We start from the raw sequence: 144179 nt of genomic DNA on the forward strand, positions 1-144179 counted from the left end.
TTTCTTTTGACAACTTGATTTCAGACTTCTGCCTTCCAGAACTGTGAGAGAGTGAGTTTTTGTTATTTCAAGTCACCTAGTTTGCAGTATTTTGTTACAGCAGCTGTAGGAAACGAACATACCTGGAGTTGCAATCTAGTTTACCAACTTTTCGGAGAAGGCAATGGCAACCCATTCCAGTGTTCTTGCCTGGAGAATCCCAGAGACAGAGGAGCCCGGTGGGCTGCCATGTATGGTGTCGCACAGAGTCGGACATGACTGAAGCGACTGAGCAGCAGCAGCAGCAGCAGGTACCAACTTTTTTTTGCTATGTAATCTGGAGCACAATACTAAAGCTCTCCAAGTATCAGTTTCCATATATAAAATAAGAATGAAAAGAGAAATCTGGTTGTTTTTATAATTAAATGATTCAATAAATGTAGAGTGCTTAAACATTCCAAGATGCAAAGTAAGCCCTCAATAAAACTTAACCATTTTTATTATTGATTTATTATCCTGCCAACTAACTCAAACATTTCAAGAACAGGAACTAAAGTATATATATTTATATCCTGTCAGAAGTGCCCAGCATGGTTCTCATTCCAAATATTTACCAACTTGAATTAGGGAACTGCTAGGAACCACCACGGCTTCCTTGGTGACTCAGCAGTAAAGAATCTGCCTGCATGCAAGTGAGGCAGGAGACATGGGTTTGATCCCTAACTGGGAAGATCCCCTGGAAGAGGAGGGCATGGCAATCCACTCCAGTATTCTTGCCTGGAGAATCCACAGAGGAACCTGGCAGGGGGTTGCAAAGCGTCAGACATGACTGAAGTGACTTAGCACGCATGTAGGAACCACCAGCCAATCAAACTATTCCATAGCAAGTCTAAGGATGGAGGTTATTAAGAAAACAACCAGTCATTACTTAAACTTCTAAGGAAACATTTTCCTGATAATTCAATAATGCAGTGCTTAGAAAATATAGGATATTAAATATAAAGGAGACTTTATAATTTCAACAAATGGAAGATCTTTTTTAAAGAAATATGTTTTTGGAAAATAAATGAAAATGAAATATGGTTGGCTCCCTCTGACTGTTTTAATTGTTCCAAGATTATCACCCGTTGACAAATCCAATTCAATATTTTTCTTCAACATTACTTCTTAACTACTCACAAAATTAATTGTGTGTGGCTGTCCCTCTCTCTATGGTGAACCTGAGACAAAGACTTTTTCTCACAAACCAGTCAGAAGCAGCCCTGGCCTGGAGGGCTGATTATCATACACAAGTTACATCATCTGTTCATCTTGGCTGTCCCTCAGACGCTCTAGATGTTTTGGAGGTGTCTCTTTGGCTAGAATTTATTGTTTCACCCATTAAGGTATTTTATTACCAGCAAGTCTGCCACTGTATATATGGGCTCCACCCACCCCCCAAAAAACCTTGTATGCAAAGCCTTCTTGGCTGCTAAACAAGAAGCAGGGGAAAGCATTGTATCTAGCAGGATTCTACCAGCCTGGACAAGGGGGAGCTGCCTAACTTAATTAAATATCTCTCCTTCTGGTAAGTTAAAAAAAAAAGCTAAGATTATATAAATAACTATTTCAAAAATACATCCATGCCCTGATTTTATATTTATATCACTAGAACTCATATAGTGTGAATCAGGAAAGTTAAGGACACTTACCTGATATAAGATTAAGTGAGCATGTCTGGAGATAAGAATTACAGTGTGCAAAGCTTGATACTATCAGTAGTTGTGAGAATATGGGCAAGTGACTTGACTTCTCTGTTATTCTTTTTCTCTGTTTATAAAAAGGATTAATAAGAAGACATAAGACACAGGTTTGCATTAAAGATTCAATGAATTATGAAATGCATGTTGCATAAATAGGCAGTCAATAAATGTCAGCATTTATTTCATAAATATTAATTTGAAGGAAAGCTTAGAAGTGAAGTTGAGTCTTATTGACTCTGGAACAGGTGAGGTTGTCCTTTTCAGGAATGACTAACTGTACTTTCAGTGTGGTTCACTTTAATACAGGTAGAGCCAGAGCTCATAAATGGTATCTCCAAGAAGGCAAATAAGCAGCATCCCTTTCCTCAACAAAGTATGGAATCAACTGTCATATAAAACTAAGGAGTCTGCCTCCTCATGAAAGCAAGGGTGGTAGATGCATTCCAGTCTCTGCATTCCTTAGGTATCATTTTGGAATAACACTCAGAAGAGAAAGACTGAATCTGCAGAGCAGAAAATCAAAGGCCTTGATCCTGGTTCATTCTGGCTGTTCTAACAAAAGTGAAAGAAAGTGAAATTATCTGTCATGTCTGACTCTTTGCAACTCAATGGACAAATAGCCTACCAGGTTATTCTGTTCTTGAAATTCTCCAGGCAAGAATGCTGGAGTAGACTGCCATTCCCTTCTCCAGGGGATGAATATTTTTCTTCAATATTTCTTCCCTCTCCCTTCCCTTTTCAATATTTCTTCCCTTTCCCTTCTTCCTGACCCAGAGATCTGTAGGCAGATTCGTTACCAACAGAGCCATGAGGGGAGCTCTAACAAAAATATCATCAACTGATTGCTTAGACAACAAACTTCTATTTCTCACAGTATTGGAGGCTAATTCTAAGATCAAATTGCTGGCAGATTCAGTGTCTGTTGAGGACCTTCTTCCTGGTGCATAAATTACTGTCTTCTTGCTGTGTTCTCACATGATGGAAGGGGCAAGGGGGTTCTGTGTAGTTTCTTCATATAGGTATTAATCCTTCTCATGAGGATTCCACCCTTGTGAACCAGTTATCCTCCCCAACGCCCTGCCTACAAATACCATCATACTGAGAACTAGGTTTCAATATATGAATTTCGAGAGAAAACAAACATTCTGTCAACAGTGAAAGTGAAAGTCGCTCAGTTATGTCCGACTCTTTGCGACCCCATGGCCTGTAACCTGCTAGGCTCCTCTGTCCATGAAATTCTCCAGGCAAGAATACTAAAGTGGGTTGCCATTTCCTTCTCCAGGGGATCTTCCTGACACAGGGATCAGACCTGGGTCTCCGGCATTGCAGGAGATTAATTAACTTGTAAAGAGCATGGTGAGTAAAGAGCATTATAAGCAAGGAACATTGGAAAAAGGCTTCCAGGAGTCACACTGGGATGGTCATACAGGACCATTCAACATGACTTTATCATAATAGTTCTACAAAGTCTCTTCTGTTTTGTAGACACCTAACTAATGATTCCAGTATTCTTGCCTGGAAAATCCCATAGACGGAGGAGCCTGGTAGGCTGCAGTCCATGGGGTTGCTAAGAGTCAGACACGACTGAGCGACTTCACTTTCACTTTTCACTTTCATGCATTGGAGGAGGAAATGGCAACCCACTCTAGTGTTCTTGCCTGGAGAATCCCAGGGACGGCAGGGCCTGGTGGGCTGCCGTCTATGGGGTCGCACAGAGTCGAACACGACTGAAGCGACTTAGCAGCAGCAGCAGCAGCAACTAATGATTGAGGATGGAGAGGGAATTTTTGTAATTAAAAAATTATTAAAATAAACGGCTTATCTAATGGGTTAAAAGATATTGAGTGAGTGAGTAAAGTGAGTGAAAGTCACTCAGCCGTGTCTGACTCTTTGGGATCCCATGGTCTGTCCATGGAATTCTCCAAACAAGAATACTGGAGTGGACTGCCATCCCTTCTAAAGGGGATCTTCCAGACCCAGGGATCAAACCCAGGTCTCCTGCATTGCAGGCAGACTCTTTACTGTCTGAGCTACCAGGGAAGTCCCTGAAAGATATTTGAAATACACTAAATCATGAACTTCTCTATGTAAGTCTTTGACTGCTGATGGAAAGCAGAGACTCTAGAGTCAGACTTGTGGGTGTGGATTCTGGCTTTGCTCATTATGAACTGTGTGACCTACATCAAACTATATAGTGAACTTACTTAAAATCTCTGGACCTCTGTTTTCATGTATATAAAATTCAGGTAATAAGACCCACCTTAAAAGATGATGAGAAGTTTAAATAAGTAAATATACACATTACTTATGAAAGTGCCTGTTGCCTAGTAAGTGCTCAAAGTTTATTAATAGTAACATTATTATTCTTAAAATTGCCTTTTTTTTCCCTTTGACCTATACAGTGAATTTCACATAGATATTCAAAAAATGTTTGATGAAGATATGGACCAAAAGACTTTACAAAATACTCAAGCATTATATTTCAAAGGCTTATTTTTATATAAATATAATGGAAGACGCACATAGCTAGACAAATCTTTACAAATGTAGGCAATCAGTGACTCAAATTTCATTTAGGTAGAAGGGGAAATTGCTAAATAAAAATTAAAACAAAACTTTGCAAGGAACCATTTGAAACTTTAGAATTGATTTAATATAAAAACATATTGAGAAGCATTTAACAGAGTTTATAGTCAGAGTATTAAAATGGTGCAGTCATGATAGTCATCTCAGTTTCAGGAAGGGCTATCTTTTTATGGAAGCCTGGATTTCATTTCGAGAAACAATTCAAATGGAATCATCATTTTTAGACTGTAAAAGTGAAATATAAATGTAATGCAGAGGGAGGAAAACATGGACTGCATGCCAACCTTGTGCTGGGAACTACATTAAGCCCTTTAGATACTCAATCTTATTTAATCCTCACCACCACCCTATGAGGCAGGTGTAATTACCCTTTTATTTCTTTTCTTCCTATTGTTTTTCTTTATAGATGAGGAAATAGATGCTCAAATGATTATGTAAATTTTCAAGATGAGACAACTAGTAAGTCAAGGAGCTGGAAATGGCACTCACATTTATTTAACTACAAATATCTCGCTGTTAGCAATATTGAAAGGAAGATATGAGAAGACATAGAAAGGGAAGAATTTTACTGCAACACAAAATGAATTTTATGCTTCAGTAAAACTGTGCTTACACATGCAATGATATCTTACTAAACGTGGAAATGCCATGTTTAGGAGAATAAAGGAATATATATGAGAGTTCATGGGCATCTGTATGTACTCTATTATGACTTTTAATGTTTCTCTATAAGAAATTTCATCAGCTGGAATTTAAAATATGAAGGCAGTTTAGAATTCCTATAAAGATTAAGGCACAATAATTTGAATTCCTCTCATTACTATGTCCTCCTTTGGACCTATCCTGCTATTACTTAAAATGAATTCAGCATCTAGATTGCTACCTGGCAAACCACAGAGCTTGTGGTTCTCTGAAGTTTGCAAGGCAGGTGAGCTCATGTTGCCAAAAATGCTTTTAAAAGAAAGAGTAAAAATAAAATGTGGCTGAATAGATTACATCAAATACATAATTTCTAGATGCAGTTATGTAAGTTGTATAAATATTTTAATAATGTGCCCTCATACCGTAAGGAGTGTGGAAGGAAAGTAGACATATTCTGTACAGCAAACTTAGCCTCACACACAGCTCCCTACTCTCAACTCAAATGAGCCATGTATCAAATTCTCATTGACCAGATTTTAAAACTTCATCTTACTCTTATTATAAGCATGTGCTTTCTGATAAAAGCTATGCTGTTGTTGTTCAGTAGCTGAGTTGTGTCCGACTGTTTGCAAACCCATTGGTTGTAGAATGCCAGTCCTCCCTGTCCCTCACCATCTTCCAGAGGTCACCCAAGTTCATGCCCATTGAACTGGAGATGCTGGTTTCAAACTAGTTTCCTTTCAGAAAACTTGGTAGAAAAACTATATGAGGAGACTCTGGGTGACCATGGTGATCCCCACCTTCTAGTTGTCATACTCCTGCATAATCCCCTTCCGTTGAGTAGACGCATGGCCTGTAACTTGTTTCTAACCAACAGACTCTGGCAACAGTGAGGAGATGTATGTGATTATGTGTAGGTGATTATGTCCTGTAAGTTATAAACCCATTCTTCTGACACTCTGTCTTTTGCCAACTTTAAGGAGTAAGTCACTGTTTGGGGAAGTCTCACATGGCTAGAAACTGATGGAGACTTCTGGCCCTCAGTCCAACTACCTGCCAGGAACTGAATATTGCCAACAACTATGTGAGCCTGAGGAAGCAAATCATGCCCCAGTCAAACTCAGATGACACTGCAGTCCTAGCTACCACACTGAATTCAGTTTGTGAGAACCCAAAACAGAAGACCCTTCTAAGGCAAGCTAGGTAACCTACAGAAACTGCAAGACAATAAATACATGTTTGAAATCACTAAGATTTCAGTACTATAGTTGCTAAGTCACTTCAGTCATGTCCGACTCTGTGCAACTCCATAGACCGCAGCCCACCAGCCTCCCCCATCCCTGGGATTCTCCAGGCAAGAATACTGGAATGGGTTGCCATTTCCTTCTCCAATGCATGAAAGTGAAGAGTGAAAGTGAAATTGCTCAGTCGTGCCCGACTCTTAGCAACCCCATGGACTACAGCCTACCAGGCTCCTCCATCCATGGGATTTTCCAGGCAAGAGTACTGGAGTGGGGTGCCATTGCCTTCTCTGCAGTACTATAGTTACGCAACACTGAACATCTAATGGAAATTGCATATGTATATGCTCTGATTTAAGACTTTTGCTCAACAGCTATTTATTAAGTATCTACTGCATGCCAAGATTCATCTTAGGGTAAGCATATGGGTACTGGTGTCCAGGATGTTTATTCTTTTGAAAATGACCAAATGCATAAGGAGCAATGTACACTATATATGTCACAAGATTATAATGGGAAACAAATGAGGCAATATGTATGAAAACACTTATCTATTATATGTGAGGCCCTTAGGTATCCCTGACATATAATGTATTTTTAAATATTTTTTAATGTAAATCAATTTCAAAGGTTTTATTGAATTTGTTACAATATTGCTTCTGTTTTATCTTTTGGCTTTTTGGTCACAAGGCATGAGGGATCTTAGCTCCCTGATGAGGGGTTGAATCTGCAGCCCCTGCATTGGAAGGTGAAGTGTTAACCACTAGATCTCCAGGGAAGCCCCACTATTAATATACTTAAAGAACAATCTGGGGGCTTAACATTAAATACTGTGGCTGCAATGTCTCTAGGCAAAGAGTTCAGAGGGGAGACTATCAACATTTTTGGAGATATAAAAGGTCTGAGTGGATTTTGCCAGGGGGGAAAAATAATAGCCGTGTGATATTAGATGTATCTGGTAAATCTAGAATTATAGAGGTTCTACATTTGAATAATCTCCCCAAGTGGCTCAGTGGTGAAGAATCTGCTTGTCGATGCAGGAGACGCAAGTTCATGGGTTGGGAAGATCCCCTGGAGGAGGAAATGGCAACCCCCTCCGCCCCCCAGTATTCTTGCCTGGAAAATTCCATGGACAGAGGAGCCTAATGAGCTACAGTTCATAGAGTTGCAAAGAGTTGAACATGACTGAGCACACACAGGTATGCACAAAGAAGAGATTAAGTAACAATAATTATAAAAATACAGGTTTTATATGATGAAGGAGAAAAGCTAAGTAATTGTTTTTTCAGTTGCCCAAAGGACTAGATTTTAAGCCAAAAGTAACTCTACTAATTAAGACAAACCTAGTACTCGAGTTATTGCAACTGAAAGTTATTTATTGTCTTCAAAAATTTGCCAAAAAAAGCATTTAACCACACTAGAAAATATTTAGTTAAGAACAATGTCATCTGACCTAAAACAATGGAGTTATGAATTGTGTTTGAAATTTCAGTTCTGACATTCATCAGTAGCTGTTACCAGATACATTTGTGCTTAGGAAATCTATTGCCAATTCATTAATTATTGTTAGCTATTCCCAGTTGTGCTTGCGAGATCTATTCCTAATGCATAGTTATTACTGGTTGTGCCTAATTATGCTCAGGAAGTCTATTGCCAATTTATTGGTTATCATGAATTATGTTTGAAATTTCAGCTGTAGCGTTCTGCTGTAGCTGCTACCAGATACAATTATTTTTGGGAAATCTGTTGCCAAGTAAATCTTAACTCATAGTACTACATTTTAATGACTTTCACTTTGCTTATCTGGAATAGTCAATTTAGCCAATTAACAAATGCTTATAAGTAACAAAATATTATGTAAAATAGAGCATGATTTATAGCCATGAATTTGCTATTTAAAGCAACTATGCAAATTATCATAGAGACATAAGCTTCAATGAAGTTATAACTGGCCAAGAGAAATCAGAAAGGATTAAAACATAATATCATTCAAAAGTAAAAACAAACAAAAATCTTATTACTAGAATAATCATGTAATTTATGATGCAAACTGGGATATTTATGGAGATGAACAAGTCAGCATTCAGATAAAATCCTGAATGAACTGATAGAAATCATGACAGTCTCAAGCCTACTGGGATACAGTCACCTTTCTTACTGTTCAGGGTTAATGATTATTGTTATTAATCCCATTGTTAGCCCGAAATTTTTTGTTTATATTAAATTGCCTCATAGACATACCAGTGGTTGTTTTGAAGGGCAGTGAGGGGCTTTCATGATGGCTCAGTGGTTAAGGAATCAGCCTACAATGCAGGAGATATAAGAGATGCAGGTTTGATCCTGAATGGGGAAGATACCTTGGAGGAGGAAACGGCAATCTACTCCAGGATTCTTGCCTGGAAAATCCAATGGACAGAGGAGCCTGGTGGCCTACAGTCCAAAGAATTGGATGTGACTGAGCACGAGGACAAGACAAGACAAGGCATGGAAATGTGAGGGTTAGAGTTTTTCTAGATTATTGATATTAATGATAATAACACTATGTATTTTAGATATTTACAGGGAATAGTTTTAAAGACTACTCCCCGTGATTTTATTACATATGATAGTAGCTCTATGGTCTCAATTATTATTCATTCAGTGAATACACATTGAATATCTTCTGTGTGACAGGCCCTGTTGTAGTTGCTGGACATACATTGAGTAACAAGATAGATGAGGCACCTACACTCTGAAGTTGATATTCTAATGAAAAATTAGAAAACTATTTCACTAGAGCAAAGCTAGACAATTAACATCAATTTTAAAACACCCACCCAAGACTTATTACTGCCCTATGCTTTCCAGTGGTAACCCACTCCAGTACTCTTGCCTGGAAAATCCCATGGATGGAGGAGCCTGGTGGGCTGCAGTCCACGAGGCCGCTAGGAGTTGGGCACGACTGAGTGACTTCAAGTTCACTTTTCACTTTCATGCATTGGAGAGGGAAATGGCAACCCACTCCAGTATTCTTGCCTGGAGAATCCCAGGGACGGGGGAGCCTGGTGGGCTGCCGTCTATGGGGTCGCACAGAGTCGGACACGACTGAAATGACTTAGCAGCAGCATGCTTTCCAACTGAGCTAAACAACAGGTCATTTTGCCAGTTATTATTGCCCCTTTAGAGATGAACCAATCCTCAAATTCATAATGAAGTAGAGCTGTGACTTGAGTCAGTAACACAATGAATAAATGAGAATGTGTTAAATTGAAACCAAGCTGAAAGGTGTTTTAGATACTGTGACAGCTGATTACAAAATCTATATTTTTATTTTTATCCATGGACACAGAGATACTATGAATCCAGCCTCTATTTCAATTAGATTTGATCAGGTGAAATGATACTGAAACAGATGAAAGTAGTAGTGATGGATGGTACTTTCAGAGCTGGACCATAAAAATGCCCATTGTGAGGAACCTTTGCTGCTGCTGCTAAGTCGCTTCAGTCCTGTCTGACTCTGTGCAACTCCATAGACGGCAGCCCACCAGGCTCCTCTGTCCCTGGGATTCTCCAGGCAAGAACACTGGAGTGGGTTGCCATTTCCTTCTCCAGTGCATGAAAGTGAAAAGAAAAAGTGAAATTGCTCAGTCAGGCCCGACCTTTTGAGACCCCATGGACCATAGCCTACCAGGCTCCTCTGTCCATGGGATTCTCCAGGTAACAGTACTGGAGTGGGCTGCCATTGCCTTCTCTGGAACTTTTGCAGTTTCTTTATGTTTTGGGTAGATCTTAAATAATGTCCATCGGGCTGGGTCACTTTGGAGGGGACATCACACCTCCTTGTCCCCTTGTCCTGTACTGTCGTGAGCATGAGAAACAAATTTCTATTTTGTTATATTTTGTAGTCTCTTTGATATAGCAATTCACCTACCTTAGGTAAAACAGAAATCTTGTGCAAATGCCCTGCAACTTTATAGTCATTTCTTTCTACTCTGCCTTCCTATTAATCATAGAATGTTTTTCTTCTGAATCTCAATACAGCCAAAATCCTTCAAAATCCAGTGTAACAAGCAGCCAAGGCCAAGTGAATAGAATCATGATACAAAGTGAAAGCTGGTGGTCATTATTTTAACTCCCACTAATTTATAAGTGATGGACTGGAAGCCTGGAGAGATGATAAAATTTGAACAACATCACCTGGGTCATTGTGTTAATCATGGCTACCAGGGGCATCTGTCTACCACAGCAGGCTAAAAAATATCATACCAGGGATAAATGACATTTATTGTCTAAATTTTTTGAATTAACATTTAATTTTTTTTCTTTTTTTAGCTTTTTAAAATATTAATTAATTAATCTTAATTGGAAGCTAATTACTTTACAATATTGTAGTGGTTTTTGTAATATATTGACATAAATCGTCCATGGGTGTACATGTGTCCTCTGTGCTTAACTGCCCTCCCAACTCCCTTCCCATTCCATCCCTCAGGGTTGTCCCAGTGCACCAGCTTTGAGTGCCCTGTTTCATGCATCTAACACAGACCGGATCTATTTCACATATGGTAATATACATGTTTCGGTGCTATTCTCTCAAATCATCCCTTCCTCATCTTCTCCCACAGAGTCCAAAAGTCTGTTCTTTATATCTGTGTCTCTTTTGCTGTCTTGCATTTATGGTCATCATTACCCTCTTTCTAAATTCCATATATATGCATTAATATACTGTATTAGTGTCTTTCTTTCTGACTTACTTCACTCTGTATAATAGGTTCCCATTTCACCCATTTCATTAGAACTGATTCCAATTTTTTAATCAGTTCAGTTCAGTTCAGTTCAGTCACTAAGTCCTGTCCAGCTCTTTGGGACCCCATGGACTGCAACACGGCAGGCTTACCTGTCCATCACCAACTCCCGGAGTTTACTCAAACTCATGTGCATTGAGTCAGTGATGCCATTGAACCATCTCATCCTCTGTCGTCCCCTTCTCCTCCTGCCTTCAGGATGATGATGCTGCTTTCCCAGCATCAAGGTCTTTCCAAATGAGTCAGTTCTTCGCATCAGGTGGCCAAAGAATTGGAGTTTCAGCTTCAACATTAGTCCTTCCAATGAATATTCAGGACTGATTTCCTTTAGGATGGACGGATTGGATCTGCTTGCACTCCAAGGGATTCTCAAGAGTTGTCTCCAACACCACAGTTCAAAAGCATCAATTCTTTGAAGCTCAGCTTTCTTTATGTCCAACTCTCACGTCCATACATGACTACTAGAAAAACCATAATTTTGACTAGATGAACCTTTGTTGGCAAAGTAATGTCTCTGCTTTTTAATATGCTGTCTAGGTTGGTCAAAACTTTTCTTCCAAGGAGTAAGAATCTTTTAATTTCACAGCTGCAGTCACCATCTGCAGAGATTTTGGAGCCCCAAAATAGTCTGTCACTGTTTCCACTGTTTCCCCATCTATTTGCCATGAAGTGATGGGACCAGATGCCATGATCTTAGTTTTCTGAGTGTTGTGCTTTAAGCCAACTTTTTCACTCTCCTCTTTCACTTTCATCAAGAGGCTCTTTAGTTTTTCTTTACTTTCTGCCATAAGAGTGGTGTCATCTGCATATGAGGGTTATTGATATTTCTCCTGGCAAACTTGATTCCAGCTTGTTCTTTTTAATAGCTGAGTAATATTCCATTAAAGAATGTTAATGACAGAATGTGGTCTACTGGAGAAGGGAATGGCAAACCACTTCAGTATTATTGCCTTGAGAACCCCATGAACAGTATGAAAAGGCAAATGATAGGATGCTGAAAGAGGAACTCCCCAGGTCAGTAGGTGCCCAATATGCTACAAGAGATCAGTGGAGAAATAACTCCAGAAAGAATGAAGAGATGGAGCCAAAGCAAAAACAATACCCAGTTGTGCATGGGACTGGTGATAGAAGCAAGGTCTGATGCTGTAAAGAGCAATATTGCATAGACCTGGAGTGTCAGGTCCATGAATCAAGGCAAATTGGAAGTGGTGAAGCAAGAGATGGCAAGAGTGAATGTCAACATTCTAGGAATCAGCGAACTAAAATGGACTGAAACGGGTAAATTTAACTCAGATGACCATTATATCTACTACTCTGGGCAGGAATCCCTCAGAAGAAATGGAGTAGCCATCATGGTCAACGAAAGAGTCCGAAATGCAGTACTTGGATGCAATCTCAAAAACGACAGAATGCTCTCTGTTCATTTCCAAGGCAAACCATTCAATATCACAGTAATCCAAGTCTATGCCCCAACCAGTAACGCTGAAGAAGCTGAAGTTGAATGGTTCTATGAAGACCTACAAGACCTTGTAGGTCTTTTTTGAGTGTCCTTTTCATTACAGGGGACTGGAATGCAAAAGTAGGAAGTCAAGAAACAACTGGATTAACAGGCAAATTTGGCCTTGGAATATGGAATGAAGCAGGGCAAAGACTAATAGAGTTTTGCCAAGAAAGTGCACTGGTAATAGCACACACCCTCTTCCAACAAGACAAGAGAAGACTCTACACATGGACATCACCAGATGGTCAACACCAAAATCAGACTGATTATATTCTTTGCAGCCGAAGATGGAGAAGCTCTATACAGTCAGCAAAAACAAGACCAGGAGCTGACTGTGGCTCAGATCATGAACTCCTTATATTGCCAAATTCAGACTTAAATTGAAGAAAGTAGGGAAAACCACTGGACCATTCAGGTATGACCTAAATCAAATCCCTTCTGATTATACAGGGGAAGTGAGAAATAGATTTAAAGGCCTAGATCTGATAGATAGAGTGCCTGATGAACTATGGATTGAAGTTCATGACATTGTACAGGAGACAGGGATCAAGACCATCCCCATGGAAAAGAAATGCAAAAAAGCAAAATGGCTGTCTGGACAGGCCTTACAAATAGCTGTGAAAAGAAGCGAAAAGCAAAGGACAAAAGGAAAGATATAAGCATCTGAATGCAGAGTTTCAAAGAATAGCAAGAAGAGGTAAGAAAGCCTTTCTCAGTGATCAATGCAAAGAAATAGAGGAAAACAACAGAATGGGAAAGACTAGAGATGTCTTCAAGAAAATGAGAGATACCAAGGGAACATTTCATGCAAAGATGGGCTCGATAAAGGACAGAAATGGTATGGCCCTAACAGAAGCAGAAGATATTAAGAAGAGGTGACAAGAATACACAGAAGAACTGTACAAAAAAGATCTTCACTACACAGATAATCACGATGGTGTGATCACTGACCTAGAGCCAGAAATCCTGGAATGTGAAGTCAAGTGGGCCTTAGAAAGCATCACTACGAACAAAGCTAGTGGAGGTGTTGGAATTCCAGTTGAGCTATTTCAAATCCTGAAAGATGATTCTATGAAAGTGCTGCACTCAATATGCCAGCAAATTTGGAAAACTCAGCAGTGGCCCTAGGACTGGAAAATGTCAGTTTTTATTCCAATCCCAAAGAGAGGCAATGCCAAAGAATGCTCAAACTACTGCACAATTGCACTCATCTCACATGCTAGTAAAGTAATGCTCAAAATTCTCCAAGCCAGACTTCAGCAATATGTGAACAGTGAACTTACAGTTGTTCAAGCTGGTTTTAGGAAAGGCAGAGGAACCAGAGACCAAATTGCCAACATCTGCTGGATCATCGAAAAAGCAAGAGAGTTCCAGAAAAACATCTATTTCTGCTTTATTAAGTATGCCAAGCTTTTGACTGTGTGGATCACAATAAACTGTGGAAAATCCTGAAAGAAATGGGAATATCAGACCACCTGACCTGCCTCTTGAGAAACTTGTATTCAGGTCAGGAAGCAACAGTTAGAACTGGACATGGAACAACAGACTGGTTCCAAATAGGAAAAGGAGTACGTCAAGGCTGTATATTGTCACCCTGCTTATGTAACTTCTATGCAGAGTGCATCATGAGAAACGCTGGGCTGGAAGAAGCACAAGCTGGAATCTAGATTGCTGGGAGAAATATCAATAACCTCAGATATGCAGATGACACCACCCTTATGGCAGAAAGTGAAGAGGAACTCAAAAGCCTCTTAATGAAAGTGAAAGAGGAGAGTGAAAAAGTTGGCTTAAAACTCAACATTCAGAAAATGAAGATCATGGCATCAGGTCCCATCACTTCATGGGAAATAGATGGGGAAGCAGTGGAAACAGTGTCAGACTTTATTTTGGGGGGCTCCAATATCACTGCAGATAGTGATTGCAGCCATGAAATTCAAAGACGCTTACTCCTAAGAAGAAAAGTTATGACCAACCTAGATAGCATATTCAAAAGCAGAGACATTACTTTGCCAACAAAGGTCTGTCTAGTCAAGGCTATGGTTTTTCCAGTGGTCATGTATGGATGTGAGAGTTGGACTTTGAAGAAAGCTGAGCACCGAAGAATTGATGCTTTTGAACTGTGGTGTTGGAGAAGACTCTTGAGAGTCCCTTGGACTGCAAGGACATCCAACCAGTCCATTCTGAAGGAGATCAGCCCTAGGATTTCTTTGGGAGGAATGATGCTAAAGCTGAAACTCCAGTACTTTGGCCACCTGATGTGAAGAGTTGACTCATTGGAAAAGACTCTGATGCTGGGAGGGATTGGGGGCAGGAGGAGAAGGGGACAACAGAGGATGAGATGGCTGGATGGCATCACTGACTTGATGGATGTGAGTCTGAGTGAACTCCGGGAGATGGTGATGGACAGGGAGGCCTGGCCTGCTGCGATTCATGGGGTCGCAAAGAGTCAGACACGATTGAGCGACTGAACTGAACTGAACTCAATATTCCATTGTGTCTATGTACTACTGCTTTCTCATCCATTTGTCTGCTGATGGACTTCTAGATTGCTTCCATGTCTTAGCAATTGTGAACAGTGCTGCAATGAACATTGGGGTACACGTGACTTTCAATTCTGGTTTCCTCATTGTGTATGCCCAGCAGTGTGATTGGTAGTTCTCTTTCCAGTTTTTTAAGGAATCTCCACACTGTTCTCCATAGTGGCTACACTAGTTTGCATTTCCAAAAAAGTGTAAGAGGATTCTCTTTTCTCCATAACCTCTCCAGCATTTATTGTGGATATACTTTCTGATTATAGCCATTCTGATTCGCATCAGATGGTACCTCATTGTGGCTTTGATTTGCATTTCTCTGATAAGTGGTATTGAGCATCTTTTCATGTGTTTGTTAGCCATTTTTATGTCTTTGGAGAAATGTCTGTTTAGTTCTTGGTCCATTTTTTGATTGGGTCATTTGTTTTTCTGGTATTGAGTTGCATGAGCTGCTTGTGTATTTTTGATATCAATTCTTTGTCAGCTGCTTCATTTGCTATTATTTTCTCCCATTATGAATGGCAACCCACTCCAGTATTCTTGCCTGGAAAATTCCATGGACTAAGGAACCTGGTAGGCTACAGTCCATGGCGTCGCAAAGAGTCAGACACGACTGACTGACTTCACTTTCTCCCATTATGAAGGCTGTCATTTTACCTAGCTTATAGTTCCCTTCATTGTGCAAAAGCTTTTAAGTTTAATTAGGTCCCATTTGTTTATTTTTGCTTTTGTTTGCATTGCTCTGGGAGGTGGGTCATAGAGGATCCGGCTGTGATTTATGTCAGAGTGTGTTTTGCCTGTTTTCCTCCTGGAGATTTAGTTTCTGGTCTTACACTTAGATCTTTAATTTTGAGTTTATTTTTGTGTATGGTGTTAGAGTGATCTAGTTTCATTCTTTTACTGGTGGTTGACCAGTTTTCCCAGCACCACTTGTTAAAGTGTGTCTTGTCTTTTCTCCATTGTATATTCTTGCTTCCTTTGTCAAAGACAAGGTGTCCATAGGTGTGTGGATTTATCTCTGGGTTTTCTGTTTTGTTCCATTGATCTATATTTCTGTCTTTGTGCCAGTACCATACTGTCTTGATGACTGTAGCTTTGTAGTATAGTCTGAAGTCAGGCAGGTTGATTCCTCCAGTTTCATTCTTTCTCAAGATTGCTTTGGCTATTTGAGATTTTTTGTATTTCCACACAAATTTTGAAATTATTTGTTCTAGTTCTGTGAAAATACCTTTGGTAACTTGATAGGGATTGCATTGAATCTATAGATTACTTTGGGTAGAATACTCATTTTCACTATATTGATTTTTCTGATCCATGTACATGATATATTTCCCCATCTATTTGCATCATCTTTGATTTCTTTCATCAGTGTTTTATAGTTTTCTATTTATAGGTCTTTTGTTTCTTTAGGTAGATTTTTTCCTAAGTATTTTATTCTTTTCGTTACAATGGTTTATGGAATTGTTTCCTTAATTTCTTGTTTTGTTTTCTTATTGTTAGTGTATAGGAATGCAAGGGATTTCTCTGTGCTAATTTTATATCCTGTAACTTTACTATATTCATTGATTAACTCTAGTAATTTTCTGGTGGTGTCTTTATGGTTTTCTATGTAGAGGATCATGTCATCTGTAAACAGTGAGAGTTTTAACTTCTTTTTTTCCAATCTGGATCCCTTTTATTTCTTTTTCTTCTCTGATTGTTATGGCTAAAACTTCCAAAACTATGTTGAATTGTAGTGATTAGAGTGGGCACCCTTGTCTTCTTCCTGACTTTAAGGTAAATGTTATCAATTTTTCACCATTGAGGATAATGTTTGCTGTGGGTTTACCATACATGGCTTTTATTATGTTGAGGTATGTTCCTTCTATGCCTGCTTTCTGTAGGGTTTTTATCATAAATGGATGTTGAATTTTGTCAAAGGCTTTCTCTGCAATAATTGAGATAACCATATGGTTTTTATCTTTCAATTTGTTAATGTGGTGTATCACATTGATTGATTTGTGAATATTGAAGAATCCTTACATCCCTGGGATAAAGCCCACTTTGTCATGATGTATGATCTTTTTAATATGTTGTTGGATTCTGTTTGCTAGAATTCTTTTAATGATTTTTGCATCTGTTTATCTGTGATATTAAGCTGTAGTTTTCTTTTTTTGTGTGGCTTCGTTGTCTAGTGAAGAAAGCTGAGCAAAGAAGAATTAATGCTTTTGAACTGGGTGTTGGAGAAGACTCCTGAGAGTCCCTTGGACTGCAAGGATATCCAACCAGTCCATTCTGAAGGAGATCAGCCCTAGGATTTCTTTGGAAGGAATGATGCTAAAGCTGAAACTCCAGTACTTTGGCCACCTCATGCAAAGAGTTGACTCATTGGAAAAGACTCTGATGATGGGAGGGATTGGGGGCAAGAGGAGAAGGGGATGACAGAGGATGAGATGGCTGGATGGCATCACTGACTCGATGGACATGAGTTTGAGTGAACTCCGGGAGTTGGTGATGGACAGGGAAGCCTGGCATGCTGCGATTCATAGGGTTGCAAAGAGTTGGACAAGACTGAGTGACTGAACTGAACAGAACTGTCTAGTTTTGATATTAGGGTGATGGGGGCCTCATAGAATGAATTTGGCAGTTTACCTTCCTCTGCAATTTTCTGGAAAAGTTTGAAAAGGGTAGGTGTTAGCTCTTCTCTAAATCTTTGGTAGTATTCACCTGTGAAGTCCTCTGGTCCTGGGCTTTTGTTTGTTGGAAGATTTTTTATTACAGTTTGAATTTCTGTGCTTGTGATGGGTCTGTTAAGATTTTCTATTTCTTCCTATTTCAGTTTTGGAAGGTTATACTTTTTTAAGAATTCGTCCATTTCTTCCAAGTTGTCCATTTTATTGTCATATACTCGCTGATAGTAGTCTCTTATGATACTTTGTATTTCTGTGTTGTCTGTTGTGATTTCTCCATTTTCATTTCTAATTTTGTTGCTTTGATTTTTCTCCCATTTTTATTGATGAGTCTGGCTAATGGTTTGTCTATTTTATTTATCTTCTCAAAGAACCAGCTTTTAGTTTTGTTGATTTTTGCTATAGTCTTCCTTGTTTCTTTTTCACTTATTTCTACCTTAATTTTTATGATTTCTTTCCTTCTACTAACCCTGGGGTTCTTCATTTCTTCTTTTTCTAGTTGGTTTAGGTGTAAAGTAGGGTTATTTATTTGATTTTTCTCTTGTTTCTTGAGGTAAGTTGCATTGCTGTGAACCTTCCCCTTAGCACTGCTTTTACTGAATCCCATAGGTTTTGGGTTCTCGTGTTTTCATATTCATTTGTTACTATGCCTATTTTTATATCTTTTTTGATTTCTTCTCTGATTTGTTTGTTATTCAGAAGTGTGTTGTTTAGCCTCCATATGTTTGTATTTTTAATAGTTTTTATCCTGTAGTTGACATCTAATCTTACCTCATTGTGATCAGAAAAGATGCTTGAAATGACTTCAGTTTTTTTGTTGTTGTTTGTTTGTTTGTTTAATTTACCTAGGCTAGATTTATGGCCCAGGGTGTGATCTATCCTGGAGAAGGTTCCATTTGCACTTGAGAAAAAGGTGAAATTCATTGTTTTAGGGTGAAATATCCTACAGATATCCTAGGTCTAACTGGTCCATTGTATCATTTAAAGTTTGTATTTCCTTGTTAATTTTCTGTTTGGTTGATCTATCCATAGGTGTGAGTGGGGTATTAAAATCTCACACTATTATTGTGTTACTGTTAATTTCCCCTTTCATACTTCTTAGCATTTGCCTTACATATTGCTGTGTTCCTATGTTGGGTGCATATATATTTATAATTGTTATATCTTCTTGGATTGATCCTTTGATCATTATGTAGTATCCTTCTTTGTCTCTTTTTACAGCCTTTATTTCAAAAACTATTTTATCTGATATGAATATTGCTGTTTTTGCTTTGTTTTGGTCTCTATTTGGATGAAATATCTTTTTCCAGTGTTTCATTTTCAATCTGTATGTTTTGAGGTGGCTCTCTTGTAGCCAGCATATATAGGTGTCATTTTTGTATCCATTCAGCCAGTCTTTGTCTTTTGGTTGGGCCATTCAACCCATTTACATTTAAGGTAATTATTGATAAATATGATCCCATTGCCATTTACTTTGTTGTTTTGGGTTCGAGTTTATAAACCTTTTCTATGTTTCCTGTCTAGAGAAAATACTTTAGCATTTGTGAAACAGCTGGTTTGGTGGTTCTGAATTCTCTCAGCTTTTGCTTGTCGGTAAAGCTTTTGATTTCTCCTTCATATTTGAATGAGATCCTTGTTGGGTATAGTAATCTGGGTTGTAGGTTTTTCTCTTTCATCACTTTTAGTATGTCCTGCATTTCCCTTCTGGCATGAAGAGTTTCTATTGAAAGATTAGCTGTTATCCTTAGGGGAATCCCCTTTTATGTTATTTGTTGTTTTTCCCTTGCTGCTTTTAATATTTACTCTTTGTATTTGATCTTCATTAATTTGGTTAATATGTGTCTTGTGGTGTTTAGCCTTGGGTTCACCCTGTTTGAGACTCTCTGGGTTTCTTGGACTTGGGTGGCTATTTCCCCATTTTAGGGAAGTTCTCAACTATTATCTCCTCAAGTATTTTCTCATGGCCTTTTTTTTTGTTTGTTTTCTTCTTCTGGGACTCCTATGATTCGAATGTTGGGGCATTTAACATTGTCCCAGAGGTCTCTGAGGTTGTCATCACTTCTTTTAATTCATTTTTCTTTTTTCTCTCTGCTTCATTTATTTCCACCATTCTATCTTCCACCTCACTTATCCCATTTTCTGCCTTAGTTATTCTACTGTTGGTTCCCTGCAGAGTGTTTTTGATCTCATTTATTGCATTATTCATTATTGATTGACTCTTTTTTATTTCTTCTAGGTCCTTGTTAAACATTTCTTGCATCTTCTCAATCCTTGTCTCCAGACTATTTATCTGTAACTCCATTTTGTTTTCTAGATTTTGGATCATCTTTACTATCACTATTCTGAATTCTTTTTCAGGTAGACTCCCTATCTCCTCCTCTTTTCTTTGGTTTGGTGGGCATTTATCATGTTCCTTTACCTGATGAATATTTCTCTGCCTTTTCATTTTGTTTAGATTGTTGTGTTTGGGATGGCCTTTCTGTAGGCTGGAAGTTTATGGTTCCTCTTTGTTGTGGAGGTTGCTCCCTGTGGGTGGGGTTGGACTAGTGGCTTGTCAAGGTTTCCTGGTTAGGGAAGCTTGCTTCTGTGTTCTGGTGGGTAGAGCTGGATCTCTTTTCTCTGAAGTGCAATGAAGTGTCCAGTAGTGAATTTTGGGGTGTCTATGGGTTTGGCAGATGAGCTCTTGTCAGTTAATGTTCCCTGGATTAAGGAGTTTTCTGGTGTTCTCAAGTTTTAGATTTAAGCCTCCTGCCTCTGGCTTTCAGTCTTATTCTTACAGTAGCCTCAAGACTTCTTCCTCCATAGAGCACAAATGATGAAACATAAAGGTTAATGGTGAAAAGATTCTCCACAGTGAGGGACACCCAGAGAAGTTCACAGTTACATGGAGAACATAAGAGGGAGGAGGAAGATAGAGGTGACCAAGAGAAGAAGAGAGGAAGTCAAAAGAAGAGAGATCAATCTAGCCCATAATCAGTTCCCTAAGCATTCTCCACAGCCCAGAACACCCAGAGAGATTCACAGAGTTAAGTAGAGAAGAGAGGAGGAGGGAGGAGATAGAGGTGACCTGGGGGAAAAAAGGGAAAGTCAAAAGGGGAGAGAGCAATCAAGCCAGTAATCACACCCCTAAGTGAAAATGGATACTGAAGATTAGATTCTTAAAGGCACAAGATTGATAAAAAATACCAAAAAATAAAGATTAAAAATATAGAGTAGAGGTTGTTGCTAAGTCGCTTCAGTCGTGTCCGACTCTGTGTGACCCCATAGACGACAGCCCTCCAGGCTCCCCCGTCCCTGGGATTCGCCAGGCAAGAACACTGGAGTGGGTTGCCATTTCTTTCTCCAATGCATGAAAGTGAAAAGTGAAAGTGAAGTCGCTCAGTTGTGTCCGACTCTTAGCGACCCCATGGACTGCAGCCCACTGGGCTCCTCTGTCCATGGGATTTTTCCAGGCAAGAGTACTGGAGTGTGGTGCCATTGCCTTCTCCAAGAGTAGAGGTTAGACTCTCAAAAATACAATATTAAAAATACAAAACAAAATCAATCACAAAAATTATAATATATATATATGTAATTTGCTTTAAAACTAAGGTTTTTTTATTTGTAATAGCAGGTTATAAAAATGAAAATTAAAGGAGCAATAAAGAACTTAAAAATGAAAAATAAATGAATTTAGAAATCATAATAGTAAAAATTTATTTAGGAATTTCTCTGGAACTGTTGTGGGCAGTGTGGGTTCAGTTACTACTTCTCAAGCTCTATAGGCCCCTTCCAATGCTTGTCAATGTTAACTATAGGGTTTTAATCGGTTGCACCTATCACTTTCAGAGTGGTTCCCTCTTCTTTGTTTATTTTGGCTTCCTCTGTTTGCAAGTCTCTTCAGTGTCTAAGTTCCACCCTGACACAAGGGGGTGAAGGTGGTCACTTATTTAGTCTAACTTGTTCACTTGTGTTGTGGTGAGGGAGGAACAATGCAAACAAATATCACAGGCATGTGTGGGGAGTGACCTTAGTGTATGGACCACACCAGGTTTGCCCCAGCTCACAGCTGCATGTGCTTTCCCAGTCTACACTGCTCAGGCTCCAGGTTGCTCTGCAGGGGTACTGTCCAAAGCCAGCGCTTCATTTCGTGCACTTCCCAGGTCTAAGCTGCTTAGATTCAGGTTCTCAGGTACTCCACAGGGCAAAGATTCGGTTGGGTGTACATTTTGTGCCCTTCCAAGGTCCAGGCAGCTCAGCTGCCCAGGTGCTTGGTGAGTGCATCATCTCAGGTGTGCCGTGTGCCTCCTCTGGGGAGCTGATATCAGGCTGAAATCCTCCTGGCAGATGTCAACTGTTCAGCATCCCAGGAAGACTTGGTTAGCAACTGTGAGCCTGCTCACAGTTCGGTGGAGGATCCTGGTCTCTGAGGCCGAGATTGCCCCTTGCCTTTGGGCTCTGGCTCCTTTGGTGCTCCCTCAATCCTTTGTCTGTGAATGGGCCGGGGACCACAGTAGGTTAGAGCCTTTCACGGGAAAGTTATCTCTATTTTTTTTTTCCTTCTCTGTGGCTATGCCACAGTTTGGGTTGCCACCTCACGTTAGCTCCCTCAGATTGTCCTCAGGGCATTCAGGCCTGGTCCTTACCCTAAGCATCCAACTCTTGACCCCTGTTCAGCCCCTGCTTGCTGGTGGCAGACACAAGCATCTGGGCTACTTCTCTGCTTGGAGTTGCGGTTAGGTGTGTATTCTCTGTTTGTTTGTTTGTTTCTCCTGGTTATTTTGCCCTCTGAGATTCCAAAATTCCCCACAGATCTGCCAGTGAGAGGGTTTCCTGCTGTTTGGAAACTTCTCCTTCATGACTCCCTTCCCAGGATGCGTCTCCATCCCTAACTCTTTTGTCTCTCTTTTTGTCTTTTGTGTTTTGTCCTACCTCCTTTTGAAGAAAATGGGCTGCCTTTCTGGGTGCTTGGTGTCCTCTAACAGCGTTCAGAAGATGCTTTGTGGAAGTTGCTCAGCATTCAAATGATCTTTTAATGAATTTGTTGGGGAGAAAGTGGTCTCACTGTCCTATTCCTCTGCCATCTTGGGACTGCCCTCCTGAATAACATTTAATTAAAAAAAGTTTGAATATTATCCAACCAGTATTCTGCAATCTTATTAAAACCTTTCTTTGATCAAGGATAAGAAGTAAGTCATATTTTACTAAAATTAAGGTACTGTTTCAATAGAACTGAAAAGTATTAAAAACAGCTTGAAATAAGAGAGGAGTGACAAGGTCTAGGGTATATTTTACTATATGAAGTTTCTTCTAAAATTATTTACAGTGATAGAACTTAAATTCTATTATATTACTGGAATATAAATAAAATAGTAAATAATAGGCTTAGCAATAACTTGGCATATAATATGTGTTCATTATGTATATAATAACTGGTATAGTTAGTAGAATTATTATCGTGTTTTTTTTTTCCCAAGGGAATATAAAATAGTGGTTAAGAGAGTAGGCTCTGCTATCATATTACCTGTGTTCAAATCTTGACTCTATCACCTGACACTACCATTCTACCAGTCTCTGTTTTTGACAAACTGTGTCATCTGCTAAAATATCAGGAAGTTGAAAACAATACCACATGGATGTATTAAGAGAATTAAGTAAAAATGGTAGGTGCTTATAATAATGTTTGACATGTAGCAACAACAATTCAGTTTGACTTCCTCGATGGCTCAGTGGGTAAAGAATCCACCTGCGATGCAGGAGACACAGGATTTTGATCCCTGGGTCAAAAAAATCCCCTGGAGAAGGAAATGGCAACTCACTCCAGTGTTCTTGCCTGGGAAATCCCAAGGACAGAGGAGTCTGGTGGGCTACAGTCCAATGTGTCATAAAGAGTCGGACAGGACGGAGTGACTAAGCACACACAAACACACACAATTCAGTTTAAAGTTAGCTTTTGTTAACACGCTGCTGCTGCTGCTGCTAAGTCACTTCAGTCGTGTCTGACTCTGTGCGATCCCATAGACAGAAGCTCACCAGGCTCCCCCGTCCCTTGGATTCTCCAGGCAAGAACACTGGAGTGGGCTGCCATTTCCTTCTCCAATGCATGAAAGTGAAGAGTGAAAGTGAAGTCACTCAGTTGTGTCCGACTCTTAGCGACCCCATGGACTGCAGCCTACCAGGCTCCTCCGTCCATGGGATTTTCCAGGCAAGAGTACTGGAGTGGGGTGCCATTTGTTAACATAAGGACACGCAAAGGTTTCTTTCTTAAAATTATCTGGAGTAGTGAAAAATCAGCCGTAAATTTTGTCAGATATCTTTTAGCCTGGGAAATAGCCAAGAAAATTTTAGTTGCTTTTTATTTTTTTTTATTAAAATATTGGTGACTTACATATCATATTAGTTTCAGGTGTACAACACAGTGGTTCAATACTTCTATAAATTATACATCATACACATTTCTTACAGTTTCATTAACTTTATTCCCTGTGCTGTACATCTCTGTACCTATTTAGAAACTAGTGAGAGGTGCTTGTGAGAGACCAAGAGAGACTGGAATAAGGACCTGTGGGTTTTGGATGATAACCTGTATCAAGAGCCTGGTGCAAGCTGAGGGACATGTTGGGGTGGTTTTGACAGGTCAGCCAGAGCATCAGGCAATTTTCATTCTTCTGTCTCTGCACTGGCACTAGGGGTGTGTAAGTTTCTGCATGTGCCTTTAAGCATAGAGTCTCATCTCCCTGCAGCCTTCTGGTTCTCCAGGTTGTGAACTTCACTGGTTTCTAAAATTCACTGAGGGATGAGGTTTGTTTTTCAGGGACTGTTACCCAGGGCCGGGATATCCAATGTGGGCCTCAAAGCCCTCACTCCTCTGGGAGGACCCCCTGGGTTCTGATATCCTCTTCTGGTTTGGGGTCACCCACCAAATAATGTGTTACAATACTACATATGTGTCTGTTTGAACCCACTAACCATCCAGAACCCAAATATCCTCTACTCCAGTCTCTCTTGGTCTCTCACTAACACCGTTCATTGACAATCTATTCAAATTTTTTCTTTTAGATGGTTTTCTCTGTTTTCCTGTACACAAAACATGGCCGTCTTGTACTACTTTACTCCAAGAGTTAAACCAGATTAAATTTAATGCCTTAGACTAAATCCCAACCTCTCGAGAATAAAAATGGATTAGTTCACCTTGGGCAAAGGTGATGCACTATCTATTTTCAGAGAAGATAGGATCAAATCATACAAACATGGGCATCAAACTCTACACTTAATGTTGGAGAGAGGGTAGCATGGGAAGTTCTAGGATAAATGATATCACATGTCTCTGGAAGTTACCCTGTAAATATTTATACAATATTATTATATATATATATATATTTTTTTTTTAAAAGACAAATGAAGATCAGAGATTTTTAATAACTTGCTCAAAATCATGCATTAATTGAAAAACTGGAATCTAAATACTGTCTTTTTGACTGTGACATGCATTTTTTCTCTGTGATTGTCTGCAACTAAGTAAATGCTGTGGCCACTGGTCTCTTTCCTTTCTGTATTAATCTCTGAGATATCTTTAAACTTTTGGGTTTATTCTGGCAGATGCCTAATTCTGGTATCTATTAAGGTATAAACTCTCTAAAGTTTACATTTCCATTTTCCTTTCAAATTTTTCTCTTCTTCCTTTTGCACAAACAGAGCTAAAAGGGGCCACTTTGTAGAATATAAGTCTCAAGAAGAAAGTGATTTTAAGAACACTAGGTAGAAAACCTCCTGCAAACATTTGAAGCACATTTTGATCTTGTTGTCTCTTGAACAGAATGTATAATGTTTGGGCATTTTCTTTCCATTTATAAGATTAGAATAAATTTTTAAATGATATTAATACCCAAAACCTCTCCCTGATAATTAATAACACTTAAAAATAATTTTGTCAAGTAGGGAATAATATCTACATGAAGATTTAAAGTACTCACTAATGAGCTTGCATAAAAATTCTACCCTCCTAGCATTAGCTTTGAGCTAGTATTTTCAACTGCACTACTTTAGGATGATTACAATATTACAGTTTTTGTGAAGGAATGGATGACCTCAGACAACATCATTGAGGTCAGTTCAAAAGCTATGATTAAAAGGAGAAATTGAAATTAAAATTTATCTCTCTTTTCTTTATGTCTTTTTATTAGCTGACTGTGTGCAGTTGGAAAGGAAGATATTAATCAAAAAAAATAATTATCAAGGCAGAAAAAAACTTTATCATTTTTCAAAGATGTAGAGGAGAAGAAAAAATGTTAAATGTTGGCGACCCAGCAGTTTGGAAAGTTTTGGCTAAGGCTTTGAAATTTGAATGTGAGCTGTAGGAGAGCACTCAAGAAAAAAAGGAAATAAGCAGTTTTCATTGTATTTAATTTGGCCCCTTAAATGTAACATGATGGAACTTATAACCTAGAAATATTTTCTTAGGTACATTCACTAGGGAAGGTAAGCATAATTACAGCTGTTCAGACTTCATGCAAACTAAATTGGTGTTATGGACAATTAATCTTTTTAAACATTAAGATAGCTCTGTAATTTCTCACTTTTGTGAAAAGAAAGAGGAAGGCAACATAAATCAAACCTTAGTCAGCAGGCCAGGAGTTTACTTAATTGATAATGTAAGACAAAATGTCACTAAATTTTTATTTCATTGGAGCAACTCATAATTCACAAGTCTGTGTAGTCCTGAGTATACATAATTATGTCCTAATTCTTACCTACCTAAGAGATTTGTAAATTAGAAATTTGATATTTTCCTCTGGTTCTTTTTCTTGTAAGTTGGCTTGACATAACAACAAACAAATGTTGGGATTTCTAGGAATTAAGTGATATCATAGCATACTCTCTACAGGTACATATGTAATGTGCTGTGCTGCTTTGTAATACCCTGGGAACAAAGCATTTGATGAAAGAAAGAAACAAAGAGAAAGAGAGGAAGGAAAGAAAGAAGGGGAAGGAAGATAAGAGGTAGGGAGGGAGGAAGAAAAGAAAGAAGGAAAAAAGAAAATAATCATGATTTCAGTGGAGTTGATAAATTGGAAATAAGGAGGGTAGCCACCATGGAGTTTGAAAAATCGATATACATTTTGAATGAAAGTCTTTTTTGTGGTATGAAAAGAAATACATTTAATCCTGGCACAAAGATCCTCAAGCTTTTGGGATTACCTTAGTGACAGGAGTGTTTTTTGCCACACAGTAGGAGCACTTTTTGAATTTATGCTAAAGAGGTGACCCAGGGTGAGGCTCTTAGATAACCTCTGCATGGGGCTGGTTTCCAGAAAGACCAAGTTATTAGAGAGCTGGAACTTTAAGCCCTACCCACCAACCACTGAGAAGAGGGAGAGGGAGTAGCTACAGATTAAACTCTGTAAAAACTCTAGATGAGCTTCCAGATTGGTGAGCCAGAATGTATCCATGTGCCAGTGAAACTGAGGCAGGACTCTGTGGGGCTCCTGAGCATGAAAGCATTTCTGCCCCTGTCTTTTGTAAGAAACAGACTCCAGGCTCCATGACCTTCCCTGAGTTCCAAATGACAGATTTGAACAGTTACTAATCTGGGAAAGGAAGAGAGACAAAGACAACGGAGAGGCAGTCAAGAAATAATGGTGCAGCTTTGGGGGTAGAGACCTACTTCCACCTCAAGGGATACATATAACAATGTCTTTAAGCTCTAATATATCATCATTCTTCTTAAAAAACAGAGACATTACTTTGCCAACAAAGGTGTATAGAGTTAAAGCTATGGTTTTCCCAGTAGTCGTGTATGGATGTGAGAGTTGGACCATTAAGAAGGCTATTACTTACTTGTTAGTCGTCAGTCATGTCCAACTCTTGCGATCCCATGGACTATAGCCCATCAAGTTCTTAGTCCATGGAATTCTCCAGGCAAGAATACTGGAGTTTGTTGCCATCCCCTTCTCCAGGGGAACTTTCCAACCCAGGGATCCAACTCAGGTCTTCCACATTGCAGGCAGATTCTTTACCATCTGAGTCACGAGGGAAGTTACCAAAGAAGGCTGAGCCCCAAAGAATTGACTCTTTCGACCTGTGGTGTTGGTAAAGACTCTTTAGAATCCCTTGAACAGCAAGGACATCAAACCGGTAAATCCTAAAGGAAATCAACCCTGAATATTCTTTGAAAGGACCGATTCTGAAGCTGAAGCTCCAATACTTTGGCCATCTGATGCAAAGAACTGACTCATTGGAAAAGACCCTGATACTAGGAAAGATTGAAGTCAGAAAGAGAAGGTGGGGTGACAGAGGACAAGAGGATTGGATGGTGTCATTGACTCAATGAACATAAGTTTGAGCAAGCTCCGGGAGATGGTGAAGGACAGGCAAACTGGCATTCTGCAGTTCATGGGGTCACAAAGAGTGGGACACAACTGAGCGACTGAACAACAACAATTCATACCAGGTAAAGACACCAGAGGCTACATTAATGGAACCGGAGAAGCTCATCAAGAAGATTGTTGCTGTTGCTCAGTCACTAAGTTAGGTCCAACTCTTTGTGACCTTCCATGGACTGGAAAATCCTATGGACAGAGGAGCCTGATGGGTTACAGTTGATGGGGTTGCAAGAGTCAGACATGACTTAGCGACTAAACCACCACCACCATGGACTGCAGCATGAAAGAATCCCCTGTCCTTCACTATCTCCCAAAGTTTGCTCAGCAACCCCACCCTAGAACCTTTGTTATAATACCCCTCATCCAGTTCAGTTCAGTCATGTCCAACTCTTTGCGACCCCATGAATCGCAGCACGCTAGGCCTCCCTGTCCATCACCAACTCCCGGATTAAATCCTCCCAAGTTAGGACATACAATTTTCCAGGGTAGAAACCTACTGTGTACCTCTTTGCCTGACAAAGCAACAAAGCTATTCTTTTCCTGAGTACTCAGTTGCTAAGTAATGTCAGACTCTTTGTAATCTCATGGATGTAGCCTACTAGGCTCCTCTAACCATGGAATTTACCAGGCAAGAATACTATTGGGGTTGCCATTTCCTCTTCCAGGGGCTCTTTCTGACCCAGGGATTAAACATGTGTCTCCTGCATTGCAGGTGGATTCTTTACCATGGGAGCCACCTGGGAAGCCCAATCTTCTCTGCTTCACCCAAAATTCTGAAATTCACTTTGGCAGTTGGGCAAAGGGGTCAAGGTTTTGGCATCACCAGGAGGGTGGTACACCTTAAATTCACAGGAACAGAAGATCCTGTGTTTGGGACTTTTCTGGACCTTGATCTACATATCTCTTTATCAGGCTGTTTGTTTGTATCCTTTAAGGTTCTTTATAATAAAGCAGTAATCTTAAGTCCACTAACTTCCTGAGTTCTATGTGCTGCTTTAGGGAATTAATGGAAACCAAGGAGGAAGTCATGAGAACCTCCAATTTATACTCAGTAAGTCAGAAGTACAGGTAGCTAGCTGAAATTGCAATTGGCATTTGAATCAGGGGCCATCTTGTGGGACTGAGCCCTTAAGCTGTGGGGTCTGGCACTGTTTCCAGGGAGATAGTATCATAATTGGGCTAAACTTGTGGGCCTCTCTGATAGCTCAGTTTATAAAGAATCTGCCTGCAATGCAGGAGACCCTGGTTTGATTCCTGGGTCAGGAAGATCCCCTGGAGAAAGGAAAGGCTATCCAGTCCAGTATTCTGGCCTGGAGAATTCCTTGGACTGTATAGTCCATGGGGTTGTAAAGAGTTGGACACGACTGAGCAACTTTCACTTACACTTGTGGAATACCAAATCAGTGGCTGTTCGGAATGGGAGAATTGTTTAGTGGTGTGAAAAAATACATGTTGAACTTATCATTAAAGGGATAAATTATATGTTACCTTTTATGATGTCCAGTTGGTTTGGATGTAGAAATTATAATGAATGTCTTGATATAAAGCTGTACTAAAAAAATTATCAAAGTAAGGTAGGATAGTGACCTGTACTATTTCTGACACTTTTATTGAAAGTCAGAGCTGCCTATTAGTGAGTTTCTTCTAAAGGTCAGAAATACACAGAATGGTATATGCAGCTCTCAATTATGTGCCCACACTTAACAGAGAGAAGCTAATTACCTTGACCATATGCTTCCTCCCTTTTTCACTGGGAGTCTCTCATGTTTTGCCTTTGCCCTCTTCTTGTACACATTTTCTTTTAATTGCCACCTTACTATCAAATGAAAGGAAAATATTGCTGTAGGGTTGGGTGGAAATTATAGGGTTTTCAACATTCCCCAGATGGGCTGGCTCCCTGACTTAGGGACTTTGCTTTCCAGAATCTAAGTTTGAAGGTTGTGGCCCAATTCTTAACTCAGAGATCTATGAACAACAGCACAGCATGTGGCTTGGAAAACAGGACTTTATACAAAAGCCCTGGAGTAAGAGAAGGACCTCTGGCTTCCTATTAATAGTTCTTCAGCTATGTGGTCATGGCATGTAAATTCACTCAGCTTCAACTCTAAAGTAAGTTCTGTGGATTAGTTAACCTCTCCTGTCTGCTTTAGTTGTAACTTCTTGCATCTACAGTGTAGATGATGTTTTAACTCTTTTTCGAGGCTTCTTCACCCCCATCCCCATCCACTCCCAGGAACGTGTTAGGAGGAATCTTCCATTGAAATGTACATTACTATCATTCGTGTTCACCTTTGGATCTTCCCCCAGATCACAGGCCTGATTCCTATAGACAAAACTCTGCCTTATTCGTCTTTAGACATCAATTCTTTGCATAATGTCCAGCTCATGGCAGACACTCATTCAAGTAACTATTTGTGTGTGTGTGTGTGTGTGTGTGGGATATAGCTAAAAATCAGTTTATAGTTATTTTCTCTTTTTTTAATATTAATTTATTTATTTTAATTGGAGGCCAATTACTTTACAATACTGTATTGGTTTTGCCATACATCAACATGAATCCACTCAAGTAACTTTTTAAAGAAGTGATTTAATGACATCAATCATTCAAACAACAGTTTCAAGCAACAGTGAAACTAACTCATTTTCCTGACCTCCTGAGTCTAGTACTGATATTGGGAAGACCTAGAAAGGAAAAGAGTATATTTTTCACATTGCACACATAATGGCATGAACATTAATAACTAAGATGATTGAATGCTAAGTGTAAACCCATAAGTGAAATTATCTTACTGAATAGGTGCAACAAACCTCTGAGATAGGTATACTTAATAACATCACTTTAATGACAAGAAAATTAAGACCTAGAGTTACATAATATGCTTAAACTTTCACAGCTAGTGACCAGGGAAGCCTGAATTATGGTTAATCTGACACCAGAACCATTGTTTAACCACTGTGGAATTCTGCCTCCAGGCCCCAAGCTTTATAGGCAACTAGTCAGTGAGTTAGGGTTCCAATCTTAAACCTCCATTTCCAGCATGTTCTGTCAGTCTTCATGAAAGCAGGATCTGCTCATAATAGCTAACCATAGTTGGACTTATCTGCTTGTAGGTTTTTGAAAGTGGGCAAAACTTAATTCAATAAAAGTTGCCTTTGTAAAATGTGAGTTAATGAACTTTGGATATACCAAATTCAAGACTCCTCTGAATCAGTTTCAGTCACTAATAACAGCAGAGCATCACTAGTTACAAAAGAGTATGCATAAATAGGTGGCTGATGTAATCATGATATTTCCATTTTATTAGAAAAAGATACAATCAGGAAATAAGATATGGTGAAATATTTCCAGATGATTAAGATACTTGGATAATATAATAATGGCTCCAGATAGATCTTAAAAGAAGAAATGGGGTGTCAATTGAAAGAAGTATATATTTGCTTGTGTTTTATGTGCCTGAGTGTGTGTTTTGTATGGAAACTAATAAACAATATAGACTCCACATATGTGTGGGCATGTCTAAAGAGTGCCTGAGATGAGCTAATTGTTTATCCTTTCCCTTTGTGTGACTATCACCATGAGTATCTTTTCTTATGTCTTACACACTGGATGCCTTAGGTAACATCATGACATGACTTTTGCAAATTTTTTTGCCTGTTTATGTAGTGAGTGATCTCCCCACCCTCATTGCTGGACACATTCTGTGTTTTGCTTCAACACTTTCCATGAAGATGGTTCCAACACCTAAAGGCAGGGATGTATATCCTTTTATGGTGGCCTTGGCTACTTAACAAGCATTTTGTGCTAAGCTTGAACACAGGGCTCTCAAGCACTGCTGTGAATGTAACTTTTTGGCTGTGTAATGCCTATGGTGTTAGAAATGATAACATTCAGCGAAGATATTTTCATTAAGTGTCTTTTGTTCAACCACTGATAGGAAAATAGTGCAAGAAGTGAAAAACAAAACAAAACTCCTTTCCATTTAGGCTTATTAAATATTCAAGCGATTCCTCAAATATACTCAGCCTTGCTGTGGCTTCATTAAAGCACAGCTCCATTGCATTTTACGATGAAACACTGGTACAATATGCTTCCTGCAGTGGCTACCCACAAGCAAATAGATTGCTGCATTCCTCACCAGCCAGAACTCAGAAGTAGCCCAAAGTCAAAAGTATTATAGTAATCAAGGGTGCAGGTTAGTGGCATGGATAATGATGGTAAAATCCACATCAGTGAAAAAAGAGGCCACAACTTCCTCATCAAGTGCAGATGGAAAGAACAAACAGCTATTTCTAGTCAAAGCTTAGTGCCTCTTATTCAGAAGTCACTTCTGAAGACCTGAGTTAGAAAGCCTACATGTCCATCAAGAATCCATGTTCAATAGAGACAGTGTTTGAAATGATTAAAAATGATTTTTAAGACTATGTAAAAAAAAAAATTATGTCTACCCAAAATCACTGCAGATGATGACTACAGCCATGAAATTAAAAGATGCCTACTCCTTGGAAGAAAAGTTATGACCAATCTAGACAGCATATTAAAAAGCAGAGATATTACTTTGCCAACAAAGGTCCGTCCAGTCAAAGCTATGGTTTTTCCAGTAGTCATGTATGGATGTGAGAGTTGGACAGAAAGCTGAATGTCGAAGAATTGATGCTTTTGAACTGTGGTGTAGGAGAAGACTCTTGAGAGTGCCTTGGACAGTAAGGAGATCCAACCAGTCCATTCTAAAGGAAATCAGTCCTGAATATTCATTGGATGGACTGATGTTGAAGCTGAAACTCCAATACTTTGACCACCTGATGTGAAGAACTGACTCATTTGAAAAGACCCTGATACTGGGAAAGATTGAAGGCAGGAGAAGAAGGGGACGACAGAGGATGAGATGGTTGGATGGCATCACCAACTCAATGGACATGAGTTTGAGTGAACTCCAGGAGTTGGTGATGGACAGGGAGGCCTGGCATGCTGCAGTCCATGGGGTCACAAAGAGTCGGACACAACTGAGCGACTGAACTGAACTGAACTGATGTCTACCATGAAATGATATATGAAAAATAAATACTATACAGGAATCAAGGTATGGCATTGAAACATGTAAAATATCATGTATGAAATGAGATGCCAGTCCAGGTTTGATGCACGATACTAGATGCTTGGGGCTAGTGCACTGGGACGACCCAGAGGGATGGTATGGGGAGGGAGGAGGGAGGAGGGTTCAAGATGGGGAACACATGTATACCTGTGGTGGATTCATTTTGATATTTGGCAAAACTAATACAATTATGTAAAGTTTAAAAATAAAAAAAATAAAAAATAAAAAAGAATTATAATTGCAGTCACTAAAAGTACTGTCTAAGGTCCTGAGACCAGAGAGGGGAATAATAAAGAAAAAATGGAGCAAACTGTAAAACCTAAAACAATGAGCTCCAATGTTTGAGTAATTGCTTTATGCTAGGCATTTCCCAAAGCTTTTCATTTATATTATTTTATATAATTCCAGAACAATTCAGATATATAGGTATTTGTACACTTTTATAGATAGGAAAACAAAGCCAATACTAACAAGTGAGTGATTTACCCAAAGTCAGTGAGTACATGAGAATATAAAACTCCAGATACTTTGCACTATGCTTTATTCCTTTCTCATGGTAAATGATGTTTGGTTGAAAGACAAGATTACCCAAATTTTAATCACCTCTATTGTTCTAATTTTATTATATTGACTTTAATTTTTTAATATGCTTTGAACTATAAGAAAAACAGCATATTAATTCCTGATGCAAGATTTCAGTCTTAGCTTGCAGGGCTTTTTTTTTTTAACTGAACTATACATTCTGAGCCATAATAACTTTAGTTTAGATTGTCTATCTGTCTAGAACATCACCTGAACCCAAGCCCATGGTCAACAATTAGCCCAAAATATTCATTAAAAAATGTGTGCTCTAATTTTTGAGATGGGATTTTGAATTTATGCAGGGACATGATACTTTTTTCCACAAAATCTTTTATAAAAACGAATGAACCCCTGGAGGGTTCAGGAGTCAACGTAATTGTGTGGGCAGGATTTATTTGTACAGTGAATCCAATAAAACAGTTCTAAAAGGTTATTAGCAATAAAGTCACTCAAAATAAACTTAGTTCCTACATTAACACACAACTTTTCTAAAAGGAACTACCCTTACTTTTAGATTATAGTTAGTCTTTATTCATTCATATATCCCAGAAATATTTGTTGTAAGATTGTTTATTTCTACATATTCTTCCAGATCTTAGAAAAGGGAGGGTCCAGGGACTGTCATCAATAAATTGTTTAAATCTGAGAGGAAACAGAAATAAATAGGTGACTACAATTACGGACATGTGATTGTCAAAAAATCTGTTGGCACAATTAAAATGTTAGGTCTATAACATTAGGAAAGACAGTCTTGGGCCTTCCGGACTACTACCTGACAGAATCAGGAGACTTACAACTGGTTTGTTTATGTTTATTGTCAGTTGGTCATCACTCATGCTACCCTTGAAAATTCAGTAAATTAGTGTTAGTACCGAGTCTGTAAGGAAACAGATCGATACGCTCAGCCTAATTCTCTCAGTGCATTTAATGTATGTGAGGGATTTTTCTTTTTGCAAAATGCCAACAATTACTTTTTCAGTATGTTCAGCCATTTCACTACTTCTTTTATGCAGAATAATTTTAAATAAACTAATGACTAAACAGAGAAAAATAGTCAGAAGTACAAAAGATCTAAAATGATTAAGAATTTTAGAGAGCTGGAATTCAAAAGAAACTTAAGGATTATTTTGTCTAACACATTTATTTATTTGGTTTAAGCATTCCCTCTCAAAATCAAAGAAAGGAAAGAAGGCTGTGTGTGTGTGTGTGCACGCGCGTGTGTGTGAATGTAGTCATGGCATGCACTTTGCCAGGCATTCTGTGAGTTTAGAAGTTGAGGGAAAAGAGGGAGCACTATGGACTTCTGGAGAGAGTGCAGATGCATAGATGCAAAGATATCACCTTTATCCCCAAGGAATATAGAGTTGAGTGGAGACATTACAACCAAAGTAGGATACAGTGATAAACTAATCAGATTTTTTGATGACTGTTTCAAAGAGGGAAGAGAAAGTCCATCTGAGTTCATCTGGTAAAACTTTATAAGTTACATGCAATAAAAATAAAAATCAGCATTTTTAGGATTTTCTTTGTCCTTGCAAATTATCTTTTTTTATTGACAAATATAAAAGCAAATTTGTGTTCTGCTACTTCTTATTTCATAGTATTGTAAAGAAATGTTTTGAATAATGTAAGCTTTATATTTTTAAGAGTTTCTTTGTGTATTGTCATTTGGTGGAAACATATTTTCTCAACTCTAACAGTTTTTGTTTATTTTTATTTTTATTTATTTTAATCTTAGTGTGAGATGTAGAATAGAAATGAGTAATAATTTAAAATTCCAGATAATATAGATAGATGATACAGGTAGGTATCCTGGGGGCTCAGATGGTAAAGAATCTGCCTGCAATGCAGGAGACCCAGGTTCAATCCCTAGGTCAGGAAGATCCTCCGGAGAAGGAAATGGCTACTCACTCCAGTTTTCTTGCATGGGAAATCCCATGGATAGAAGAGCCTGGCAGGCTATAGTCCATGGGGTTGCAAAGAGACAGACACAACTGAGAAACTAACACACACACAAACTGGTGTAGTACAGTTGTATCTAGCATGGACAGAAAGAGATATAGAATAGATACAACAATGGGGAGAGAAGGGGAGAGATAGAGAGATTACGAAGTAGAGATCTCACAAACATCATTATGTTAAATACGTTCAGGTTATTATTCTACATGCATTTCATTATGTGGGTCAGCTGCTTAATTTGCTTATCTGTTCTATGAAATAAGTACTATTATTGTTACCCTGGACTTATCACTAAAGAAACAAAACAGGTATATTTGGTTTATTTATTTTTTTATTTTTTTACTGATGCAACAATTAACCACAAACTAAGTAAAATTTTATTCTCTCATAGTTGTGGAGGTCAGAAGCCCCAAACCAGTACCATTAAAGTGTCATCAAAGTTGAACTTCCTCCCTGGATTTTAGAGAAGACTTGTTTGTTGACTTTTCCAGCTATGGTGGCTCTTCCACCATCTTTGTCTTGTGACTTCCCTCCAATCCCTGCCTCCATTTTCACATCACCTTCTCCTTTGCCTGTTTGTCTCTCCTCTCTCTGTATCAAATTTTCCTCTGCCTCTTTTACAGAAAGGATCTTATGATTACTGCCCAAAGGGAAAATCCAGGATATCCTGTCTTAAGATACTTAATAGCATCTGTAAGATACTTTTTTTCCTTATTGGGTAACAATTACAGTTTCCAATAGTTAGGAACTGATATTTTGGGTAACAGCCTATTACAAAAAATTAGGTATTTTATTAAAAGATCTCACAGCTTGTAATTTATAGAACCTCTCAGATGCTCAGTGCATAAACTCTGTATATCAATAATTATGTTACTGTCCACCATTCACCACTGATTTCATGTGATCTAATAATTTAAAAAAAAATTGCCCATCTTATAGTAATGTGAAGAGGGCTTACAAAATAATAATGTTCTCATCAAAATAATTCAATGAATTACAGAAACAAATCTATCATTGTCACAGTATAGCAATGCCTTTTGTTTTATGCACTTACAGTAGTATTTGGGGATATTTACATTGATTTCCACAAGCTCAGTGAAACTGCCTCAAAGACTAACTAGATGCTTCCACCAACTCCTTATAGTAGAAGAGTATTACAAAACCTACTGTTGAAGTTATTTAAATTTCTTAGTGACAGTGCTGAAATGAAAATTAGTCAGAGTACAAACTTAGTTAATTTTATTCTGTGTAGGCAGTCTGGTATTAATTATAAGGTATGGTGTAACTACTACTTTCTAGATGAACTGCATAATCACTTGAATAATAATTTGAATACATTTAAGAATTAGTTGTGTGCTAAGTTTTTCAAAATGTTAAGGTCCATGAATTTTATGAATATATTTATATACATATATGATTATGTATATATGCAGATGATTATATAATATACTTTCATACATAATTATGTATATGTATTATATATGTGTGTGGGCTTCCCAGGTGGCACTAGTGGTAAGAACCTGCCTGCCAATGCAGGAGAGATAAGAGATGCAGATTTGATCCCTGGGTCAGGAAGAGCCCCTGACGGAGGGCATGGCAACTCACTCCAGTATTCTTTCCTGATGAATCCCCATGGATAGAGGAACCTGGCAAGTTATAGTCCATAGGGTCACACAACTGAAGTGACTTAGCATGAATCCATTATATGTGTGTGTATCTACATCTATTTATATATATATATTGACTGTTTTTGTTGTTCAGTCATCCACTTGTATACAAGTCTTTGTGATCCCATGGACTGCAGCATGCCAGCACGCCAGACCTCTCTGTCCCTCACCATCTCCCAGAGTTTGCCCAAGTTCATGTTCATTGCATCATGCCGTCCAGCCATCTCATCCTCTGATGCCCTCTTCTCCTTCTGCCCTCAATCTTTCCCACCATCAGGGACTTTTCCAACGAGGTTTCTATTCACATCAGATGACAAAATACTGGAGCTTAGCTTCAGCATTAGTCCTTCCAGTGAATATTCATCATTGATCTCCCTTAAGATTGAATAGTTTGCTCTCCTTGCTGTCCAAGGGACTTTCAGGAGTCTTCTCCAGCACCACAGTTTGAAGGCATCAATTTTTGGTGTATGTGACCACTGGGAAGACCATAACCTTGACTATAGGGACACTTGGCAAAGTAATGTCTCTGCTTTTCAACACACGGTCTATGTTTGTCATCACTTTCCTGCTAAGAAGCAATCATCTGATTTCATGGCTGCAGTCACCATCTGCAGTGATTTTGGAGCCCAAGAAGATGAAATTTGTCACTACTTCCCCTTCTACTTGCCATGCAGTAACATATATGTGTGTGTGTGTGTGTGTGTGTATGTATATGTATAGAAAACCTGCAAGTGTTTTCTATCAAAACTATAAAGGTGTAATAGTCTTTTTGTTGAGGGGGTCCTCTAGGATGTGAGAACTACTAGCCTAAAGAAGATGGAAATGTTGATGGAACAAGATGCCCAGACCCATCCTCTGTTCTCACCCATTCCTGTTAGCCTAACTCCTACATTTAACACCTGCATAGAAACACAAAAATGCAGTTTGAGCACTATTGATTGGGAGAAATAGAACTACAAGTACACACTCTATATAAAGATGAATGTTTCAGTTTCTCTCTCCCCATAGAACATAGAAATATTAGGCCTCCCCTAACATTTCAGGGACCAAGGGCAAAGGACAAATGAAAGGCCACTATTATATGTCTAAATAGATAAAACTGAAACTAACATTCCATTAATAATTCCATTATCTCCTCCAACCTATACACACATACTTTCAAAATGATCTTGAAGGCCAGACTCAAACTGAGAATTTCAAACTCCTAGGTGTTTCAGCCTCTTGTTTCTAACCCCCGTTATGTCCTACTTCTCTTTCCATTTCCAAGGTTATCCCATATAACAATGTGCTCAGTATACATACCAGATGAACACACCAAAACTTCATTGACAACTCACAGCAAAAGAGCTTCCCTGGTGGCTCAGATAGTAAAGAATTTGCCTGCAATGCAGAACGGTGTTGGATCCCTGAGTTGGGAAGATCCCCCGGAGAAGAGAATGGTTACCCACTCCAGTATTCTTGCCTGGAGAATTGCATGGACAGAGGAGCTTGGCAGGCTACAGACCAAGAGGTCACAAAGAGTCAGAAATGACTGAATGACTAGCAGTTTCACTTCACTTTTTCATTTTCACTCTTTTATGCAAGTCTAAGTGGGGAAGGAGGTCCACAATCTGACATGGGATTTTCTGATGCTGCTTTAGCTACTTTTGAGGGGTGCTATGTTGATTCAGCCATGTCACTCAGTTGCTCCTAGTAATTGAAATTGCACTCTTACCAGCCTTTTACAAGGAAATGGAAATCCTGAAGACAATGCAGGGAGAACCTTTGATTTTAAATAGTTGTTGATGTATTTGTACGTATTAATCAGCTCAAGCTGTGGTGAAAACAGACCAAAACAAAAGCACAGACTGTGTGATTTAAGCAATATAAAATTCTTTTCTCACAGTTTTTTGGAGGCTGGAAGTCTGAGGTCAAACTGCCAATAGGTTGGTTTCTCCTGAGGCTTCTCTCCCTTTACTGTGCCCTCCAAGGTATTTTCTTTGGGCACATGCACTCCTGGTGTCTTTTCTACTTATAAGGACACCAGTCTTATCAAACTAGGGGCCCATCCTTATAATATCATTTAACATTTATTATCTTTTAAAAGATCCTATCTCTAAATGCAGTTACATTGTTGGCTTTACTTACATAATTTAATACTTTTGAGTATGACTGACTACATAAAGATGGTATAGTCTTCCTAACGTATAAAAGAGGAATCTGCACTTAAGTAAATTTCCCAGGAATATTTAAGCCAAAAACTATGTGTAGATCTAATGAGGGCTTCCCTGGTCACTCAGCAGTAAAGAATCAGCCTGCTAATGTAGGAGACATGGGTTCAATCCCTGAGTAAAGAAGATCCCCTGGAGAAAGAAATGGCAACCCACTTCAGTATTCTTGCCTGGGAAATCCCATGGACAGAAGAGCCTGGGGGCTACAGTCCACGGGGTTGTAAAAAGTCAGACAAGACTTAGCAACTAAACAACAACAAAGATTTAATGCAGGTAGACTGGCCTTTTCCTTTCTGCTCAGAGTTGCCTGAGTCAATGAAGAAAGAACACACTACACTGCAGAATTTATTATTTGCACTACAAATTCCTACGAGTGCTTTAAATCACTGGTAGCGGAAGCATCTCCAATGACCTGAACACTCCTGGTATTCCTGAACTCACAATTTCAGTACTTTCTAGACTAGAGAGTATTTTGGTAGAAATGTAAGGTAATGTTTAGTTTTAACCACATGAGCCTGTGGAGTGACATTTATCATACAGGAGTTGGTCTTGTACTTAGGTTTATTTTTCTTTTCACTAATTCCTGCCACAACACACTCCTTGATGAACATGTGAAGGTTTCCTAGAAGGCAGTCAGGGAACCTGAGGTCCCAATAAAGGTGATCACAATAATTAACAGAGGTGGAAATCCCACAGAACAGAAATTAAGCAAGTGAGAGTATTAGTTTGTTCTTTTTTGGCAGTATTCTGAACTTCTAACCATGATAGTCCATCATTGGTGATCAATAAGGGAAACGATGCAACCTGTCTCCGCTCTTAAAGACCATTCTCTTCTTTGGAAATAAGTCACAGAGCCGAGCACTGGCTGCAGGAGAGGTGCTTACTGCACCATCTTGTTCCCTCAGGGCTCCACATGCAGTTTCATGGTCCCTGTTGGAGTTGCCTCTGGGTCTGGGTTTTGGTGAAGGCTGCCATTTGAATTTGTATAGAATACCTTTCTTCCTGGAAGCTGTGTTCCTTTAACTAAACTTCAGTTTTCATTTATGGCCTAGTAAAAAGGAAAGTGAAAATTCCTTTGAGCTATTTTCACATCCTAGTATAAAGCATGTCAAATATGCTAAGATGGTAATAGTCTTTATTCAATATTCTGTAGTTAAAAATTATGAAACTTGAAGAAGGCAATGGCACCCCACTCCAGTACTCTTGCCTGGAAAATCCCAAGGACGGAGGAGCCTGGAAGACTGCAGTCCATGGGGTCGCTGAGGGTCGGACACGACTGAGCGACCTCCCTTTCACTTTTCACTTTCATGCATTGGAGAAGGAAATGGCAACCCACTCCAGTGTTCTTGCCTGGAGAATCCCAGGGACGGGGGAGCCTGGTGGGCTGCCGTCTATGGGGTCGCACAGAGTCGGACATGACTGAAGCGACTTAGCAGCAGCAGCAGCAAATAATCACCTAAAATATTATTTCAAAAATTTAAATTTTTTTCTATATATATAACTTCACCTTTAGTGATAGATTAAATAATAAGAATAATACATGTCTGACGGGTGCTTTTTAATGAACATCATTATTATTACTTAGCACCATGACATTAGAAAACTCTCTGTTTCTCTATTGTCTTTAAATTGTTTCTGATTTTTGCTGTATTTATAAAACCTGAGATCAGAATAATTTTCATAGAAAAGAATACTATATTTGAGTATCCTCTAGCTATTAGGAATAATAGGAAGTTGAATTAATAGTTTGAATTATATAAAATAGATCCAATATCCTTAAAAGTAAGATAAATTATCATAACTATTTAAATTTTGTTAAATAGACTTTTATAATTTTCTATACATGGGTTGAGTGGCAGAGTATGGAAAATAAAAACATAAATCAGTTCAGTTCAGTTCAGTTCAGTCGCTCAGTCATGTCTGACTCTTTGCGATCCCATGGACTGCAGCATGTGAGGCCTCCTTGTTCATCACCAACTCCTGGAGTTCACCCAAACCCATGTCTATTGAGTTGGTGATGCCATCCAACCATCTCATCCTCTGTCGTCCCCTTCTCCTCCTGCCCTCAATCTGTCCCAGCATCAGAGTCTTTTCCAATGAGTCAGCTCTTCCCATCAGGTGGTCAAAGTATTGGAGTTTCAGCTTCAACATCAGTCCTTCCAATGAACCCAGGACTGATCTCCTTTAGGATGGACTGGTTGGATCTCCTTACAGTCCAAGGGACTCTCAAGAGTTTTCTCCAACACCACAGTTCAAAAGCATCATTCTTCGGCACTCAGCTTTCTTCACAGTCCAACTCTTACATCCATACATGACCACTGGAAAAACCATAGCCTTAACTAGATGGACCTTTGTTGGCAAAGTAATCTCTCTGCTTTTTAATATGTTGTCTAGGTTGGTCCTAACTTTCCTGCCAAAGAGTAAGCGTCTTTTATTTTTTTTATTTTTTTTTTTTTGCTTTTTTTTTTTTTCCTCTAATTTTATTTTATTTTTAAACTTTACATAATTGTATTAGTTTTGCCAAATATCAAAATGAATCCGCCACAGGTATACATGTGTTCCCCATCCCGAACCCTCCTCCCTCCTCCCTCCCCATACCATCCCTCTGGGCCGTCCCAGTGCACCAGCCCCAAGCATCCAGCATCATGCATCGAATCTGGACTGGCAACTCGTTTCCTACATGATATTTTACATGTTTCATTGCCATTCTCCCAAATCTTCCCACCCTCTCCCTCTCCCACAGAGTCCATAAGACTGTTCTATACATCAGTGTCTCTTTTGCTGTCTCGTACACCGGGTTATTGTTACCATCTTTCTAAATTCCATATATATGCGTTAGTATACTGTATTTATGTTTTTCCTTCTGGCTTACTTCACTCTGTATAATAGGCTCCAGTTTCATCCACCTCATTAGAACTGATTCAAATGTATTCTTTTTAATGGCTGAGTAATACTCCATTATGTATATGTACCGGTAACTATCTGCAGTGATTTTGGAGCCCAAGAAAATAAAAGTCAGACACTGTTTCCACTGTTTCCATGAAGTGATGGGATCAGATGCCATGTTCTTAGTTTTATGAATGCTGAGTTTTAAGCCAACTTTTTCATTCTCCTCTTTCACTTTTCATCAAGAGGTTTCTTAAGTTGTGTTTTGCTTTCTGCCATAAGGCCAGTATCATCTGCATATCTGAGGTTATTAATATTTCTCCCAGCAATCTTGATTCCAGCTTGCGCTTCATCCAGCCCAGCATTTCTCATGATGTACTCTGCATATAAATAGCATGGTACATAGTATAGAAATGATAGTGCTAAAATACCAGTCATGAAACCTGTATAGATGGCAGGAATAACAGAATTTGCTGGTCATTTCTAGAGAGAGATTTGTCAGGCCTAATAAGGTAAGAAAATTCAGATGGGATTGAGTAAGTTTTATATCAGGCCATGGGCTTATTCCAAACTAAGCCTGGACCAAGGCGGACTGCAGCATTGGCCAGTATTCCTTGCCCTGGTATTACATCTCCTCTCCATCCCAATACTTCGAATTCTGTTTCATCTAAGGCACTCTTTGTATTTGGGACAAAGATAACTAGAGCAGTGACTTATGTAGCTTTATATTTCTGCCTACAAAGATATGATGGCAATCGGGGCACTGGATAAATTCATAAAAAATGACTTCTGCTCTTAAAATCTATGTACATCTACATATGCGAGTGGTGTGGGAGTGAGAAGACCCTGATGGATGGGCACTGATTACATGGGATTTGGGATTTGATGTCAGAGACAGTGGTTTGATGTGGGAGGCCAGGAAGGACAATGCTGAATATGTGAGAGTTGGAGAGGGCTACTGCCAAATCCCGCAGTCTCATGTATGTCCCCCTCTATGCACACATACACACGTTGATAAAGTATAGCAAATAAGCTTCACTGGCAGGTAGACCTGGATTCATGACTTAGATACATCACAAAGTTATTTGTATTCTTACAGCATGTGAAAGGAGGTTACATTAATCTTAATTGTCATGAAGATTAAATTGAAAAATAGGTATGTGGAATATTTCCAGTGGAATTTCTGTCACAAAACAAGTGCCCAGTGAATGAAACTACAAGCATAATTTCTACAATTGTAGTTTTATCTAATTAATTAACTTAAACTGACTCTGACACATCATACCATATATTTCCAGGAATATTCACGGGATCAGCGAATTCCTCTAAGACTTTGCAGCCAAGATTAGTTTCTGAGCTAAGTTTCTACAGGCACTTAGAAATTGTTTGGCTAGAGATAGGCAGGAGAGAGGGGAAGAGTTTGTAGTGGTGTGACAGATTATATTTTTCCAAATATGGTCTACCCTTCTAAAATGTGACCTGCAATGCCCTGTTAAGAGGGGATGATTTCAGTCATTCATGAAGTCAAAATTTATTCCTATCTGTAGTTCATATGTTCGTCCCTTACTTGAAGTCTGGAAGTCAGCATACCATTACCTCCCAATTTTCACTCTGAAACCATTACAATTAAGCTTCTTTTACCTACAGCTGAGTGCTACTACTGCAAAGGACCTGCAGAGTGCCTTAGCATTCCACATTAGAGTTTCCAAATCTAGCAATGAAGAGATAGCTTGTATTTTATACTTCTTGCATAGTTGCAAGAAATTATCTTTCTTCATTATTCATCTTCTCATATATTTTTCAAACTCTATTATTATGTAGATTTCCCTCCCCCCAGCATTTTCACATACTTAATGTAACCTCATCCCTGATATTCTGGAAAATTTGAAACCAAAAAAATAATATTTTGATTTCTTAAGATACTTTGAAGTGCTTTAAATACATAAGTTAGCAGAACCAGGATTCATCATTTTCTCAAGAAGTAATTTTGAAATATGCTTTACAAAAATGTGGTGTAAGCAATGTCAAACCACAATACATGTGTTTTGTGAAAATGCTGAAACATCTGGTTTTTGACAAATAATAGTTAAAAATTGACTAAAGTATCATAGTTTTTTCAAAGCACTTAAGATTGTCTTCACGGAAATTTACTCATTTGTTTCTCATGACAGGGCGTTTTTCCTCTTCCTTTTTACACATGAAATAATAGTGAAGACCAGAAAGTTCAGTGACTAAAGTATCCAGAAGCCAGACCACAAAGCTGGGTTGGGTGATTGCTTGGATTTGAACCTCTATATTTTACACTTACATTCAGCACACAGTACACTGGCCCAGGATGATACTGACACATTCATTCAGCAGGTATTTATTGGATACATACTATAGACCAGGTGCTGAGAATCCATTGTAATGTGGCCAATTCTTTGTTTCATTGTGGTCTTTTCAATGTACTGAATAAGTAATGGCACTTATAAGTAAAAATTAAAAATGTAACAGTTCCTCAAATACCATAGAATAGTATTACCATTCTAAGTCACTTCAGTCGTGTCCGACTCTGTGCAACCCCATAGACGGCAGCTCACCAGGCTCCCCCATCCCTGGGATTCTCCAGGCAAGAACACTGGAGTGGGTTGCCATTTCCTTCTCCAATGCATGGAAGTGAAAAGTGAAAGTGAAGTTGCTCAGTCGTGTCCGACTCTTAGCGACCCCATGGACTGCAGCCTACCAGGCTCCTCCACCCACGGGATTTCCCAGGCAAGAGTACTGGAGTGGGGTGCCATTGCCTTCTCCGAGTATTACCATAAGATCCTGCAATTCCACTTCTGAGTATACACACAAAATTTGAGTTTGAATTCACAGATACCTGAAAACCAATTTTCATAGCAGCCTTATTGACAAAAGCCAAAAGATAGATACAAATCAAGTGCCCACTGACAGATCAATGGATAAACCAAATATAGAATAGACATACAATGGAATTTTCTTCAGTTCTAAAAAGGAAGGAGATTCTGACAAATGCCATGACATGGAGGAACTTTGAAGACATTATAATAATTGAAATAAACCAACCACAAAAGGACAAATTTTGAATGATTCTACTTATATGGTGTTCCTACAATAATCAAATTCATAGAGACAGAAAACAGAATGGTAGTTGCCACATCTGGGGGAGAGAAAAGAATTAGCATTTAAAGGGTACAGTGTTTCAGTTTAAGAAGATGAAAAACGTTCCTAGAGGTTGACTGTCAGTTCAGTTCAGTTCAGTTCAGTCGCTCAGTCATGTTAAACTCTTTGCAACCCCATGGACTGCAGCACGCCGGGCTTCCGTCTTTGACCAACTCCCAAAGTTTACTCAAACACATGTCCATTGAGTCGGTGACACCATCCAACCATCTCATCCTCTGTCGTCCCCTTCTCCTCCTGTCTTCAATCTTTTCCGGCAACGGGATCTTTTCAAATGAGTCACTTCTTTGCATCAGGTAACCAAAGTATTGGAGTTTCAGCTTCAGTATCAGTCCTTCCAATGAATATTCAGGACTAATTTCCTTTAGGATGTACTGGTTGGATCTTCTTGCAGTCCAAGGGACTCTCAAGAGTCTTCTCCAACACCACAGTTTAAAAGCATCAATTCATCAGCATTCAGCTTTCCTTATAGTCCAACTCTCAGATCCATACATGACTACTGGAAAAACCATAGCTTTGACTATACAGACCTTTGTTGACAAAGTAAGGTCTCTGCTTTTTAATATCTGTCTATGTTGGTCGTAACTTTTCTTACAAAGAGCAAGCATCTTTTAATTTCATGGCTTCAGTCACCATCGGCAGTGATTTTGGAGCCCCTCAAAAATAAAGTCTGACACCGTTTCCACTGTTTCCCCATCTATTTCCCATGAAGTGATGTGACCAGATGCCATGATCTTAGTTTTCTGAATGTTGAGTTTCAAGCCAACTTTTTCACTCTCCTTTTTTGCTTTCATCAAGAGGCTGTTTAGATCTTCTTTGCTTTCTGCCCTAAGTGTGGTGTCATCTGCATATCTGATTATTGATATTTCTCCCAGAAATCTTGATTCCAGCTTGTGCTTCATCCAGCCCAGCGTTTCTCATGATGTACTCTGCATATAACTTAAATAAGCAGAGTGACAATATACAGTCTTGACGTGCTCCTTTCCTGATTTGGAACGTCTGTTGTTCCATGTAGTTCTAACTGTTGCTTCCTGGCCTAAATACAGATTTCTCAGGAGGCAGGTAAGGTGGTCTGGTGTTCCCATCTCTTTCAGAATTTTTCACAGATTGTTGTGATCCACACAGTCAAAGGATTTGGCATAGTCAATAAAGCAGAAGTAGATGTTTTTCTGGAACTCTCTTGCTTTTTCAATGATCCAGCAAATCTTGGCATTTTGGTCTCTGGTTTCTCTGCCTTTTCTAAATCCAGCTTGAACATCTGGAAGTTCACGGCTCATGTAATGTTGAAGCCTGGCTTGGAGAATTTTGAGAATTACTTTGCTAGCATGTGAGATGAATGCAATTGTGCACTAGTTTGAGTATCCCTTGGCATTGACTTTCTTTGGGATTGGAATGAAAACTGACCTTTCCCTGTCCTGTGGCCTCTGCTGAGTTTTCCAAATTTGCTGACATATTGAGTGTAGCACTTTCACAGCATCATCTTTTAGGATTTGAAATAGCTCAACTGGAATTCCATCACCTCTTCTAGCTTTGTTCATAGTGATGCTTCCTAAGGCCCATTTGACTTCACATTCCAGGATGTCTGGTTCTAGGTGAGTGATCACACCATCGTGGTTATCTGGGTCATGAAGAACTTTTTTGTATAGTTCTTCTGTGTATTCTTTTCACTTTTTCTTAATATCTTCTGCTTCTGTTAGGTCCATATCATATCTATCCTTTATTGGGCCCATCTTTGCATGAAATGCTCCCTTGGTATCTCCTGATTTTCCTGAAGAGATCTCTAGTCTTTCCCATTCTATTGTTTTCCTCTATTTCTTACATTAATCAGTGAAGAAGGCTTTCTTACCTCTTCTTGCTATTCTTTGGAACTCTGCATTCAAATGGGTATATATCTTTCCTTTTCTCCTTTGCCTTTCACTTCTCTGCTTTGCACAGCTATTTATAAGGCCTCCTCAGACAACCATTTTGCCTTTATGTATTTCTTTTTTGGGGGGGCGGGGGGGAAGGTCTTGATCACTGCGTCCTGTACAATATCACGAACTGCCATCCATATGTCTTCAGGCACTCTATCAGATCTAATCCCTCAAATCGGTTTGTCACTTCCACTGTATGATTGTAAGGGATTTGATTTAGGTCATACCTGAATTGTCTAGTGGTTTCCCCCACTTTCTTCAGTTTAAGTCTGAATTTTTCAATAAGGAGTTCATGATCTAAGTCACATTAAGCTCCTGGTGGTATTTTTGCTGACTGTATATAACTTCTCCATCTTTGAGTGCAAAGAATATAATCAATCTGATTTCGGTGTTAACCATCTGGTGATGTCCTTGTGTAAAGTCTTCTCTTGTGTTGTTAGAAGAGGGTGTTTGCTATGACCAGTTCTCTTTGCAAAACTCTGTTAGCCTTTGCCCTGTTTCATTCTGTACTCCAAGGCCAAATTTGCCTGTTATTCCAGGTATTTCTTGACTTACTGCTTTTGGATTCCAGTCCCATATAATGAAAAAGACGTCTTGGGGTGTTAGTTCTCTGAGGTCTTGCAGGTCTTCATAGAACTATTCAACTTCAGCTTCTTAAGCATTACTATTTGGGGCGTAGTCTTGGATTACTGTGATATTGAATGTTTGCCTTGGAAATGAATAGAGATCATTCTGTCATTTTTGAGACTACATCCAAGTACTGCATTTTGGATTCTTGTTGACTATGATGGCTACTCCATTTCTTTTAAGAGATTCTTGCCCACAGTAGTAATTCACCCATTCCTGTACATTTTAGTTTGCTGATTCCTAAAATGTCAATGTTGACTCGTGCCATCTTCTCTTTGACCACTTCCAATTTGCCTTGATTCATGGACCTAACATTCCAAGTTCCTATGCAATATTACTCTTTACAGCATTAGACTAATATCATCACCAGTTCCATCCACAACTGGGTGTTGTTTTTGCTTTGGCTCCATCTCTTCATTCTTTCTGGAATTATTTCTCCACTGATCTCCAGTAGCATATTGGGCACCTACCAACCTGGTAAGTGAGTGTCCAGGAGTTTGTGGAAGAGGTGTGGGTCAGTAGTGGCCTGCTGCAGGTTTGGGGGCACTAAGTGCAGCAGTGCATGCATGGGACCTTCTAAAGGAGATCACCATTATCTTCACTACCTTCACCATAGTTTGGCCTCAGGTCAAATGACAGGGAGTGAACACAGCCCTGCCCATCAACAGAAAATTGGATTAAAGATTGACTGAGCATGGCCCCACCCATCAGAACAAGACCCAGTTTCCCCCTCAGTCAGTCTTTCCCATTAAGAAGCTTCCATAAGGCTCTTCAGTTCAGTTCAGTTCTGACTCTTTGTGACCCCATGAATCACAGCACACCAGGCCTCTCAGTCCATCACCAACTGCCAGAGTTTACTCAAACTCACGTCCATTGAGTCGGTGATGCCATCCAGCCATCTCATCCTCTGTCGTCCCCTTCTCCTCCTTCCCCCAATCCCTCCCAGCATCAGGGTCTTTTACAGTGAGTCAACTCTTCGCATCAGGTGGCCAAAGTATTGGAGTTTCAGCTTCAACATGAGTCCTTCCAATGAACACCCAGGACTGATCTCCTTTAGGATGGACTGGTTGGATCTTCTTGCAGTTCAAGGGACTCTCAAGAGTCTTCTCCAACACCACAGTTCAAAAGCATCAATTCTTTGGCACTCAACTTTCTTCACACTCCAACTCTCACATCCATACATGACCACTGGAAAAACCATAGCCTTGACTAGACAGACCTTTGTTGGCAAAGTAATATCTCTGCTTTTTAATATGCTATCTAGGTTGGTCATAACTTTCCTTCCAAGGAGTAAACGTCTTTTAATTTCATGGCTGCAATCACCATCTGCAGTGATTTTGGAGACGGCAAAAATAAAGTCTGACACTGTGTCTACTGTTTCCCCATCTATTTCCCATGGAGTGATGGGACCAGATGCCATGATTTTAGTTTTCTGAATGTTGAGCTTTAAGCCAACTTTTTCACTCTCTTCTTTCTTTCTCCACTAGAGAGCAGACAGAATGAAAACCATAATCACAGAAAGCTTACCAATCTGATTGCATGGACCACAGCCTTGTCTTACTCAGTGAAACTATGAGCCATGCCATGGAGGGCCACCCAAGATGGATGGGTCATTGTGGAGAGTTCTGACAAAACGTGGTCCACTGGAGAAGGGAAAGGCAAACCACTTCAGTATTCTTGCCTTGAGAACCCCATGAACAGGATGAAAAAGATGTTGATTGTATACCAGTATAAATGCACTTAATATCATGGGATTATATACTTAAAAATGGTCAAAATGGTAAATTTTATGCTATGTATATTTTCCCACAAAAGCTATATAATAACTAAGCATACTGTGTACTACACTAAACACATTATTGTTGTTGGTGGTTTTATTCACTAAGTCATAGCCAACTCTTTTTTGATCCCATTGAGTGTAGCCCTCCAGGCCCCTCTGTCCATGGGATTTCCCAGGTAAGAATACTGGAATGGGTTGTCATTTCCTTTTCCAAGGGATCTTCCCAACTCATGGACCAAAACTGCATCTCCCGCATTGCATGAGATTCTTTACCACTAAACCACCAGGAAAGCCCCAATCATATTCTACACATTGTTATCTCATTTAGTCTCAATAACGACCTTAAGAGGGATTTATCACTATTTTCCCCATGTTACACACATGCAACCCAAACTTCAGAAAGATTGAAGATGCTGTAACACATCGCTTGGCTAAATAGCAACATGGCTAGGATGTGAACATAGTACTCTTTAACTTCAAAGCCTGGCATGGAGTTAATCGCCATATTATTATTTATTGATACCATGTTGAAGCTGCCATGCCATTGCTTTCTGACTTCCAACATTTTGACTGAGAGGCTAACTGAGAAGTATGTGGCTGTTTGTATGTTGTTGTGATCCTTTAAAAGGCATGCCCTTTTTTCTTGCTAATCTTTTATTTTTGATTTCCAACAATTTTACTATGATGTAACTAAGTATAATTTATCTGTATATTCATGGAGTTTGTCAAACTTCATGAATCAGTGGTCTTTATAAGTTTAGCAAAATTCTTTGCCATCTTTTTTCTTTTCAAAAATTGGCTTCTGCCATAGTCCATTATTCTATCAATACTTATCAATTATATTAATGTTAGATATTCTTCACCATGACCCAGAGGTCAGTATTCTCTACCATATTTGCCTTCCATCCTTCAATATATCTGGGGGTTTAGTTGCAGTGGTAGTTGGTTGTTTTAGATTTTGGTGTTTTGTTTTATCTTTTACTGTCTTGTCCATTAATCTTTTAATCTTTCTTTCACCTGAGGAAAATCTATTCAAATGAGATTTTATTTTATTTTACATATTCAGAATTTGGTTGTGCTTACTTTTTTACAGATTCTAGATTTCTGATTAAACTCTTTAGTTTTTTTTTTTCTATTATCATAAAGTTATTTTTAATTCTAGGGCTGATATCTGCAGTAAAGTTTCCCTTTTCTTTTATTCTCTTGTTTTTCAAGATTGGTTTAATGTGGTAATGATGTCTTTTACACAGTTATCTAGAACTGTGAAACTTAAGTTCACATTAATTTTCTAAAACAAGTCTAAAAGAAAGTTGTATACTTTCAGATAAACAAATAAACTTTTATAGAGCCCTCCAAGTAATATACAAAGCTATAACTTTAGAAATTTTCATGCCAACAGTATCTATATTCCAAATACTCTCAAGTGGAAAATAATTTGCATATTTTATTTAGAGAAAGACAGATGTTAAAGTTTAGGTTTCCAAGGATTATTCACTAATGCCCACTTAGTATGAATACTTTATAAAATCTCTTTATTACATTTAAGGACTATATATTTTTTTCATGAAATAAACTCTTGGATGCCAATTTCTTTTGTTTATTGAGAGTGTATATCCCTCTAGCATCAGAAAAGAACCATAAAAGTATTTAAATGTATTTATGATAAACCAAGGGTTGTTTTTCCTTCTAGTTGACAATTAAGAAGAAAATATTTTCCTGGACTCTGACAGAAAACCTCAAATATATATATATAATATATATATATATATATACACACACACACACACACAAACAGGACAATGATGCATATTTTCCTGTTGCTTAAAATGTTAGTTTGAACATGTGTCAGATGTGGAAAACAAAACTTAGAGGAAAATCTCTTTAATTGACTGGGATAGTGTTATGATAAGTCACAATCATGTGGGTGCTTATAGACAATGTATTTGAAAATAAACATTCAATTGTTATCATAGGCCTTTCTATGCAATTTCTTGTTTTAACCATATGCAAGCATCATTTTGCCAATTTTTATTAAAGGATTAATACTAATGTACTTAATTTAGCTGAAAACTTTGGATTTAATACTCTATAGTATTGTATATTGTACTGGGTATTGTATTAAGAAAATAGCATAACTTACTGCTTAATGAGTCATGTAGACTGGTCAACAGAAGTGAAAGAAAGCTTGTGGTTGGGAACCAATCAATTTTATAGTGATGAAATGGAGCTTTCTTGAAGTTGAGTTGACAATTGATGATGTCAAAATCATAAAAGAAAACATAATATATCCATTTTACTTTGGCTTATAAAATGTGTATGTCATTATTGGAAATGCATTTTGTTTTTTATATCTGAGTTGTGAAGTAAATAGTACAAATCTGGAGACAAAGAGAAAAGGACTAGTGTGAGATCTTAAATGTGAAGTATACAATTTAGAGCACTGGATTTATAATTTGAAACAAGCCTTCTATTTGTTTTCTAAGAAGTTTGCAATTTGTATTTGTTGAGCACCTACTAGAGACAAACCAATGAATTTGGTGGTTGAGAAACAATAACAAGCCTAGAAAGTCCCAGTCTGAAATTCCAGAAGTTTCCAAAAAATTTACATATAGGTAAATAGATGATAACTTCCTTGGTAGCTCAGATGGTAAAGCGTCTGCCTACAATGTGGAAGACCCGGGTTCAATCCCTAGGTTGGGAAGATCCTCTGGAGAAGGAAATGGCAATCCACTCTAGTAATCTTGCCTGGAAAAATCCCATGGATGGAGGAGCCCGGTAGGTTACAGTCCATGGAGTCGCAAAGAGTCGGACACGACTGAGTGACGCCACTCACTCTGAAATAGATGATAGAAGATAGATAGAGATATATATGGCTTTCTATCTGTCCATCTATCATTACAATTTGACAAGATTTTTCATTGGAAGTTTACAATATTGTACAGAATGCTAACTGGAAAGACACAAAACTTAATCCAGTGCTTTTCCTAGGATTGTTGAAGGATCATCTGTAGTTAGTCTTATAGAATAAAAGAGAGAATGACCTCTAAGATGGAAAGTATAGTACACTCAAAAGAAAGGGGAAAAGAGAGACTGTGGTCTGCCTATGCTCAGGGAGTATAGAAAAATTGACATGACCAGATTATGTGTGTTTTAATAATATGTTTTTGAGAGGAGGTCAATATGGCTAATAATCATGAAGAGCCTTTCCATTTCCGTATCTACCAAATGGACATTTTAGTGGTTATGCTGATACATGGATCAGACATTCTGTCTTCAGTAATAAAACACAGATTTACCCAACTGCTCGAGTATCACTGACTTACAGCTCTTAGCTGACTTTCTGGGGGAATAGCCTCCATACCCGCAGCCTAACCTCTAGGCAATTATTGTCAGTATGGGAGAATATAGTCCAGGTCCTCTTGCCTCTGTTTGAGTTCACTATGAAAGGCCATTTCAGCTACAAAATTCCCTCTAGAATTGGTTGAGGATGTCGCTGTGACTGTTTGCAATTTACCATATTCTCCTGCTCAGTCTTGCTTCCCCATTTCCATATAGGTGCTGATCCCTAGCACTCTCCAACAAATTCCCAAAGAACAAATCTATCTCAGTTTATTTTCCTAGGCTCCTAACTGCATTTCCCAGGGTTGTCTGAAGTCTATAGAAAAAAATGTGAAAAAACATTTCCCCTATATGAAATACTTCATTCACATTAACTATAAAATCAAATATTATATAAAAGAGCTATTAATTTTGAAGCACTATAGAGACAATAATGACTGGGATATCAAAGAAAAACTACAGAGTATTAAGTCCAAACTTTTCAGCTACATTAAGCACATTAGTATTAATCCTTTAATAAAAATTGGCAAAATGATGTTTGCATATGGTTAAAAAAAGAAATTGCATAGAAAGGCCTATGATAAAATAATAATTTCTGATCTAAGCCCCTATCACCTTCACAGCCCCTAGACACCTACTGTACAACATTCCACTTCTTCAGTTCAGTTCAGTTGCTCAGTACTGTCCGACTCTTTGTGACCCCATGGACTACAGCACTCTGGGCCTCCCTGTCCATCACCAAATCCTGGAGTTTACTCAAACTCACATCCATTGAGTTGGTGATACCATCCAGCCATCTCATTCTCTGTCATTTCCTTCTCCTCCTGCCTTCAATCTTTCCCAGCATCAGGGTCTTTTCTAGTGAGTCAGTTCTTCCCATCAGGTGACCAAACTGTTTGAACTTCAGCTTCAGCATCAGTCCTTCCAATGAATATTCAGGACTAATTTCCTTTAGGATTGACTGGTTGGATCTCCTTGCAGTCCAAGGGACTCTCAAGAGTCTTCTCCAACACCACAGCTCAAAAGCATCATTTCTTCAGTGTTCTGCTTTCTTTATAGTCCAACTCTCACATCCATGCATGACTATTGGAAAAACCATAGCTTTGACTAGACGGACCTTTGCTGGCAAAGTAATGTCTCGGTTTTTTAATATGCTGTCTATGTTGGTCATAACTTTCCTTCCAAGGAGCAAGTGTCTTTTAATTTCATGGTTGCAGTCACTATCTGCAGTGATTTTGGAGCCCCCCCCCCCCCAAAATAAAGTCTCTCACTGTTTCCATTGTGTCCCCATCTATTTGCCATGAAGTGATGGGACCAGATGCCATGATCTTAGTTTTCTGAATGTTGAGTTTGAAGCCAACTTTTTCACTCTCATTTTTCACTTTCATCAAGAGGCTTTCCAGTTCTTCTTCATTTTCTGCCTTAAGGGTGGTGTCATCTGTATATCTGAGGTTATTGATACTTCTCCCAGCAATCTTGATTCTGGAGTGCTGTAGTTGATGAGATTATAAAAAGTCAGAAATGACTTAGCAACTGAACAATAACAGTCCTCCTGAAGATTTCTTCCTAATGCTAAATTATTTCTTTACCTTTTTGATTATCAATTTAATATGTTATTTCAACTTTCAGTTCCAAAAATTGCAGATTTCGCTCACACAATCTTCCATCTACCTTTCCACTCCAAACATAGGATTGTTTAAAATTAAAATTTTATTTCTTTATTGAAATTTTTACCTTTAAATTACATCCATTGTTTGTAGTTCTGTGTAATATCTCTTGACTTGATATGATGTTAGACAAGGATAACAGCATACTTCTCTTCTCTCATCCTCTTTCTTCCTTTAAGGTTTATCTACATTTTAGTGGTACCTTTATGTCTTAATTGACAAGGTCCAAAAATACTCAGTGGGCTTCCCTGGCTGTTCAGTTGGTTTAAGAATCCACTTGCAATGTAGGATATGCTGGTTTGACCCCTGGTTTTGGTAGTCTCCCTGGAGAAGGGCATGACAATCCACTCCAGTATTTTGCCTGGAAAATCCCATGGATTGAGGAGCTTGGCAGGCTATAGTCCATAGGGTTGCAAAGAGTAGGACACAACTGAAGTGACTGAGCACACATGCATAAAAATATTCAGTAACCAAAATTCAACTCTGTATGCCATGAAAATCAACGAAGTCTACATTTTTGTAACTTGTTCAACAGTGTGCACTACATAGCAAAGGACAGTATCTCAGTGAACATTTGCTTTACTACAGTCTCTATCTAATAACCTTAATGCCATTATGAGAGACATATCCCAGGTGTCAGGTCAAATAGCTCCTCTTTTCTTATCCTTTACTTACTGCTCAAAATAGTGCCCATTTTGGTTTGCATATTATTTTGAAGGTACGTGTCTCTACTTCCTTTCACAAAATTTTTCTCTCCTCTCTTGGCCTCTAACTCCAACATGCATATGCCCCATAACCACTACCTCAGCCCCAAATTTGAGTGAACTTTCCTTCCCAGATACTTCTCCTGTGTTTAGCTGTTCTGTGGTTTCTCCACCATGGCACTAGTCACACTTTGGACTGTATAACTTGTTGCTGTGGGGGCTGACTTGTGCATTGCAGGAAGTTTAGCAGCATCCTTGACTTCTACCCACTAGCTGCTAGGGCATCCTCCCTTCTCCAGTTGTGACAACCAAAATGTCTGCAGACATTACCAAATATCATCTGGGCTTTAAGATCATCTCCAGTTGAAAACAACTGATCATTACTAATCAGGTATATAATGTAATCAATTTACCATATGCATACTTTCAAAACTGACAACTGAAAATGCTTCCCATTAGTAAATCTCTTGCTCCTTGCCTAAGCCTTTGGGCTGGTTCACAGGAAATGTGATAAAAGCTGTTTTCTTCTACAGGTCTTATGGGGGTGTATTTCTCTTTGAGGAAAATTGATGGACAGGCTGACATAATTACCAACACTAGCATGGTGATGAATATGTTTTGTCAACTGAGAAAACTAAGTTGATAAGGCTAAATATAATTTTCGAGACTTGCTTCCTCACAAAAAGTCTTGACATTGATGTGATTTTTAGGTGTAGGTCATGATTTCATCTTTGTGACCTTCTCCTTGTAAATAATAATCCTGATTACAACCATCAATTAAGAATCAACAAGAAGAAAGGTGTTAAATGCAGAATCAAGGCAGAACACAACTAAAAAAAAAATCTGGCAACCAAAATAACAAATCCAGGATATAATGGTCCTCTCATAGTACTAAAAGTCTCACCTCCCAAGCCTGCCTATCCCCTACCAACTTCTTCAGGAATTATAGAAGGAAAATCTGGATTGCACTTTAAAAATAGGGAATCTAACTTAATACCTTTAAATGTAAACCAGTAGACTCAGTGAATATATTTTCCCAACCTTTAATTCTTCAATCAAAAGAAAACAGTATACTGGAAATCCATAGTAGGTAAGTAACATTTTTTTTTTTAGTCGTGTCTAAGTCCAGATACTCAGAGAGAACTTTTAACCTACCTAATCCTTTAATACTTACAGTGTTTATCATCTTCTCCCTTATGCCACTCCCTCAGAGAAGTTAAATAACATATTCAAGGTCTTACATCTAGTAACAAATAACACTTTGGTTCAAATCCATGTCTTCTGTTATCAGAACCCACTCTGCTATCCTGCCTTCAGAGAGGATGATCACTTTCCTTGGAGACAGATGATCTTTTATACTACACAGCACTTCTGATGTGAAGAAATAATTGTTTCTCTTTGCTCATCTATTGAGAAGCATACTTATGGACTTCTGCTGAGAGGAATGAGAAAAAAATTGTCAACTCTAATAAACTGCTGTGTGTCTGTGTGCTCAGTCCTGTCTGACTCTTTGCAACCCTATACGCTGTAGTCCACTGGGTTCCTCTGTCCATAGAATTCTCCAGGCAAGAATACTGGAGTAGGTTGCCATTTTGTCCTCCAAGGCATTTTCCCTACCCAGGGATTGAACAAACCCAAGTTTCCTGAGTCTCCTGTATCAGCAGGTGGATTCTTTACCACTGAGACAACTGGAAAGCTATTTGATTATTGAGCTTTAGCTGGTTTACTTAAGAAACTTAGGACAAATTGAATAATAACATCCCACTACTGTGCATGAAGTGTGCAAAAATACTCATGAGCTTATAAAGATCGAGAATTTATATTTTGGGTTATGAAGAATTAATATTGAATTAATTAATTAATTAATTCTTGCCAGACTCCTAGATGGCAGACTCTATGCTAGGGGTTTAGGGTACAAAGTTATAGAAGCCTGGGATCTGTATTAATTTCCTAGAGATGCTGTAACAAATCACCCAAGATGAGGTGATGTATAACAACAGAATTTTCTGTCACATTTTACAGGCCAGGAGTCAATAATTGAGATGTCAGCAGACCACACTCAGTTGGAAGGCCATAGGAAAGCATGATTCCTTGTCTCTTCCAGCTCTGATGGCTCCAGACATTCGTTGGTTCCTGGTTGCATTTCGTTCAACTCTACCTGCATCTTCACATGACCTCTGTCTGTGTCTTCTCCTCATCTCTCTGTATAAGGACTTGTACCATTGAATTTAGGGTACATCCAGATAATCCAGGATGATTTCATTTGAGATCCTTAACTTAATTATACCTGCAAAAATCCTTTTTCCAAATCAGGCCAAACTCATGGGATCTTGGGTTTAGAGTGTAGATGTAATTGGGGGCACCGTTTAACTCCCTACAGTTTCTTACCTGCTGCTAAGACACATCAGTCGTGTCCGACTCTGTGCGATCCCATAGACAGCAGCCCACCAGGCTCCTCCATCCCTGGGATTCTCCAGGCAAGAACACTGGCGTCAGTTGCCGTTTCCTTCTCCAGTGCATGAAAGCGAAAAGTGAAAGTGAAGTCGCTGAGTCGTGTCCAACTCTTAGCGACCCCATGGACTGCAGCCTACCAGGCTCCTCCATCCATGGGAGTTCCAGGCAAGAGACCTGGAGTGGGTTGCCAGTGCCTTCTCCAACAGTCTCTTACCTGGAGGAGCTCAAATAAGTGGAAAAATAACATAGATGTGACAAAAGTCTGTTTGGGGATAATGAGGACACAAAGAAATGAAACACAAACCATCTAGAGGGATTCAAGAAAAGCTTCACAAAGAAGGGATTCTGAGCTTGATCTTGAAACACAAGAAGAATAAAAATATTTTGGACTTCTTAAGCAGAAGTGTTCTTGCCTGGAGAATCCCAGAGATGGGGAAGCCTGGTGGGCTGCTGTCTCTGGGGTCGCACAGAGTCGGACATGACTGAAGTGACTTAGCAGCAGCAGCAGCAAGCAGAAGTAGTAACACTATTCCATCAACAGCAGATGTATTTTGTTCGGCCCACATAATATTTACCTACACAATGTTGAGATTAATTGAATGAGTTGCTAACATTGAAATCCTGGGACATGTCACACAGTAATCTGGACATCTTGCTTCTTTGGAAAAATTGGAGTATCTGGCAATTTTGACCTATATTAGTGCATGACAAAAATCATCTGGAGCTGAGTGAAAATACTACTTTGGATGGAATCTGTAGGTTCCAGTTTTAAAATGTCCCTACAACTGCCTCTGATTTACATTATAATCAGATCAAATATCAATTTGTTATTGTACTTGTGATATTTTCTTGTATGATAGAGTCAAGGAGAAAGACAAATTTAATTTTACCTGTGCCTATTGAAAGTGGGAAAGTAAATGATAGAGAGGACTTTGTGACTCAAAAAAATAAATAAATGAAAAATCATACTTATATATTTACAAAAAGAAGATTTTTTCCTTTAAAATGCAAAGTGCATCTGGGTGAAAATAGCAATTTTTATCATCACTGTTCACTTTATTTATTTATATTCCCTGTGCATTTTGCTTCTGTGGGGATTTGAGCTTTCAACCCTTGTCTTTCATATCTTAGATCTGGGAGAATGTGTTGATAAGTAGAGAGGTTTCTAGTATACAGAATGCGAGCTACTGTAATCCTCACTGCTTTCACTGTTAAATACAGAACTCATAATTAAGAAGAAACTGGAACCAAAACATGCTCTGGGCATTGGCTCTTCATGTTCTCTCAAAAGCCTGACCAATTACGAAGAAGGAATTCTGTCTTCTTGTGATGTTCTTTTCTGTATATTTCCCTCTTTTGTTTGTTGTAAGGACTTGTATCACTGGATTTAGGCCACACCCAGATCACTCTGCCTGTAGTCCAAAACTCCAAAATATTCCAGCACAGTGGGATAGCTGATGGCATCACATAATCATACATTTATCTAGGCCACAGCTTCTTGGAGGCTGTGAACATTTGGAGGTGTTCTGCATGCATGCTTTCAGGTAAGAAATGTCCAACTACATGTGATAAATGGCTTGTTATGCAATTTTCTATTAGTAGAAATTGGTATCCCACAGTAAGACCTCCAGTTAAAATTTGAGATTATAACAATAACTAATAGAATTTTTAAATAGGGACATAGATATTTTTGAATTGCACAGGTTAAAGCTTTACCAGTTTACAAAGTCCAAAATCATATCTGGTGACTCATAGTACAGTCACCCTGCGAACACCAAAAGGATATCTTGCAATCCGGTATAAAAGACCTGTTCTGAAACAGAAAGACAAAAATCTTTCCCTGACTATTAGCAAAGACAATAAGGATTCCCAAACAAAATTTAACTCTTGAGGCTTAAGGCTACAATCTCAATAATTAAAGCAAATTCTAATGAGTTCTGGATAGATGGCAGCATGGATTTTGGATTTTTCCAAATGCCCACAAAAAACAAAAGAAATAACTACATACTGAAACCTCAAACCTATATATACAACATTTATATAACAAAGTGAAAAAATATCCCTCATAGGACTCAAAATATAAGAACTTGGGGGAAAAAAAATACCAAGAGTTACAAAACTCTTATGTTATCATTGAAAATCATGGCAGGATATTAGAGAACAATAACTGGATCTGAGGGTTTTTTGTTTTTTTTTTTTATTCAAAGAATGTGAGAGTGCAGAGGGCCTCTGGCAGGAATTTTATTGGCTTAAGAAGCCCATTCCTTGTAAACTCTAGAAATTGACTAGTTAGGGCACTATTGTAGGTCAGAGTCTCAATTGAAGAATACTGCTATAAGTGGAAGCAAAATTTGACAGGATAGGATAAAGCAATATGAAAAAAAAAAGAGGAATAGGCATGAGCCAGATGGAGGTGTAAGAGGACAGAGCCATAGAATATCAGAAATTAAGGTACCATATTTTTTGTTACTTCCTGGAAACAACAGAAAAGGAAAAAAATCTAGCTAAATCCTATTTCCTAAAAGTTTAGGAAAAGATAAATTCACAAAAAGATGAGCAACAGAAATTTATCAATTCAGATTTTATACAAGGTTATGGCAAGATTTAAAAAGAATAAGGAACAAAATAATATATCTATATATAAAGGAAAACCAGATAAATAAAAAACAGACCAAAGCTATAACATATAAGTATCCAAAAGCTGTGACATTAAAAATGATACATGATATGAAACAACATAAATCATAATTAAAAAAAAAACTCAGAAACAAATTAAAAGTTGTCAAAAAAGAATTAGGACTGAAATAAAAAGGTATTTATGAAATGAACACAAAACTAGAAGGAAGTTAAGAGCTAATAAACACAATAAATCATGCCTCAAGAGAAATAAAGGTTTAAAAGGAAAAAAGTTACATTTATATTTTAAAGTGAAGAAAGCAACTAAAAAGATTCAGAAAAAGCAGATATTATAAACAAGCAAAGGCTATATAGCTTATAAACAAAGGAAGCTCCAAAGAGGAAAAAGAAATGTTACGAGTTAAAATTCAAGAGAACTTTTCTAAAGTTAAAAAAAGAAAGCTACATATAGAAAGCATATTCTATGCATCAACTCAGAAAAATTAATACTGATATATATCCTAGTAAAATTTCTGGATTTAAAGACAAATAATCCGTGTTCAAGCTGGTTTTAGAAAAGGCAGAGGAACCAGAGATCAAATTGCCAACATCTGCTGGATCATGGAAAAAGCAAGAGAGTTCCAGAAAAGCATCTATTTCTGCTTTATTGACTATGCCAAAGCCTTTGACTGTGTGGATCACAATAAACTGTGGACAATTCTGAAAGAGATGGGAATACCAGACCACCTGATCTGCCTCTTGAGAAATTTGTATGCAGATGAGGAAGCAACAGTTAGAACTGGACATGGAACAACAGACTGGTTCCAAATAGGAAAAGGAGTTCGTCAAAGCTGTATATTGTCACCCTGTTTATTTAACTTACATGCAGAGTACATCATGAGAAACGCTGGACTGGAAGAAACACAAACTGGAATCAAGATTGCCGGGAGAAATATCAATAACCTCAGATATGCAGATGACACCACCCTTATGGCAGAAAGTGAAGAGGAACTCAAAAGCCTCTTGCTGAAAGTCAAAGTGGAGAGTGAAAAAGTTGGCTTAAAGCTCAACATTCAGAAAACGAAGATCATGGCATCCAGTCCCATCAACTCATGGGAAATAGATGGGGAAACAGTGGAAACAGTGTCAGACTTTATTTTTCTGGGCTCCAAAATCACTGCAGATGGTGACTGCAGCCATGAAATTAAAAGACGCTTACTCCTTGGAAGGAAAGTTATGACCAACCTAGATAGCATATTCAAAAGCAGAGACATTTCTCTGCCAACGAAGGTCCATCTAGTCAAGGCTATGGTTTTTCCTGTGGTCATGTATGGATGTGAGAGTTGGACTGTGAAGAAGGCTGAGCGCTGAAGAATTGATGCTTTTGAACTGTGGTGTTGGAGAAGACTCTTGAGAGTCCCTTGGACTGCAAGGAGATCCAACCAGTCCATTCTGAAGGAGATCAGCCCTGGGATTTCTTTGGAAGGAATGATGCTAAAGCCGAAACTCCAGTACTTTGGCCACCTCATGCAAAGAGTTGACTCATTGGAAAAGACTCTGATGCTGGGAGGGATTGGGGGCAGGAGGAGAAGGGGACGACAGAGGATGAGATGGCTGGATGGCATCACTGACTTGATGGACATGATCTCAGTGAACTCTGGGAGTTGGTGATGGACAGGGAGGCCTGGCCTGCTGCAATTCATGGGGTCACAAAGAATCAGACAGGACTGAGCAACTGATCTGATCTGATCTGAACATTCTTTGGCGTTGCCCTTCTTTGGAGTTTGAATTAAAACTGACCCTTCTCAGTCCTGTGGCCACTGCTAAGTTTTCCAAATTTGATGGCATATTGAGTGCAGCACTTTAACAGCAGCATCTTTTTGGATTTGAAATAGTTCAGCTGAAATTCCATCACCTCCACCAGTTTTGTTTTTTTTTTTGGTAGTAATGCTTGGAAAAGACTCTGTTGCTGGGAGGGATTGGGGCCAGGAGGAGAAGGGGACGACAGAGGATGAGATGGTTGGATGGCCTCACTCACTTGATGGACATGAGTCTGGGTGAGCTCCGGGAGTTGGTGATGGACAGGGAGGCCGGGCATGCTGCGATTCATGGGGTCGCAAAGAGTCGGACACGACTGAGAGACTGAGCTGAACTGAACTGAATCCTTTGGACAAGACAATAATAGTGCGTGATACATAAGTGAAAGAAAATTAGATCATCATTGATTTCTTGACAACATGGCAAAAGAGAATAGTATAAAATATTTAAGATATTTAATAAAAGGAAACATAAACCAAAGAGTTTATATTTAGCAAAACTGAATAAAGAGCATAATTAAACTGTGATTAGCATTTACTAATTCAGAGAAAGCCTGAAGCCTTCTTAAAGAATCACCTGGACATTGAACTTCAGGCACTCATAATGAAGAGAGAGCTACATCAAAGCCAATGGTAGTAATTAAATATATAAGATTTTTATAGAATTCAGAATAAATGAGAATTACAAGGGAAACTGTAGACTGTGTAATGACTATGTAATTTGACAATGTGAATCTAGATAATTTATTAAAAGTAGGATTGGGGGCAGCATATGCAAAAATACTTAACAGCGTTCAGTAATCACATTTTTTTTTCTATACTCTGTACCCTTCAGAATCAGGGTACTCAATGTGGAAGGACAAAAATAAGATATAATTAATTAAAAATGAAGTAAAACACTGTGTTCCTCAACTGGAATTAGAAATATCAGTATTAACTTAGAGTTTATATATATTTATCTATCAACAATGAATAATCCACTAGCAATGAACACCTCTGCACCCAGATTATAGTCTTGAGATAATCTTTCTTATTAAAATAATTTGATGATTCTTGGGAAACTCTGGCTTCATCCAAGTCTCAAGGAAGAAATACACAATGATTTTTGTAACATCTTGGCACACGAGATAGTAAAGAAGGTATCAAAGACCATAGAGTTATAGGGCTATATCAATAGATTCAGAGGCAAGCTTGAAGAGGGCACTGTTGGCTACAGATGAGAAAAATTGAGTGTCAATAAGATTATTAATTGAAATGGACTGAACTACATCAGATACATTTAAATCCATGAATCCTTAATGATTTTAAAACCAGTTAGTCATTTTTCTGAAGATGACAGGGAACCAATTGTCTCTCAAATTGAATAAATAATAAGAACAAATCAACAATTTACCTTTCCTTTCCTATATGAATTGCAACACTGAATGAAAAAAAAACTGAATAAAGAAAATAATTCTTAAAAACTCATGGCTGTTAAAATGAAAATTGTTTTGGGATTAAAATACCAGTATTTTATAATCCCTAATAGACTGAAGAATCTAGACATTGAAGAATCATAGCCATCACTGGGCTAACAACACAAAACAGGAAAACCAAGGGATTATGATGAAAGAACAGAGGCATTTATAATTTGACCAGAGGAATAGAACTTGACTCTCATGAAGTCTCTAAATCCAGCAGCCAATATGGAGTAAATACAGAGATAGAGGAAAATGTTTCAAACTGTGAGAAGCTCTATAGGCAAAATGTCCTGGGTACCTGTGGGATAAACTATAAGAAGAAAATGAGGTAGAGAAGGGAACGATAGCTTTAAAGAGAAAAGATATTATTAAATTTAAATATATATACACACATGTGCTGCTTGCATTCTGCCAGAGGTGAAAGAATAATCTGGAATATCTTGAAGTCACATGACACCCATACTGTTACTAATTATGGTTTGACTTCTTTCCAAGCAATTCAATAAACACTGTACCATTCTTGAATTAGAAGGTAAATTATTTATTATATAATTATTTATGAAACATACTAATGAGAATTTTCATTCTCAGAAAAACATATATTTCTGCTTTATTGACTATGCCAAAGCCTTTGACTGTGTGGATCACAGTAAACTGTGGAAAATTCTGAAAGAGATGGGAATACCAGACCACCTGGCCTGCCTCTTGAGAAACCTGTATGCAGATCAGGAAGCAACAGTTAGAACTGGACATGGAACAACAGACTGGTTCCAAATAAGAAAAGGAGTACGTCAAGGCTGTATATTGTCACCCTGCTTATTTAACTTCTATGCAGAGTACATCATGAGAAACGCTGGACTGGAAGAAGCACAAGCTGGAATCAAGATTGCTGGGAGAAATATCAGTAACCTCAGATATGCAGATGACAACACCCTTGTGGCAGAAAGTGAAGAAGAACTAAAAAGCCTCTTGATGAAAGTGAAAGAGGAGAGTGAAAAAGTTGGCTTAAAGCTCAACATTCAGAAAACGAAGATCATGGCATCTGGTCCCATCACTTCCTGGGAAATAGACGGGAAAACAGTGGAAACAGTGTCTGACTTTATTTTTTTGGGTTCCAAAATCACTGCAGATGGTGACTGCAGCCATGAAATTAAAAGACGCTTGCTTACTCCTTGGAAGGAAAGTTATGACCAACCTAGATAGCATATTGAAAAGCAGAGACATTACTTTGCCAACAAAGGTCCATCTAGTCAAGGCTATAGTTTTTCCAGTGGTCACGTATGGATGTGAGAGTTGGACTGTGAAGAAGGCTGAGCGCCGAAGAATTGATACTTTTGAACTGTGGTGTTGGAGAAGTCTCTTGAGAGTCCCTTGGACTGCGAGGAGATCCAACCAGTCCATTCTAAAGGAGATCAGCCCTGGGTGTTCTTTGGAAGGAATGATGCTAAAGCTGAAACTCCAGTACTTTGGCCACCTCATGCAAAGAGTTGACTCATTGGGAAAGACTCTGATGCTGAGAGGGATTGGGGGCAGGAGGAAGAGGGGACCACAGAGGATGAGATGGCTGGATGGTATCACCGACTCAATGGACATGAGTTTGAGTGAACTCCGGGAGATGGTGATGGACAGGAGGCCTGGCGTGCTGCAATTCATGGGGTCACAAAGAGTCAGACACGACTGAGCGACTGAGCTGGACTGAACTGAACTGAATGAGAAATTTTAGGATAAAGAAGACCACATGTTGATTTTAACTTCCTCTGGTCCTCTTTCATATCCCAGTACTTACAAATTCTCTATTTTCTTTGACTAGAATTATATATGATAGCTTGTTACCCTTCAGAGATGGGCCTTACACATAAATTCCTGAGATATAATGTGCTGACCACCTTTTTACGCTTAAATATTACTAGCTGAAAAAAAAAAATTGCATTCCTCAGAGAAAGAAATTCCTGTGTTGTTTACTCTAAGACTGCTATACACAGTTGCCCATATGAGAAGTGGTTGAAAACCAGATCCTATAAATTCAATAAATAGTAATTTGCAGGAATCTCATTTGAAATCAGGACTTCCCTGATAGTTTGTGGTAAAGAATCTGACTGCTGATGCAGGAGACTTGGATTTGATCCCTGGGTCAGGAAGATCCCCTGGAGAAGGAAATGACAACCCACTCTTGCCCTGAGAATCCTATGGACAGCAGAGCCTGGTGGGCCATAGTCCATGGAGTTGCAAAGAGTCGGACATAATTTAGCAACTGAACAACAACAACATCTGAAACCACCACATATTTTCTTTACCCATGGCATCTGAATATCTGTGAAATACCTCACAAAGGCTTCTCTTGACAACTTATTTTAGTACCTTTGGAAGATGTTTTTCTTTGATGTTCTCCCTACCCCATAAACACACACAGACTCTCAGAAGGCAAATTTTTCATATGTTGTGTGACTTACATTTAAAATCATTCCATCTATATTCTTCAACTCTGTGATAATTTGTTTAGCCATCTTTTTTCCTATATGGTAACATATGAGTAAAGAACTTTGTATTAGTTTTGTAAATTTACTTGTTTGTATGTTTAATGCTTTGTCTCCCTACACATTAGACATTATGGTTTATGATGACATTAACAATATATAGAGTATATATTTTTTCATCATCAATCCAAGTGCTTAGTATTATACCCAAGATATAGAAGTTACTTGATATGTATTCAATAAATGCTCGAGATAAAACAAATATAATCTATCCCTTTTTAAATGCACCATGCAAAGTAAATACTTGATTTTAAATCTAATCCAACTAGTACAGTGTATAGACACTGTATGTGTTCCCTTGATCTGAATATTAATATGTCCTTAATATTAATTTTAAAATTTTGTTAATATTAATATTTTATTTCAATTAATATTTTATTATTAATTTTACTAATATTAATGTGACCTGTGAATTATATATTTTATTTCTCCTTTCTAGACAATATGTCACAATGTCAGCTCATGATTAATTTGCTTCTAATTACATCTCATGTCACATAATTTGTATTCATCTATTTCTTCCCCAAACAACTTATACTACTGACATTTTTTAACATGGTACAATTTGATTGTATTTGTCCTTGTTAAATTTCCTCTTACATTTTCCATTTCAAGAATCCAAACTGTTGAGATCTTTCTGAATCATCTGAAACAAACTATTTTTTTTAGTCTTCTAGTAAAAGCAAATTTGTCTTCATACAACATATCAGTGAAGATGCTCCAACACTAAGCCCACCATAGAACACTAAAGACCTAAGCGTCCTTTTTTTCTGATTGATAAAATCAACAGCATTCTTCCTCAGTTTTGTCAAATAATCATATATCTTTTTTCTGTACAGTAATATACACACTTCTTCCTATTTTCAATGATAATTTGATAAAAGTCTGTTGAATTCTAAGCTGAAAACAGGATAAGACTAAGATAAAAAAAAAGAGAAAGTAGAAATGAAAGAGAAAGAGAGAAACATTGACTAAAAATTTCATTAATATTATCAAAATAATTTATACTCTTATTTTTTAAAAAAGGTGTTTTGACTTCCTGTGTCTGACTCTTTGTGACCCCATAGACTGTAGCCTGCCAGGCTCCTCTGTCCATGGGATTCTCCAGGCTAGAATACTGGAGTGGCTTGCCAGTCCCTTCTCCAGAGTATGTCCCTAACCCAGGGATCGAACCTGGGTCTCTGGCATTACAGGCAGATTATTTACCACCTGAGCCACTAGGGAGGTGGGGTTTTTAATAAAGGTATTTTGACTACCTGTGATCGTCTGTTATTTATGAGTCCTTATAAACCAATTCAATTAGCATTTTTTTCCCTAGGAATTTGTAAAAATCATCAATTATCTCCCTCATTAGTAGTTTGTGAAATGTATCCTTTTTTTTTTCCTATTTGAGTCAATATCTACATAATACTAGCTTTAACAATTTTGCAAAATACTTCTTTATGGGTTACGATACCCTTTATAATAAAACAATGAATCTAGTTTTCAGTATGTATTTATTAGATGCAGATTTTGTCAAAATATTAGAAAATTAGTCATCGTCTAATAGCACATTTAATAGCTGCATTTATTCATTCAAAATATTTTTAAAGTCTATCTATTGAAGATTTTGATAATGACTATGATTTCATTTTTACCCTTAATTCATTTTACATGCCTCAAACCTTAATTTAAAAAAAATCGTAATCAAAATAGTCAATTTGTGGAAGGTTGATGAGTGAAACAGAGAGTTCCAAAAATGAAAATGTTGATGTTGTCTCTTGAACACTTATGCAAAAGGAACTTATAAATATCAGAAACTTTTTTCAATTCTGATAGTTTAGACTTCAAACTTTTACTTCACTGTCACTAGATATGTAAATTTTGGTACATTTCTTAAAGCCTTTCTGGTTCTTCCCCCTCGTTTGTTATTAATGAGATAATAATAACTTACATAGTACATTTTTGGAAGATTAAAGGAAGATGGCGGATCTAAAGCACCTTTTATAGAACTTAACATACAAAAGTATCTCAGTCAATGTTATTTTCTCTTCTAATGTTTTTCATAATGAACATCTAAGGCTGCCACAGCACATGGTTTTATGTTTGAAAAATGTATCTGCTAATTGTAAATAAGCCAGAATATAAAATCATAAGTTATATTCTTCTGTGTGCATATCTATAATCCTCTTTAAATAATTTTGGATCACCCAGGCTAATTCAATCCAGATTTGACAGAGGCTAAGAAAAATTAGATTAGGTGGAGACTTATAAATTTCCTAACAGTAAGGGGGCTGTTTTGAGAGAAAGATTTCTTTGAGCCAAAAAACCAGTTCTGTAAGAACAATAGGATGTATGATAAGACTTGGACCCAAAGACACCAAGCTTCATTAATTCAGTCTCTTGACCAAAAACTTGTTAAAATATGTTTTTACTTCTTTTCCACAGAACTCAGAATAGTCTGTAACCACGGGAAATGAAAAAAGAGACCAAGGTTCAAATGAGAAAAATATAACAAATTATGGGAAGTAAGAAACCAGAGCTAATTGTGATTTATCTATATTTTATAATAGAGGTTTACATTATTGAGATTTTTCTGATTATCAGGACTTCATAGAAAGAGCTGAAAGAAACACTATCATTAAAAACACAACATATGGTAGACATATTAAAAATTAGGAAAAATAAAGCTTTGCCATTCCTTAAAAAAACGTGTCATCAACTTTGGTTTTATTTTACAATCCTGGATCATAGAATGAGAAAGAAGATTTATTGAAAGAAACTATACTTAATTTTATTTTATTTGGAAATGATTTTTCCATTTTTTAGGGGGAAAATCAAGGTAAATGTCACATTATTAAAAAATTAAAAGTGCTTTGAGAATTTTCTAAGATACTTCTATAATTCTATACAATCATACTCTGAAGAATACTTAACAAATGATTCTCAGGTGACGATTTTGCCTGACTATGATCAGAATAAGCAAGCTTGATATTCAGCTATATGACGTCTTAAGAGTATGATCTAAGGCTTAAAGTCATTATTTGCAAAAATGTAAGAGCAACTGTTATTGTGAAGATTAAACGTGATAAGGAATGAAATATACTTAGCACATTCCTACCTAGTACATCCCGAGTGCATGTTTTGCCAATAATAATTATATTTTAAATAGATTATTACACAATATATATTATACAATATAAGCAAAATATAATATTAAATTTATTTTTATTGCTAATGTTATTTAGAGCCAGATTGCCTACTTCTAAACCATCCTGACTCTGAAACTTAACAGCTGCAGAATCTTAAACAAGTGACAATCATTTTGTCTCAATTTTTTCACCTGTAAAATGGTAATAGTAATAATACCTTCTTCTTAGAATTGTAAGGATTGAATAAGTTAGGATATGAACACTGTTCACATGTAAAGGCTTAGCACTTAGCATTCATCTCAGACATCAGAAGTAAGACAACCACAAACATTTGCAAAATTCACATGCAATTGTGTTTTAAGAGCATAGGGGCCAGAGGAGTGGAGAAACATTTCTCTAGGGCCTAAACAGGGTCCATTTAGGGCTCAGGTCCCCATGAGAGCAAATAATTAGGTGTGGGGGTTATGCTGTAGTGCTGAACATTGGACAGAGTTAGAATCATTCATGATGACTTTAATAAACTTACTTATTTTTTCTACTTGTGATGTGTGTGTGTCTGTTAGTCACTCAGTCATGTCTGATTCTTTGTGGCCCCATGGACTGCAGCCCTCCAGGCTTCTCTGTCCATGGGCTTTTCCAAGCAAGAATACTGGAGTGGGTTGACCTTTCCTTCTGTAGGGGATCTTCCCAGCCCAGGGATTGAACGGGTTTCCTGCATTGCCGGCAGATTCTTTACCATCTGAGCCACCAGGGAAACATGGGGGCCTCTAAAGAAAGGGATTCTGTGAAGAAACCTCTGGCCCAAATCTAAAGGTGACAGTGAATGGGAGTTACCCTGCATATTCTGAAAAGGTCTTCATCCGTGGCCTAAAAATCTAATCCCAAACAAAACATGGGATGGAGAAGGTAGAGACTAAGATCTTTACCATTTTTAATCAAGCAACAATCACAGTACTTGGTATAAGATCTCACTTAATGCAAATATTCTAACAAATAAAAGAATCATTAACTGAATGGGTCGGCGAATGTCTTTATGGAAAGCTACCTCCCATAGAAATGTACGAAAAGATAAGACTGAGTGAGCATTCTTATGGGACTTTAGAACTTTATTATAGTCTTCCTTACCCCTTCCTTATTTACCTCTCTAATCGTTATAATCGACTTTATTGATATTCAAGAGTAAGTATTTTACATATGGTAATGTAAGTTTCCATGTTACTGTTTCCATACCTCTCACCCTCTCCTCCCCACTCCCCATGTCCATAAGTCTATTCTCTATGTCTGTTTCCTCACTGTTGCCCTGTAAATAAATTCTTCAGTACCATTTTTCTAGATTCCGTATATATGCGCTAGAATACAATATTTATCTTTCTCTTTGACTTACCTCACTCTGTATAATACGTTCTAGGTTCATCCACCTCATTAAAACTGACTCAAATGTGTGTGTGTGTGTGTGTTTTTTTAATGGCTGAGTAATATTTCATTGTGTATGTGTACCACAACTTCTCTATCCATTCATCTGTTGATGGACATCTAGGTTGTTTTCATGTTTTAGCTATTGTAAATAATGCTGCAATGAACAATGGGATACATCTCAAACAGGGGCTCTGTGTCAACCTAGAGGGGTGAGATGGGCAGGGAGATGGGAGGGAGGTTCAAAAGGGAGGGGACATATGTATACCTATGGCTGATTCATGTTGAGGTTTGACAGAAAACAACAAAATTCTATAAAGCAATTAAACTTCAATTAAAAAAATAGTTTTTTAAAAAAGAATTAAGAATTTGTTTTTCTTGTCTACCTTCTCTCATTATGGGCTTCCCTGGTGGCTCAGAGAGTAAAAATCCCATCTGCAGTGCAGGAGATCCCTGGATTGGGAAGATCCCCTAGAGAAGGGAACAGTTATTCACTCCAATATTCTTGTCTGGGAAATTCCATGGACAGAGGAGCCTGACAGACTACAGTCCATGGGGTCACAAAGAGTCTGACATGAATGAGCCACTAATATTTTCACTTTCTTTCACTTTCCATAAACATTAAATATACACCTTGCTCTATGAAAATCTGTGCATTAATTTACAGAAAATTTGTTTGCTTTTTCCCTGTTTGCTCATGAAATACAAACAAAATTACTAGATGGCTTACCATTTTAATCTCTTTTAAAATGAAGTCTGGGACATACTATACTTCAGAATATTTTCTGAAATAACAGTAACTTTACATGTATAAGCCTGTGATAAAGAAGCATCAGTGATGATATCATGAAAAACTTTTATAAACATGTTTGTGTATTGCCCATATAAACAACAGAGCTTCCCCCAAGAAAATTAAGTGAAAACAGACAATTTTTTTTTCTGCTTTTTAGAATAGTTTTCCTCTTATAAAATATTCAAAGAGAGTAGCTGTCAAAGGTCTTTTTGCAAGTTCACCTAATGTATTGTTTCCACATGTGTTAAAATTACAGTTCACTGCTGACTTGGAGACAAGAGGGTATCCAGTTGCCAAAGCTTTCATTGAAAGGCAGTTTTATTTAACTGTGGAGATATTTGGAGTGCGCATTCATATTCACGGAATTCTAAAGGTTACTACATTTAAACTGTAGCTTAAATTTAGAGAATCTTTCCACTAATAAAACCTACATGTTTCATGTATGTGCCTTTGAAGGCATTTTAGAGCATATTCTTCATTTTCATTTTGTAGTAAAGTTTATAGACTTCTACATCTTTTATTGTAGTCACAAGCAACAAAACCAAGACAATATGCTATATAAACATCCATTAATCCTACTCCATGAAAACATTTTACTTTTTAGCTCATCATCCCTGATATTTTTGACCTGATAATCCAAAGATAATGACAGATTTAAATTTGAAAATATAATCCAAATACATACACACTTGTGAACATGGAACTTGCCATTGTAAAGGGGGAAAAAATGTTAGTTTGTAATTACCATAGCCAAAAGCTGTTGTGTGTATTCTCAACTTCTCTTTCTCTCAGTATCTCTTTTTTAACTCCACAAGTAATTGAGATCTAAATATGTGCTGGGTGCTATTTTAAGCTTTAGATGGCAGAGTTAGAATATCACAAAAGACCAACAGAGCCCCTGATATGAGAATACTTATATTAAAAAGGACTGACAAATAAGTGAGTTAGTAGGTAGAATAAATTTAAAGAATGATAATAGATGTTGGGGAAGAAAGTAAAAGAGGGTAGAGGGGGAGAAATTTACTTTGGAAGATCCAAGTATGACAAGTGAGGCAGGCAGGGAAGGCCTTTCTATAAGATGCCAATGAAAGGGATGTGCTACTTCCTGTCCAAAGCTGATCAAGGTCTTCTCTGTTGATTTTTTCATTTCTCTAACCTATATCTTTGAGTCCCTCTCCATGTGAAACATCTAGTACTTTTGCTGCTGAGCCTCCTTTTTCAGTCCTCCCAGGAGCATCAGCGCTTCTACTGAGGTTAATCCCTTCACCATTTCTAATGGTTTCTATGGGATTCCAAGTCATAGTCCAGCCTCTAGCCCTGAAGCAGTGCATGTTGCCATCCTGGTCAATCATATTTGCACAATTTTCTGTGCTGTGTGCTAAAGTCGCTTCAGTCATGTCCGACTCTTTGTGACCCCATAGGCTGTAGCCCACCAGGCTCCTCTGTCCATGGAATTCTCCAGGCAAGAATACTGGAGTGGGTTGCCATTTCCTTCTCCAGGTATCTTGCTGCACAATTTTCTAGTCGCAGCTAATGGCCCAAAAGTGGACAGGTGAGCCCACTGTGGTCAAAGATTGTAAGTGCTGATCCTGATGGAGAATTTCCCTGAATTCCATGGAAGTAAAACAATGCCATTTAGATTCCAAGACTCCTTGAGTCAGCCCCACACCTGGATATCACAGCTTAAGTTAGTATTTATTATTAAATTGTATTTATTTGATATGGGTGTGTGTCACAAGCAGAAGAATCCTGAATTTATATGCCCATGCTAATGACTTTCTTTGCATTATGTAATTATGCTCAAGCCTTTCCTGTTAAACACAACGTGAGCTACCTTTTTCAATACCACATGTTATTCAGGCACTCTTTCTCTCTGATTCTCTCCTTATTGTTCTGTCTTATTCTTAACTCCTTAATAAAATTATTTACTCTTCATGTCTATTACAGCCTTACTTCCCATTAACTAGTCATACCTCAGCCTACCCTCTGTTTCTACCACAGAAATCACAGAAATATGAATTTATTTTTTTATTTTTTTTGAATTTATTTTTTAACAATATCAGTATAAATGACCTTGTTGCAAAATCCAGTTGACTCTGCTCACATATTGCTCTGCTGCTGCTGCTGCTGCTGGTAAGTCGCTTCAGTCATGTCCGACTCTCTGCGACCCCATAGACGGCAGCCCACCAGGCTCCCCCGTCCCTGGGATTCTCCAGGCAAGAACACTGGCGTGGGTACATATTGCTCTAATTGACATAAAACATAGAATGTTTCTGCCATTGCTTTGCCAAACTATCACTGTGACTTGGTTTCCCAACTACCTCTCAGAAGACCCTTTGTCAATAATTATTCACCTTTAGTATCTGTGTCTCACTTAGATGTTGCTGCTCCCTATCTGTGCACTCTTTGCTTTTCATACATACATACATATATATATAAATCTTTTTAATTTTAATGTTAATATTAATTTGTTTTGTGGTGCCAGGTCTTAGTTGTGGATCTTCAATCTTCATTGTGGCATGTGGGCATCTTTTTTGTTTTTAGTTGTGGCATGTGGAATCTTTAGTTGGGGTTTACAGGCTCTTTAGCTAGGGTGTGTGGGATCTACTTCCCTGACCAAATATGGAAACTGGGCCCCCTGCATTGGAAGTGTGAAGTATTAGCCACTGGACCACCAGGGTCCCCCTATCCATGCACTGTTTGGTTCTCTTCCCTTGATGTCCTTTCTCTCTAGATGATACTAGGCTTTCCCAGGGCCTCAATTGCCACATACACCAAGTAATTCACAAATCAATATTTCCAGTCTGAACTTAGCCTCAAAGATCTAAACACACATGTAAAGTAGTCTTTTAGACACTGTTCAAGTAACCCTCAAGTTCAATATTTGCCAAACTTAGCTTATCATATTCTTCATGAGGTTTCCTCTATCCCATGTTCCCCATCTCAGTAAAGAGAGCCCCTGTGTTACAGACCAGATACTGGCATCAGTGAGGTGATTAAACTTGGAGAACTGTTCTGAGAATCAAATAACATGTAAGAATTACCTAACACAGCACCTGGCCCAAAATGCTCAACAAAAGAGCTGACATATAAAATGAATTCTAAAGGAATGAAAAGAATCATATCCATTTTAATACATGGTGATATACATAACACATACATAACCTGTAAACCAGGTCGATGAGCCCAAGACCATACTAACTCATTTATTTAGTCTCCCATTAAAAAAAAAAGAATCTCCATTTCCTCAGCATAAAATATTTCCTACTTCTTAACACAGGCTGCAGGAGTGCCTGAAATTCCTGCTCTCCTTCAAGTAGTATGTCAAGCATTACCTTCTCCTGGAAGCCCAGTGCACTGATTACTCCCTCCTGAGGGCTTCCCTGGCTTCCCATGTGTTCCTCTGTAAGAACATTTATCACCTTGTATTGTTATTATTTGTTTATGAGCCTGTCTCCACTGTAGAATTTGAACTTCTTGAGTTTGAGAGCTCTGTCTTAACCACCACTACATCTCAAAGTTTGATTTTATGTGAACTCTCTGTGAAACACACACATTTTAAATGGACTATAAAATCCTCTCTTTCCTAATTGCAAACTTGTGAGCTGTGAGGCAGTCCCAGAAAAGCAAAGTGACTACACTCAAGCTCTCAACAACTTGTCTTCATTGTATTTCACAGCTGTGTAGTAAGGCAACATTTTTTTTTTTTCAGCTTACCCTTCCCATTAAAAATAAATACAAGTAATTATGGTGCATTTAATAATTGGGGTCTTCATACTGAATAGCTGCTAACTTTACTGGGCATTTGCTGCACCATCAACTTAGATGGAGAAAGTTTGTTGTGAAGGATATATGCTTATCTCATCTGTCTTTGATTTATTCTGTAGCTTGATTCCCAAGTGGACTCTTCTGATTTGAGTTCATTTCATGGCTAATGCTGTAAGATGCTGATTGCTTGAATTAAAGTCTCTTTGTTCCTCAAACCATTCACAGGCAATCACTAGCAAAAACAAAACAAAACAATGTCAGCTTTCCAAGATTTAATCATTCTGTGCAGTGTTCCTCAGTTCAATTCAGTTGCTCAGTCGTGTCCAACTTTTTGCGACCCCGTGAACTGCAGCACACCAGGCCTCCCTGTCCATCACCAACTCCAGGAGTTCACCCAAACCCACGTCCATCGAGTCGGTGATGCCATCCAGCAATCTCATCCTCTGTTGTCCCCTTCTCCTCCTGCCCCCAATCCCTCCCAGCATCAGAGACTTTTCCAATGAGTCAACTCTTCGCATCAGGTGGCCAAAGTACTGGAGTTTCAGCTTTGGCATTATTCCTTCCAAAGAACACCCAGGACTGATCTCCTTTAGAATGGACTGGTTGGATCTTCTTGCAGTCCATGGGACTCTCAAGAGTCTTCTCCAACACCACAGTTCAAAAGCATCAACTCTTTGGCGCTCAGCTTTCTTCACAGTCCAACTCTCACATCCATACATGACCACGGGAAAAACCACAGCCTTGACTAGATGGACCTTTGTTAGCAAAGTAATGTCTCTGCTTTTCAATATGCTATCTAGGTTGGTCATAACTTTCCTTCCAAGGAGTAAGCAAGCGTCTTTTAATTTCATGGCTGCAATCACCAACTGCAGTGATTTTGGAGCCTAAAAAAATAAAGTCTGACACTGTTTCCACTTTTTCCCATCTATTTCCCAGGAAGTGATGGGACCAGATGCCATGATCTTCGTTTTCTGAATGTTGAGCTTTAAGCCAACCTTTTCACTCTCCTCTTTCACTTTCATCAGGAGGCTTTGTAGTTTCTCTTCACTTTCTGCCATAAGGGTGGTGTCATCTGCATATCTGAGGTTATTTATATTTCTCCCGGCAATCTTGATTCCAGTTTGTGTTTCTTCCAGCATAGCGTTTCTCATGATGTACTCTGCATAGAAGTTAAATAGGCAGGGTGACAATATACAGCCTTGACATACTCCTTTTCCTATTTGGAACCAGTCTGTTGTTCCATGTCCAGTTCTAACTGTTGCTTCCTGACCTGAATACAGGTTTCTCAAGAGGCAGGTCAGGTGGTCTGGTATTCCCATCTCTTTCAGAATTTTCCACAGTTTATTGTGATCCACACAGTCAAAGGCTTTAGCATAGTCAATAAAGCAGATTAGATGTTTTTCTGGAACTCTTGCTTTTTTGATGATCCAGCGGATGTTGGCAATTCGATCTCTGGTTCCTCTGCCTTTTCTAAAACCAGCTTGAACACCTGGAATTTTACGGGTCACGTATTGCTGAAGTCTGGCTTAGAGAATTTTGAGCCATTACCTTGCTAGTGTATGAGATGAGTGCAATTGTGCGGTGGTTTGAGCATTCTTTGGCATTGCTCTTATTTGGGATTGGAATGAAAACTGACCTCTTCCAGTCCTGGGGCCATTGCTGAGTTTTCCAAATAGGCTGGCATATTTAGTGCAGCACTTTCACAGCATTATCTTTCAAGATTTGAAATAGCTCAACTGGAATTCCATCATCTCCACTAGCTTTGTTTGTAGTGATGCTTTCTAAGGCCCATTTGACTTCACATTCCAGGATGTCTGGCTCTAGGTCAGTGATCACACCATCATGATTATCTGTGTCGTGAAGATCTTTTTTGTACAGTTCTTCTGTGTATTCTTGTCACCTCTTCTTAATATCTTCTGCTTCTGTTAAGTCCATACCATTTCTGTTCTTTATCGAGCCCATCTTTGCATGAAATGTTCCCTTGGTATCTCTCATTTTCTTGAAGACATCTCTAGTCTTTCCCATTCTGTTGTTTTCCTCTATTTCTGTGCATTGATCGCTGAGGAAGGCTTTCTTATCTCTTCTTGCTATTCTTTGGAACTCTGCATTCAGATGCTTATATCTTTCCTTTTCTCCTTTGCTTTTCACTTCTCTTCTTTTCACAGCTATTTGTAAGGCCTGCCCAGACAGCCATTTTGCTTTTTTGCATTTCTTTTCCATGGGGATGGTCTTGATCCCTGTGTCCTGTACAATGTCACGAACTTCAGTCCATAGTTCATCAGGCACTCTATCTACCAGATCTAGGCCCTTAAATCTATTTCTCACTTCCCCTGTATAATCATAAGGGATTTGATTTAGGTCATACCTGAATGGTCCAGTGGTTTTCCTTACTTTCTTCAATTTAAGTCTGAATTTGGCAATATAAGGAGTTCATGATCTGAGCCACAGTCAGCTCCTGGTCTTGTTTTTGCTGACTGTATAGAGCTTCTCCATCTTCGGCTGCAGAGAATATAATCAGTCTGATTTTGGTGTTGACCATCTGGTGATGTCCATGTGTAGAGTCTTCTCTTGTCTTGTTGGAAGAGGGTGTGTGCTATGACCAGTGCATTCTTTTGGCAAAACTCTATTAACCTTTGCCCTGCTTCATTCCATATTCCAAGGCCAAATTTGCTGTTACTCCAGGTGTTTCTTGACTTCCTACTTTTGCATTCCAGTCCCCTGTAATGAAAAGGACATCTTTTTTGAGTGTTAGTTCCAAAAGGTCTTGTAGGTCTTCATAGGACTGCTCAACTTCAGCTTCTTCAGCATTACTGGTCGGGGCATAGACTTGGATTACTGTGATATTGAATGGTTTGCCTTGGAAATGAACAGAAATCATCCTGTCATTTTTGAGATTGCATCCAAGTACTGCATTTCGAACTCTTTTGTTGACCATGATGGCTACTCCATTTCTTCTAAGGGATTTCTGTCCGCAGTAGTAGATATAATGGTCATCTGAGTTAAATTCACCCATTCCAGTCCATTTTAGTCTGCTGATTCCTTGAATGTCAACGTTCACACTTGCCATCTCCTGTTTGACCACTTCCAATATGCCTTGATTCATGGACCTAACATTCCAGGTTCCTATGTAATTTTGCTGTTATGGCAATAGGAAGTGAGCATCCAAAGCTCACTCAGGAAGTGAGTGGTAACCCCAGTGAGCTCCCATGAAGTGTGTTTTCTAGGTCTTGGCTCAGATTTTTGAAACGTTTTTATAAAATTATTACAATATTAAATTCAAGGGATGCATTCTACCTTATATCTCAATGACCACCAATGTTTCCATGAAAATATATTTATTACTTTCCCATAGCTTCCTTAAAATAATATTGTAAATTTAGTGTATTAAAAACAATAATTCATTAGTTTATAGTTCTGGATGTTAGAAGCCAAACAAGGGGTCTCACTGGGCTGACATCAAGACATCAGAAGGGCTGAACTCCTTACCAGAGACTCTAGGGAAAGAAGACTTTTTTTTTTCCCCCCTTTTCCAGACTTTAGAGGTTGTCCACTTTCCTTGGCTCATGGCCCATTCTTTAATCTTCAAAGCAAATAGTATCAGGCTATTTCTCACATTTCCATCTTTCTGGTTCTGTCTTGTGCCTCTATCTTATAAGGACTCTTATGATTACTTTGAGTTACCTAGTTAATCCAAGATGATCTATGTCAACATTAACTGATTAGCAACCTTAATTCCTCTGCAACAGTTTCCCCTTGGCTTTTTAACCTCATAGGTTCTAGAGATTAGGACCTGGACATCTTTTTGGGGGAAGGGTGGGGCGGGGGTGTAGTAAGCAATATTCTGCTTACCACAATATATAAGAAACACCCTGGTTGAAAGTTGCCAGGTAAAATACAGTTGTACCAAAATTACATTTCAAATAAATAATTTTTTAGTTTAAGTTTGTCCTATGCATTATCATTGTTGTTTTTAATCACTAACTCATGTCCGGCTCTTTTGTGACCCCATGGAATGTAGCCTGCCAGGATCCTCTGTCCATGGGATTTTCCAGGCAAGGATATGGTAGTGGGTTGCCATTTCCTTCTCCAGGAGATCATCCCAATTCAGGGATCGAACCCATGTCTCTTGAATTGGCAGGCAGATTCTTTACCACTGTACTACCAGGAAAGCCCTTTACACATTATTAATTATATTAGTTATTACGTGGGACATACACGTACTTAAAAAAATCACTAGTTACATGAAATTCAAATTTTGCTGGGCGTCTTGTGCTTCTGTTTGTTAAATGTGGCAACCCTACCAGGAATAGCAGGTACTGCTGCTTTCTGATCCAGACACAAAAGCCTTATAAGACCTAAGCCTGTTACTTCTCTAACATTGATACTTGTTACAGTGTTGTTTTTAAAAGTGAAATTTGTGATTCCAACCTTATATGTATTATTAATTGAAACGTAAAACACATTTTTGGTAGGATAATATATGTCAATTAAAGTATGATTTTATTAATTATCTAATTTGACAGAGAAAATGGATATGACAATGTTATCAGAAAGCAGGATACAAAATTATATACAAATTATTACAACATCAAATTATGTAGACCTGTAAAGGTACTGGCAGCCATGAAATTAAAAGACGCTTACTCCTTGAAAGGAAAGTTATGACCAACCTAGATAGTATATTCAAAAGCAGAGACATTACTCTGCCAATGAAGGTCCGTCTAGTCAAGGCTATGGTTTTTCCTGTGGTCATGTATGGATGTGAGAGTTGGACTGTGAAGAAGGCTGAGCGCCAAAGAGTTGATGCTTTTGAACTGTGGTGTTGGAGAAGGCTCTTGAGAGTCCCTTGGACTGCAAGGAGATCCAACCAGTCCATTCTGAAGGAGATCAGCCCTGGGATTTCTTTGGAAGGAATGATGCTAAAGCTGAAACTCCAGTACTTTGGCCACCTCATGCGAAGAGTTGACTCATTGGAAAAGACTCTGATGCTGGGAGGGATTGGGGGCAGAGGAGAAGGGGACGACAGAGGATGAGATAGCTGGATGGCATCACTGGCTCGATGGACATGAGTCTGAGTGAACTCCTGGAGTTGGTGATGGACAGGGAGGCCTGGCGTGCTGTGATTCATGGGGTTGCAAAGAGTCGGACATGACTGAGTGACTGAACTGAACTGAAAGGTACTGGAAGCAAATATTCCAAAATGTCTAGAGAGGTTTCTCTCTCTTGGTAGGAATAGGAAGTGGGTTAAGTTTTCTTAGTACTTTTATTCTTTTCTTAATTTCTTTCATCTACTTCTTTTATTGTACATAGATATAAAATATGTGATATGAGCAAATAATAGTAAAGTTTATCCTTTTTCTGAGAGAAATATTATTTTGATGATGGAAGTACTTAAGCTACATTGGAACAAAATAGGGATAATTAACATCCATGAAATAATTTATTTACCATTTATGAATAGAAAATATTTCACATTCCACCTCATGATCATTTTACAAATTTTTACACTCCATTTTAAAATGTTTTTTAAATTACATTTAAATAAAATTATTGGTTTAATAACACTTGAGAAAACACATCTCACTGGGGGTATTTAAATCTGTGATACAATCATGCAGATAACAGCATCAGGAATCAGTGTCACCCAACTTCAATGCCTTTGCTAATTAGCAACATTTGTGAGAACCTGGTCATTTCCAGCAACTTGGTCCTTTGATTAATGTCTTGAAAGTAAAGCCAGCTGTTAATTATGTTAACAACCAATTCCTTGGGAATCATCACAATCCATTTTAATAGACTGACAATTATTATTAATCAAACCCAGAGACCAGAAGAAGTGTTACAAATTTGAAACTTCAGCTTTACTGATCATCAGAGGATAAGATATGTATGAAAACAAAGAATGACAAAAGAATTACCCTAGTTTTTTTTTTTCTTAAGAAAGTATTTTTTTTTTTTTTAATTATGTGTGTAGCCTTTTGATTGTACTATTCAGCTAAGCTTCTTCCTGTAATGCAAAACAGCCAGCTAGAAAATGGAAGAGCAATTCAGAATTAGCTGTTTGGCATATTTCAGGGAAGAAAAATGATGTTAAAATTCAGTAAGAAGCATAAAAGCAAACAGAACCTGACATTGTGGGCATAAATTCAACAGAAAGGTCATTGAAAGAAGAAAGGAGCTAGAAAAAAGGACTAAAAAGAACTGTGTGTTTTTCTTCTTGCCCTTACCCTCTCTCATTTGCTACTTCTAGTTATTTGTTGTTTTAAGTGGGATAAATGACATTTGAACCATTGATATCATAGATAATGTCATATCATGAATTCTTAGTCCTGATGACTTTAAGGATGATAAATACTTAGTATATTTCAAGCAAAAGAACGTTAATACATTCTGTTTCCTGCTGACACTTAAGAGATCTATATCAATAGCATTCATTCATTGTTTATCCAGTTATCTATCACCTACTTTATGAAAGGCTCTGTTGTAAGCGCTGCAGTTATGCAGATGGACAATAATGATAAGGCCTTGTTCTCAAAGAGTGTGCCGTGTTGAAAAGGGTGTAGCAAACACATAGTAAGTAAATATGTCATTCAAGTAACTTTAGCAATAAGAATTGTAGAGAACATCTTAAAGGGAAATGTGATAAAGACTCAAGAGGGGACAGGAAGAAAGTGTTCATTTAGATGAGATAAACAAGAGAAGATTCTCTGAGAATAGGACATTTGCACATAAACCTGGGTGACTGGGAGGAATCATCTAGGGGAAGATCTAGGGCCACGACATTCTGGGCAGAACATTTGAGCCCAAAGTCTCTAACATGGAAAAGGGCTTGAGACCAATAGAGACCTGTGGGCTTGGAGCACATTGAACACTGAGGTGGAGATACATGAAATTAGAACTGTAGGCAGCAAAGCCCAGATCTCAGAGTGTCTCCATGGCCATAGAAAGGGAAGACTGTACTGGAAAGCCACTGGCTGAGTGTTCAGCAAATTAGTAATATGATCTGAAATTAGCACATTCTTAACAGCAAAAATTTTCCAGTGGATAATGGCAGAGAGAATGGATGGTATAAACAAAGGAGTTGATTCTCAAATCAAATCATGTGTTTTCCTCATCTTTTTCAACAAAACACATTTAACATTCAATGACAACAATAAAAAAAATAAGTTTGACTTTGAATTGACAGGCATTAATTTATCTAGCATTCTTTGCTCTCTGAAACTGATTGATTCTTTCAGAATTTCTCCTCAATTACAAACACCCTGTCATCTATCATAATAATCATCTATCCTATTCAGCTTGTCTCTGAAGCAAAAAGGAAGTCTGCTGGTTGTATAGACAGCGTGTTAGGAAGTGGGCAAAGGCCAGGCACCTCCAGACACGGAGCAGGATCTGTACCCACTACAGGCTGCCTTTCTATCTACCACTGCCTGCTTGATATATTTGGTCTCAACCTTACTCTCTGTCTTTGCATCACTTGCTTACCATTCAAAGGCCTTTGATAAGCATCTGACTGTCTTTTAGAAAGAGCCCTGTGGGAAAGTTTGGGGAATATTACCAGGTGTTAAAGGAAACGATTAATTCCCATGAACTTTTTTATTGTGCTATGAAGAGATCGACATCAGAAATCACACAGGACTTGTTCTAGATACTTGAGCTAATTTCGTGCAGGAAAATAACTAGAACCCAGACACTGAATCTTTTATATCATGCATTTTCCACTATACCACAGGATCTATCTTGCTTTATTTTTTTGTAGAAATCCAGGTTTATTCACCTATTAGTGCATCTTCTAGATACATTGTCTCCCCCTGTTAATGTGAAAAATAAGTCAAATGGCCACCTTAGCCTATGTCTATCAATCAAATTTTAAAATAGGCGAAAAATTCATTTTTTAGTTTTCAAGATCTCAGGAAAATATCTTATGCAAGATCCTCTCTGGCCCATGCTCCTGGGCTAAGTTCCTTCAGTCATGTCCAACTGTGTGTGACCCTATGGACTGCAGCCCACCAGGCTTCTCTGTCCATGGGATTTTCCAGGCAAGAATACTGGAGTGGGTTGCCATATCCTCCTCCAGGGGATCTTCCTGACCCAGGGATTGAATTCATGTCTCTCTAAGTCTACCTGCATTGGCAAGCAGGTTCTTTACCACTAGTGCCACCTGGGAAGCCCTTCTCACACACACATGCATACAAATATATATGCTCCATGTTATACATAAGTTAAAAATTTTAAGCCTTTTATTGGCTTTGTCATAGATTGTTATTATGCAGGAAAATAGAAAAGAGTCTCAGAGAAATTCTAAAAGAAGGAAAGATGATGAAATCAATCAAGAAATGGTGGAATGATATGCTTGATATATAGTTGTTCTTCCCTAGGTAGAGCAAAGTTAGAGTTTGATTGATATTTGAATAATACATGAGTTTGGGGTTGGGCTCTTCTTTGCTACTACAGGTAATGACTGTGGAATGAGCTAGACTAATTTCTTGTAGAAGAAAGCATAATGACTAGGATATAGGAGTTCAGACTGCTAATTCCAGCCAAATTCTAAAAGGTTCCATGAGCTAGAGGAAAATATTGGATCACTCTAAGTCCTCAATTATTCCTCTGTAAAATGGAGTGCTTGTAGGAAAAGCTGTCTAAAATTCCTCTTTATTCTACATTTCCTTGATGTTGCACAAGTGAAAAGAGTTCCAATCATGCCAATAAGTAGCTTTGGGATTTTTGTGCGTATCTCCTTCCCTCTGTGAGTTCCAGCCTTTTTATCTATATACATAAATGACTAGAACTTGCAATTTCCCTTATAGATTAAAAATTCAATATACTGACTATAAGGAAGATAGGCTTTCTGCATTATGTTGTTTTTCTGATGGTAAGATAACTTTGTCCTGGGTCTGTCTTCCCAGATCTCTTCCCCATTAGACATATGTTTATCGGGTAAGCATTATACATTGCTTTATGAGAAAATAATTAAAGACAGGATAATATCCAGAGAGTATTAAAGAGATATATGATTTTTTAAGTTTGAAAAAAACCCAGAATATACTGAACCTCTAATTTTCACATGATGTTTTAACCAATTGACGATTCCTGAATATAGTGCTTAAGTAAGTCTTAATGTATTTTAATTGTACAACATTATCTAAGGAAAGAAAGCTATATGGATGTTCTCTACTTATAATAATAATACATGCTTTCATTACGGATTCTGTAACTACAGAAAAATATAAAATATAACTCACCTCTAATTCTATCACCTATAGGCAGTCTGTATATTGGAACACTTCTATATTTTTATAATTATGTATAATTTGGGTTATAATATAAATACTCGTTATCATGTTTGGTTAAAAAAATTGTTTCAGTGTATCAAAGTGACTTTTTTTTCCCTTAGTAATCTTTCTTGGCATAAAATATAATTTATATATCATTTTTTCTATTTTATATTCTATGATTCTAAATTATTCAATTTTATATTTTTCCATATTTCTATATTTATATTATTTTATATTTTAACATTGTCATATTGTATTATATTCAGTTCATGCATTAAAATTTACTGAGTGCTTTCTAGGTGCTTAGCAAAGTGTTAGTTTCTGGAAAACCCAATGATCAATAATACATTGTCCCTGTCTTCAAAGAATTTGCATCTTAGCTAGGGAGAAAGTCATTCAAAGAAGATAAAAGATAAATTAATAATAAAGACCTATCTAGGAGAACAGAAAACAGACAGTAATTAAACCTACCTAGTCAAGTTAGAAGAGAAAAAAAAAATAAACAAAGAAGCAAATTTAGAACTACATATGAAATAAGAGTTTTCCTGGTAGCTCAGATGGTAAAGAATCTTCCTGCAATGCAGGAAAATCGGGTTCAATCCCTGGGTTGGGAAGATCCTCCAACTTTATCACACCAGATATGTGAAAAAAAAAAATCATATATATGTAAATAAATAATGAAAAAACCCACAAGATTAGGGAAATGTCTAGAATTTCCCAGATAAGCTCAAGCAAGTATTTAGAGCCAGAGCTTTGTAATGAGTGGATAAAATAAGCTAGGACCAACCAAAAAGTCACACAGGAATGGATTTTGAAAAAATAAAAAAATAAAAATACTGATGACAAAGATAACATTTATTATATATTAGCTCTAGGCTAAGCACTGTGCTAACTACGAAATACACTGACATCCCTATTCTTACTAGATTCATCCTAGGGAAGAGAAATCTGAGTGACAGAATAAGCAACTCAATTTCAGACAGCTAATAGTGAAGCTGCACATTAAACTCAGTGGTACTTGGCTTCACAACAGCGTTCTTCTCACTAACCTCTTACCCAGAACTCCATAAGTTCTTTGTAGGCCACAGCACGTCACTTTGAATGCATCAAAGAATTGTGAGAATAGAAGTGAAAAACCCATGCTTTACAAAGATCTCTCTATTGAGAAGAAAATATTTTGTTTCTTCCTTTGGCAATCTCCCTTACCTCCTATTTTATGGCATACTTGAATTACAATCAGGAGAACTCCTTTGATTTATATTTAGCTAAATTTTTTTCCCAGCACGTCTAGAGAAAGATCCCTCCAATTGTTTAAAGCTTTATTTTTGACCACAGGCCAAGAAAAATGCTTTTCTCAACTTCCCTCATTTATCATTTTTGTACTGGATCTTCAAACAAATACCCTTATTTCTCCTGTGATATTAACTTATTTATAGTAATGACAATATTTATGTAGTGGCATCACCCATGAACACCATAGAATGTATGCATAATATTGATAGAGTGCTAAATCTCATAATCTCAGTACCAATCCTTCCCTGACATGCGGTCTTGACTAGTAAATAAAGGAGCCACTGGAAAGCCTACTAGCATTTAGTGGCAAGGCCTCAGCAATAGGTTTGCAGGCAAAGGGGGCTCTGTGTGTGTGTTTTGAAATCTTTGACTAATAAGCTATTTATGGAGCAGGATATGTAAGAACAGCTTTGTAAAGCTACTTAAGTTACCCTCAGATCAGAGTCTTTTTACTCTTTTTCTAACTGCTTTATAGAACTGAGTTTTTCCAAAAGCACTTGACAGAGACTTTCCTCTTTTTGGCCCTATAACTTACTGCGGATATAGAGATGTGAGTATCTTGGAATACGCCTAAGCGAATGCAATGGGAGTGATTAAAAGTTTGGGAAGTAGTTCATAAAGGAAAACCAGGGAAGTCAAAGACAACTGAAGAGGAAAGGATGCTTAATAAATCTTCATGTTCTTACAGATATGGTGTACTGATGGAAACTGTGAATATATTTCCTTTTTTCTCATTGACAAGGGAAAAATAGTCATGCGGAAGCTGAAGAATGAAGAAATGATATCAGAAAAAATATATATTTATATACATCATGTATATATATATAATGTATATTTTATAAATATAAAATACATAAGAAAAGATATAGAATCGCTCTCTAAAGTATTTTTTAAACATGATAATTTACAAAATTTAATTATGTGAGAGTTGGACTATAAAGATGGAGAAGGCAATGGCACCCCACTCCAGTACTCTTGCCTGGAAAATCCCACGGACGAAGGAGCCTGGTGGGCCGCAGTCCATGGGGTCACTAAGAGTTGACATGACTGAGCGACTTCACTTTCACTTTTCACTTTCATGCATTGGAGAAGGAAATGGCAACCCACTCTAATGTTCTTGCCTGGAGAATCCCAGGGGTGGGGGAGCCTGGTGGGCTGCCATCTATGGGGTCGCACAGAGTAGGACACGACTGAAGCGACTTAGCAGCAGCAGCAACAGGGCTATAAAGAAAGCTGAGTGCAGGAGAATTGATGCTTTTGAACTGTGGTGTTGGAGAATACTCTTGAGAGTCCCTTGGACTGCAAGGAGATCCAACCAGTCCTTCCTAAAGGAGATCAGTCCTGAGTGTTCATTGGAAGGACTGATGTTGAATCTGAAACTCCAATACTTTGGCCACCTGATGCAAAGAGCTGATTCATTTGAAAAGACCCTGATGCTGGGAGGGATGCTGGCAGGAGGAGAAGGGGACAACAGAGGATGAGATGGTTGGATGGCATCACCAACTCAATGGACATGGGTTTGGGTGGACTCCGGGAGTTGGTGATGGACAGGGAGGCCTGGCGTGCTGTGGTTCATGGGGTCGCAAAGATTCAGACATGACTTAGCAACTGAACTGAACTGAATACAACACAACAAATGAGTCAAGAGCACAGAGCTATGGAGATAAATAAGCCATTCAGCAGCTTATGGCAAGAAAAATGGGACAATATTGAATTATTATTCCCTGGTTGAGTTCTAAAATAACGATAAGTAGAAGGAGGGATGACAGCACTGATATATATTCAATATATAATTAGAAATGGAGGTTAGAATTAGGAACTAGAGATAAATACATAGGAACCATTAGGCTATTGGTGACATTTTGAGGAAATGTAAATATATGAAATTTCCATAGATATTGAGTGAATACTGAATTTTTTTTTGAATTTTTGTTTTGATAAAGTTAATATTATGATCAGACCTTATATTTTCTGTTCTGTGTTTTTTTCTCCACAAACTCATATATACAACTGTTGTAGATATTTATTTTCTTTTTAAAATGTGTTTTTTAAATTTCTGTGCAGTAATAAATATTATCATATAGGGAAAAAAGCATCCTGTTGGTAATCTTCAGTAGGATTCGTACACACATATACCAAAATGCCAGATAGCATACACTGAGATCCTTCTACAATTCAGCCTGTGTAACAAATAAAATGGTGATAAAAAATTAAAGGTTTAATATCTTCTAAGCCAAGATCTGATAATCTATCTGGGAGAGAAAAAAAAAAATTTAAAAGTGCATAATGGTGAAAATAGTTTTAACACATGCATCAAAATTCATATAGTAGGAGTGGTCTTCTTAATTGATATGGTTTAAAAAAATGGGACATCTCCTTTTCAAATACAAGGGAAAGACTTGGTAACTATTATTTGAGAGCTTCTACAAGAAAACTTGAGTTTTGCCTCTGCTTCTGAAAGAAAAGGCAGGGTCTCAGGGTTGACTGAAAATGGAGGTCCAACAAAATGATGAAAAAATGGAAATTTTAATTACCTAATAAGATCTATCTGTTGTCTATTATCTCAACACAGAGAAAGACCTAGAAATGGGATGGTCTCTGTTAATACATGAAAGCTTGCTGCTGCTGCTAAGCTGCTAAGTCGCTTCAGTCGTGTCCAACTCTGTGCGACCCCATAAATGACAGCCCACCAGGCTCCCCCGTCCCTGGGATTCTCCAGGCAAGAACACTGGAGTGGGTTGCCATTTCCTTCTCCAATGCATGAAAGTGGAAAAATAAAGTGAAGTCGCTCAGTCGTGTCTGACTCCTAGCGACCCCATGGACTGCAGTCTTCCAGGCTCTTCCATCCATGGGATTTTCCAGGCAAGAGTACTGGAGTGGGTTGCCATTGCCTTCTCCATATGAAAGCTTAAGCCAAATTAAAATTGTTTCTGTTGGTACCTACCTCCTTTATCTTTTAACTTGACAAAATAAGCATATTCAGTGTGACTTCCAAGTACTAGTACTACAGACAGGTATGATGTTTAATTTTATGTGTCAATTTGACTGAACCAAAGGATGCTTGAAAATGAAAGTGAAAGTTGCTCAGTCATTTCTGACTCTTTGCAACCTCATGGACCATACAATCCATGGAATTCTCCAGGCCAGAAGACTGGAATAGGTGGCATTTCCCTTCTCTGGGGGATCTTCCCAACCCAAGAATCAAACCCAGGTCTCCCACATTGCAGGCAGATTCTTTACCAGCTGAGCCACTAGGGAAGCCCAAGAATACTGAAGTGGGTAGCCTATCCCTTCTCCAGTGGATCTTCATTACCCAGGAATGAAACTGGGGTCTTCTGTATTGCAGGCAGAGTCTTTACCAACTGAGCTACCAGGGAAGCCCCCAAAATATTAAGCTTTCAGTGGTGAAAGTGTCAGTCACTCAGTTTTGTCTGACTCTCTGTGACCCAATGGACAGTTGCGCATCCGAGTCCTCTGTCCTTGGAATTTCTCAGGCAAGAATGCTGGAGTGTATTGCTATTTCCTTCTGAAGGAGACCTCCCTGACCCAGGGATTTAACCCAGGTCTCCCACATTGCAGGTAGTTTATTTACCATCTGAGTCACCAGGAAAGGATGCTTAGATAGTCAGTAAAACATTATTTCTGGATGTGTCTGTGAGGGTATTTCTGGAAGAGATTAGCATTTAAACTTGTAGTAGACTGAGTAGAGAAGTCACACCCTCTTCAATCTCAGAGGGCATCATCCAATCCATTAAGGGCCCAAATAGAGCAAAAACATCTGAGGAAGGGCAAATTTTTGTTCAGTTTTCTTGAGCACATCATTAATTTTCTTTGCTCTCAGATATCAGAGCTCCAGGTTCCCAAGTCTTTGTACTCTGTGACTTACGACATTGACTCTTCTTGTTCTCAGGTCTTTGGACTTGAACTGAGTTATGCCACAGACTTTCTTATTTCTCCAACTTGCCATAACCACCTGAGCTAATCCTTATAATAAATACCCTCTTATATCTATCTATAGGGAAAGCCTGGTGGCTCAGCAGTAAAGAATCCACCTGCCAATGCAGGAGAACTGAGTTCGATCCCTGGGTCAGAAAGATCCCATGGAGAAGGAAATGGCTACCCACTCCAGTATTTTTGCCTGGAAAATTCCGTGGACAGAGGAGCCTGGCAGGCTATAGTCCATGGGGTCTCAAGAGTCAATCATGATTTAGCAACTAAACCACCACCACCCATCTATCTATATCTATATTTGATTAGTTCTATTTCTCTGGAAAATCCTGACAAATATACCACTGTAAACGTTTTAGAAATATTTGACATTTTAATCACAGCTAACAAAAATGGGCCAGGGTGTGCATCTGCATCTAAATAGGTTTACTGAGACATCTAAATAGATTTCAGTAGGATCCAGGGTCTCATAAGACTCATGTATAATCTATAGGGTAAAATCCAAAATGACTCACTGTAGCAACAAACCATTATCACCTCAATATCAGTGACAAAAGGCAATCAGAAAATGCTACACTGTGATGACATAAATGTTGGAAGTATTTGACAAGGATTTTAAAGCAATATGTAGACTTAATGTTTGTGTCACCCCCAAACTCATATGTTGATCCTCAAACCCCAGTGGAATAATATTTGGAGATGGGGCATTTGGGATCTAAGTAGATTTAGATGAGATTATGAGGCCAGGGCCCTAGTCTGATGGGATTAATGCCCTTGTAAGTTGAGGCACTAGAGAATTGCTCTTTCTCTCCCTGCCATAGGAGGACACAGCAAGAAGAGAGACATCTACAAGCCCAGAAGAGATTTCTCACATGAACCTGGTCATACTAACAGCCAGTTTTTTACTTCCAGCCTCCAAAACTGTGAAAAAAATAAATTTCTGTTTTTTAAGTTACTAGTTGGAGGCTTCCCAGGTGGCTCTGTGGTAAAGAATCCATCTGCCAATGCAGACGACTCAGGAGATGCAGGTTTGATCTCTGGGTAGGGAAGATCTCCTCGAGGAACAAATGGCAACCCATCCCAATATTCTTGCCTGGGGAATCCTGTGGACAGAGGAGCCTGGTGAGCTACAGTCCATAGGGTTTCAAAGAGTCAGACTTGACTGAGCACACATGCATGAGCTATTGTTTGTGATATTTTGTGATGGAAGTACAAGTCAACTAAGACAAATAACTATCATAAAAATTCAGTAGGCATTTATAAATCCTTTTGAAAAAATTTTAAAAATTAGAAATGATCAGTAAAAAACAAAAGATATAGTGTAGAACCAAATGGAATTTTTTAACTAAAGACACAGTAGCACAACCACAAAGATAAAACATCAGGAGGTTCAATTATGGAACAAATATGACAGAAGAAAATATTAGTAAACTGAAAGAATTATCCAGTTGAATCATCCAATCTGAAAAACAGAGAGATAGTAGAAAAAAAAAAAAAAGAACAGAACCCTAGAGACCACAGAGATCTTGGGACAATAGCAAATCTAACATTCATATGATCAGAGTTCCAGAAGAAAAAAAAAAGTAAGCCTGAAATAAATTGTGTGATATTGGCATAAGGATAGATATATAGATTCATAGAAAAATATAGTTTCCATAAATAGAACACACATGTAAAATCAGTTGATTTTGGTCAAAAGTACCAAGTAATTTGATGACAAGAAAATGTGTCTAATAAGTGGTGCTGCAACTAGAGACCCACATTGAAAAGTCATAACAATCTTACCCTTTATAGATACTATATACAAAAATTACTTTGAAATGGAACACGACGTAAACACAAAATTTAAATGAAAGTTCTTAAAGAAAACATCTAAAGAAATCTTTGTGACCATGCTATAATTTTATTTTTTTAATGTAGAGATCCAAAAAATATGTATATAAAGCAAAAGTGGATAAATTATACTTAGTATTTAAAAAATTCTCTATTTGAAAAACAATGTAAAGGAAACTAGCAGACAAACAAATAAGCCTTATAATGAGAGAAAATATTTAGAAAATTTAATTCTAACAGGAGAAATTATCCATTTGGGATAAACAATTCGTAAGAAAACCATCCAGTTTTCAAATCAGCAAAAATTTGAACAATACCTCATCAAAGAGGATACACAAAATGACTAAGGATCACATGAAAAAGCACTCAATAATATTAGGTACTGGAGAAATGAAAATTAAAATCACAGGAGATATCACTAGAATGGTTACAACTGAAAAGACTGACAATAGCAGGTTTTGATAAAGATGTGGAATAACTGGAATTATTAAACATTGCAAGAGTAGTAAAATCTGAAAAACATTTTAAAACAAGAACTACTTTAAGTGATTTTTCTAAATTAAAAAAAAAAAAAAAACTGTTTCTGAATGACAGAAATCTACTCCTATATATCTAACAATAGAAATTAAAACATAGCCATAGAAATATTTGTAAAGCAATGTTCAAAGAAGCTTTATATGTAACAACTCCAAACTGGAGAAACTGAATTGTCTATCAATAGGTGAGTAAACTGTGTTATCCAATCAAATTACTATTTAAGGCAAAAGGAGAACAACACGTATGAATTTCTAAAATCTTATGATGGGTGAATGCAAAAATATGTTAAAAAGTACATTCTGTATTGTTTTATACATATGAAATTCTAGAACAGGCAAAACTAATCTAAGTAGCAGAAAGCATATTTTTGTGTTGGCTTCACCTGGAATGAGATAGTGGAGATTGATACAAAGGAAGAAAATTTGGGGGGAGGGGTAGTAGAATGCTATGTATCTTGAGTATAGATAAAGTGAAAGTGTTAGTCCCTCAGTTGTGCCTGACTTTTTGTGGCTCCATGGACTGTAGCTCGCCAGGTTCCTCTGTCCATGGGATTCTCAAGGCAAGAAAGCTGGAGTGGATGGCAATTCCTTTCTCCAGGGAATCTTCTTGACCCAGGGATCAAACTCATGTCTCCTGCATTGCAGGCACATTCTTAAACATCTGAGCCAACAAGGAAGCCCCGCTTGATTATGTGGTGGACACAATACCTATACATTTCGCAAAATTTCACAGTATACACTTAAATGAATGTATTTATTTATTGAACATAAACTGTACCTCAATAAATGACATGCATATGTTTATACACATATACAACTTAACATTAACGTGTGTATATACATGTGTGCATACTTCTTTATTTCCATAGAAAAAAGGGATTGAAAACTGTATCAGTTCAGTTCAGTGGCTCAGTCGTGTCTGACTCTTTGCGACCCCATGAATTGCAGCACGCCAGGCCTCCCTGTCCATCACCAACTCCCGGAGTTCACTCAGACTCACGTCCATCGAGTCAGTGATGCCATCCAGCCATCTCATCCTCTGTCGTCCCCTTCTCCTCCTGCCCCCAATCCCTCCCAGCATCAGAGTGTTTTCCAATGAGTCAACTCTTTGCATGAGGTGGCCAAAGTACTGCAGTTTCAGCTTCAGCATCATTCCCTCCAAAGAAATCCCAGGGCTGATCTCCTTCAGAATGGACTGGTTGGATCTCCTTGCAGTCCAAGGGACTCTCAAGAGCCTTCTCCAACACCACAGTTCAAAAGCATCAATTCTTTGGCACTCAGCCTTCTTCACAGTCCAACTCTCACATCCATACATGACCACAGGAAAAACCATACCCTTGACTAGACGGACCTTTGTTGGCAAAGTAATGTCTCTGCTTTTCAATATGCTATCTAGGTTGGTCATAACTTTCCTTCCAAGGAGTAAGCGTCTTTTAATTTCATGGCTGCAGTCACCATCTGCAGTGATTTTGGAGCCCCCAAAAATACAGTCTGACACTGTTTCCCCATCTATTTCCCATGAAGTAATGGGACCAGATGCCATGGCATGGGGTATCTCTTCACGGCTGCTCCAGCAAAGCGCAGCCGCTGCTCCTTACCTTGGACGAGGGGTATCTCCTCACCGCCGCCCTTCCTGACCGTCAACGTGGTATAGCTGCTCTAGGCCCTCCTGTGCCCGCGCAGCCACCGCTCCTCGGACGTGGGGTTGTCCTCCTGGCTGCCGCTCCTGACCTCGGACGCCGGGTAGCTTTTCTCGGCCGTTCCTGCGCCGTCGCAGTCTGGCACTCTCGGCCGCTGCCCCTGACCTCGGACGTGGGGTAACTCTTCTTGGCCGCCGCCCTTCCGGCATGGGGTCCTCCCGGCTTCTGCCACTGACCTCGGACGTGGGGTAGCTCTTCTCGGCCGCGCTTAGTGCGCCGGTCACAGCCGCCGCCGCGCTGTATCAGTGTGCCCCAAAAATGGTTGTTAATAGGAATACAATTATTCTAGCCTGTCCAGTACGCTACTGCATTATTCAAATAAGAAAACTTATGCCTGCAGAATGAGATACTTTGAAAATCTTAAGAATGAGTGCATTACATTATCATCAGCTATGCATTCAATAACCTTCATAATTTTTTATCTTAAAAACAACTATTAAATGCAGTGAAGAATATATTGTTTAGAGACACTTATTGTAGCAAATTGGTGGTGTGACTATTAGTTTTCTAAGGTAAACAATTTTCTCCTGATGTGACAATTTTGGAAAGCTGGATTATTATTTTAAGATGCCCTTAAAATTCAAATATATCTTTATGTGTTCTAGACACATATGGAAATAATATATTCATTTTCTTCTGTAGCCAGAAAGATGGTTATCAAAGTTAATTTCCTTTGTGAGAAAATTCAGAATGATCTCCTAGATTAACTTTCACAAAGTTGCTGTTTCATTATTAACATGGTTGTGATATTATTTAACAGGCACATTTTTACATCTTAATTGGCTATTAAGTATAGGAAAAAAGGAACTGCAAATTTGATGTAAATGATATTTGATAAGTGTGTCCTTTAGTGACAATTAATTATTTCAGTTCTTGATAACATTCCCAGGTCTCCAGAGGGAGATGGGGAAAAGTCAATTTCCTTTATTTTTTTTCTTTAACATCTGTGTTTCAGTTAATGTTCCTTTCTAAGTGAAATTCTGTGCTTATTTCATAATCCTTAAAGTTTTCAATTTTTTAAAAAAGTAACTTTCATTTCAAAGAAAATTTGGTATCTTCAGATCATTGAATTTCTTTGTTTCCTTCGGTATAAAGGTAGTAAACACCCTGAGAATAAAGAACAAACCCAAAATATATAGACAAAATTAGACCTCATTTTTAGCTTGTAGCTAGCAATGGTGCATATTCCTCAACTCACATTTTTTTTACTTCAAATAGATTTATTAACAAAATTTGAAGGGCTTAATAATTTTCAAAGAAAAATATTGCCTCTGGGAGTCAAGGGCCTTTTGTGTTGAGAGCCAAACCTGTCTTCTGTGTTCCAGATACCTCTCAACTTTCTGGTGGGAATTCTGCAACATGCCGTTCTTATTAAGGTTAAGAATTATTGGATCAAATGTGTATGTAAACCCTAATTTAAAAAAAATAATTAACAATACATACTTGAAAAACATTTCTTTTATTGCCCTAGTACCATTTGTTCCTCATTTGAAGAGTTTTAAATTTCATGGAGCCCTGCAAAGAATATTTTCTATGCTGGCTGGCAATCATGGTCTCATGCCCATTGAGTCTATGCAGTATCCTGTGTTTAGCACATACAAATCAGGATTCCTTGTTTTTCCTTTCTCCCCCTGACTCAAGAAATACCATAAGAAAGGCTAAAAAAAAAAAAATGAAGTAATTTCACCCTTTTCCAACTCACATTTTTTCTTCTCCTAACCCTAGCGCCATCACAAATATCACAAATCTGAGTGTATGTTGAATATCTTGGCTCTTTTCTAATTAAAGGTGGCTGCTCAATTCCCCAGGCAGTGCAAAAACCCTTCAGGTCCTAAAAAAGAAATGACTTCCAAATTGAAAAGCTAGTAAATAAGTCAGTTTGAGACCCAAAAGCAATTATCATTACAGGGAAGTACCTTGTTAAAAGTCTATCTTGAGTTGGCTAGTTTTGGTCTTCCAGTAATTGGAAAGAAGACAGACAGCAATTTTTTTTCCCCAAACATTCGTACTAAGACAATTTATCCACATAGTCATGACATTTTAGGTAAAGGTATTTATGCTGGAGATGGCTAAACAGCAGTGATGTTTGTCACTTGCCAAAAATCTGGGGAGAATGACATGACTTTATTTTAAACTGCATGTATATAATTCTAGTTATACCTACATTACCAGGAATTTTAACTGGTTATATATACAATTCAATTCAGGATCCAAGTCTTGATTTGATGCAAAGCACTGTGCTTAACTTCAGAAGAGAGATGATTATCAAGGTGGTTAAAACAAAAGGAATTTAAAATTTGCAAAAGAAGGAGACAAAATCCAAAGGCATAGGAGAAAGTTGTAAACAAAGAACAAAGGGCTGTGGAGATACAAGGAAGGAGAAATTGCAGCATCTGGACTTGAGAACAGAGTGAGGTAATGAGGAACGATTTCATGGGGAAAGTGACATTTGAGATGGTCTTCTCAAGACAACATTATTTCCACATGCAAAGTTGGGGCAAGAGGACATTCCAGAAAACGGAAACAAAATGGTTAAAAGCCTGGAGATGGGAAAGTATGGGGTATGATATAAAAGGATAAACCATACGGTTTCAATAGAGGAGAGAAAATAAGTAAGGTAAAAATAGGCAATGTGTCTTCACTACAAACTGCGACAAATATGTGAAATTTCCCATTTTAAAGACATGGGCAGCCAATAAATTATTTTTAGCAGGGAGTAATACGATAAGAGCTATTTGGGGAGAAATAAATATATCTGCATGGAGAATAGTAGATTGGAGCTGGAGAAAACGAACATAAGTAAAGCTGTGAATCACTAGAGGTGGTTGAAGCAAGAGAATTAGAGGAAATGAGGGCTAGGTTAACTCTAATGCCCTTGGAATGAAGAAAAGGGAGTCAATGTTAAAAGCATAAAATAAATACTTTAAAAGGATGGAAGAAAGAGATGGGGAGGGAATCATTATGATTCAAATTTTAAGACCTAAAAATTTGGCAGGATGTTTTGATAGAAGCAAACATAGGGAAAATTCAGTTGGGGATATATTTTGAAATGAAGTGGCAATGAAGATAAATGAACAAGAAAATCTCTCACTCCCACAGCATCAGCCATCAGCATCAGTGCTCTAAAGACAAAAACACCACAATTACATTCCTTCATTCAAAAGACACCTTTTCTAAGAGAGAAAGTAATTGAAAATTTTGTATGCATTTTGATGCATACTTCACAAAGTAATAGCTAATATTTATTTAGGATTTGTTCCTATGCCAGGTACCATTCTGAATTATTGAGTAACTAATCTTCACAATTATATTGTTTCCATTTGAGAGACAGAAGATTAAGATGTAGTGGGCTTGGGAAATTTTAAGGAAATCCTTAAAACCCAAGGATGAGAAAACTCCAGGAGATTGTGAAGGACAGAGAAGCCTGGTGTGCTGAAGTCCAGGAGTTTGTGATGAGTCAGACAGGACTTAACGACAATAACACATCTAGTATATAATGCAAGCTTGACTGAAATCAGCATCTATTTGGTTCTAAAAGAGCTGTTTTTAGTTTTCATTATACTATTGGAACCCAAGGGATAACTGAGGGTAAGATGATGACAAGAATGTATCTTAGTTGCCTATGCAGCTGAATCTTGAAAGATAAAAGGAGGCATTTGTTTTTAAGATAGATGGGGAGGAAGTGCCAGGGGAGGAAGGGCTGTCTAGGAAGTGAGAGTAGCCTGTGCAAAGGCCTGAAGGTGAGAAGTAAGGCAGGTTTAGGGGACTGCAATTCGTCACAAAGCATATTATACAGAAGCATCCCTGGGAAAGTGGGTATCATTATGCCAGTCTGTCATTATTCTTTGAAAATTATGCTACAACATTATTAAATTAGATATCAATTAAGCAAAGGCCTCAGTTAGTCAGATTGTATCTCATAAAATATTATTTCTTAATAAGAAAATAAAAATGGCAAGTGTTCGACCTTCTTTCAGGCAAGAGTCTCTTGGGGTAGGGCACAGCTGAGCCTCAATCCCTCATCTAAGTTTGACAGAAACATCTCTGAAGTCTAGTGACAAAGGAGAAAATTAAAGCCATTACTTTGATTTACTGTTTTTAAAGAAGATCTGCGAAAAGAGCTATTCACAGATATAGTTGAGATATGGAGGTCATGGTCTCTTCCTTTATCAGCCTGTTTTGGGGGTGCAGATTTTGGTAGTGTTAGATTTGTAGTCTGTGATCATTTGGCCATAGGAGATGCTCACTAAAAATACTGACTCTGGAGTGTGGATCTGGGTGTAGATCCTGGTTTTGACTTTTCTGAACTATGTGACCTTTTGCAAGAGTGATTGCTATCTCTTGCTGTGTAACAAAGTATCACAAATTCAGCAGCTTAAAACAATAAACATTTATCCACACCACTTATGAAGGTCAGGAATCCAGAAAGGCTTAGCTAGTTGGTTTTGGTTGAAGTTCTTTCATAAGACCAGGATCACATGAAGAAGTAGGAGAAGCCAAGCTCTCTGTTGGTTGGAGCTTTCAGTGCCTCACTGGATGGGTCACTTTACATCACTGCTTACAGGCACAGTAACTAGTTGTCCGTGGATTGAGTTTGCAGAGAGACAGAGGGAAAACTCAAGATAGAAATCATGGCAATTTTATTATTTAGTCTTGAGAGAGACATTCTTTCACATCTACTATAAACTGTTTGGGCTTCCCCAGTAGGTCAGCTGGTAAAGAATCCACCTACAAGGCCGGAGACTGAAATTTGATTCCTAGATTGGGAAGTTCTCCTGCAGAAGGAGTAGGCTACCCACTCTAGTATTCTTGGGCTCCAAAATCACTGCAAATGGTGACTGCAGCTGTAAAATTAAAAGACATTTGCTCTTGGGAAGAAAAGCTATGACAAACTTAGACAGCATATTAAAAAACAGAGACATCACTTTGCCAGCAAACATCCATATAGTCAAAGCTATGGTTTTTCCAGTAGTCATGTATGGATGTGAGAGTTGAATAATAAAGAAGGCTGAGCCCCAAAGAGTTGATGTTTTTGAACTGTGGTGTTGGAGAAGACTCTTGAGAGTCCCTTAGACTGCAAGGAAATCAAACCAGTCAATCCTAAAGGAAACCAACCCTGAATCCATTGGAAGAACTGATGATGAAGCTGAAACCCCAATAATTTGGCCACCTGATGTGAAGAGCCAACTCATTAGAAAAGACCCTGATACTGGAAACACTGAAGGCAGGAGAAGGGGACAACAGAGGATGAGATAGTTGGATGGCATCACTGACTCGATGGACATGAGTTTGAGCATGCTCTGGGAGGTGGTGAAGGACAGGGAAGCCTGGCATTCTACAGTCCATGGGGTTGCAAAGAGTCAGACATGACTGAGCAACTGAACAACAACAACAATCCACTGTTCGTTAGAAATGAATCACTAAGTCCAACTCAAACTCAAGAGGAGAAAAATTAAGCTTTACCTTTTGAGAGGAGAATAGCAAAGAATCACTAGACACACATTTAAACCACCACAGAAACTTACCTATCTTCTTTGTTTGTGTTTCCCTGTCTGTAAATTGGAGACACAATAGTACTAGAGTACAGAGTTGATATTAATACTTGGAGTTTTCCAGAGAAATTGAACCAATAGTGTGTGCAGAGACAGAGAGAAATTTATTATAAGGAATTGGTTCATATAATTATCGATGTCCCAGAGCCCCCAGTCTTGCAAGCTGGAAAGATCAGCAAGCTGGAAACCAAGGAAAGCCAATGCCTAGTTCCAGACCAAGTCTGAAGGCTTGAGAACCATGACAGCTGATGCAATAAGTCCCAGTTTGAAAGTTGGTAGGCTGAAGATCCAGGAAGAACCAGTGTTTCAGTCTGAGTCCAGAGGTTGGAAAAGACTCATACCCTTCTTACACGTAATTTTTGCTCTATTCACATCTTCAACTAATTGAATAAGACCCACCCACATTAGAGAGGGCAACCTGATGTACCCACTTCACCAGTCCAAAAGTTAGTTTCATCCAGAAACATCCTAACATCCAGAATAATGTTTGGTTGAAAGTCTGAGCATCTCAGGAATTCCCAGGTGGCACTAGTGGTAAAGAACCCTCCTTCCAATGCAAGAGACATAAGAGATACTTGTTCCATCTCTGGGTCCGGAAGATCCCGTGGAGGAGGAAATGGCAACCCACTCCAGTGTTCTTGCCTGGAGAATCCCATGGACAGAGGAGCCTGGCAGACTCCTGGTGGGCAAAAGTCCATAGGGTCACAGAGAGTCCGACACAACTGAAGCAACTTAGCATGCATGTACTGAGCATCTCAAGGCCCAATCAGGTAAATTTAGTTGTGTATAATGAGCAGTTGTTGTCATTATTTTCAGATGATACTAGTTTCTAGAGAAAGTGAAATGACTTGCTGTTTAGCAATGATATATAAAGTACTAAATCTTCATTTTCTATCAACTTTCCTTTTTCTATGACTTGTGGAGCAGTCAAAAAACTACAATCTCCTTGCCCTATGAGCAAAATAGCTTTTGCATTCATTAATGGTGATATAATGTGTTGACCATATTTTTGCTTTTCTGCATTAATCATCACTTTCTCTAGGTGACTTCCTGATAAAATGGAAAGAGATTCATTAAAATGGCCTCTAAATAAGCCTGACATCCTGCAAGGGAAAGGTCAGATTCTCCATGGTGCGTATCAGCTTCATTGGGTTGTTTTCTCATTTATAAAAGCATGAGAATTTCAGAGAGGGAAAGCAGATATGATATAGCAATACAAAGAAAGAAGGAGCTGGGCAAAGTAAGCCTTCAACTTATTTCCCCCAAATTAACTCTCTATCAGGGTGAGGAGAAATAATAAAGTGCCATAAACAAAAGGAACATGGAAAGCTCATCTCATGTGTTCTAACCACTGCTCAGAGATCTTCCTCTCAAGGCTTGCGTGGGGCCAATTAACTGAACATGAAAAATCTATCCCAGCAGCTTCCCACTGCACAGATGTTTCCAAATGCCTTGGTTCTGTCTCTGAAGAGAGTATAATCAAGGGAATGTTCCTTCAAATACATAAAATCTCTTTAAATCCCACAGTGCAGGTCCCTCTTGCTTTTGGCAAGCAGTAAGATGTTTCGACTTTCAAGATAGAATTGCTTCTTCAGGGTCGCCAGGTTCTTGCAGTAAAACAAAGACAGGCTTCCCATGGAGAGTTTTCAATAAAGTCTTGCTGCTGTACATGAGGAAAATGCTTCAACGTATTAGCCCCCATTGTCTTCTCTGGCTTTTTATTGACAGAAAAGGACAATAAAAATAGAGTAAAAAAAGAAATGGATCTTAGAGCAGAAAATGAATAAAGTTATTTTCCAGGTGTTAAGAACAATGTCAGAAAACAATAAAAAAAATTTTTTTTAATGTATCAGGTCATTTGAATAAAGCAAGGTCACATGGAAAACAGCTAAAATGAGTGCAATTGGTACATAGTATGTGTTCAGTAAATGTCTGATGAGTGAGTTTCTTGGTCAGTGAAAGATGAAGCGATGTGAAGTTACATAAATCAAACTGTTCTTGAATCACCAGCTCTTCTTAGATTCTCACGCTGCTCCTGCAGAGATCTTTGAAAAACTGTTGGCCTAAATTGTAGCAGCTTTGGAAAGTCATGATGTTTAGATGGGGAGACACAAGAAGATCTATAATAGGATACTCTACTTTGATGGGTTATATCTGAGTCATGTGCAGGGCTTGTTAAAACACAGATTGCTGAACCCCATCGCCAAAGTTTCTAAATAGTTAGATCTCACTTGGGGCCCCCAAATTTACATCTCTAAGTGCCCAGGTTGTCAAGTGGTACTGATGCTACTTATCCAAGGACCACACTTTTAGAACCACTGTTGTAAGGGAAGAAATAATGGACTGAAATTCGAAAACATGTTTTGTTGTTTTGTTTTTGTTTTTTTTTATACCAAGATATATTATTTTGGATACTCTAGACATTTAAAATTATTTGAACATAATAAACTATGTAAATCTACCAAATCTGTAGGCATAATCTTTTTTAGTGAATAGTTTTCATGTATTAATAAATTGATTCTCAAAATAGCTCAATAAGATAGAAAGGTCAGTAATTATTATAATACTTTTAATAGATAATAAAAAATGACTCAGAAGACATAAGCACAAATATCTCGAAGACAATGTTCACATCACTTTTTTATTAATATCCCTAAAACTTAACAATGTGAATAAAGCATAAGGCATGTTAAAGAAAGGTTTGAATAGTTAATTGGGTTTGCACATAGCTTGTAACTGAACCAGAGATCAGATAGAGTCATATAATTCCAAATTTGGTGCCCTTTCTAATTTTCTATAATACTGTCATAGCAGAATATCTCTTCCCTCATTTCTTTTCTATTTGTATGAAAAGGAATTGATCAGCAGCCACAGAAAAAGCTACTTCCCAAATGGCACTAGTGGTAAAGAACCTGCCTTCCAATGCAGGAGATGTAAGAGACACTGGTTGGATCCCTGGATCAGGAAGATTCCCTTCAAGGAGTGCATAGCAACCCACTTCAGTATTCTTGCCTGAAGAATCCCATGGACAGAGGCGCCTTCCTGGTGGACTATAGTCCATGGAGTCACGAAGAGTTGGATATAACTGAAGCAACTTAGCATGCACATATAGAAAAAGCCACAGAGTATAAGAAACTTAAAGGTAGAGACAATAGCATCTTCATCTCCTTTTGCATAGGAAGATGTCTGATACATAATAGGCATACCACCCATGACTTGGGAATTGAATTATGTCTGTATCTTCTCTGCGAGATACAAAATCATGATGGTATGTATCTGCTATTCCAGAATTGCTGGCAGGCCTTGATTGGGGAAATAAAGTTCAGGGAAACCACAAGCTGTGGAGGAGAGCCACTTGAGGTTTGGGCCATATGGCTCTGGTTCTCCTTGTGGGAGGGAAGCAGTCTCTTTTATACCAAAAAGCTTAAGAGGGGTGCCTGCCAATTCTGCTAACTGGCAGCTCCAGACTGCAACCCTTGAGCTTGTTCTGCTAAGCTTTCAAGTCCCCAAATGTGTTCAAATCAAGGAAACGCTGTTGAATTGAAATGGATTTCCCCATCCCTGAGAGGGAACAAGGCAAGCCTTAATTTTGACTTCTAAGCAGAGTCCCAGAGGGAGTATGTCTAATTAGACCAAAGATCAAACTCCTTCATGCCCTGCCAGAGAGGCCCACTGAGTTTCTGAGGGGCGGTGGCCATAGTATCTGTTTTATGCTCAAAGTAGCCTGACTTTCCAGAGGGGGAAAAAAAATGTGTTATCTTATCCAAATAATTTATAGTGTTGGAATATGTTTCCTAATTCAGTAATGGACAAAACTCTCTGTTTCTGAGATTCTCAAAGAAGGAAACAGCTCTCATAAACAGCTCTCATATCCCTTTCATCATATCTATACATTTCACTTGGTTATTTGAGTAATTATATGCTAGATAAAATGTTAGGCCTTCATTACAAATTGTGATCAACTTTAAAATAACTTCCATAAAATCCATTTGTCTTTGTTTACAACATTAGCTGTAATATTAATACAAGCAATAGTCACCACATACAACTGAAAGCCTGCTGAAAGCATTTTCAAATTAAGAATTAAATTATGCTTTTCTTAAAGAACTCATACCTTAAATAAACATACAATTATTTTTACTAAAAATGAGACATAATAGTATAAATATTTTCCTCTTGGAGATCTCAGTGATAAAGCTGAGTATTTATAAATCAAATAAACATATTCAAACACTATTTGTACTATTAAACCCCACATAGTGGAGCTGGCTGGATATCTTTATGTCCCAACCAACTTAAAACAAAAAAAAAAAATCCCAGTTGCCTCAAGAGAAGGGCCTAAAAGCCTGGGGATTAGAAAGACAAGCCTCCAGGGGCCGGATGTCTTGAGCCAAGAGTGGAATAAACAAGAGTGAGTACAAGAAGTGAAGGTTAGAGGTGATCTGTAAGCGGCAGCCATAACTGATATAACATCAAAAAAAGAGAAAAAGAAAAAGTAAGAAATAAAAAAAAAAATTAAAAAGGTTGCCAGAGGAGCAACATTGGAAATAAACCAGATGAGAGAAAGGTTGCAAGTTTGGAAAAGGGATGGGATTGGTATCAAGACACTCATGTGGGATCTACTGGATGGAGTGACAAATTGTAACTGCTATTGCCCTTTTTTATGGTCTTAACTCTTCTGCTATAAAAAGACAACAAGTGTAGACTGTTGTTTCCTGAAATCTACATACATAGCTTCCAGCAAACTCTTGTAGGAGGAGACTGATTAATGTGACAAATATTTATTAAGCATTAATATACACCAGAGACTGCACTTCATGCTATTTATACATTGCATTCACACTGATGAAACTCACAACCCAGTAGGGGAGACAAGCACTTAATACTTGAATCCAAGTAAATGTTTTCTGAATTCTTAATTGAATGTCTGTGCATACGTGTGTATGTCTGTGTGTGCAATCAAAGAAACCACTAATGGGAATAATTTCAGAGAAACATCCTGAAATAATTAATATTACATTAAATATTCAGCAAAAAGGTCAACCACCAACATACTTCTAAATTGATCCAACATCACAGATAAGTGTCTAAGAATGACTAAGGCTTTGGAGTCAGGGAGTTTGTGTTTCTGTCTTGTTACTATTCCTGGTTGAATTATCTGAACTACTTGAAGTCTCAGTTTTGTCCCATCTCATGGATTTGAAAAACTTAGATTAAATGGATGGCACCTTGAAAATGTCTATCAAATGCTCACTGTTTGTATAATAGGAGAGTATCATTGTCACCTGAGGAGATAACCAAACACCTTGTCCATCCTCTGAATGGTGGGAATGGAAGGATCTCATCAACTGCTTGGAGAAGGCAATGGCACCCCACTCCAGTACTCTTGCCTAGAAAATCCCAGGGACAGGGGAGCCTGGTAGGCTGCAGTCCATGTGGTTGCAAAGAGTTGGACACTACTGAGCGACTTCACTTTCACTTTTCACTTTCATGCATTGGAGAAGAAAATGGCAAGCCACTCCAGTGTTCTTGCCTGGAGAATCCCAGGGACGGGGGAGCCTGGTGGGCTGCCGTCTATGGGATCGCACAGAGTCGGACACAACTGAAGCGACTTAGCAGCAGCAGCAGCAGCAGCAGCATCGACTGCTTCTCAGAGGAGGGACCTTCTCATTTCTTCTCCGTACTCTGTACACTTACTTCCCAAAGTCCTCTCCTGTGTGACTTCTTTGCCAAGAGTGGAGCATCTTCACTAGTCTACCCCCCCAACACACACACACACACACACACACACACTTCTGCAGGAATGATTGTTTTTTACGTTTATACACATCACCACTACAGGCTTACCTTTGCAATATCATTGTTGCCTATGAAACTGTGATTTTCTATTTAAGTCCCTCAGTATCAAAGGAACAGTGTCTTATTAACAGCAACTCATAGATTTGAAATTCCATCTCAAGAGAAGGACCAAAATCTCCTTGGTGTGTTGGAATATGGACATGGAAGGCAGTGCTACAGATGTTTATGAAAGCATCCGGGAATAATATCTTCTATTGGAGTGGGGATGGCATTCCCTTCAGCAGCCTCACTGAGGCTCACTGAATATCACAGAAAGGCCTACCAGCCTTCCTCAACCAATACATGCATTTCTCTGAGCACACTGTCCTCTAGGAAAGTGAAGTGAACAATACCTGTCTCGCAGGGTTGTTGTAAGTATTCACAAAATGAGGAGCCAGGTGGGTTCTGGGATCACAAGAGTCAGACATAGCTTAGCATCTAAACCATGATCACTACCATAAAATTAGGCAGAGGTAGTGGGCTCAGAGCTTGTATGGAATAGGCACCCAGTGTGTTGATGCCAGAGGGCCCTTTTCAGTCTAGCTCTAGACTAAAAAGCCAATTTATCTTTTGCCTATTCCTCTCACATACCATATGCTGTAGTTACACTTTACAGGATGATTTTTATGTATCTTCATTTTGCTTAAGGATATTTCTCAACTTTCCACTGTTTTTTAACCTGGTGGGCTCCTATTCATCCTTCATGGACCACAACAAATGTTACTTCTCCTCCTTGTCTCTTTTTAGGCATTACCCACCAAATCACAGGGGATTTAATCCTGACCTATGTTTCTTGGGTTCACATAACATTTTCTTTATTCCTCTTTTACAAAGCAAATCACAATTTTGGACAAATAGATAAAGAGATGGGTTCATAGCTGATAGAAAAGTAGGTGGAAATAAAACAGAAAAACATATAGACATAGACAGATAGGTATCCTGGGTCACCAAGAGGTCTCTAAGATCAAGAAAAATTTCATATTCCTTATTCATCTTTTTACAAAATTATTAGACTTTGCTTTTTCGAGCAGTTTTATATTTACAGCACAGCTGAATGGAAAGCACAGAGTTCACACATACCCTGCCTCCTCCTCCTACACCTCTCCCACATCACCCACCCATTAGTGTGGTGTGAAAGTGAAAGTGTGAAATCAAAATGTTAGTCACTCAGTAGTGTCCACTTTTTGCAATCCCATTGACTGTAGCCTACCAGGCTCATCTGTCTTTGGAATTCTCCAGGCAAGAATACTTGAGTGGGTAGCCATTTCCTTCTCCAGGGGATCTTTGCAAACCAGGGATGGAACCCAGGTCTCCCACACTGCCGGCAGATTCTTTACCTTCTGAGCCACTGGGGAAGCCCCATTAGTGTGATACATAATTCATGAACCCACTTTGACATATACTTGTCAAAGTCCATAATTTATACTTTATGCCATATATTTTCTTGAGAGTCCCTTGGACTGCAAGGAGATCCAACCAGTCCATTCTGAAGGAGATCAGCCCTGGGATTTCTTTGGAAGGAATGATGCTAAAGCTGAAACTCCAGTACTTTGGCCACCTCATGCGACGAGTTGACTCATTGGAAAAGACTCTGATGCTGGGAGGGATTGGGGGCAGGAGGAGAAGGGGTTGACAGAGGATGAGATGGCTGGATGGCATCACTGACTCGATGGACATGAGTCTCAGTGAACTCCGGGAGTTGGTGATGAACAGGGAGGCCTGGCGTGCTGCGATTCACGGGGTCGCAAAGAGTCGGACACGACTGAGCGACTGATCTGATCTGATCTGATATATTTTCTGGGTTTTGATAAATACATAATTCCATATTTCCACTATTATACTATTATATAGAATAGTTTCATTGTCTAAAATTCCCCTCTACCTGTACATCCTTCCTCCCTTGCTCTTGAAACTATGGCATGGGCACTTGGGTTGTTTTCATGCCTTGGCTACTGTAAATAGTGTTGCTGTGAATATTGGGGTCCATATATCTTTTTGAATTAGAGTTTTCATATTTTTCCAGTATATACCCAAGAGTAAGATTCTTGAATCATATGGTAGCTCATTTTTTAGTTTTTCAAGAAATCTCTACATTGTTTTCCATAGTGGCTGCACCAATTTACACTCCCACCAACAGTGTAAGAGGGTTCCCTTTTCTCTACACCCTTTCCAGCATGTATTATTTACAGATTTTTGATGATAGCCATTCTGAGAAGTGTGAGGTGATACCTCATTGTAATTTTTATTTGAATTTCTCTAAGAATTAGTGATATTCAACATCTTTTCATGTGCCTATTAGCCATCTGTATGTCTTTGGAGAAAAGTCTTTTTAGGTCTTCTGCCCACTTTTTACTGACTTATTTGGTGTTTTGATATTTAGTTGTATGACCTTTTTGTACTGCTTGAATATTAACCCTTTTTTGTTCACATCATTTGCAAATTTTTTTCCCATTCTATAGGCTGGTTGTCTTTTAATCTTGCTGATAGTTTCCTTTGCTGTTTGCAAAAACTTTTTGAGTTTGATCAGGTCTCATTTGCTTATTTTTGCTTTTATTTATTTTGCTCTAGGAGACTGATCTAAGAAAATATTGCTGTTGATTTATGTTAGAGAGTGTTTTGCCTACATTTGCTATTAGGAGTTTTATGGTGATGTGTATTATATTTAACCCTTTAAACCATTTTGTATATGGTATGAGGGAATATCATAACTTCACTGATTTTTATATCTGGCTCCCTGGTCTTTTACTCATTTTTTTAACTGGGGTGTTTGGTTTTTATCTTGTTGAGTGTTAAAGAGTTCTTTGTATATCTCAGATACAGTCCCTTATGAGATATGTATTTTGCAAAAATTTTCTGCTACCTTGTGACTTGTCTTTCATTCTCTTAACAATGTCCTTTGCTGAACAGAAATTTCTAGTTTTAATAAAGTCAAATTTAATATTCTTTTTCTTGCATGGATCATGCTTTTGGTGTTGTATCTAGTAAAATTCATCACAAAACCCAAGGTCATCTAGATTTTCTGCTATATCATCTCCTAGAAGTTTTATAGTTTTTCATTTAACATTTAGATCTATAATCAATTTGAATTAGTTTTTGAGATAGTTGTAAGGCCTGTGCATAGATTATCTTTTGTAAGTGGATATCCAGTTGTTTGAATACTATCTCTTCTCCATTAGATTGCCTTTATTTCATTGTTCAAGATCAGTTGACTACGTTTTTGTGAGTCTATTTCTGGACTCTATTCTGTTTCATCAATCTCTTTGTTTCATTTCTTCTTTTATCAATACCACACTGTCTTGATTAATGCAGCTTTATAGTAAATCTCGAAGTGGGTAGCCTCAGTCCTCTGACTTTTTCTCTTTTAATATTTTATTACCAGTTCTGGGCATTTTGTCTTTCCATATAAACCATAGAGTTAGTTTGTTAATATCTGCAAAATAACTTGCTTGATTACAGATTGGGATTGCAGTGACTCTGTAATCTATAATATATAATCAAGTTTATCTTTTTCCTAATTGGGTCCAATACAGTACTTGGAACATTTTAGAGGCTTCCTTAATTTTTATCAATGCAAATTAAAGGTGGATAATTTTCTACATTCCAAAACCATAAGACAGTAGGATTTCAGTGGTAGCTCTTGCAGTATAATCACTCCCAGTATAATCACTCCCTTTTCCTTATATGGTAAAAATATAGGAAGAGGGAAGAAGTGCCACGAGGATGAATTATGTGATATACTCCACAAGGACAAGGAATACTCTCTCTCTGCTTTGCTGATGGTCATACCCCAAACACCTGGAACGTTTCCTGCTGTATCATAGGGACAGAAATAGATAGTTTTGAATGTTGAATGAATATGTTTTTTGGCCAGAGATCAACATGCTGAAGCAATTTCAGTTCTCTAATACACCATGGTTTCTCTGTAGCTAAGTCCTTACCTAAGCTGTTTCCTCTGCCCAGAACTCTCTCCTTATTCTCCCCACTTTCCACATACCTAATTCTAGTTCATCTTCAAATACCTCCTCACATATTACTTCTTTTTTGTCTGTATCTTCCACGTGCTTTGTTTCTTATTTCTCTTCCAAGGATCAGAACACTTTGTCACACATTAGGTACTCAATACATAATTCTTGTTTAAAATATTTCATCCTGTTCAAGGACCTGCTCCATATCACAAAATAATATTTGTAAATAATTCATGAATAAGTTATTCACACACAGAGACCAAATCTACACTCTAGTTTAGAGTCTCTAATATGTATTTGGATGTAGCATTGAACTCATGAGAGTATTTGCATTTTCATCTCCTTGATCTATGGTGTAAACAAAATGAACACTCCAGATTCAAGTTCTCTCTTAGTGGAAAAATTGCCTCTGATATAGGGAGGCAACTTGCATCTCATCACCCTAAAGGCAGCTGTTATGCATTTCCTGAGTGTTCCAGTTGCAGCTTCTGGTCTTCTGCTGAAAGATTCACTCCATTATTTATGACTCGAACTATCAAATGTCAATGGAAAGATTCCCTGGAAAGGTGTGTTGCTGTGGTTACCAAGAGTTTCTCTCATCCCAGGAAGAGTCCGCTTTCTGGGGTTCAGAACAAGCTTTAAAATCAGCAGGAACCACACATGCTGAAGTAGAGATGTGTGAAGGGCACAAAGAACTTGCTATTATTTTCAAAGCATCCTGGGAAATGCCAGGAAAGATTCTGGGGTTTTTCTTTCAAAATGATATCTTTGGGACAGTTTGAGGCAAAACCACAAAAATGAAAAGATTTGATTCTCCTGCCATAGATAGAACAGTGACTTTTTATTCCACTGCTATCTTCCCCCACCTCAAAAAATGCATTTTTTATGAGAAAGTCAAATTGGCCTTGTCTTACAGGCAAATACTCCTCACAGAACAAATGAGCCTTTTTTTGTTAAATTACAGAAACACTGAAAGATTTATGATTCTGCTGGACAAAATCCTTTTGTTTTAAATAGTTGCCATTTTTCCATGAAGAAATCAGACACCTTGTTGGTGTTTTCTTATAGTAAACATAAGGTCACTGAAAGGAAACAGGCTAGATGAAAGATCACCACAGTATTAAATTACTTCCATCTGCAAACACTGTAAATCCCGTAGACATAAAAAGAGAAGTTATGGTTAGAGCTCTGAAGTGTCATGTTTTGGACTTGAAAAAAATCCTTCTGCTGAGGACTTTATTCTATTGCCAAGATTAAGAAACATGAAGTCGTGACGCAGTAACTGGACCATGTCAAAAGCATTCTGCAATAGAAATCTCATTCACTTGCTGTTTTTCTCAGTCCTTTTCCACCATTCACTTCTTGTTGTATCTGACTTCCAAGTTTATATTGGAAAAAATTGCTATGAATTAGAGTCAATGTCCCCTAGTATTAGTTCTCAAAAGATTTTAAAGAGTTTATTCAGAGTACACAATTATTATCTTCAGTTTTTCTTTTTTAATGATGTTAAATCATTTATGCTTGGGGTGGAAGTCAAAAGGGTAACTTTTAGAAACAAGGTCATTTACATTTGTCATCAATTAACATTTCCCACAGTTGTAATTTTACTAAATTGCGTGATAGTCCTTGAGTAGGTCTTAGAGTTTTCATCCAAGGTTATTAGTAGTACTATCAGAGATAGGGGTGTGTTGTGTTCGGTTGACTGGTAAGCATCTGAACTTCATTTCTAGTGCTGAGACATCTATTATTGAATACATCCAGCCACTGGAGGCTGAATATTTGCTTCTTAATCTCCTAGAAGACAGGGCATGGGCATGAGATATCCACACCCAAGTTCTAAATCTAGAACAAGTGATGCAAAGAAGTGCCAGTGCCCAGTGGTAGTAAAGAGTGTGCTCAGAGAAGCACTACATGGTGAGTAGTGGAAGCAGAAGGGGCACCCAAGAAGGCTATCCCTACTAACATGGTTACTGCTGAAAATTCTACCAGTTAATAGGTTAATGTCCTCAGATAAAGCCTTTAAAGATTGCCTCAATTTCTCCATCTGTAAAATAGGGATGATAATAGCCCTTATCTTATAACACTGCTTCAAGGATTGAATGAAGGCATGCTGGGAGAACAGTATTTGGCACATAGGAAGATCTTCACTGACTTTAGCTATAGAAGTCGTTATTACCTTCCTGTGGATGTATGCATGAACTGAACCACATTCCTCAGCCTTTTTGCTTATTATTTCCAATATTTTTCTTCTTAAATTAGTCATAATAGTTTTATTTTGAATACAACCAAGAATTCTGACTGAAGTCCATCTCTAAGCTGATTTGTGTTTTCAACAACAAAACACCCTCACATTAGACCTTCATTTTAAGTTCAGAAGTGGGATATTTGTGAGAAAACTGTCTTGATAGCATTCTATTTGTATAATGCTGTCACATCAAAATTCACTATTTAGCTTTGACAATAACCACTCTGGTACTACCACCATACTAATTTCTTCATATGATATGATTAAAGGGTTGATTCAGTCTCTTGAAGTAACTTTAAGAAATTCGAAAGTTCTTATGTTAAAACTGAATGATTTTTTGAATTCTTCTGAAAACAGAGAGAGGTTGATTGTCCATTGGAATGCCCCTTGTTTACTCAAATATGCCTTAGGAAAGAAGGAATTGCTTGCTTTCCTTATATATATACATATATATATATATGTATGTGTGTATGTGTGTATGTATACTCTCTCTTCCCTGGTGGCTCAGACTGTAAAGCGTCTGCGTACAATGCGGGAGACCTGGGTTCGACCCTTGAGTTGGGAAAATCCTCTGGAGAAGGAAATGGCAACCCACTCCAGTACTCTTGCCTGGAAAATCCCATGGACGGAAGAGCCTGGTAGGCTACAGTCTGTGGGGTCACAAAGAGTCGGACACGACTGAGCGACTTCACCTTACCTTACCTTATACATTTTTATAATCTTTTTCCATATATATATATATATATATATATATATATATAATCTCTTTTCAGAGAATCTGAAAGAAAAGAGAGAGATATAAGATGAAGCTGTATTGACATATATGCATATGTGCATGCTCAGTCACTTCAGTCATGTCTGATTCTCTGAGACACCATGGACCATAGCCCACCAGGTTCCTCTGTCCTTGGGACTGTCTAGGCAAGAATACTGGAGTGGGTTGCCATGCCTGACTTTGGTATTGAACCCATGTCTCCTGCATTAACAGGTGATTCTTTACCACTAAGCCACCAGGGAAGCATATATAATACTTAGGTATATATATATATATATATATATATATATATATATCTCCAGTATCTTTCTTCTTAAATTAACTAGAATAGTTTTCTTTTGAATATAACCAAGAACTTCAACTGAAGTCCATCTCTAAGTTGATTTGTGTTTTCAACAACAAAACACAAACCTATATATATGTGTGTGTGTGTGTGTGTGTGTGTGTATAGGCTTCTCCTGGAAGAAGTAAGTGGCAACCCACTCCAGTATTCTTGTCTGGAAAATCCCATGGACAGCGGAGCCTGGCAGGCCACAGTCCCTGGGGTTGCAAAAGAATTGGACATGACTTAGACACTAAACAACAACAAAAAGGATAACATGGATCTTCAGGTCCTGAAATCATAGGGCAAAGGTGGAAGCCCTGTTTGGCTTTTGTCCACACAGCCTGAAGACGTTATGGAGAGAGGATTGGGGGAAAAACACCAGTGCAAACCACATCATGGCTATCAAGAATCTGGCTCTCTGTTTAAGAATTCCAGAAAGTTGTCTGGGAAATGGTAACACTAGAAGCTTCCTTTGATTCTCTCTTTGATAAGATCTCTTCTCAGAGGGTCTGAAGGAAAAGAGAGAGATAAAAGATGATACTGACAAAAGTTCTAGCTGCTTCAAAGGAAATCCATGTGGTTTGCATGCCTTATATAGCTCTTCCTAAAAAAGGAAGACAGCTGTTTGCTGTAGGAAGGCCCAGACTGCTGTGGCCAGTAGCATCAAGCCACTAATTACAGTTTCAGAGGCATCAGAGAGGCACACTCTCTAAAATCTCTCTCATATCCTTCAATATCCTTAATTTCTCCTAAGTATGGGCTGCTTCTCATGACCTGAGATTAACCTAGAAGAATCAGGTGTTTCCCAACCTTGCTATGGAATCATTATTGTCATTTTTACTGATGGAGAGTCAAATGTATGGCTCTTAGTGAACACTTGTTGAGTTCTCATCCTGCCTAGAGTACTCAGCAGATGTTGCACACATGGTGATAACTAGTTAACTGAAAAAGAAAAAAAAAAGTTTCCCCATCAACAATGGCACTTTGGCATTGCAGAGGCATGGAGAGGCTGGAAAGCACCAGAAAGGACTCAGGCCACCTTGCTTCCTACCCTGGCTCAGGTATTAATTGCTTGTGTGACTTTAAATGGGAACATGCACCTCTGTTGTCATCAGTGTCCTTACATAAAACATGACAGACTTAAGTAACATCATTTCCAAGGTAATCTCCAGATCTAAATTATATAACCTTTAATTTCAGAGAGAACTTTTTCCTTATTAAAATAATAAGAGCAACAAAAATTCATAAGACTCACTTAGACTACATGTTTCAGAAAATAGAAAACTTTCACTCATACTTGGAATTATTCACTTCATAACATGGATATATGTGTTGACCTATCTTTTGACAAATGTTTTATATAAAAATGTTGGCAAAATGTTTATTAATAATATATAGTTATTAGAGAGATATTGAATCTTCCTTAAACATCATACAGTATAATCATAACAAAACAATGACCATAATCAATAGATAAGTCTTTGAATGCATTCATGCTCAGTCATGTCCAACTCTTTGTGACCCCATGAACTGTAACCCGCCAGGCTCCTCTGTCCATGGGACTGTCCATGCAAGAATATTGACTGGGTTGCTATGCCCTCCTCCAGGGGATCTTCCCAACCCAGGGATTGAACCTATGTCTCCTGCAGCTCCTGCATTGGCAGGTGGATTCTTTACCATTGGCACCACCTGGGAAGCCCTAGATAGTACTTAACATAACATGTATCATGTACAAAGCACTGGTATAAATGCTTTAGATACATTCACTGATTCGATGTTCAAACAATCCAGGATATTAGACAGAATTATAATTCTTGTTTTAGAAATCAGAACCTGAGGCAGGGTTACACAACTAAAATGTGAAGGAGTTTTGAACCACGACAGTCTAGCTCCTAATTCTGTGCTCTTAAGACCTATACTATAACCTTTTAAAATTGAAGGTATATTTGAAGAGGTTATTCCAACAACTTATTTTGTAAGACTGTGACAAAAGACCTCAAATTAAATCAGTTCACATTTTAATTTTATGATTTATTACCTCTGCAACTTGGGAAAGCTATCTAATCCTTCTAATTCAATTTCTCCATCTGTAAAATGGGCATAGTGTTACACAGCGTCATCAAGCAGGTTTTACAATATTAAACATGTAAAATTCTTCATCTCACTTAACAAATTAGTAAATGTATTTATTTAGCAAATGCTTATGAAACACTATGTGCCAAGCACTGATATGAACAACACATTTGGCACAGACACAATTCACACCATTATGGAACCGATGTTTTTGAAGGAGGGTAGAGATTTTTAAAAGCATACAACAAATAACAAGATAATTTCAGATTGTGATCAGTGAGTAAGTATTTTCTCTATCTTTCGTTGTTTAACACACAGGGATTCTATAAGTCAGGAATTCAAAAAAGGCATAGTGGAGATGGTTGTTTGCTCCATGGGGTGACTTGAATGCCTGAGAGATAGAAGAGCTAAGGCTGAAGAATATGCTTTCAAGACAACTTCTTTACCTACATATCTCCTGTCAGGACTGAGATGGCTAAGGCTCAGACAGGGTTAGCTAGGATGTGAACATGTGGCATTTCCAACATGCTTAAGATTTAAGCAGAGAATTAAGACAAAATGGTATGATACTGAGTGACTGGGGGATTAACTTGCAAAGTGTTCAAGAACAGCCTCTCTGAGGAATTAATTAAATTAAGACCTGAAGATGGATAAGGATCCAACCAAATGAAGATAAGGGAGGAGAATTCCAGTCAGAGCATGTGTGAAGTCCTGAGGAGAGAACAGGGAGAACAGTAGGATATAGAATAAGGTAGGGCCATCAGTGTGGACAGGGACCACGTGAAGTATGGCTTTCTAAGCCAAGTTAAAGAGGTGGGATCTTATTACTGACCAATGAGAAGCCATTAGAAAGTTTTGAGTAGGAAAGTGGTAGAATATTAAAATAAAATAAATAAAGTAGAAGGAAATGAAGAAACAATAAAAGGAATAACAACAATAGAACCCCATTTCAATGTTTCTCTGACTAGATTCACTACAATCCACGACAAGTATCTTCACACTGGCTCCTAATTACTGAATTTCTTTGTCTCCTATTTTGATCATCTATGAAATAGAACATTTAATTTTTTTCCTCTATCAATATGTATAAATTACATTAACAAAATTAATCTTCTAAAATGAGGACAGAAAATTTGGGGGCTGCTGAAACTCATAAAATATTGATTTCACTCCAAATCTAAACAAAATTTTATGAATGTATTATTCATTTGGCCATCTATTTACTCATTCATCTTCCCATTGATCACCAGATGCCAATAAGTGCCAATAACATAAAAATGATTGTAACACAGTTTCTGTTTCATGGTATTCCCATGACACAGACTTTTTTTTTTTTCAGTAAAAAGTACAATTAGAATACAAAGGAAGAAAAGCAGTACCCAAGATCCCAATGCAGAAAACACTGAAGACTAGCAAGTTATGTGCCCTGCTAAAATGCATTTAAATGAATTAAAGTGGAACTTGTGTCGACTATTTATGTCTTGACCTAAGAAGCTCTTGTCACATTCACAGAAAACATTGCATTTGGGTGCCTCTATCAAGAGTCACTTAAACTGAAAATGGAAGTTCTCCTTATGTTCTTTCTGTGCAGAATGTTTGTCCATCATCAGCAGTCCTCAGAAGATGGACTCCTTCCACATCAAAGGAATTCCAAAACTCAACACATTCCTTAGCTTCCAAAGCGGAACCAAAACTTAAACAATTGTTCCAAATAACTGGTACACATACTCACGCACACACACACACACACACACACACACACACACAGAGTTTGCAGAGAAATACTTTAGTAATTCTTTCTTTCTTTAGTAAATATTTCTTTCAATTTTTTGCTATCTCTTATTTCATTTGAAAATCTCTACAGTCTTTTCTAGATAAATATATTTGTTCAGATGTAAAAGACAGTGATTTTAAAGCTAGAATTGATCAAAAGAAATATACCAAACTTGAGACTCTTAATGTTTAGGTGGATCTCCATAATCTAATACTAGCTTTTCAAATGGAATGAATGATCTCATATCATATCTCCCAAAGTCAGGGTGATGTCAAAGCTCAAAACCAAGATACTTGGAAGTCAATCTTTCATTTTTGAGTTTTCTAAATCAGATATTTAAATATTTGAAATTATATTATATCAAAAATATAGCAGCAGAATTTATGCCAGTACTCATTCTTCTATAACTGACCTTTTCAGAACCCACACAGATACCCAATCTCACATTAAATATTGCTATGAACAGTCATAACAATCATGTTATCCCACTTCCTCTCTGTATTGCTATATTACCTAATGGTTTATAACATGGTGTTCAGAGTCAAGTACCTGGGCCCTAATCTTGCCACACACTTGCTATGTGACCTTGGACAGAACCTGTGTGTTTGTTAGAATGAGAATATAATATCTACTTTATAAAATTATTAGGGGGATTAATTTTGTTAATACAACACGTGAAATATTTAGAAATATCTCAAGTGCTATTTATTTTTCATCAATACAATATTCTTAAGAACTCAATTTTTGTTTCTTTTGTTTTGTTTGAAGTGTTTATTTCCTTTCCTAGTGTCCCTGTCTACTTTTTATTTCTAAAGCTAAAACTGGAACTTCTCAGCCTCAGAAACATACGTTTATCTCATCCCATTGTTAAAGGCCACTGATAGGTTCACATAGATGTTCAAGTATTTTCTGCAAGTGAGAAGAACTGAGAAATAAAGTGAGTGGGGAGGCACTTGAGCTTTAGGTGTTAGAGTCTAGAAGACTAGGAACTCTGTAATATTCACCAATGGTCCATTGCCATAGAGGTATTATGACCAGATATTATAAAGATTTCAGTCCCTCCACAGATTCATCAATTTAACATTAAGGCCACAGAAGTGGAAGAGAGAAAAACATAAAATTGATTCTGTTGACTCTAATAGATTTTTAGGTCACCATGTGTAGCGAAGGGAAGGAAAGAGAATAACAAACCAACTACTCAAAAACTATGTTATTAGTTACCCTCTCCTTAGGAAATCCTGGAAGAATGAGAACGAAGGAAAAATAGGCTTGTGGAAATAGGAATAGGGTAAGGAAAACTAAAATACCAGATGAATAAAAAGATTTTATAAACTAATTTTTGAATTAAGTAATAGCAGAAGGACTCTAGACATAGAGGTAGGAAGTTTGGGATCAGAGCAAATTAGATCTCAAAAATACCAATGGTGCCCTGATTAGAAAGATCAGTTTTACAAAGACCAGGTTTTCTTTGCTAGATCATTATGGTGAAGACTGACTTAGAACACAGAACCAGAGCCTTTTATTTTGGTGATGGTTACTCCAACTTTGTTCAGGATCCCAGAGAAGTTCATCCACTCTTGTTTTCAAATTAGATTTCAGCTTCACTCTTTCTCAGCCTGTGAACTATGAGGCAGTATCATGCAGTGCCTTCCACAGTGATGCTAACCAAGATAGAAACAAGTTAGCTGACAAGGCAATATTATTCTGGAGCTAGGACATAATTAGTCACTAATCACAGATTGATACTTGTGACACAGATTTAGAGAACAAATTCTCCACCAAAGCTTGAACTGGTCAAAACAGATGCAATAACTGGGCTGCAATTCCACACATTTGGATGGTCTGAAGTCAGATGCCCAGTAATGAAACTTCTCTGTTATCGCAATTTACATGCCTAAATTTGTCATCATCAGTGTATCATCAACCAAAACATTCTACTTTAGCTTCTGTGTCTTCTTCTCAGTCTTCTAAATGAAGAACGGGCCAAGAAGTGGATCACTAGAGCTTGTATGTATTTGATTTATCTGTGCATATCTAAGTACCCAACACAAGGACAGCAGAGGAAAGGTATTCAATGCAGTTTTATTGAATGAGAGAATTAATGAGTATACAAATTGTTGAGAGGAAAACATGATTTAGTGACAAGGTGAATGAAAAAATGATAGGTTTGTCAAAGATCTTTTGATGAAATAATGAATGAGTCAATTAGTGAATCATCCATCAATCCCATAACTACTGTTACTGGTAGCAATTATACTATGGAGAATAACTCTATGTTTTGTAAAGTCATCAGGTACAATCAGCTGACTACTTTTGTTAAGTATGTGTTGGGTTCTGCATATTTTTCTGTCTCACTGAAGAAAGCTCTGTGTAGCAGTAAGCTTTAAATTGATCCTTAAAGAAGGCCATCCAAAAATAGACCAGCATGAGAAGTCCAGCATGCTGTTTCTCTCACTTCCCCAGGCTACTCCCCTATGAAAAATATTTTGATTTAGTTGGTTCATTTCATGTGATGGCAGTATGAATGATCACTTTATTGCGGACATCAGCAAAAGGATAGGAATTTACCATTAAAACAGAGTGAAACTGAAACTATTTTAGCCTCCCTCTGCTTTTGTTGAAGATAAATGATTATGATGTCAGTGCAATTTGAAAGAATATTAAATCAGAGGCTTAAAATACCTAGCAGTTTCAACTCCCTCATATCACAAGGCCTGGATTTTCACAAACTCTAAAAATTAAAATGACTCTCATTCTCAAAATCCAAGTGATTTTTCTGTAACTAGTTTCAGAACCCACTGAGTTAAAAAATTCCTCCTCATTTATGATGGTTTTACACTTATAATTGATTACACACATAATTTGGTTTTCTTCCAGATGCTTTCCAAACAGAACTCAGATACATAGAAACTACCAAACCTAAAGACTCACCAAAGAAGGGAACAAATACACAACACAAATATATGAGTCCTGCCTTGTAGTTTTAAAAGTTTTTCCAATATACTGTTATAGGATCCTACAATATTTTTATATTTTTTGAGTCTCTGAGAAAAGTGTTCATGGTAATAGGAACTAGAGAAAAGAAAAATTAAGTCTACATTCATTAGAAGAGGATACAAGAGCTGAAATTGGTTGCATGCCTATTTGTGCCATTAACCTATACTACGTACCTGTAATAGGCCAAATAACAATCCCTAAAAGTTGTCTACATTCTTACTCATATAGCCTGTGAATATGTTGCTCATATGGAAAAATGGATTTTGTAGATCTAATTAAGCTAATGATCTTGAGGTGGATTGATTGTCTTATTGGGTCCAATGCAGTAACAAAGTTCTTGTAAGTAGAAGACAGAGACTTGAGAGGGGAGCAGGCAATACAGTGAGGGAAGCAAATGTTGGAATGATGCAAACACAAACCAAACAATGGCAGATGACAGACTGTAAAAGCTGAAAGAGGCAAGGATGAGTTCTGTCCTGGAGGTGCCAGATGAAACATCTCTGAAGACCCCTTGATATTAACTCTGTAAGACTGATTTTGGATTTCTGATATCCAGAACTGTAAGAAAATAAGTGTATGTTGTTTTAAACCACTAATTTGTGATCATTTGTTATAGAAGTAATAGGAAATTAATCAAGGATTTTTGCACTATCGTATGAAAGATTCATAACACTGCAAAGGAGAAGGGCTGGGTTGTGCTTAGTCACATCCGACTCTGTTGTGCTATGGGCTGCAGCCCGCCAGGCTTCTCTGTCCATTGGGATTCTCCAGGCAAGAATACTGGAGTGGGTGGCCATGCCCTCCTCCAGGGGATCTTCCCAACACAAGGATCGAACCCTGGTCTCCCTCATTGCAGGCGGATTCTATACCAGTTGAGCTACCAGGGAAGCCTGCAAAGGAAAAGTACAGTCTCTAATGTATAGGGACACCTTTGGCTTGAAAACGTTTACCCACATTCTCATTGTTAATTGATAGTGGGGATAGGACTCCAATCCAAACTTGTCAGCCAATAAATCCCATAATTTTTCAACAAAACTATGTAACCTATGTAAGTGGGCTTAAAGCTCAACATTCACAAAATGAAGATCATGGCATCCAGTCCCATCACTTCATGGGAAATAGATGGGGAAACAGTGGAAACAGTGTCAGACTTTATTTTTCTGGGCTCCAAAATCACTGCAGATGGTGACTGCAGCCATGAAATTAAAAGACGCTTACTCCTTGGAAGGTAAGTTATGACCAACCTAGATAGCATATTCAAAAGCAGAGACATTACTTTGCCAACAAAGGTTCGTCTAGTCAAGGCTATGGTTTTTCCTGTGGTCATGTATGGATGTGAGAGTTGAACTGTGAAGAAGGCTGAGCACCGAAGAATTGATGCTTTTGAACTGTGGTGTTGGAGAAGACTCTTGAGAGTCCCTTGGACTGCAAGGAGATCCAACCAGTCCATTCTGAAGGAGATCAGCCCTGGGATTTCTTTGGAAGCAATGATGCTAAAGCTGAAACTCCAGTATACGAAGAGGTGACTCATTGGAAAAGACTCTGATGCTGGGAGGGATTGGAGGCAGGAGAAGGGGATGACAGAGGATGAGATGGCTGGATGGCATTACTGACTCAATGGACATGAGGCTGAGTGAACTCCGGGAGTTGGTGATGGACAGGGAGGCCTGGCATGCTGCGATTCATGGGATCGCAAAGAGTCGAACACAACTGACCGACTGATCTGATCTGATCTGATGTAACCTGGAGAAGGAAATGACAATCCACTCTTGTATTCTTGCCTTGGAAATCCCATAAACAGAGAAGCCTGGCAGGTAACAGTCCACGGAGTCCCAAAGAGTTGGATACAACTTAGAGACTAAACAATAATTACAAGAAACTATATTAGCAGGGTTTTCTGCAAAGGTTGAATGATAATCACATTCTTGTGTTTATACCTAGCACATCACTACTTAAAGATAAGTGGGAACCAAACTTGGCCAGATTGCTATTGGGAAGTTGAAGGCTTTCTGTTGAACAAACAGTATTACCTTTTGCTATTAAATTTTGGTAGCTAAAGAATGATTTTTTTTTAAAGATCTGTGTAACCAAAAATTTGCTCCAGATTTTCCCTTTTACCCACCAATTGTTCACTCATATGGGTTACTAGGATTCCATTCTGCCCCACAGACCTTTGTTTCTATTTGATGAATACTACTCTGTGGCTCCGGGCTTCCCTTGTAGCTCAGGTGGTAAAGAATTTGCCTGTAGTGCAGGAGACCCTGGTTTTATTCCTGGTTTGGGAAGATCCCCTGGAGAAAGGATAGGCTACCCACTCCAGTATTCTTGGGCTTCCCTCGTGGGCACGGATGGTGAAGAATCTTCCTGCTATGCTGGAGACCTGGGTTCAATCCCTGGTTGGGAAGATCCCCTGCAGGAGGGCATGGCAACCCACTCCAGTATTCTTGCCTGGAGGATCCCCATGGACAGAGGCGCCTGGCAGGCTACAGTCTATGGGGTCACAAAGAGTCAGATGCGACTAAGCACAGCACAGCACTCTATGGCTTATCCTGAAATCTTGCTCTAATTTATAAACATCTTTCTTCATCCTACTACAAATTTTGGGATTATTTGCTTTGCAAGAAGAGGCAGGGAAGAAAGTGGAAGTCAGGACAAACCTCACCGTGTGAATTAAGGTCAAGAATCAGTTTTCCAGCAGCATCAGAGTCTGGAGGAATGAGGCATTTATTTTTTCCATTACAACTTCAGCAGGATGTTCCTCCAACACCCAGCCCCTCCTGCAAAAGAAAAAAAAAGAAAAAGAAAAAAAAAAACTGTCTTTGAAGGATGTTCCTAGGAATGATTGAAATGGATCCCTGTTCCCTGAGCTACCAGGGAGCTGCTCGTAATATTTCTAAGAGCAGTTTGGCTTTCTTCCAGAAGAGATACTATCTGATTTACTGCACTGCCTACTGTGATGCCTGCATGCTCGACTTCCCACCTGAGCAGTAGGAAACATCTGCAGGAGAGTCCCTCCCTTGGCAGTTCATTTCAGTGAGAGAGGAGGCCAGCCCAACAACTGTCTTTCTTATCTGTTACTGATGTGCACAAGAGTGCATGTTTCTTGGTTGTTGTTATCAAAGAGGCTTTCAAGCATGTAAGTAGTTCCTGTTGAGATTCCTCCATGTTGAGATTCTTCTGCAATTCATTTGGGATCCTCAAAAAATGAAATAATTCCCTTCATGATGCTCAACTAGAGGATGTTAAAGCAGATATACATTTTTTAGTCTAATCTTCCTAATATATTTCTACTGTCTTCATTATTAAAACCAAGTCATGGGAAAAAGACTAAAACATATGGAAGGGAAACATTCAGCCACTATCACACTGGTGATGAGATTTAGGTCTTGGCAGAAGTGAGATCAGGGTGCAAAGATGCTATGTGCAACAATAGCCCTGTTTCCTTTGTATTTTTCTTCTATCAGTTTTCCTACTTCTCCCCCCACCATCAAATATTTTCATTCAGAGTGAATAAAGTAGTCTTTATAAATTTTGGTTAACTAATACCTTATCTGTCTGATTAGTTCCAAACTCAGCTTATGAGGAATATGGAGGGGAAAAATTGGTAACATGAAATTCTAGAATAACTATCTTTAGCCAATTACTCTTTTTTCATTTGTGAAATTCTAGTTTGCTACTGAACAGAAGAGTAAAAAGAAGAATCTACAAAGCATTTTAGGGAATGCTGGAGGAAGATTTTACAAAAATAATGTGAATTTGGTGAGAGAAACCTGGTAAGAAATATATAGAGGACAGATAGTACAAGCTTTTAAAAAAAAAATCAGCCATCGAGAAAGTACCAGAAAGTAACATTAATTGCTTTGATTCCTAACATTAAAATATGCAGAGGAAAAAAATAATTAGTTAACTATAACATCCCCTATCAGCCTACTCCTTCCCAGGTAATACAGATCTCTTTCTTAAGACTTTTAAAACTTCTCTCCTCTTAGCTTCTAGCTTTCTTCATGTGTAATTGATTGGCTATATGTCCAGGGATGCACGTAGGAAATGTATATACCAGGTAATTAACAAGTATAAAACCATCAAACTATCCTATATTGTGTAATAGTATATATTATATCAAAGGTTTTTAATAACTTTATTTAAATAGTAAAATTTATTTGGGGATGATTCACTCTTATTTCCTTTGCTGAAAACTAATAACTGATAAAATGATTGAGGAATAGAGGGTTTTGTTTTTTTTTTTTAATTGGAGGCTAATACTTTACAATATTGTGGTGTTTTTTCCCATACATTCACATGAATCAGCCATGGGTGTACATGTGTTCCCCATCCTGACCCTCCCCCCCCACCTCCCTCCCCATCACATCTCTCAGTGTCATCTGAGTGCACCAGCCTTGAGCACCCTGCCTCATGCATTGAACCTGAACTGGCGATCTATTTCATATATGATAATATACATGTTTCAATGCTATTCTCTTAAATCATCCCACCCTCGCCTTCTCCCACAGAGTCCAACAGACTGTTTTTACATTTGTGTCTCTTTTGCTATCTTGCATATAGGGTCATCGTCACCATCTTTCTGAATTCCATATGTATACGTTAATATACTGTATTGGTATTTTTTTTCACTTACTTGGCTCTGTATAATAGGCTCCAGTTTCATCCACATCATTAGAACTGATTCAAATGCATACTTTTTAATAGCTGAGTAATATTCCATTGTGTATATGTACCACAGCTTTCTTATCCATTAGTCTGCCGATGGTGGCTTCCATGTCCTGGCTATTGTAAACAGTGCTGTGATGAACATTAGGGTACACAAATCTCTTTCAATTATTTCCTCAGTGCGTATGCCCAGCAGTGGGATTGCTGGGTCATATGGCAGTTCTATTTCCAGCTTTTTAAGGAATCACCACACTGTTCTCCATAGTGGTTGTACTAGTTTGCATTCCCACCAACAGTGTAAGAGGGTTCCTTCTCCACACCCTCTCCAGCTTTGATTGTTTGTGGACTTTTTGATAGCAGCCATTCTGACCAGCATGGGATGGTACCTCATTGTGGTTTTGATTTGTATTTCTCTGATAATGAGCGATGTTGAGCATTTTTTCATGTGTTTGTTAGCTATTTGTATGTCTTCTTTGAAGAAATGTCTGTTTAGTTCTTTGGCCCATTTTTTGATTGGGTTGCTTATTTTTCTGGAATTGAGCCGCAGGAGCTGCTTGTATATTTTTGAGATTAATTCTTTGTCATTTGCTTCATTTCCTATTATTTTCTCCCATTCTGAAGGCTGTCTTTTCACCTTGCTTATAGTTTCCTTCATTGTGCAAAACCTTATTAGGTCCCATTTGTTTATTTTTGCTTTTATTTCCATTACTCTGGGAGGTGGGTCATAGAGGATCCTGCTGTGATGTATGTCAGAGAGTGTTGTGTCTATGTTTTCCTCTAGGAGTTTTATGGTTTCTGGTCTTACATTTAGATCTTTAATCCATTTTGAGTTTATTTTTGTGTATGGTGTTAGAAAGTGTTCTAGTTTCTTTTACAAGTAGTTGACCAGTTTTCCCAGCACCACTTGTCAAACAGATTGTCGTTTCTCCATTGTATATTCTTGCCTCTTTTGTCAAAGATAAGGTGTCCATAGGTGTGAGGATTTATCTCTTGGCTTTCTATTTTGTTCCATTGACCTATGTTTCCGTCTTTGTGCCAATACCATACTGTCTTGATGACTGTAGCTTTGTAGTAGAACCTGAAGTCAGGCAGGCTGATTCCTCCAGTTCCATTCTTCTTTCTCAAGATTGTTTGGCTATTCGAGGTTCTTTGTAATTCCATACAAATTGTGAAATTATTTGCTCTAATTCTCTGAAAAATACCATTGGTAGCTTGATAGGGATTGCATTGAATCTATAGATTGCTTTGAGTAGTATACTCATTTTCAGTATATTGATTCTTTGGATCCATGAACATGGTATATTTCCCCATCTGTTTGTGTCATCTTTGATTTCTTTCATCAGTGTTTTATAGTGTTCTATATTCACGATCATGTGATCACTGACCTAGAGCCAGACATCCTGGAATGTGAAGTCAAGTGGGCCTTAGAAAACATCACTATGAACAAAGCTAGTGGCGGTGATGGAATTCCAGTTGAGCTATTCCAAATCCTGAAAGATGATGCTGTGAAAGTGCTGCACTCAATATGCCAGCAAATTGGGAAAACTCAGCAGTGGACTGGAACCACAGGACTGGAAAAGGTCAGTTTTCATTCCAATCCCAAAGAAAGGCAATTCCAAAGAATGCTCAATCTACCGCACAATTGCACTCATCTCACACACTAGTAAAATAATGCTCAAAATTCTCCAAGCCAGGCTTCAGCACTATGTGAACCGTGAACTTCCTGATATTCAAGCTGGTTTTAGAAAAGGCAGAGGAACCAGAGATCAAATTGTCAACATCTGCTGGATCATGGAAAAAGCAAGAGAGTTCCAGAAAAACATCTATTTCTGCTTTATTGACTATGCCAAAGCCTTTGAGTGTGTGGATCACAACAAACTGTGCAAAATTCTGAAAGAGATGGGAATACCAGACCACCTGATCTGCCTCTTGAGAAATTTGTATGCAGGTCAGGAAGCAACAGTTAGAACTGGACATGGAACAACAGACTGGTCCAAAGTAGCGAGAGGAGCATGTGAATGCTGTATATTGTCACCCTGCTTATTTAACTTCTATGCAGAGTACATCATGAGAAACACTGGACTGGAAGAAACACAAGCTGGAATCAAGATTGCCGGGAGAAATATCAATAACCTCAGATATGCAGATGACACCACCCTTATGGCAGAAAGTGAAGAAAAACTAAAGAACCTCTTGATTAAAGTGAAAGTGGAGAGTGAAAAAGTTGGCTTAAAGCTCAACATTCAGAAAACAAAGACCATGGCATCCGGTCCCATCCCTTCATGGGAAATAGATGGGGAAACAGTGCAAACAGTGTCAGACTTTATTTTTTGGGCTCCAAAATCACTGCAGATGGTGACCACAGCCATGAAATTAAAAGACGCTTACTCCTTGGAAGGAAAGTTATGACCAACCTAGATAGCATATTCAAAAGAAGAGACATTACTTTGCCAACAAAGATTCGTCTAGTCAAGGCTATGGTTTTTCCTGTGGTCATGTATGGATGCGAGAGTTGGACTGTGAAGAAGGCTGAGCACCGAAGAATTGATGCTTTTGAACTGTGGTGTTGGAGAAGACCAGTCCATTCTGAAAGGGATCAGCCCTGGGATTTCTTTGGAAGCAATGATGCTAAAGCTGAAACTCCAATTCTTTGGCCACCTGATGTGAAGAGTTGACTCATTGGAAAAGACTCTGATGCTGGGAGGGATTGGGGGCAGGAGAAGAAGGGGATGACAGAGGATGAGATGGCTGGATGGCATCACTGACTCGATGGACAGGAGTCTGGGTGAACTCCGGGAGTTGGTGATGGACAGGGAGGCCTGGCCTGCTGTGATTCATGGGGTTGCAAAGAGTCGGACACGACTGAGTGACTGATCTGATCCGATATATAGGTCTTTTGTTTCTTTAGGTAAATTTATTCCTAAGTATTTTATTCTTTTCTTTGCAATGGTGAATGGAATTGTTTCCTTAATTTCTCTTTCTGTTTTCTCATTGTTAGTATATAGGAATACAAGTGATTTCTGTGTGTTAATTTTATATCCTGCAACTTTACTATATTCGTTGATTAGCTCTAGTAATTTTCTGGTGGAGTCTTTAGGGTTTTCTGTGTAGAGGATCATGTCATCTGCAAACAGTGAGAGTTTTACTTCTTCTTTTCCAATCTGGATTCCTTTTGTTTCTTTTTCTGCTCTGATTGCTGTGGCCAAAACTTCCAAAACTATGTTGAATAGTAGTGGTAAGAGTGGGCACCCTTGCCTTGTTCCTGACTTTAGGGAAAATGCTTTCAATTTTTCACCATGAGGATAATGTTTGCTGTGGGCTTATCATATATGAATTTTATTACGTTGAGGTATGTTCCTTCTATGCTTGCTTTCTGGAGGGTTTTTTTTTTTTATCATAAATGGATGTTGAATTTTGTCAAAGGCTTTCTAAGCATCTATTGAGATAAGCATATGGTTTTTATTTTTTAATTTGTTAATGTGGTGTATCACATTGACTGATTTGTGAATATTAAAGAATCTTTGCATCCCTGGGATAAAGCCCACTTGGTCATGATGTATGACCTTTTTAATATGTTGTTGGATTCTGTTTGCTAGAATTTTGTTAAGGATTTTTGCATCTATGTTCATCAGTAATATTGGCCTGTAGTTTTCTTTTTTGTGGCACCTTTCTTTGGTTTTGGTATTAGGGGGATAGTGCCCTCATAGAAAGAGTTTGGAAGTTTACCTTCCTCTGCAATTTTCTGGAAGAGTTTGAGTAGGATAGGTGTTAGTTCTCTAAATTTTTGGTAGAATTCAGCTGGGAAGCCATCTGGTCCTGGGCTTTTGTTTGTTGGAAGATTTCTGATTATGGTTTTGATTTCTGTGCTTGTGATGGGTCTGTTAAAATTTTATATTTCTTCCTGGTTCAGTTTTGGTAAGTTATACCCTTCTAAAAAGTTGTCCATTTTTTCCACGTTGTCCATTTTATTGGCATATAGTTGCTGATAATAGTTTCTTATGATCCTTTGTATTTCTTTGTTGTCTGTTGTGATTTCTCCAATTTCATTTATAATTTTGTTGATTTGATTCTTCTCCCTTTGTTTTTTGATGAGTCTGGCTAATTGTTTGTCTATTTTATTTATTTTCTCAAAGAACCAGCTTTTAGCTTTGTTGATTTTTGCTATGGTTTATTTTGTTTCTTTTGCATTTATTTCTGCCCTAATTTTCAAGATTTCTTTCCTACTACTAACCCTGGGGTTCTTCATTTCTTCTTTTTCTAGTTGCTTTAGGTGTAGAGTCAGGTTATTTATTTGGTTTCTTTCCTGTTTCTTGAGGTAGGCTTGCATTGCTATGAACCTTCCCCTTAGCACTGCTTTTACTGAATCCCATAGGTTTTGAGTTGTTGTGTTTTCATTTTAATTTGTTTCTATGCATATTTTGATTTCTTTTTTGATTTCTTCCGTGATTTGTTGGTTATTCAGAAGTGTATTGCTTATCCTCCGTATGTATGTATTTTTCATAGCTTTTTTCCTGTAGTTGACATCTAATCTTACCGCATTGTGATCAGAAAAGATGCTTGAGATGATTTCAATATTTTTAAATTTACTAAGGCTAGATTTATGGCCCAGGATGTGATCTATCTTGGAGAAGGTTCCGTGTGCACTTGAGAAAAAGGTGGAATTCATTGTTTTAGGGTGAAATGTCCTATAGATACAAATTAGGTCTAACTGGTCCATTTTATCATTTAAAGTTTTCATTTACTTGCTAATTTTCTGTTTGGTTAATCTATCCATAGGTGTGAGTTGGGTATTAATGTCTCCCACTATTATTGTGTTACTGTTAATTTCCCCTTTCGTTTTTGTTAGCATTTGCCTTACATATTTCAGTGCTCCTATGTTGGGTGTATATATATTTATAATTGTTATATCTTCTTCTTGGATTGATCCTTTGATCATTATGTAGTGTCCTTCTTTGTCTCTTTTTATGGCCTTTATTTCAAAGTCTATTTTATCTGATATGAGTATTGCTACTCCTGCTTTCTTTGGTCTCCGTTTGCATGAAATATCTTTTTCCACCCCCTCACTTTCAGTCTGTATGTGTCTCTAGGTTTGAAGTGGGTCTCTTGTAGCCAGCATATATAGGGGTCTTGTTTTTGTATCCATTCAGCCAGTCTTTGTCTTTTGGCTGGGGCATTCAACCCATTTACATTTAAGGTAATTATTTATGAGTATGATCCTGTTGTCATTTACTTTGTTGTTTTGGGTTTGAGTTTATAAACCTTTTCTGTGTTTACTGTCTAGAGAAGATCCTTTAGCATTTGTTGGAGAGCTGGTTTGGTGGTGCTGAATTCTCTGAGCTTTTGTTGTCTGCAAAGCTCTTGATTTCTCCTTCATATTTGAATGAGATCCTTGCTGGGTACAGTAATCTGGATTGTAGGTTTTTCTCTTTCATCACTTTAAGTGTGTCCTGCCATTCCCTTCTGGCTTAAAGAGTTTGTATTGAAAGATCAGCTGTTAGCCTTATGGGGATCTCCCTTGTGGGTTAATTGTTGTTTTTCCCTTGCTGCTTTTAAAATTTGTTCTTTGTGTTTGATCTTTGTTAATTTGATTAATATGAGTCTTGGGGTGTTTTGTTTTGGGTTTATCCTGTTTCGGACTCTCTGTGTTTCTTGGACTTTGGTGGCTATTTCCTTCCCCATTTTAGGGGCATTTTCAACTATTATCTCCTCAAGTATTTACTCATGCCATTTCTTTTTGTCTTCTTCTGGGACTCCTATGATTTGAATGTTGGGGCACTGGACATTGTGCCAGAGGTCTCTGAGGTTGCCATCATTTCTTTTCATTCTTTTTTCCTCTCTGCTTCATTTATTTACAGGCAGCCAAATCTATTTTCCAGGCATTCTATCTTCCACCTCATGTATCCTATCTTCTGCCTCAGTTATTCTACTGTTGGTTCCCTCCTCCAGAGTGCTTTTGATCTCAATTATTGCATTATTCACTATTGATTGACTCTTTTTTATTTCTTCTAGGTCCTTGTTAAACTTTTGTTGCATCTTCTCAATCCTTGTCTCCAGACTATTTATCTGTAACTCCATTTTGTTTTAAAAATTTTGGCTCATTTTTACTTTCATTATTCTAAATTCTTTTTCAGGTGGACTCCCTATCTCTTCCTCTTTTGTTTGATTTGGTGGGCATTTATCATGTTCCTTTACCTGCTGAATATTTCTCTGTCTTTTCATCTTGTTTATGTTGCTGTGTTTGGGGTGGCTTCTCTGTATGCTGGCAGTTTGTGGTTCCTCTTTATTGTGGAGGTTCCTCCCTGTGAGTGGGGTTGGACGAGTGGCTTGTCAGGGTTTCCTGGTTAGGGACGTTCATGTCAGTGTTCTGGTGGGTGGAGCTGGATTTCTTCTCTCTAGTGTGCAATGCAGTATCCAGTAGTGAGTTTGGAGGTGTCAGTGGGTTTGGTGTGACTTTTGGCTGCCTGTATTTTTGTGCTCAGGTTTATGTTCCTGCGTTGTTGGAGAATTAGCTTGGTATGTCTTGCTCTGAAACTTGTTGGCTCTTGGGTGGAGCTTGGTTTCAGTGTAGGTATGGAGGCTTTTGGATGAGCTTTTGTTGATTAATGATCCCTGGAGTCAGGAGATTTCTGGTGATCTCAAGTTTGGGATTTAGGCTTCCTGCCTCTAGCTTTCAGTCTAATCCTTATAGTAGCCTCAAGACTTCTCCATCCATACAGCACTGATGACAAAACATCTAGGTTAATGGTGAAAAGATTCTCCACAGTGAGGGACACCCAGAGAAGTTCACAGAGTCACATGAAGAAGAGAAGAGGGAGGAGGGAGATAGAGGTGACCAGGAGGAGAAGAGGGGGAATCAAAAGGGGAGAGAGCATTCTAGTCAGTAATCAATTCCCTATTTGCTCTCCATAGTCTGGAACACTTAGAGGTTCATGGAGTTCCATAGATAAGAGAAAAGGGAGGAAGGAGATAGAGGTGACCAGGAGGAGAGGAGGGGGAGTCAAAAGGACAGAGACCAATCTAGCCTGTGATCAGTTCCCTAAGTTTTATCCACAGCCTGGAACACCCAGGGAGATTCACAGAGTTAGGTAGAGAAGAGAAGGGGGAGGGAAGAGATAGAGGTGACCTAGGGGAGAAGAAGGAGAGTTAAAAGGGGAGAGAGCAATCAAACCAGTAATCACACTCCTAAGTATAAATGGGTACTGAAGATTGGATTCTTAAAGGTACAAAATTGATAACAAATACCAAAAAGCAAAGATTAAAAATCTAGAGGTTAGACTCTAAAAAATACAATATTAAAAAACAAAACAAAATCACAAAAGTTATATTAAAAAAACATATGAAGTTTGCTTTAAAAATAGGGTCTTTTTCCCCAAGGTAATAGTAGGTTTTAAAAATGAAAATTAAAGTATTAATAAAGAACTTTAAAATTTTTTAATTAAAAAAATAAAAAATATTAATAGTAAAATATATCTAGGAATTTCTCTGGAGCTGTTGAGGGCAGTGTGGGGTCAGTTCATTTTCAGATAGTCCCTTGTTCCACCTTATACTTCTTCTCAAGGTCTATAGGTCCCTTCCAATGTAGCCAGTGCTAACTACAGGGTTTTAATCCGTTGCACCTGTCACTTCCAGAGCCGTTCCCTCTTCTTTCTTTATTTTGGCTTCCTCTGTTTGCAAGTCTCTTCAGTATCTAACTTCTGCCCTTACACAAGAGGGCGAAAGTGGTCATTTATTTAGGCTCACTTGTTCAATTGTGCTGCTGGGAGGGAGGAACACTGCAAACAAATATCACTGGCGTGTGTGGGGAGTGCTCAGAGTGTCTGGGTCACACTGGGTTTACCCCCACTCACGGCGGCGTGTGTGCTTTCCTGGTCTACATCGCTTAGGCTTCCGGTTGCTCTGCCGGGGAACTGTCTATGGTGGGCCCCGGGTTGCGTGCACTTCCCAGATCTACACCGCTCAGGTTCAGGTTCTCAGATACTCCACAAAGGCACAGACTCAGTTGGGCCTGCGTTTTGTGCCCTTTCCAGGTCCGAGCAGCTCAAGAGACCAGGTGTTTGGCGAGCGCACACTCCCCAGGTGCGATGCGTCTTATCACCTCTCCTGTCCCAGCCGCTTGGTTTCCTGGTTGCGCAGCAGCGCCTCAGGTGTGCTGTGTGTCTCTTCTGGGGAGCTGATCTCTGGCTGCAACCCTCTTGATGGATGTCAACCGTCCAGGATCCCAGGAAGACTTGGTTAGTGACTGAGAGCCTGCTCACAGTTTGGTAGGGGATGCTGTCTCTGGGGCCGAGTTTGCCCCTTTCCTTCCAGCTCTGGCTGGTGCCTGCCTGCCTCCCAGCCTCTGGCAGGGGATGAGCCGGTCTGCAGCCGGCTCTTCTCTGGTATTCACTCAGTCCTTTTTTCTGTGAGCGGGCATGGCAGTGCCTTAGGTTAGAGCTTTTCGCGGGAAAGCTCTCTCTTGCTCTCTCTCTCTCTCTCTCTCTCTCTTTCCTTTTCCCTCTCCCTCCCCCACTGGCTACCCCACAGTTAAGGTTGCTATCTCAGGTTAGTTCCCTCAGACTGCCCTCAGGGCATTCCGGCCAGGTCTTTATCCTAAGCAATGCAGCTCTCCTCTCCCTGTTCAGCCCCGCCTTGCTGGTGACTGACTCGAGCATCTGGGCTACTTCTTTGCTGGGAGTTTTAGTCAGACCCATAATCTGTGGGTTTTATTTATTTATTTTTTTCCTCCTGGTTATGTTACTCTCTGAGATTCCAAAACTCCCCACAGACCCGCTAGTGAGAGGATCTCCTGGTGTTTGGAAACCTCTTTTAAGACTCCCTCCCTGGGATGGGTCTCCATCCCTCTCCATCCCTAACTCTTCTGTCTCTCTTTTTATCTTTTATATTTTGTCCTACCTCCTTTTGAAGACAATGGGCTGCCTTTCTGGGTGCCTGGTGTCCTCTGCCAGTGTTCAGAAGTTGTTTTGTGGTATTTGCTCAGCATTCAAATTATCTTTTGATGAATTTGTGGGGGAGAAAGTGGTCTCCCCATCCTATTCCTCTGCCATCTTAGGACTGCCCCCAGGAATAGAAGTCTCACCTTACCTTAAAATAATTGATTACCTTGTGCTTATGTCAGGGGAATTCACCTTTATTTTACAAAAGAGAAAGAGAAATCATGCTTATTTTGTCTTGTTGTGTCTCACATCCTAGATTTGTTATATTTATCAGTGGTACTTCTTTATTATCAGAAAGTCCTTCTTCTGAGATCAGGGAACTGAAGCTCAGCTTGGTGAAGTAATTCCACTCATTTATATAAAGATTCAGTTGGTGCTTACAATGAAAATTTGCTGAAAATGACTCAGGGAACTCAAACTGGGGCTCTGTTATAACCTAGAGGGATGGGAAGGAAATTCAAGAGGGAAGAGACATTCATGTTGATGTATGACAGAAATCACACCAACACTGTAAAGCAATCATCAGTTTAAAAGAAATATTTTAAAAAGCAGATAAAAGGAGCAAAAAAAAAAAAAAAGATTCAGTTAGTGTTTATTGAGTGTCTTTTTATGTGCTAGGTCTGTTGTTGGTGTTGGAAACTCAGTGATCCCAAAGATAGAGAGCTAAACAGAGGGCTAACCAACGTATTCACTCCAGAAATAATCAATTCTTGTGCTCAGTCGTGTCTGACTTTTTGTGACCCCATGGACTGTAGCCCGCCAGGCTTCTCTGTCCATGGAATTTTCCAGGCAAAAATACTGGAGTGGGTTGCCATTTCCTTTTCCAGGGGATCTTTCTGACCCAGGGATCAAACCTGTGTCTCTTGTGTCTCCTGGATTGGCAGGCAGATTCTTTACCACTGCACCACCTGGGAAATCCAATTAATTCTTAAAGGTATCTTTATTAACACTGAACTAGAGGAAACATTTCAGAGGAAAATAAAGGACCTACCTTTATAGAGTGTAAAGTTGAGCAAGAAATACTTCAGCATGATGTAAGAAGTGCCATTCCAGAGGTGAGCACAGTTCATGTCAGTAACACATGTACGAAAGCAGAGATAAAGGTAGGTAAAGAAGTGACATCTTGAAGGATGAATAAATATGTTGAGGTGATCAACAGTTTCGGAAGTCATTTTCAGTTCAATTCAGTTCAGTCGCTCAGTCGTGTCTGACTCTCTGTGACTGCAGCACGTCAGGCCTCCCTGTCCATCACCAGTTCCTAGTTTACTCAAACTCATGTCCATTGAGTCGGTGATGCCATCCAACCATCTCATCCTCTGTCGTCACCTTTTCTGCCCACCTTCAATCTTTCCAAGCACCAGGGTTTTTTCAAGTGAGTCAGTTCTTCACATCAGGTGGCCTAAGTATTGGAACTTCAGCTTCAACATCAGTCCTTCCAATGAATATTCAGGACTGATTTCCTTTAGGATGGACTGATTGAATCTCCTTTCAGTCCAAGGGACTCTCGAAAGTTTTCTCCAACGTCACAGTTCAAAAGCACCCATTCTTCTGCACTCAGCTTTCTTTATAGCCCAACTCTCACATCCATACGTGACTACTAGAAAACCATAGCTTGACTAGATGGATCTTTGTTGGCAAAGTAATGTCTCTGCTTTTTTAGTATGCTGTCTAGGTTGGTCATACCTTTTATCCAAGGAGTAAGCGTCTTTTAATTTCATGGCTGCAGTCATGATCTGAAGTGATTTTGGAACCCTAAAAATAGTCTGTCACTGTTTCCACTGTTTCCCTACCAGATGCCATGATCTTAGTTTTCTGACTGTTGAGAATTAAGCCAGCTTTTCACTCTCCTCTTTCACTTTCATCAAGAGGCTCTTTAGTTCTTCACTTTCTGCCATAAGGGTGGTGTCATCTGCATATCTGACCAATCTTGACTTATCAATAGTTCTCCCAGCAATCTTGATTCTAGCTTGTGCTTCATCAAGCCCAGCATTTCTCATGATATACTCTGCATATAAGTTAAATAAGCAGGGTGACAATATACAGCCTTGACATACTCCTTTTCCTATTTGGGACCAGTCTGTTGTTCCATGTCCAGTTCTAACTGTTGCTTCCTGACCTGCATACAGATTTCTCAGGAGGCAGGTCAGGTGGTCTGGTATTCCCATCTCTTTCAGAATTTTCCAGAGTTTGTTGTGATCCACACAGTCAAAGGCTTTGGCATGGTCAATAAAGCAGAAATAGATGTTTTTCTGGAACTCTCTCACTTTTTCCATGATTTAACAGATGTTGGCAATATGATCTCTTGTTCCTCTGCCTTTTCTAAAACCAGCTTGAACATCTGGAAGTTCACGGTTCATGTACTGTTGAAGCCTAGCTTGGAGAATTTTGAGCGTTACTTTACTAGCATGTGAGATGAGTGCAACTCTGCAGTAGTTCGAGCATTCTTTGGCATTGCCTTTCTTGGGATTGGAATGAAAACATTTTTTCCAGTCCTGTGGCCACTGCTGAGTTTTCCAAATTTGCTGGCATATTGAGTGCAGCACTTTCACCACATCTTTTAGGATTTGAAATAGCTCAACTGGAATTCCATCACCTCTACTAGCTTTGTTCATAGTGATGCTTTCTAAGGCCCACTTGACTTCACATTCCAGGATGTCTGGCTCTAGGTGAGTGATCACACTATCATGATTATCTGGGTCATGAAGATCTTTTTTGTAAAGTTCTTCTGTGTATTCTTGCCAACTCTTCTTAATATCTTCTGCTTCTGTTAGGTTCATACCATTTTTGTCCTTTATCGAGCCCATCTTTGCATGAAGTGTTCCCTTGGTATCTCAAATTTTCTTGAAGAGATCTCTCGTCTTTCCCATTCTGTTGTTTTCCTCTGTTTCTTTTCATTGATCACTGAGAAAGGCTTTCTTATCTCTCCCTGCTATTCTTTGGAACTCTGCAATCAAATGGGAAACAGACCGGTTCCAAATAGGAAATGGAGTACATCAAGGCTGTATATTGTCACCCTGCTTATTTAACTTATATGCAGAATACATCATGAGAAATGCTGGGCTGGATGAAGCACTAGCTGGAATCAAGATTTCCAGGAGAAATATCAATAACCTCAGATATGCAGATGACACCACCCTTATGGCAGAAAGTGAGGAAGAACTAAAGAGCCTCTTGATGAAAGTGAAAGAGGAGAGTGAAAAAGTTGGCTTAAAGTTCAACATTCAGAAAACTAAGATCATGGCATCTGGTCCCATCACTTCATGGGAAATAGATGGGAAACAGTGGAAACAATGTCAGACATTTTGTGGGGGAGCTCCAAAATCACTGCAGATGGTGATTGCAGCCATGAAATTAAAAGACGCTTGCTCCTTGGAAGGAAAATTATGGCCAACCTAGACATCATATTAAAGAGCAGAGACATTAGTTTGCCAACAAAGGTCTGTCTAGTCAAGGCTATGGTTTTTCCAGTGGTCATGTATGGATGTCAGAGTTGGACTATAAGAAGTTTTGCAGCAAAAACAAAAATAAATAAATAAATAAATAAATAAATTTCATTCTTAACATCAAAAAAAAAAAAAAAGAGTTGGACTGTAAAAAAAGCTGAGCACCAAAGAATTGATGCTTTTGAACTGTGGTGTTGGAGAAGACTCTTGAGAGTCCCTTGGACTGCAAGGAGATCCAACCAGTCCTTCCTAAAGGAGATCAGTCCTGGGTGTTCATTGGAAGGACTGATGTTGAAGCTGAAACTCCAGTACTTTGGCCACCTGATGAGAAGAGCTGACTCATTTGAAAAGACCCTGATGCTGGGAAAGATTGAGGGCAGGAGGAGAAGGGGATGACAGAGGATGATATGGCTGGATGGCATCACCGACTCGATGGACATGGGTTTGGGTGGACTGCGGGAATTGGTTATGGACAGGGACGCCTGGCGTGCTGCAGTTCATGGGGTCGCAAAGAGTCAGACACGACTGAGTGACTGAACTGAACTGAACTGATTCAAATGGGTATATCTTTCCTTTTCTCCTCTGCCTTTCACTTCTCTGCTTTTCACAGCTATTTGTAAGGCCTCCTCAGACAACAATTTTGCCTTTTTGCATTTCTCTTCCTTGGGAATGGTCTTGATCCCTCCATCCTGTACAATGTCATGAACCTCCATCCATAGGTCTTCAGGCACTCTTCTATCAAATCTAATCCCTTGAATCTATTTGTCATTTCCACTGTGTAATTGTAAGGGATTTGATTTAGGTCTACCTGAATAGTCTAGTGGTTTTCCCTACTTTCTTCAATTTAAGCCTGACTTTGGCAATAAGGAGTTCATGGTCTGTGCCACAGTCTGCTCCCGGTCTTGTTTTTGCTGACTCTATAGAGCTTCTCCATCTTTGGCTGCAACGAATATAATCAACCTGATTTCGGTATTGAATATCTGATGATGTCCATGTGTAGAGCCTTCTCTTGTGTTGTTGGAAGAGGGTGTTTGCTATGACTAGTGCGTTCTCTTGACAAGGCCAAATTTGTCTGTTACTCCAGGTATTTCTTGACTTCGTACTTTTACATTCTAGTCCCCTATAATGAAAAGGACATCTCTTTTTGGTGTTAGTTCTAGAAGTTCTTGTAGGTCTTCATAGAACCGTTCAACTTCAGCTTCTTCAGCATTACTGGTCGGGGCTTAGACTTGGATTCCTGTGATATTGAATGGTGATATGAATGGAATCATAATCATTTTAGCAGCCTAGAAATTTTGGTTGACTCTAGTCCTTTGAATGCATGCAGGACACTATTTCACTTTTCTGTTGACCTCAAGTCATGTGAAATGTGAGTGGGCTAGATGTTTCCAGCCAAAAGCTTTGAGAACCAGCATTATGGGGAATATCAGATGCACTGGGACCAGGGCTTCCCATGGGAATTCAGGGCTTCTTAACCACTGTTTATAAGAATAATATTTTCCTGAGATATTAGTATTAATTAGTATTTTGGACAAAGGGGTTCTAAGATCAAAAGAATATTTTAACCATTGTGTTAAAGCGTACTTTTATCATTGTATTTCCTGATACTGTCAATATGCAAAGAAGTCTTATGAAGTTACCATACGAAGACCAAACATATAGCCGACTATTTTACCTAGGTCACTAAATCCAAAAGATACTTTCAAGTCCTTACAACATTTGACTGTTGAGGAATATTTGACACTGTTCCCCATCTTTCCTAAGATATCTGGATCTTTTCATTCATCCAAGTGCATAGTAATTATTTCACTACCAGTGTACAGGTCACATGGCATGTGCTGGACCCTGTGCTTCTTACTGAAGGTAAAGCAGAAGCACACATAGGTGTTATCCATTCTTTCATGGAGCATTTGCCCACTGGTGAAGACAGACTTCACACCAATGAAAGGATGCTTAATTAAGTTCAAAATAAAAATCTTAATGGGAGAATTTTATAACCAAGGAGACCGTTCTGTTTACCCAGAAGGATAATGTGATGGCATTACTGAAGAGCAGGTTGAATATGGGAAATAAGAATCATATTAGCATCCATAGTGACTAGTCCTTAATAGTCTACATAATTTTTGAATGATTGAAATAATTATACAACACAGTTTACCTTCAACACTGTTCCATATATTTTCCACAATTTGAAAAGCAATGCCCTGATTCACAATTTTTGAACTCCTCCCTTTAAAAAGCAATACCCTAGTTAAGGGATTTTAAAATTTGAATGTTAATAATGAACCACCCAAGAATCTTATTAAACTGCAGCAGATCTAGGGTGGGATTTAAGGTTTTTCAATTCTAATGCCTCCTAGGTAAGTCTGATACTGGTGACCCCTGGAACACACTTGAGTAGAGCAATGCCCTAAGCACTGACTTCAAACCTGGATGTACAGCGCAGAATGAACTCAGAATATTTACTTTTCAATCTGCTGCTGCTGCAAAGTCGCTTCAGTTGTGTCTGACCCTGTGTGACCCCATAGATGGCAGCCCACCAGCCTCTCCTGTCCCTGGGATTCTCCAGGCAAGAAAACTGAAGCGGGTTGCCATTTCCTTCTCCAATACATGAAAGTGAAAAGTGAAAGTGAAGTCGCTCAGTCATGTCCTACTCTTAGCAACCCTATGGATTGCAGCCTACCAGGTTCCACTGTCCATGAGATTTTCCAGGCAAGAGTACTGGAGTGGGGTGCCATTGCCTTCTCCACCTTTTCAATCAGTGGTTCTTATAATTGAGTCAACCAGTAGTTCTTATAATTGAGTAAAAATAATCTAGAATGTTTTTTAAAAGTATATTGTCTAAATATTATATGACATCACTTATGAAAGTGAAGTGAAAGTGCAAGTCACTCAGTCAGGTCCAACTTTTTGCGACCCCCCACACTATACCCATGGAATTCTTCAGATCAGAATACTAGAGTGGGTAGCCATTCCCTTCTCTAGGGGATCTTCCCAGCCCAGGGATTGAACCCAGGTCTTTAACATTGCAGGTATATTCTATACCAGCTGAGCTACCAGGGAAGCCCTGATAACTTATACATGGAACCTTAAACAAAGGGGGGTACCAATGAACTTATCTACAAAACAGAAAGAGTTACAGACAAGGAAATTAAATTATGGTTACTGGAAGGTAAGAGGGGAGAGATAAACTGGAAGACTGGACTGACACATACAATTGTCATATCCTGGATGAAGCAAATCACACAGAGAAATATCATATGATATTTTATATGGAATCTAAAATGAAATGATGCAAATGAACTTATTTACAAAACAGAAACAGACTCACTGACAGAAAAGGAACTTATGGTTATCAGGGGAGAAGAGCTGAGGGAAGGGATAGTTAGGGAGTTTGGAACTGACATGTATGCACTGCTATATTTAAAACAGATAACTGATAAAGACCTACTCTACAGGTCCTTGTTGGTTATCCCTACTATGTAGGGAACTCTGCTCAATGTTATGTGGCAGCCTGGATGGAATGAGAGCGTGGGGGAGAATGGATGCATGTGTATGTATGGCTGAGTCACCTTGCTGTCCACCTGAAACTATCACAACATTGTTAATTGAGTATAATATAAAATAAAAAGTTATCTTTTAAAAAAATTAACTAATAAGGACCTACTGTGTAGCACAGGGAACTCTATTCAGTACCCTGTAATGGCCTATATAGGAAAAGAATCTTAAAAAAGAGTGGATATATGTATATGTATAACTGATTCACTTTGCTCTACACCTACAACTAACGCGACATTGTAAATCAACAATGCAAGTGAAGGTGTTAGTCTCTCAGTCATATCCAACTCTTTGGACCTTGTGGACTGTAGCCCAACAGGATCCTCTGTCCATGGGATTCTCCAGGCAAGAATACTGGAGTGGGTTGCCATTCCCTTTGCCAGTGGATCTTCCTGACCCAGGGAGCAATCTGAGCCACCAGGTTATATCTATAGCTGATTCACTTTGTTGTACACCTGAAACTAACATGACATTGCAAATCAACTATATTCCAATCAAAAATATACTATCTACATCCCATCACTAGATATTTAGAATCAATTGATCTGGAATAGGGTGCCAGCACTGAAAGTCAGAAACAGCTACCTTGTAAGCCTAATGAAGAGCCATGGCTGATTCCGAGTTTTATATAAAGGTACACCTCTGAATTTGTCAAAGTTAAATCCAGACAGTTTGCCCTCTCCCCTCACTCCTCCAGTCTCTGGCAGGCCCCTACGTACTTTGCTCATTAGTCCAGCTCAGCACAGATGGTGCGGGTGGGTATGCTGATGACTTCCTTCACCATCAGGCTGCTCACTGCCTGAGGGTGCAGCAAATAAATGGTCTGTGCAGGTGTAATAGGGAAGGGAGGCTTGTCTTCTCTGGTGATACAGTCTATCAAAATCAAAATCCCCTTGGCTGACTTGCCAGGAAGTATACTTTGTCATGATAATATGAAAGAGAATGAATGACACCTACATCTATTTACTTTTCTCTCTTCTTCTTTTTCACTTAAAAAAATCTTCCAGATGTTCAGAAGCTTGACATTTAATATTCCATGTTTGACCTTTCAGTCTTCTGCCATCTGCCACAAAAGGTGTTTTAGCAAGCTAATGTGAAAAGGCATTTCATAATAGATTAACTCAGTTGTGGCACATTTTGATGGTGCTAATCAAGGTAAAAATTCCAACACTAATATAAATATTTCAGCAAGTGTTCTCACATATCTCCCCCAAATTTTCTGATCATATCTGCCTCTTGCCACCATGTGAAGACATGATTACATCTCAACATAAACTGTTGGATCTTTATCAAATTATGCCCTTTTCACTAGTATCAGAGATTGTCTACACTTCTTATTTAGAAATGTAACTGCACTTGTTCTGTAAAGAGGTAAGAAATTCCCAGATAATACATTGTCTGTAAGATTAATAACAAAATATAGCAAAGAAATAGAGGAAAACAACAGAATGGGAAAGACTAGAGATCTCTTCAAGAAAATTAGAGATACCAAGGGAACTTTCATGCAAAGATGGGCTCGATAAAGGACAGAAATGGTATGGACTTAACAGAAGCAGAAGATATTAAGAAGAGGTGGCAAGAATACACAGAAGAACTGTACAAAAAAGATCTTCACGATCCAGATAATCACGATGGTGTGATCACTGACCTAGAGCCAGACATCCTGAAATGTGAAGTCAGCTGGGCCTTAGAAAGCATCACTACGAACAAAGCTAGTGGAGGTGATGGAATTCCAGTTGAGCTATTCCAAATCATGAAAGATGATGCTGTGCAGGTGCTGCACTCAATATGCCAGCAAATTTGGAAAACTCAGCAGTGGCCACAGGACTGGAAAAGGTCAGTTTTCATTCCAATCCCGTAGAAAGGAAATGCCAAAGAATGCTCAAACTACCACACAATTGCATTCATCTCACACGCTAGTAAAGTAGTGCTCAAAATTCTCCAAGCCAGGCTTCAGCAATATGTGAACCGTGAACTTCCTGATGTTCAAGCTGGTTTTAGAAAAGGCAGAGGAACCAGAGATCAAATTGCCAACATCCACTGGATCATGGAAAAAGCAAGAGAGTTCCAGAAAAACATCTATTTCTGCTTTATTGACCATGCCAAAGCCTTTGACTGTATGGATCACAATAAACTGTGGAAAATTCTGAAAGAGATGGGAATACCAGACCACCTGACCTGCCTCTTGAGAAACCTCTATGCAGGTCAGGAAGCAACAGTTAGAACTGGACATGGAATAACAGACTGTTTCCAAATAGGAAAAGGAGTATGTCAAGGCTGTATATTGTCACCCTGTTTATTTAACTTAAATGCAGAGTACATCATGAGAAACGCTGGACTGGAAGAAGCACAAACTGGAATCAAGATTGCCGGGAGAAATATCAATAACCTCAGATATGCAGATGACACCACTTTCATGGCAGAAAGTGAAGAGGAACTAAAAAGCCTCTTGATTAAAGTGAAAGTGGAGAGTGAAAAAGTTGGCTTAAAGCTCAACATTCAGAAAACGAAGATCATGGCATCCAGTCCCATCAACTCATGGGAAATAGATGGGGAAACAGTGGAAACAGTGTCAGACTTTATTTTTTGGGGCTCCAAAATCACTGCAGATGGTGACTGCAGCCATGAAATTAAAAGATGCTTACTCCTTGGAAGGAAAGTTATGACCAACGTAGATAGCGTATTCAAAAGCAGAAACATTACTTTGCTAACAAAGGTCTGTCCAGTCAAGGCTATGTTTTTTCCTGTGGTCATGTATGGATGTGAGAGTTGGACTGTGAAGAAGGCTGTGCGCTGAAGAATTGGTGCTTTTGAACTGTGGTTGTTGGAGAAGACTCTTGAGAGTCCCTTGGACTGCAAGGAGATCCAACCAGTCCATTCTGAAGGAAATCAGCCCTGGGATTTCTTTGGAAGGAATGATGCTAAAGCTGAAACTCCGTACTTTGGCCACCTCATGCGAAGAGTTGACTCATTGGAAAAGACTCTGATGCTGGGAGGGATTGGAGGCAGGAGGAGAAAAGGATGACAGAGGATGAGATGGCTGGATGGCATCACTGACTCGATGGACGTGAGTCTGAGTGAACTCCAGGAGTTGGTGATGGACAGGGAGGCCTGGTGTGCTGTGGTTCATGAGTCATTCACACAACTAAGCAACTGAACTGAACTAAGATTGAATATTACTGTATTAATATTGAAGTATGCTCATTCAACTCAGCCATGTCCAACACTTTGCAGCCCTTTGGACTGTAGCCAACCAGGTTCCTCTATCCATGAAAATTTCCAGGCAAGAACACTGGAATAGGTTTCCATTTCCTCCCCCAGGGGATCTTCCTGACTCAGGGATAGAACCTATGTCTCCTGCATTGGCAGGCAGATCTTTGCCACTAGCACCACCCGGGAAGCCCAATATTCAAGTTTAAATCAGCTCAATAAATCAATAGGAAAATAATGCAAACAAGTTCACATTTTAGGGGGAAAAAAAAAAAACATAAGGACAAGAAGAGCATTGTATATCCCTATGATAATTGCAGTTGAGTCCGTCTGCTCACTGTATCCATGTACTAGTAACTAAGTCTCGTTGATAAATCATTGCTAATATTGTCTCACAACCCCTCTTTTCTATCTTTTGGTCAAAGCTTCCTTTTTGTAGACTGGGGAGTTTTATGTTTATATTCCCTATTCACTTTGTATCCCCCTACCAACCACGATTTTTCATTCTGAGCAGAGATTTCACTAGGTATATTGTTTGCTCTTTGGTCAGTACATAGATCTCCTTCACTTTCACTTGGGTGCTTATATAATGCTCACCTCCCATAGTCA

This window comes from Bos indicus, chromosome 6, assembly GCF_029378745.1.
Source record: "Bos indicus isolate NIAB-ARS_2022 breed Sahiwal x Tharparkar chromosome 6, NIAB-ARS_B.indTharparkar_mat_pri_1.0, whole genome shotgun sequence".
In the NCBI taxonomy this organism is placed as follows: Eukaryota; Metazoa; Chordata; class Mammalia; order Artiodactyla; family Bovidae; genus Bos; species Bos indicus.